Source organism: Calonectris borealis, chromosome 8 (genome assembly GCF_964195595.1).
Source record: "Calonectris borealis chromosome 8, bCalBor7.hap1.2, whole genome shotgun sequence".
NCBI lineage: Eukaryota > Metazoa > Chordata > Aves > Procellariiformes > Procellariidae > Calonectris > Calonectris borealis.
In genome coordinates, this window is record NC_134319.1 from 2,774,334 (window position 1) to 2,918,512 (window position 144,179).

Below are 144,179 nucleotides of genomic sequence, written 5' to 3' on the forward strand. Positions count from 1 at the left end.
CTTCACTAAAACAGTATTGTAGTCAAGAAAACAATGTTATTGCATTTCACAATTTATGTGCTATTCATATTACTTTCTGATACATTTTGAACAAAAATTACTTCTCCCACTATAAAAAAGTAGTACAGAATATGCCAGAGTGGGCTAATAAATGTATACATATAACCGGTGTTTAATACTGCAGTTTACTTAGAGCTGGACTTCATGACTTGCTTCTCACTACAAATGTGCTCCACAGCCTTATCTGCTTTAAATTAACATCATAAATAGACCAGCCATCAGAGCAGGCAGGCAAGTGCAGATCAAGCCAAAGGTGTGCTTTTCTTTATTTCTATTTATATTATTTTCTATGCAAGGGAAGTATTCTAATGTTGCTTGACATGAACTACAACTGGGGAGCAAATACTCAAGTTCAAGAACTTCTGCTGCATAGTGAGATTCCTTCCTGTGTATGTAGATGGGCAAAATACAATTTAAATTCCGCTTTAGAAGTCAGTGACTTCCAGAGAAACTTTTGTCACGTGGTGACAGCTTTTTGCCAAAATCCAGCTTCTACGTTACCTGCATAGATTTGAACAGATGAAGTCCTAGCTAGAACTTCAAATCTGATTTACCTCTGAATTGAGAACACCTTTATGAGTTCTAGAGGACTAGGAAATCAACAAAGCATCTTGTTCGATTTTTCGCACAAACTGTTATTAAAACTTACATATAATTGAACAGTTTCCACACTGAAAGCTGTTTTCCCCTCATGCTTAAAAATTCTGCTTCTTGGCTGGGTATGTTGTTCTTTGGTCTGGCAGTAATATTAAGATAATGCATTTTCTTCTAAAGGCAAACCTGACAAACAGCCAGTTTGTCCATTACCCAACATCCAGCATTATTTTGGATTCAAAATTAGAAATTCTAGCAAGTTGGGTCTACAGGTTGACACACAAACTGTTTCAGGGCATCAGATTTAGCCCTCTGAGAACATAAAGCAGTGCTTAATAGATTTCTACAGCTGTCTGGTCAGCAGAAAACCACAACCCAATCCTACACAAACACAGCAAACGGCAAATCCAGTGCAACCGAGTTTTCGGTAGCATATAAGAAAAAACCAAGTGATTGGCTTTGGTGAGTCCATGCAGCGGCTGACCGCTTTCAGAAACGTTCATTTCCCAGACAACGACCAACCAAAAAAAGCCAAAGCTTTAAAACATATGTCAATACTGTCATTTATATGTAAAGTTTAATCTTTCAAGTTTGTTTATAAAAACAAAAGGAACCCGACCAAATATTTCACTCCTGTAATAGCACTCATTCAGACAGAAAATTAATGGAAATTGAGACAGAATAATTTCAATCTAGCCAGTTATCCACAGATCTATACTTTATATACAGTTTATTTCACTAGAGGTTTTAATTTTATACATAGTATAAAGGGGTATCCTGATATCACACATATAGTTATTTTACCGTACTGTTTAAGAACCAATTTTTTACATAATACAGTATTAAGTACCATATTAATTAAAACAAGTGATTTTAAAAAAAACCTACATATAAATGGATGTTTATCATACGCACAGTGCAAGAATGTTTTTATATCATTGTAATCACAAAATGTGAATCTAAAATACAACACTGTGATTTAAAACTAATTTATAATTATGATTCTCTGTGTTGTAGACAGATTGATTAATCTTTGTTTGAATTACCAAAGCAATGTTAAATTCCAGACAAACAGCAGCAGCTTAAAATTATGATTTCAGAAAGATACCTTCCACAGTAACCCAAGTTTTACAAAACACTGGTTTATCCCTACTTCTGATCTTGACAGGGTTCTAAGGAAACAGAAGAATGGCACAGATTTCATTTGGAATCATCTGGTAACTAATGCTAAATAAATTCTTTATGACTGCCACACAGGAAACCTTTAAGGATGATCGAAGAGGTAAAGATGGAGAGGTTTATGGGCAGAATTCTCAGAATTTTAGTAATGGAGTACAGGACTTCTCCTCTGCAAATAGGAAGAAAATACTGTAATGTAAATCAGGTTGTAATATTTACAGAAAACAATTGTGGAAAAGAAAGCATTCATAATGTAAACACGTCAGACACGACTTCTTCATTTTCCCTTTTGCAGAGCGGGGCAGTGGATGAATATCAGCTAATAAGAAACAGACGTCTTCCTCAGAAGAACCACTTCACCATCACAGAATATATGTGGTAGTTGTTGAGAATTGCTAACATGTTTTCTCCCCTCCCTCCCCCCAAAGTTTCAAGTTCAATAAATAGTAGAAAAATAATCCTTTACTTAAAAATCTTGAGATGCATTGTCCCAGGTTCCATACAGCAATTGTCGGAGCAGTGAGCTTTCTCCGCACGAAACAAACTGCAGAGAAACCAACAGCCTTCCCCCCCCGCCTCTATCTGGCACTTTTTTAGTCTTCAGCTGCGCAGATTTCTGCTCTTCCAGTTAAGGAAACCAAATCATCCCTGGCTCTTTTAAGCTCCCTCTCTCCTCTTGGCTCAGCGTAACAGGGCTTCCAAAGCTTCAGCTGCTGTATAAACTTGCGTCCCTGTTTCTGGAGGTCTAACGTGCCTCCTGCTCCATTTTATTCAATGTTATGGCAGGTCCATTCATCAAGCACATTTCCCTTCCATTTCAGAGCCAACCTTACATTTATAAAAATGTAAAGCTTTTATGCCTAACAGTTTACTCAGGAAGTTAGTTAAATCGTTCCTGGTGAAAACCACAGAAACAAAGCTGCCCGTTGCTGCATGGATCATTGTTCACAAGTTATGTTTCTTTTGTCGTTGTTCATTAGCATTCTGCATCCACAGTGTGTACCGTGACTGCAGCCTGTAAGTGGTGGCTGTGGTGAAGAGTTGGGTGGTGCAGCCGGTAGTGGTGAAACTTGTGACTCAACAGGGCAGCTGTCTGAGGTGGTGTGTCCAGGTCTAAGTCTTCGTCGTGGTTTCCAACATCAACACCAGCCGACAACGGGTCGTTATTGCATGGAGGGTTTTCACTGTCTTCCTGAGGACTCATAGTGCTGTAGCCTAGCAAATAAATCAGCAGGACTAAGAATTAAAAGCAAGTCTAAAAGGTCAATATTCCACAGTGCTGACTGCTGCACCCTCCATGGAATCAGACACAGTCAGTGCTTTATAGAGAATAAAACAATTAATTTTCTTTAATTAGCAGAAAAAGAAAAAAGCCAAACAAAACCATCCTCTCCTGTAAGTTCCTAATGGATCCCTTTCCCTGTCACTGTCTGTCTTTATAAACTTTGGGGACCTGTGGTCTATACCACCCCAAACAGTAAAAAACAATCATGCATTCAACAGTTTGTTACGGTAGAATTGCTAGCACTGATTTTAAAAACAAAACATAACAATTTTTGGGGGGATAGTATCTTTTAAGATATTACTTGCATTTTTATAAACAGACAAGAAATGGGTGGGATCCACTACCGTCACCTCTATTCCTACCAAATTACATCTTTCCTAGGAAGGATCGCCAGCTATTGTATCTGGAAGCAGCAAAACATCTTGTTGTGTAATCACAGTATTATATTTTTAAAAGGAAGAGAGTACTTTTCACCTGTGAGGGTCTATTTGCAAAAACCAAGTGTATGGTTTTAATGCTGGTGAGCTTTCCATACAGTTAAAGAAATCTATTGAATCCACATGGGCAGTATTTCACACAGCAGGTCCGTTAAGCCAACCAGTACTGACGCTTCCAGCTAAGGACGCGCACATAGTGCAATTAACTCCAGACCCTCCTTTGGCTACTGGAGTCTGAGAAGTTAAAAATCCAGATCGGCCGTCTATAGGGGTAACGAGACATTGCATTCACTAATGAGACATTCCTATCCTAAGGAAATTACGTCACTAGAAAGCTAGCTAACAGCTAACCCTTGCAAGACAAGATCGTGCTTCCTCAGTGAGGAAGCTGTCTCGTAACAGGTCCCTCGGAGATCTTCTGTCCCGTTTTGAAGCAGGTGCTAGTAGTTACTATGAGATTTGGATTTACCACTGAAACCAGCTGTTACCACTCAAAACCAGTTTGCAGTACAAACAATACCACCTCAGTATTTTTAAACGCTAGAACACAAACCAAATTTAAAAGGAAAAAGATCTTGCTTTAATTAGAAAAATAATCCTTCTCAGAAAACTTTGGCTAAGAGCTGAAAAACCACTAGTGCTTCTCGGTCAGGTTTTCAGCTTGAGACACCTAAAAGAAGTGTGTTAAAAATATCAGGCCAAGTACCCAAAGCTGGTTCTCATTTCCCGTGGTCTGAGTCACGGTTTCTAGCTGGCAGAGAGGAATTGGGGAAGACGACTGGGCAGCCCTTTGAAGAAGATGGAATTACAGAAACTAAAAATAGAAGCGCACATTTCAGAAATAGGTAGACAGTTACCCTGCTAACCCCGACATGGTGACTAGGAAGATGGGAAGATCTGCTAGGACTACAAGAAAGGGAGGAAAAGGAGCATTAGGCTAGCAAATCTGCCTCAGCACAGGTAATCCGGCCCCAAATCCAGGGTAATTCCTCCTAGAGCAAGATTGTCTCTCAGACATCTGTTCATCCACGTTCCAAGGCTTTGGCCTTCAGATTTCCTGGCCCTCGGCAATTCCATTAGTGCAGCCACTGTCTTAATAATTGAACAGGTCTGCTGTAAAATACCCACTACAATACGCAGCTAGAGATGACATCTGTGGCAGACCGCCTCGTCTAACCCTCCTCTTAATTTATATTAAGCCTCCTCATGAGTCAACAGCATGACACCCTTCTAACAGCTTTCAAGATTTAAAAAGACTTAGTCTCAGGGCATGAGACACGTATCAAAATTCCCTGAACCTAAACAGGGTTGAAGTGCGTGTGGCAAACGCACATGGCTGAACACCCTTTGTTGCTATACATGCACACAGCTAATGTTGATCATTATTTGCTTAAAGGTGATGTAAGATGTCCTCTGCGGTGATGGTACGGACTGAACGTGCAACAGAAAGGCTAAGGAGGCACCTGACTCATTGGTCTCTAAATCCATGCTTACTTTACCCCAGCAAATGCAGGTGTCCAGCACATGTTGCTAGAACTTTAAGAAAGATGTGCATGTCATGGCAAAGAGAAGAGCAGTAGAGATGCTGGCCTCAATGCATGGGGTTTCCTTTCTCTCATTAAGTACGAGAGGTCCCTTATCTCAACTGAACATCTAGATTGTTAGGGTTGGCGGTGGAAAAAGAGTATGGTAAACGCAGTACCATTTCTGTTGGTCTCAATTCCAGTCACCCAGTGAAGCTGGCAGAACCCAAAACCAGACGGGGAGCAGGGCGTTTAGCTGCCGCTACACCACCGCTCGGGCAAACCCAGCTCCCTCGCTGGACAGTATCATCTGCTGAAGGGTGTCAAAACTGTGTAACTGTGAAGCAATAAGGAGCAAAAGTGTTTGGTTTGGATTGGTTTTGGCAGCCTTATCTGCAACGTGCCAGACATCTGAAGGAAACCGAGTAACCACAAACATTAACCTGGGGCCAGGGCAGTGATTCAAGGTCTTACCGTGGTCGCTCTCCGTTCCTGATCGCCCCCAGTACCGGCGTCTGCGTTCTGGGCTGTGGGCGTGCCGCTCTATTACCGCTGCTATAAATCGAGTGTTACTAACTGGGAGAGAGGAAGAAACAGAACTGGTTTTAAAGAAAGTGCTTTTACTGAATTATATCAGTGGGACACATCAGGCACAGGGGAACAGGCTTTCCGCAAACTCATTCTGCTCAAATACTACTTCTTTTAAGACGACTGTCAAACGACAGAGAAATAGGAGTAAAGAGATGGTATTTAAATGTGGAATAGATCAAGATCCAGTTGAACTCATTCACCTCATCTGCTTGGATTAATAGAGGTAGAGAATTGCTGTGCCAGTGCTAGAGAACCTGTGGCAGCACTGAAAGCCGACTCAAAATGAAACTAAAAAGGACTTGGAGAAGCAGTAGATGCAAACCATGGAACTCAGATCTGCTTATTTTTCAATCTCTGAGTGTTGACGCAGTTTCAAATCTTGGGTATTGTTTTAGTTCTGTTTCAGTGAGTGCCCACAGACGGGGATCTGGTCTGACTCTGGAGCTCTCCCGGAGTTTAGGTGCACTGACTCATCTTACAGTACACCAGTATCATACGCAAAGTGCCATTTTTACTGAACGGTAAAGATGTGCAAGCATCCCAAATCAGTGCAGAGAAGTTCTACTGCCACATTGGTTGAATGTACATGCCAGACTCGGCCTCTCCTTACCAAGGCTGAGCAAAGGTAGGAGTTTTCCATAGCCTGTACTGTCACAACTGCAATTTTTAAGCTGATCAGAGCTATTTCTGAAAGTGGTCATGATCAGGGGGCATAAGGGGCAAACCTCCTCCACACATAATCGAGATTAGTCTTTTAACAGTAAAAAATGTAATTTTTCAGTATGAAACCAAAGGTGCAGTGGAAGTTACAGTTTAAGTTAAATTGTTCTGTCATTTTCTACTGCTAATCAGCACAGGGCTTCCTCACGTATTTTTAATTCTAGCGTATTAAGAAAACAAATGGCTCATTTAATCTAATCTTGTTTTTTTACAGCAAAGTGATTTGGTACTTACTGATTCCTCTGTCTTCATGGCTGTCATCATCCCTCTCGTCCCTATCATTTTCCAGGTTCGACATACGCACTGACATTTCTACACACCATTACAAACAGAAAAATGCAACTGTTAAGAGAAAAATTTTGGATCATCTTACTAACGGCTGTCACCCTGGTAATACAGTGGAAGCACTTTGCGTTACCGTGCGAAGAGATGCCGTATGAGCTTGGTGTGCTCTTTTTCCAGGATAGATGGGGCTAGGGATACTAGGGAAACAATACAACCCACCTCCCCCTGAAAGGAACAGGCTTTGAAGTTTTGAAGAAAGTGAACTGATTCAAAATAGAGCCAGGATATAATCACATAGAGAGGTAATTAGCCCTGATCACACTTCTCACCTCTGTATCTTTCTGCCAATATCCTTTCTCCCAAACACAGTTTTGTCTCTCAGACTTCAGTGGTTCTATCTATCTACGTATATCCATGAACATCCCATGGACCAGAGGCAGGGAACACAAGTAAAAGACGACATGTCCCAAACAGCTCAAGCAGAAAGGGTGTGAAAACTGTAATACTCCTAAAAGCACCACTCTTGTGCAGAAATAAACACATGCGGTGTGCTATGACAAGGTCCAGAAAGCTGTGAAGCTGGGCTTATCGTTTTAGCTCTAGCAAAACAGTAACTTCAGCTTCCTGACAAGAACTGCATGTCACGGTTTTTGGGCAGCCTCTCCTCGTCGGCAGCAGGTCTGGCTGCACCCAGGAGAGGGCAGCAATACACAAGCACCCTGGATGAGACCTGATTTGTAAGGGTTGGCAAAAGGGAAACAAAACGGGGTAAAGCATTGAAACAAAACCAAGGAAAGAGGTTTTGGATTTTTTTGTTTGGTTTTGTGGGGGCTTTTTTTGTTTTGTTTTTGGTTGTTTTTTCGTTTTGTTTGGTTGGTTTTGTTTTGTTGTAATTCCCACCTACTATTTCTCTCTCAGGAGTTATCAGCTCACCCTGCGCAGCCAAAGGTGACATGTGCTGGTGACTCCTCCGATGTATCTGGTGACGATATGCGTATACTGCTAGGACAAGTACCATAATGCAGCCCATAATGCCTCCAGCCACTGGGCCGACTGGTGCGCTTTTGATCATGTTCAGAGTGATCACCTCATCTCCTAAATCAAAAGGGACAAAACAAAGCTAAAAAACCGTAATTGCTCTGCAGAAAGGTTTAAATCAACATCTCTGAAGATTAGAGGAGATCTTGAAGGCTTTCTAGGTGCTTAACTGCACACACACAGGACAGCACACTTTAAATAGGAGAAGAAATTCAGAGAGGGGACATCTTAAAGACAGGAATATACAGCTACACATCAATATTTTCAAAAATGTAATACCCACAACAGGCCTGATGCTACTTCTTTACTGCTTGATGCACTATTTATGCTAATTTACCACTAGCGTAAGAGATAAACATGTTATGTGAAGCATGCTCTGACACGGAAAGTGCATGTTATTGAATACAAAAAGCTAAATGCAGCATCTGTTCAGAAAGGCAGTCACCTATTGCTCCCAAGTCATCCACGTAAGGGCTCTTCGCTCCCACAATGCCACCAAAGCATTCCTTCTGAGGGGCACAGTAGGACTTATCCAGATGGGTCTTCCCATCACTGTCTACCATACACCACTCGCAGTCCAACACACCAAAGCAATCCCTGAAAATTAAAAACAAAAGAAGACCATATTTGCTTTCAGGTTCAACACCTCTCGTTTGGCATAGCTCATATTTTGAATTGCGAGAGAGAGGGAGGCCAAAATCATCCGTAAACCCTCACATACGTAACATTTGGCCACAAAAAACTTCTCATTAAAATGCTCAAGTACCACAAGGGAAGTTATACAGGGAAGCTGCAGCTTCAGCATGCATCTTCCAAGGCTGTTTCCTTTGTTTTTTTCCTCCATCACTCAGCCTAAGCAAAGGGAGAACTTCCTACTCCTAACTCCTCCAATAAGGCATTTCTCAGCATGGTGAAGTCTGACTACAGTTCCACCCTTTTTCTGCAGTCCTTTGGAAGACGGAAGAAAGGATTTGGAAAGTCTGGTCAGAGCACGATATGTTCTAGCAATCTCAGTTCCCTGGAGACCGCTCATAACTAGCAAAAAATAAGCCCTCAAGCTTCTCTACGTAATGCCAGGAGTAGAACAGAAAGCAGGAAACCAGAAGCTGACGGGCAGCTACCATCTCTAATGTGCTCCAAAGTCACCACTGCGAAAGTACTGTCTACTTTCTGTGAACACTTTAGGCCACACATTCCTCCAGAAGGCAGACACAGCAGCACTATCCATTTTGTTAAAAGGAAGAATTCGTCGTCCTTTCAACAGCAAATCTTCCACTTGCACAACCCTCGGTTCTCAGAGTCACAAAATGTGACAAGAAAGTAATTTGTTTGCTATTAATGGTGTTATGTGACTCAAACGGGAATACTGAGGTCTTCTGTTTCTGCACCACAGCATCATGTCATCATTGGTGTGTGCAATAATATCTCAATCTGGCATCATACTTTTTTTCCCCTGCTCTTTTTTTTCTTTAAAACGTGTAAGGAAGAGCTATTTTCACTTAATTATTTCAAGAACACAGTATATTTGAGGGATGGAGAACGCCACTTTACCCGCTCTCTGTTCTCTGATTGCACTGAGTGTTAATGCACTGCGGGAGAGCATCCTGTAGGCTCGGATCAATTGCTGTGAAAGTCATTGGCTCCTGATGAACTTCACAACTTGGATTCCTATATTGGGGCAAAAAATGAAGCCTTGTATTATACAAGCAGTCAGAGCACAATCCATGAAAAACATCATTTTTACCTATTACATATCATCTGCTTAATTAAACTAAAAATATTGTCTATTCTATCCTGTATCACCTCTAAGTTAGCATAAACAAACAATTTGGTTGATTAACTTCTGTCACATGCTGTTCCGTTAGAGGAGGTTTGTTCTCACCTGCTTTCGGCGTTCGTGAGGTTGCCGGTACATTCATTTACCTCCAAAGGGCACTCGCAAGGGCACTCACATTCATTCTGTTCCATTCTTCAGGGGCAGTAAACACACAGAAAATGCATCAGACATCGCGCCATGATTTTAACCCCGCAGCACAGCTCCGTAACAGCAGTTCACCATGGAGAAGGCTGTTCAGTAACCTTTCTCCTCCCCCCAGGAACCCGGGGATTGCTCTGTTCTGCACTGGGACGGAGGACAATGCAATAACCGAGCCTCTCTGATCTGTTACCCACCCCCTGAAATTTAAAAAGTAGACAACCCCTGGACAAGTCTCAGGTCTAGAAGCAAGGATCCTTCTTGCCAGTGCAACAAACACGTAATGATGCTGGTGTAGACAAAATCTCCTGCAAGCACCAGGACCCCCTCAATGAAAAACTACGTCCATCCACATAGAATCGTGGGTATTAGCATGCCAGAACAAAGGGCCTGACCACAGGCAACTGCCCCTGAGAAACTGAATCAGTCGTGGTCTTTTAACATTATCTACCCAAACATGTCAAGAACAAACTACCCTGTGTTTTAATACGCTGACAATACGGCAAAGGACTAGAGGTACGCTAAGTCACCATGCCTCTTACAAATAGCATAGGTGAAGTAACTGTTTTGTTTTCACTTCAGTTTTCTGCTGCATGTTTTCATCTAGCTTATAAAAGAAATGTGTTTTTATAAACCTTGCATCAAGAAAGAGGGAAGAAGCAAATGCCTGGACCAGCCCGTTCATTTCCAATCTCCTGCTCACCTGTGGCAGTTGAGGCAGAGTCTGTCTACCATACTGCAGGCACAGAAAGCCAGTGAATCGCAGGTCTCGTTGACGATTCCCACGAAGGCGTTGGTGCCCGGGATTCTCGTCAGCCTGTATTTGGAGCAGTGACTGCCGTGCACAAGGTTTGTCAGATCACCCTAGGAAAAAAACAAATAGTGTCAACGGTGTAGAAAGTCGTTTTAGGGAGCTGAGGACTTTCCCCCTTCCGAGGAAACCTGCAGGGCTGAGGGAACACAAATGCATGGGAGCGCCGCCTTCACAAATAAGAGGCTTATGAAATCGTTCATCAACCTGTTGAGTTTTGCTTCCAAGCTACTGCTGGGTGGAAAGACTTTGCTGAAGACAGAAAAAAATACGCTTAGCTTGTAAACGTTACGAGATGTGGCAGCAGTGTTGAGACTGATATCGCGCCGACAGCAGGTTACGTTTCACTCCTTCGCAGCGCTCCCCCACCCATCCCCGCTGTGGCAGCCATCGGTGACCTCCGCAAAGAGGCTCCGCTCTGATCACGACTCGTTGAAAACTTCCTGGCAAATGTACTATAAAAAAATACACCACAGCACTGTACAGCTGTGATCTATTTGGTAGCCAGACTCGTTCCCGATTCCTATTTGCATGCCACAAGCTTAAGTTTTTGCTCTGTCCTATACAATTTCCTTGACAGTAACACACTTTCTATTTTGCATTTCAAGTGTGGGGAAAATATTTAAGCCTAACCTGACATAAATCAACGTTTTCTGACATAACTTTCAAATATTTTTGACACTCATTTCCCACCTTCTCCTCCCAGTAATAATTGAGAAGTGTTATTAAAGAGCAGCTTCTCCCGCGGAGCTTAACACCTTCTGAATAATTCTGCAGTGATCTTGCAAGGGCGGCTCTGTGGCGCCGCAAGCGGCATCCACGGTGCAGCGAGAGACGACAGCCCCTGGCTTAGACCTCTCAGCACATGAGGAAGCTCACAGACGACCCGCGGGGACCGCAGAGCATTCACATCTCCAAAGACTGCGGTTTGACAAATGATACTCTCCAAATGCTCATGCAAGTTGCATCAGTAAATGCATTTATTCAGTCACCTAGCTAAAAGACAAGTTATTAGAGACCTTTACTAACCCCGTCACAGGAGGACGTGACACTGGTCAGAGTTGGAAGCCAGAGGTCGGGAGAGGATCCAAAGCAAAAAAATCCCCACTATCGCTGGAAACTCCTCACCCAACGACTGAGAACTTATATTCATGATGCTGGATGAGACTTTGCAGACATCAGCCACAACTGGCCAGCGATCGCATCCATAATCCCTTGTATGTCAACTGACTCCTCATGCGAGCACAGTTTGTGCAGTCCACATCGCTGAATTTGTGTTTGGAGAGGGTGAACGGAGGCCAATCCACACGGAAGGCTGGCTTCGAGCCTCGTCTGCTGATCCTGGCACGGATTTGCATTTCCACCAAAAGAAATCCAACCCAACCAAAGTACATTCAAAAGCAAAATAAAACAGAAAAACACACTTACCACTAAGCTGGTATTAAATTTATAAAACCGCTGAACTGTTCTGTCACTGAAGCTGTTGCAGAGGTTTTTCTTGACGAAGTTTGGGTGGTTCAGAATGTCATTTGCTACCAAAGGCTCCTAAGTGAAAAACGGAGGATTTTATGCCTTTGAAATCAGACACAGCAGCTTCTCTACAGTCCTTACCACCTCAGAAATTAGAAAAGGTAGGAATAAATCAAGAAAAAAGGAGCCAGACCTTGTGCGTAATGTGCTGTTGCTCCACCGGCGCGTGTCCTTTGGGATCGATGAGGGTCGGGTGTGCCACAAGGTACCCTCTGTCCTCCATGATGAAGCACCTGCCCCACAACAAACACAGCAGAGAGCCTCCCATGAGACCTCCTCGGGCTTCAGAGAAATACGGTGAAATAAAACATGATCTTGAATTTACAGCTAGAGGGAGAATTTTTAAAGGCTTCCATTTATTAAAATAACCGGGCCATTAAACAAATTCACTGCAAAATGTCTTGAAAGGATATATCGGGTATTTCCCTGAAGCTTTTAAATCTGTTACTGTTACAGCAAGCCTGGACCATCAAGGACTTGAGAATGGAACTGATTAGAAACAGAAAGGAAAACTGATCAGTGCATTGTCTCGTCTGATCAGGGAAGATCCAGAAATAAATGAAGCATAATGAACTTGGAAAGCTTTAACAGTTTATTAATCTACTATGTTACTAATTAAACAGAGATTTCACACTCTCCCTTAATGACCTCCCGCTTTAGAATTCAATTTTAACGGGGAGATAAATCACTCCTGTTTCATTCTCAGCCTTCCCAACCTCTCCTTTCCCCTTTCAGCTCTTCCCATTAGTTTCCCGTGTGATCTCAGGGAAATGATTTCGGACCCGTGCCCCTATCTAGAAACCAGTGTGCGGCGAAGTTTCAATCCGTAATGTTTTCGGCACCTCCCGTTTCCATAGCCGCAGACAGCCGCGCCGGGGAAGGCGGAGGAGCAAGCGGCACCGGGGACGGCACAGCCAAGATCAAGAGAATCGGTGGCCGCGGAAGGGAGACGGGAGGAGGTTAATGCGGCCACTCAATGCTCCCGAAGAGCTCAGCGGGGTGGCAGCCGCGTCCCCCGGCGCAGCGGGGCTTTGGCCGGGCCCCGCGGCTGCGTCGCTGCCCCGGCCTCCTGCCTGGGGCCGGCCGACACTTCGGGCGGCTTCAAAGTCCGCGATTCCCATGGCAGTCTGCTATGTAAAGCTCTGCCTACATCGGCTCTCGGAGAGAGAGAGCAGGTATAATTTACAGCAATCAGCACAGAATAGGTGGGACTGTACACTTCAGGTATACAAAAGAGTCATGAAGACTTTTAGTTGGACTCTTTTTTACTGCCCCAAACTGTTTGGGTTTCGCACTAGAAATTCATGTAGTGATGTTGCATTTGCTCTTTTTTCTGAAAGACGCTATACAAAACAGGAGAATGCGTAGGCTTGTGACTACCCAAGAACGACTGCAGAGAGAAAAAGCTTAGTAGAGATACATTAAAAAAACCCAAATGCCTGCCAGATAGTTAGAATAGGTGTCTCTTCGTACCTGCGTGCATTTATGCAGAGGCTGTAAGCATTAGATCCAGCTTCTACGTTAGAGTCGTCTAACAAAGCATTTAACAAGATGCTTGAAATTCCTCAGTTAGGGAACGTAGAAACAGAATAAAGCATCTTACCTCGTTGATCATTAATAGTTTTTAACTGGGGGGGGGGGAGGAATGCCAAACCAGAAATCCTGATTTTTTTTTTTTAATACAACATAAAATATATTAAAAAATACCCAAACCAAACCAGAAAAGAACTGGGAGGATGGCAGAAAACCACTTCCCTTCCCAAATTTAAGATTTAAAAACAAACAAAGAAACAATAACAATGTCCAAACCATGTTATCAAGTTACTCCAGATCCAAACCAGAGTCTACCCCTGCCCTCCCCCCACGTGATTTTCCAAAAAAGAGGAACAATTAAAATACACATAGGTCTAAATAAAATTAGATACTCCAGACGAAATCAGACTTCTTCTGATTAGTGCTGTGCTATGTATTTCTGAGAAAAATATAATAAAAGTATATTTTAATAATCATAGTTAAAATAGCTAGAAATAATACATCATTATTACATGCTCACAGTAACTAAATAGTGAAAATGAAAACAAATAGAAGAGAATGGGAAGTGTGTTCATCTAATAAAGAAATGTTTTTTAGCCCAGGATTTCAGTGAAGTCTAAATATAACAAAAAAAAATTTCCATTATCTTCTGTTTTTGTATTCCTGCAGACTGTTTACTTAGCTGATGACAGTTTGATCTTGTGTAACAAAAAAGTCCACATAATCTTTATGAGAAGAAAAAGCACAAATTTTAGTGGAAATCAGAGAACACACATTGAAAGTAACAGAATCCTAGAATAAGTTAAGTTGGAAAGTACCTCTGGGTCATCTGGTTAAGGAAGAAAGAAAACAAAAAGGCTTTAGATATTAATTGCCTGGAAGGAACGGCTTACCTTATTTTGTTTCCTCCGTCTTGGTTACAAACTGGCAGCAGGTCCATGAGAACTTTGTAGAAGTATCGGAGGGTGAAGTCAATGCCCATTACTGCCACCGAATGTCCTGAAGACATCTGTGCACTGCAAAGAGGGGAGGAAAAAAAGGAAAAAGGCTTTCATGGCTGTATTAATAATTAATATTTTAATTACTCAGTTCCCTACTTGAAAAGGGGACTGGCTTCCTGGCATATAAATGAGCAGCTCAAATCCACACCTCCGCACTGAAGCTCAGTTCACCCTGCTTGTGTTTGCATGAACAGCTGTAGCAGCTGTAAAGGCAGGAACAGTGACTTACCAGTGTTAGTTATTTGCTGTAAATCCTGAAGTCTCTCCACATAAATTGCACCTCATACAACCAGCACGTGGAGGAGACAGGGGACAGCCCAGAGTGGATCACACCCAGGAACCGACCCTTCTCCCCAGGGGCTGTTCTCCCTCGACTCTTACATACACCCCTACCACCTGTAGACGTTTAATATTTAGCAATATAAATCAGGATTAAAAATTCCCCACTGCCTTGGGGGTTTACGTTCTGCATGGCTCCTCTTTGCTCAGCCCCCAGCGTTAGGACCTGAATATGAAGCTGCCGCAGACATTTTGCGAAATCCCCAAAATTCCGAAGTGTAGGAGTGGTTATGAATTTCAGCCGGAAAAAAAAGCTGGTCAAGGTACAGACATGAATGAGGTTACCTTGCACCAGGCAACTAAGTGGTATTTAGGTGCTGGTTAATCAGCACCGTGTTAAATGCTTCAAATCACATCCTACCAACAGGCCAGTTATCCGTGCTAGCTGGAATTAAACAGGAGTAATTCACGTTAACCTGACACTGCCTCCCACTGCCTACGGAGAGTCAAGTGACATTTAAAACCGTATCACTTCACAAATGTTCCGGTTCAGGATCTTCTTCCAATGTAGGGCAACCATAAAATAAACATTTAGGGAAAGGGCAGAACCTGGAGTCTCTGTGGATGCTCACCAGCAGCGGCAGCAAGAGCTGCTGTGAACTGCAATATTTCACCCATACTGAAAATGCGCTTGTGTTCCTATTTTTACACACCAGTTCGGGAATATACACAGTTGCCTTAGCAACTGATACATCAAAGACCGACAAAACAGTCTCAGGCAGATGTATGGAAGTGTATTTTCTCACAGCTCTATAAAGGTAAAAAAGCGCTACTTTTGCTCCGTTGTATCGTTTTAACTTTCCTCACCATCAGTGAAGCAATTGCAAGAGGTCTCCTGGAAGAAGCACAGTCTTGACATTTGGCTGAGACCATTTGGATGCTGAAAGCTCCAAATAGAAATTATATTCTATTCATGTTGTTATTTTCCCAAAACTTCCTGTCCCGGCAAATCCCCACCTTCCCCTCAGGAGAAACATCCAGAGATGCCAGACCTCCTGAATCAATGCACGTGAACTAAGGCGCGAATCCCTACTGGGCAGCTGGGCACCAGAGCAGTGAGGTTCTGGAACAAAAGCCTTCTAATACAATAATAGAGGAAAATAACTAGTATTTATTATGGCAGTTACGAAGATGATTATATGGTGCGGTGATCCGCAGTAGCCTGAGGCTGGAACAAATGAGGGAATCTCTGTCACTCCTCCACTTCTAACACCCGAATCCTCGAGCATCGCTTCCTGCGGCGCTGAGATGGCTCGGCCAGACCAAGTTACCTCTCATCCCCGAAGGACGCAGAATGATCAGCTCATCCTCAAATCGCAGGGCGTGCTATTTTGCACCTCTGTGGGCCTTATGCTGATGACAAAGGAGACACCTTTGACTTGCTACTTTTTAAAATTCACTTTTCTAAATAATTTTATCTCTGAAGATAGGAATAAAAATGTTTAGAAAAAGAAAATAACTGAACAGCACAGCTGGACTATACAAAGTAGAGGCTGCTGGCAACCCCTAATCCATATAAAACCAACTCTGTTTACTGGACTGAAGTTTGTTTGCTTTTAAAGAGGTACAGTGAAGATGTAGTCAAATCTAATTTGTAGATTTATAAATATAGATTCTAAAAACCTGCATTCAATTAATTTTAACATTACCCATTTCATGGAGAAGGCATGGGGAAAAGGATGACAGTGAAGCAGCACAGATACATTTCACTGTATGTGACAAGGCATCAAGCTACGAAGTTACTGCTCTGTCCTAACAGACAAAAAGCCATTAGGAATGCTGTAAATATTTTATATTCATTTTTAAGCATTAAATCCTTCTGGTTTGCTGATGCAAGCTGTATTAAATAACTTTTTGCATGAATCTTCTATTTCCAGCCTCCAAAAAAGAAATGATATACATAAAATGGGAATGAGAGATCAGCGTCAGTTCCAGATAAACTAATGTTGTTATTTAAACCCACACAGCAGTTCCTAATGCGAGTTTCCTATTAACTCTACTGATTCCTCCCCCACCCCTCCGCTTTTTTTTTTTAACTAAGACCTCTTTGGGGATTATAACTGCATGTGAGTGTAAGCTTTAGAGGTCATATTTACCCAGGAATCACACCCACATCTGCCAAACTTTGTTTAACCGTTCTTTAATCATGTTCTAATAGCGAGCTTTAAGTTCTTAAAGCTAACTGAACCGTCGCTTGCTAGATAAAAATCAGAATTTTGATTAATTGCATTTCTCTTCTTACAAAAGTGCTTACTTCCCTTAAGTAAATTCCTCTGTGAGAAGCACCACGCAGGCATTAGGCCTGATAATACTCCTGCCAAAAAAGACAGGCAGATGTCCTGTGGTGAGAAATCCCAAACAAAGCCGAGATGTCTCTGAGAAGAGTAGAAAAGCAGTGTCCCGGGCTCTGCTGGCTTTGTGCTTTGTATTTACCAGCGCAATGTTGGAAGTTACCTTCGTACTGGTGGGGTCTTAGATGGAGCGTGTGCAGAAGCCACATGCTCAGTGGAAGTCTTGGAAGAGACTCCGTATAAAAACCAAAACGAGCAACTACTATTTCTGAAACTTGGGAGAGCTTACGATAGAAAGGTTTAGTATATATTCTATACACTGACCTCCTTTAAACATCCTACATCTCAATCCGAACCTGAGCCTTAGGCTGGGGGCCTGGCCAGGAAGGAGCTGAAACAAAACAAGTCTGGTCCTCGAGGGAAGGGTCATTCCCGTACCGACAAGATGTTCATAGAGAGGCGGACTCCGCTTCTCATGGTGGTAATATTTCACTGTACTGAGAAGAAAGGAAATGCTGGGATTCTCTTGATCAGCTTTGAATGAAGATACATTCGAATTTCCCCTTTCCTTTTTTTAAACCATAGAAGACTAATTAGCAAAGAAAACGCTTCTGCCTATATGGCTATGATGTTCATTCTGGTTTTAATCCCAAAGGCACAGGCCGCTGTTTCCACTCCGATTTGTTTTCTGCAATCCTGTAAGGGCAGTTGAAGGTTTACAGGCTTCTCCTCAAGTTCTTCTTACTCCTGAAAGCCCCTGTCCAGAAGTGCCCAATTTAAACACCCCAGGCGAGGAGCTCCCCCAACTTCTGGAGTACGGACAGAACTTTAAAACAGTCTTGTGAACTATTTGCAGTTAGGTAGATCTGCTTTCACCTCTTATTTCCTTCCAAACATCACCCTGGTACACACAACTTCAGAAGTTTAAGTGTGAGTAACTTCAGGAAATTTAGGGAGTAGCTGTCTTGATGAAAAAGTATTTGACTACCAGCAGAGAGGGACCATATCCCAAACTGCCTGATGAAAGCGATCCCTCTCCTCCTCCTAGGTCCCTGTCTTGCATACGTGACATCTCATCTCAGGTTCGTCCAGGAGCACATTCTCACCAGTTAATCTTTTTTGCTATATGCTGTTATTATTCATATATCAATAAAGCTACAGAATATAAACCTATTCATGTAACGTGGATTTTTCATAATATTTAAATATACTATTTCCACTGAATCTACACAAGGTTATATTACATTTCATCAAAAGCACCTTAAAAACAGGTTTGGTTTTCAGTTCTTGAACACGTAGGAGTTGCTCAGCGTGTTTCTCTCCTACCCAAAGCACATCTTGATAATTGAGAGCATTCTTGCTTGACACAAACCTCAAAACACCATTTACCTGGAAGAATGGACTGTGTGACTGATCGTAACGACGTAGCCTGCCCCTCCAACATCTAAGTAGGGACCAGTAAAGGTAATTAGTCCTGGATTAGCCACTGCATGCAAGTACCTACGGGCAGCCAAAAGAAACACTCATAATTAGTGAAAAGGGGTTACTGTAAACTTTAAGACAGTATCCTTGATTTTGCAGAAACACAGACAAACATTGAATTCTGCACACTGCGATCAACGTGCTACCAAATTGATGTTTCTTAATATTAAACAAGTACCTAAGTATGATTAGGACCCAGACCTAAAACAGACTTGCTCAATAAATGGTTCCTCAGTGCATACAACTGCATTATAAAAGCTCAATTTACTTCTGCACAGAATACGCGTAATGTCATTTTAGATATTTTTCCCCAGAACAACTATGACTTAGTGCCAGGGGAGTCTCAAACTCAAAGCAAACACTGGCAAAATTATTACGTTACAAACGCAGGAGAAAGGACATCCTATAGGCAGAATTCACACATGAAAATCTGGCAAGATGTCAGAAAGTGATTACAAATTACAATCTCTTTTAAAACTTACTGTCAACATAAAATGAGCCGCAATCTTGTCAAATATCTTCCTACTGTCATAAGAAAGTTTATAAAACATTCCAACTGTTGGAAACCTTTCTGTGTATGAAAAATCTATTACTTTGCTTTTCAGTCCATGAGTCTGGTCTGCACTGTGCAAGTGGCTGAATTCTACTTTATTACTAGTGCTTTGCTTGCATCTTCTTTCCAAAACACTGCCATTTGGCTTTATATAAAAAACAAGACACTATGGCATGCTGCATATGGAGGCTTTTTCAAAACCATGGTTTGGAAAAAATCAGTGAAGTGTAAAAGCAAAAAAAAACCCCTCCCAAAAACAATAATGAAAATAATTTGAGAGCTTTTAAAATGAAGCCAAGGGATTGTAAAAGTGCATTCAGTTAATTTACAACATGAATGCACCCTGTTCATCTCACTACAAAAGAAGAGAGCAAAATTCCAATATCTTCTCTGTCAGCAAAAAACAACACCAAAAAGGAAGAAAACCTGAAGAAAAGCAAATCAGTAGCTATGGTAATGATTTTTTCAGGGAAAACATGGGTCAGGAGACCTGCAGCATGGCCAATGCCAGGAGCAATTCAGAGCCTTCCCCGTACAGCTGGAGGGTTGGGACCCAGCGCTGGCTCGTGCCTTTCCCAGCGTCGCTGTGCGGCAGCACCTGGCTGGCTCCCTTCAACAAAGCACACACGTCAAGACACACTCCAGAGCGCTCTCATGTCTCAGGCTCTCATTTGTAATGCATACAAATATTTTCCCAAATCAGGTGCTAGTGCATAATTAATAGCGCACTGTCGAGCCAGCAAATTCCTACTTTAAATTAGCGATGAAACCCGCTGCAAACAAACAAACAAACAGACCAAAATATTAACAACCAAAAAGGGCACAAGGAGCTGAAAACACTCTCGAATTAGCTAATCCCTAAAGGGGATGCTCTTTTTCTGAATATTTATATTCCCATCTGCCATAGCAGGGATATGAAACAGAATCTATCACTTAAAATAAAAAGGGTTGAAATTAGAACCAATAAAGGTTTTAACCAGCTGTATTTAAGCACCGAGCCTTTTACCCACGATGAAAACATTTCTAGTTAAATAGTTTATAGCTGGCCATAAAAAAACCCAGGCTATGAAATCGATACCAAATATTTTCCTTATTGCCCTCCAAGATTATCCAAAGCTTTGATAACAGGACCCTAAAAACTCACCATTGTCTCCTGGTGGGATCAAATGCTTTGTCCATGAGGGAACCGGGGTAAATTCGGAGCACCCCATTGGGGGTTGCTATGTAACGGCGCACAATATAACTGTTCAGGCTACTCATTTCCATTTGTGTCATCCATTCATCTGTGACGTGACTGGTAGCCATTACTTCATTTCTGACAGAAAACTGCAAAACAAAGGCGGACCTAGCAGGGTTCCTCTAAGACTTGCATGAAAAGATAATAAGCTGCTTGCGGGGTTTCCTAAAGAGTGATCGGAGATCATCTAAACTCAATTACTTGTTTAAAGTCTTCTCACACCAGATGCATCTGGCACATTCCAAGCAAAGGAAAAGCTTATTATAATGAAATATTGTTGTCGTTACCTCTGCAGCTTTTAGAGTTTGCTTCTTTACTTCACGTAAACATAAATATTGCTCCGCTTGCATGCAAAATAGAAATTTCTCATTTATATGCCTAAGAACACAAAGGTATTCCTGCTAAGAATTTACCGTAGCTTTAATTTTCGAGTGTTTGTTTTTCCCCCCTCTTGGGGAGGAAGCCCTCTCCCCTCCTCTCTCCACTCTTCTGGGCCTTGAAGCCCATGGCCATCTCTCCAGGCATGGGAATACCACTCCAAACCACCACTCCATAACCCTACGAGCATCAGGAGATCAATGTTTCAGGCACTCCCCTCCTGGATGAAGGTGTGGGATGTGAGGAAACCAGGGTCTCCAGGGCTGCCCAGAGCAGTCAGCACCAAGGACATACCTTAAGGCCAGGATTGGCAATCAGGCGTGTGTTGTCGCTGAGGTACGCTGTGTAATGCTCCACCATCCGCTTCGTCTCGGGCTGGCTGAGATGTTCGTATGGAGAAGAGAAGCTGCCTGCAGAGAGCATTACCGTAGGGCTTTCTAAAAATAGCAAAATATAAGAAAATTAAGGACAATTAATTGCACGTATTGCACAGTAAACACATTCGTACCACGAAAGGGTATCCTCCGCATGTTCCTCCTCTCTCCCACACTTCAGTATGCAAAGCGCACAGCTCCTTCAGGTCACGGGTGGACTGTGAGCGAGGGCAGGAAATGTCAAGTTCTCCACCCAAACCAGAGCGCTCACCAGTGCAGCTTGCCTGCCCGGGCGCTGACAAAATTTATGTTGCACGTGAACTACCTTTCTTTCTTCAAAATACAGAAGTCACAAAGTTAGTCCACTTACTCTGATCTCCATGTGTTATCTGGTAGACTTTAGTGCCTTTGTTCTCAAAGTCTAAACAAGTTCTGAATTACTACTTTTCAAAAGATTACAGAAGCTGTTTTCCCTTAAGAAAAGATTTTGTGTTAAAGAAGAAGAAATTAATTATCCATGCTTAGGTTGGATATGGCAGAGGAAAACGAAAATGAGCACTTTCCGTTACAGATAATGAACAAATGGACAATTACAAGCGCAGAAGAGGGAGCTTACCAATAAAAGTGTAGCTCTCTGGGGTGATTTTCAGAACAGACTAGAAAGTAAACTTTCATTGTGCAGAAACTGCAATACCAGACAGCTTTTTCTTTTTAAAAAGAAAAACGACTATGATAATGCAGAGCTGAAGGTTGAGAAGAATGCCTTTTCTGAATATTTGACCCATGGAACCCAATTTCCCCATGTGTAATGGTCTCCAGAGGAAAAATTTCACTGGAGTACGTGAAGTGTTCTGCTTTTATTCACATTCCTCTAAAACACATCACCATACATCCAGCAACCATATGGACTGCGGTCATCACTTATGAACTTCTGTTATAGTCCTTCATCTGCTTCCCAGACCAAATATTCTGATGTGATTGCATTTTGCTTTGCATGAAGTTTTTCCACTTGTCAGCTTACTACTGCGTTTTTTGGATATTTTCCATTTATATTTTGTCTTTCTGGATATAAGATAATCAAGACTAGGCACCACATTAAAGAAGGAAAAACCCCTGTATTTTAAACAATTGGCAAAGCAATTTCCATAGGTTTGTCAAGTTCCTCCATAACTCCTCCAGTCTAATCTCACTTAGCTATTTGTGGCACTGCAATATAGCCAAGAAAATATCACAACTGTGCCGCTAATCCACCATGAGACCTTCAAACCTTGCTACAAACAAAAGCACTTCATTCAGAACTTCTTACAATACAGCATATACTTTAGCAAAAACCCGCAAGATTAATACTTAAATATGAAAGCTTGCAACTTACGATGCTTATATAAAAAAACCTCTATGTTCTTAGGATATATTATGCTTTTTAAGTTCTCTATCCTTTCCAGACACTAGAACTTATACTGCCTGGAGACTCTCCCTCCTTCCAGTAATGTTTGAGCAACTATTGAAATTAGACAGGTAGAGCAGAATCAGTTTAGCTTATCAAAAGCAGGAATGCATCAGTAATCTGAGAATTTCTGAGCAGGTAAGGAGGGTCTGGAAACCATCACACCACTGAAGTTCTCAGTTTCCCCCAACAGACTTAACTTCTGACTTCACATGGATCGATGGTAGTAAATGCTTATGGCAATGAGGAACTTGCATAAATCCAAAGTCAAAAGAATAGTAGTCCTGCACGACTGGCCGGGACTTCATCCTACTTGTGTTATTTGTCAATAAGCTGCTTTACAGCCAAGAGAAGAGAACTTAAGTTTTAGGCTTGGTGAGACATCTCTCACTCTCCCCACTCCACCCGCTGGGAACTTTATCGAGCAAGACTCAGGGTGCATTTATCTCGTACTCTAATGAGCAGTCCCACTGCGTTCATCCATGCAAGTGCTCGCCGTTGAGCAGGGTAGCTATGATTTATGAAGAGCTCTAAGAAGGTAACAGCTGATTAGAAAATCAGCCTTGGAAATAAAAGCCTCTCAAGAGGAGAGTATTTCCAGTGTTTTGTGAGAAGAGCTTTACTTTCTGCTGCCACACTCTACACAAATATGCATGAAGTCAAGACGAACTGCAAGAAAGCTTTACCTAAGGTAGCCAGCTGCTTGAAGTGCAGGCAGGCGTTTGGCTGGCCCAGCAGATCCAGTCGATGATACAGGAGCTTGCTGCTGGGGACAGTGTTGAGATTCTTCAGCTGTTTAACAGGTATTTCTGGCTGTATTACCACGACACACAGAATAAAGGATGTGTCCTGGACCTGAAAAACATGGGCAAGTCATCAAACAAACAAAAAAGTGGAGGTGTTGCAGAACTTATTTTCTATTTAGCATTCATTCTCTTTAATTGCTCATCTCGTCCAGTTCTGGAAGACAGCACCACATTGCCATATTCTCAAGGATCACAGTTCCCAGTCTCTCTGAAAACAGACAACTCCTTTTCAAAGAAGCCAATATGGACTTGATCCTACAGAAAACAGAGAAAAGGATCGTGCAGGTAAAATTTTCAAGCCATATCCGTCTCTATACAGGATAGAGACACTTGTCTTCAGTCCTCTGAAGTCCCATACAGCCACATTCCAGGCTGTAATCATCCTGTATGTATCGGAGCCACTAAGCTGTACAAAAAATACTTTTCCATAGGCTATGCACAAAATAAAAATATTTAGTTTTCAGGAAAAAAGATTACATTACGACCTTCAATTTGTTGCTCAATTACTAATAATCTCTAACACTGTTTTGTGGATACTTTTTGAAGTGTCTTAACAGAGGAGAGGCTTCAGGTTCACAGTTGATAAAAACACACTGGTATTCCCATTATGAAGAATGGGAATTACTCTTGAAAATAAGATTTTATCATTACCACTCTTAATTGTGCGTTGCATGTGTCACATGCTTTACTGGTTTGTATATTTTAAGTATCCTATAGTACATCAGACTAGCAAAACTTGGAGTTGCCCAGCTGCTCTGCAAGGGTGTTTGATATTTAATGTAGCATTACAACATTAGAAAATTAGCTCCAGACACCCTCATATGTGAATTTCTGTTACACAATGACAGATTTAATCTCTTAAAACTGCTTAGCTTAATCTTTCAGGTTGGATTTAACTTAATACTGTGAAATGATCCACAAGTACCCTCCTAAGTTTGTTGGCACAAAAAAGTAGCCAATTATTTCTGGCATCAGCGAAATTCACCTGGATTATATTTAACTTTACATTCCATTTTAATCCCTGGGTCAAGATTAGTGTTCAGATACGTTCAAAAGTTAAACTGAAGAAAGGAAGACAGCTGCTAGAAGCTCTCTTAAAGCTCTTACAACTGGTAATATAGCCTGTTGCGTACACACCGTACTTAGTTTCAATGAAAGCTTCGATATAACTGATGTTTGTAAGAAAAGTGTTAAATTACAGCAAACATCATTACTGGCTACTGCTACAGTTCTGAAAAAAGATAGCATCAGAATGAAAAGCTGACATTTTCCCAATTATATTGATTAATGGACCATACTACTCTGCCCCAAACATAACAACAGTATTAAGCAAAAGAATGACCTAATACTAAACCCTGCCTCAGCACTGTACTCAAATGTGGTCTCTGGTAGGTATTTGCGTGTCACCTGGCTTGCAGTATGACATCAGACCAGTACAGATTTACTTCGATTGGGAAAGCACAAGTATAATGGCTATGTGACTGTACATTACATATATCTTATGAAATGAGTGCCTTCATGAAGAAAGAGCACACAAGCATCCATACAGACACGTCTCTGAAGATGACGTGGTAGCAAACCTGAAATGGTAATTTCATTGGTTCTTCACTATAACATTTGTGGTGTTTCTGAGTAATTCAAACCTTTCATACTTCAGTATATAGCATACTTCATGCTTCACTATATTCAGTACATTAATGTACTCTTCAATATATGAACTTACTCTATGCCGTTCTGCAACAGTGTCACTTTTATTCCTTACCATTTTCCAGGCATAGCTGACGTTGTAGGCTTCTTTTCCAATCTCTCTCAGTTTGTTTACATGCCAAGACAGTGAGGAGTTCACAGGAACCGTAATGATCTGGCTGCCCAGGGGAATGCTATGTTGGCAAATATAACATACAGCATTTTAATAAACACCGAGAAAGCTCTTAAGCAAAACCCATCTTCTGTACATGTACAGAAATATCATAAGATATAAAGAGATGAACTGTTATCTGTCTTAGGTGAAGACAAAGTGTATGTATGTATGAGTTCAAACTCAAAATGGATTAGACAAAGGATAAAGAAAAACCCAGACCAAAGAGTGGAAAATCTTCCTGTCATGGAACAGAGAGATTAGAAAGAGCAGCCCACAGACCAGCTGTGGAAACCACTGCTTAGCACACCAAACGATAAAATGAAGAAAGTTGGAGGAAAAAAATCAAACCAGAACTGTTCTGCATTGGGGGGGGGGGGGGGGGGGCAGAAAAAAAAAAAAGGAAAAAAAAATTTCCATCCAAGTATCCATAGGATAAAAAAATTTCCATCCATCCGAGATATTATAGGAAAAGGAACTTTACCCTATGTTCTCTTAAAACTCCTCTAGAAACACTTCTAATGCCCTAAGGACTGCTAACGTTTGGACTTACGTCCCGATTCCTTACCTAAGGATGTTCTGCCGCACCAGCTCAAATTTAGGAATGTTCTCATAATGGATAATATCTGTGTGGAGCGGTGGTTCAGACAGCAGGTAGGGCCTGGTAAGGGATGGGTGCATAAGAGTGTATCCTAAAAAAAAAAGACACGAAACCAGACATTGAATGCATTATAACAACTGAGTCCAGGATGAATATTTATAGGGGAAAAAAAAAGACTACCGTAACTACATACAAGTGCTCCTCAATTTTTACAAAGGCTTAACAAATGTAAGTGAATAAGCAATATTATCACCAAAGAAGTTGCAAACTCAGAACATGGTAAGTTGCAAATGAAAGGCAGCTCGAAGAGCCAAGCAATAAAAACAGGTTGGGATCAGAGGAAAAGAGCTGAACACACAAACAAACCAGTTTTGCCTTTTGCCCTACACATATAGAAAACCTCTATGTTACACATGTAGAAAATCTCAACAGCAAGTAAACATTTCCACATCAAAACTCCAGTACAGAAATTTCAGGTCATGAATCCAGCTATAGTCTCCAGCTGTCCGACAACTCTCAGGCAAAACTAACCAAACTACATGCAATTAATCTTTTAATAAATATTATCATTCATTACTTACAGACTATTTTGAGACATGAGAATTAAGAGTTTCCTTTTGATGGTTAATGATCTCAGTGGGACTAGAAAAGATTATTTGAGCCAAAAAGGTACCTTTATTATCAATGAGGAAAGTGTAGGAACCCAAGGAGTCTTGGTAATAGGTGACATCTTCCAAGATATATGCGAGATTAACGTCTACTCCAACAATCCCTAGCAGCAGGTTTCCAAAGTAACACGGTTTACTTACAGTCATTATCAGGCCTTAGAATGAGAGAAATAACATAAAACCATCAGCAATAATATCTAGTTAATTATTTTTAGAGGAAACAGAGCATGAGCTTTATCATTTCAAAATGTTATACAGCAATTTTATATAGTATTCCTTGCCGGAATATGGACAAAAAATTGGCATGCCTCCAGGGAAGCTGAGCAGGTTATCCGTCATGTCTGGCTGGTTTTAGCCACTCTCCCTAATTAGTTAATTTCTGTGTTTCTGATAGTGACCTAAGGTACATTTAATCAATTTATTAAAATACACACCACAATTAATGTTTTGGGTTTTTTGTCAGTCTGCAAGTGGATACCTTACAGATAAGAGATGCATTTGCATGAAAAGCCAAGATAGTATTTTGTTCCTTTAACATCATTTAAGGCAATTTAAAAAATAGGGGGAGGAGGGAGGAAGAGAATTTGTACTTGTAAAGCAACAACAGGGATGAACTATTGCTCATCTAATTGCATATTCAGAATATTAAACCTCCTCTGCTTAACTAAATCCCAATATGGCCACTGTACTGAGAATCATACCCATAATTACACAATGGTTTGGGACACATCTTGTGCCCGAGGTAAGAACTCTTGGTAATACCTTATTTCTCTTACTTTCTACACCGCTGCTATTTGGAAACTCAGCGACTCTTTTCCTTCAAACCAATATAAAATTCATTTGCATGCATAAGCTTTTAAGTAAGCTTATGATATTTATGTAAGACAAACCTTCTCTATTGCACCATTTCTAATCCTTCTGTTGCTCAAATTTTCCATTATGCTTGGGTACGGCTTTGTGAGAGAGTAATAATACAGCTTAATTACCGAGGTTAGGAAACGCAGAAAGTAGCAAGCATTCTGACTCAGAAGAGGTTTGCTCAGCAATAGTCTTAAATTTGTTTGGGGACTCAACACACAAGGCAAACATACAACCAAAACTCAGCAGCCCTTGAAAACTGTTCAGCGTAACTCTCAACTACTCCTACGTACTAGTCCTACGAGACTAAGAATATGCAAAGTCCTGAATGAAGAAATACAGAATTTGCTCAATTGTCAAAGCAATATAAAATCACCAATGTATTTCCTAACGTCACTGTGATGGTCGTATCTCTTTACAGAGCACTGGAGCAGTGCTAGAGAAACGTCAGGTGAGCTGCCCAAGAACTAGCAGGGGTAAACCCTACAGCTCCGACCTTCCAAGTGCGTACGCTGAGCTTCAGGAAGGGCACCAGATCCCGAAGGTAAAAGGAGCTGTAGCACTGCAGCTTAGAACAGATGACACTTAAGCAAGTATTAGCTTAGGCAGGGGGACCCACGGCTGGGTGTGTGTCCCGCCAGGGGAGCTCCGCCAGCACTGTGGGAGCAGCCCAAGACCGCTCCCTACCTCCTGAACCTGCCCCCGGCAAGAACCCAAATGGGATCACCCTGCAGTGCATGCTTACCCTGAGCACAACTAAACTAATTTCTGCATTTCTTACACGTGTGTCATCTTATACACATGCTGGTACGCTCCCAGAAGTCTCTATCGATATCTACACCTTCAGTCTCTCCATTACTGGATGTAGCGGTGAGATCAGATCACGTTGAACACACAGTGTGTGGTAACGTGGCACCTAGTTTTAAGGTAAAAGGGCAGATCCATGCACCTTCCCACCATGTCAGCCTAAATTAGAAACTGACGGGAGAACCAGACTACAGCCATCTGCTGCGTTAAGATATTCTTCAGGATGCACTCACAGTCTGCGGAAAAATTATCACCAGGCTTCCACTAAATTCAGCGTATCCCTTGCTCCGGACGTCCAAGCCATCACCAGCCAGCTCTGCCTTCCTGCCCTGCCTGGTGCTGGGGGCAGACCAAGCGTGCTGAAGCTAAAGGAAGAGCTAAGGATAGCACATTTGGGACAGTATTTAATAATCTCTCTTTGTGCCATTGGCTAAGCTGGTTGCCTTCCCCCTCTTACAGAGGTCTGACTGCCAGCGTCCGGCATTCCCACCTTTACGGCCTGGCAGCGGGGAATGGATGCTAAACTAGTTGTGAAGAGCCACTGCTTGGGGTGCAAAGACAGAATAAAAGGTAGCTCCAGCAGGAAGGATGACTCAAAAGGCACATGCATGGCTCCACAGGAAAGGGAGGCTCAAACGATAACAACTTTCTCCTCCAATGTGGGGACCTATGCAATCCCCTGAGCCTACCTGTAAGAGCCTCAAGACATACAGAAGTACTGAAGTAATGAAGGCTGTGACGGTGCAGCATGGTCACAGCGTCATTTCAACATGACAAGATTGCTTCCCTCAAGTACGAAGAATTTCTCTCCACAAATTAAATTATGGACGCTGTATACATACACATATATAAGAACAAATTTCACCCCCGAGAATCCAACCTGATTCTATCTACTCCATGTCTTAATACCACTTGTTTCATAACTAGATCTTCTGCAGTTAAAAAAAACCTACTGGCATGAAAGGCTAATTTTACATTTGCCTTGGGAACACACCTAAAAGCATCACCTTATAAGACTACAGTACGTTCAGGAATATGTAAGTGAAGAGGAACCTAATCTCTTACATTTTTATACCTAAATTCAGTGTAAGCACTTACCATCTCCCATTTCATCTGAGAAAGGCAGACTGAAGACTGCCTCATCGATCATTCGGTTGGGGAGGTTTGTGTAGAATCGGCCAACTGTAGTTTCCAGGTTACTCAGCTGGTTTAGGACCATCATGCTTCCCTTGATGACAGGTAGGGCTGTTCGGTCCGGTACTCCGTACTTCACCGAGTTCTGCTCTGCCAGGTCCCGCAGGAAGGCCAGCTCCTTCAAACCTGTCACTCCCTCTGAAACAGATGTCAGAAACGGCAGGAGATAGAAGCAGCTTACTTTCCATCAAGCCTTCTGTATCTTACTCCAAAGCATTGTCAATAAAAGCAGAACGATACATATGCTCTGCTGTAGGACTGAATATACTACAGGATTATTTAAGCAATAAGGTAAAGTGCTGAAAGACTAGTATCATTTTAGGAAAAGTCATTAGCTAGTACAGTGCAAAAATTCAACGTGCTGTTCACATCACCACTTTAAATAAGATCTTTTAACAAAGACTTATGTGACCCATAAATCCACAGGACAGCTCTTTTTCTCCACCGGTGGCTAGTCCACATAAAGGACCAGGAGCGTATTATACCCCTTGGAGATAACAGGCTTTGTTCTTTAGCTTAAACATTAAAGTTTCACATTTTACATAAGTCCCAGGCTCAATTCCTGCAAACAAATCGAAGACTTTTTGTACGTATTAGGTTTCATATGAGTATTTAAATTTACAGTCAAATGATACATTAGCTTAAGCATTAATTTCCTTGGCTAGAGTCCATGTGCAATTTTTAGTAATACAACATATAGCCTTCTTATTAAAAATGCTTTGTTGGAAAAAGCATAGGATGCTAAACTACTGTGTGCGTGATCTTCATATTTAACTTCACTCTTAAGTTGTGTCCTAAGTTATCAAAGCACTGAAACAGAAGTCACATATACTCTCACTTTGCTGCACCAGGAAACACGGGCAGTGTCAGGAAGATTTACAGTTGCAATAGTTATCAAATTTAATTCAGTCTGGTTGCCACTACACAATTTAGGCAATAATACTTTATATCCTGAGCAGCTGCACTGTGATATATAAGCATATAGTGGCACACAGTTTTATACACCAAAGAGGTAACATCTGGATGCAGCCTCTGGATAACACGGGCCAAAACCCATTAACAAACCATTCCCAATAAGGCGTGGAATCACATTTGGATGAGCTTAATAAACTAGCTGTACAATGAAAGGGAATTTTCATCCGCTGGAAATACAAGAACATTTCTTACCATTCATAAGCGCGTAAGTAAGAATCATTACTGAGTTATTGAGGAAACTATTTTCTTCATTGATGACACGGAGAGTAGCTTTTTTGTCATCTTCCGATGAATCTTTTGATGTAATCCCAGCCGAGAGATAAATTATGACCATATCGGTATCTAAAAAGAATTTTTTACATATATATATATATATATATATATATCAGAAAGTGTATTAGCTTTTTAACTCAGGAAAGTGATGTGGTAAGACCCTTACATCTGCTTACAACCATGTATTGCTAACAGCTTCATTTATGAGATTCACAGGAATCTACAATGGATAAACACGCTGCAGTCTTATGAATTATATCCTTCATTATTAAACTTTCATTCACAGCATTTAACAAACATCTGTTTGATTCGGTGCCTCCCAGCTACCCAGAAGCACTGTGGCTTGTTTCTCCCGAGCAGACCTCACAGGCACCTTCTGGCCTGGCTGCAACCCCGCAGGAGCACGCGAGACCAGCGTGCAGTGTGCTGCAGAAGCTGCTCCAAGCCCATGGAGAGGGCTTAACAAAGGCAAAAAACCTGCAACTTTCATCTCCTGACCCACTGTTCTTCTCCCGTCCTGCAACTCTATAGAGCGGAGCGGAGCTGCATCCCAGCGGAGCGTCCGAATGTATTTCCTACATGAAAAGTGCACGGTGCTTTCCCAGCTGTTGCTGCTGCAAGAGCTGTGCAGGGGGCTCGACATTGCGGGTCTCTCCTCGTCCTCCCTTCCAGTAAGGTTTGGCTGTGCGATCAGCCCCTGCTGTGGCACGGTGGTGGGCACCCCAACAGGCGTACATGAGAAACACAAAATCCTTGCAAAAGACCTTTTCACCCACTACTCCTCCTTCGCGCCTGCATTAGCACTGCTGCAATTTAGTCCCCGACTTGCAGCGCGATGGCTGGAGGACGCCGCAGGATGAAAGGCACCCGACGCTTTCGTATGGTGTAGGTTAGAGCATAATGCTTGAGAAATGTGACACGGCACACCGCCATTCATCATCGGCTCGTTTCGCACGAAGTTGAACACGTTTTTCAAGCCGAGTATGTTCTCAGCGAACGGCCTGCCTCAAAGCCTTTGAACATGTAAATTCAAATCATTGCTCACACACCATCCCGTTTCATCATATTGTATCTCAGTATTAAAAGTGGTTTATGCATGTAATTAAGACACTTGTAGGGATCATACACCACCATATAATCCGAAGCACATGAGGTTAGTTGGTTATATACCAACTTTGTTGTCTCATCTGGTTTGTTTTTTGTTTGGGTTTGTTGGTTTTTTTTTTTTTAAAGAGCTACAAATGCTTTGACTTGTACGTTTTGTCCTCATGACTCGAAAAGAATTTCAGCTAGAATTGGCTTTTGATACAAACAAATTAAGAGGAGCTGTTAATTTGGGGGGAATTCCTGCCTTTTTTTATTTAGCAGTTAAAACTAGGAAAAAAAGCAAAGCCAGGTATTAATACAGCTTTGGCTGTAGTTTAAGGAAAATTGTTAATGTGTTTCCTAGGCTATAGCATAGCTATTATATACTGCAGCCAGGCATGATGCTGCAGTCTAAAGGCTTTGCTAGCAGGAGTAACATAAGACAGTCCTAAGTCTGCATTAGGGACCAGTGCTAAACAGGGCATCTTATTCAACAGCTGATCATCCTACGCTATCTGATACACTACACTTCTGATAGCTGGAAAAGGCCCTTTATTCAGTGCACCATTACTGCACCTATCTAGTGTGTGTGTGTGTGTGTGTGTGTGTATATAACATATACTTACACTGCAATTTTTTAAATACACACACACACACACACACACCCCTATTTAACTAGAATGTTTTCGGGGAATGATGGTGCTCGGTGGCAGAGCATTTTCTTACACTTTGGGATAAGGGTCTGCTGAGCAGGACTGCAATAGGAACCAGCATAAGGCAGGAAATTCAGACGTGTTCAACCACACAATTCTTCCATCTCGTACCAGTAGTTCCCTTCTAACTTTTCCAGTGCAAATTCGGGAGCAAGGCTGTATCTCAATAGCTTCCCTGACACACCCACACATTGTTCTCCGGGAACAGGATGTTAGAAAATTAACAGTGAAGTGAATGATATTTTTTTCTAGGTTTATTTTTCTTTTTTAAAAAGATGAAAAGATTATTTACAAGAAAATGAGACATGTTTTATAAACATCCTCTTCTCAAACCTATTGTGTCTCACCCTATGAATGCTGAAATTTGCTATATACACACATTAGGTCTTCAAAATCTTTCATACTTAGAGAAAACCTAAATCCAAAGCATTTGCCTTTCCTTTAACTTTCCATACTTGTGCCCCAAAATAATTGTTTGGTATGAAACCTAGTAAAGTGTTTTCACACTGATGAAGAATATGCCAAAACCTTCTAATCCTAATATACAAACAGTGTCAAACATCAAAGATATGTAGGAGGAAGCTGTAAGACTCTACAGCTGATGTTCTTGGAATAACTACTGATGACTAACGCATCTTATCCCAGCCAGCTTCAGCAGCGCTGGATTTTTTTTTTATTTTTTTTTATTTTTTTTTATTTTCTTGAAAGTTGCACCCCTTTCATCATTTTGCCAGAGGATGGTAAAAACCTGCCCTTGACAACCTTATCTTTCAGCTAAGCAGTGTACAGTCAGATAAAAGTTTCACTGTACCTATGGCCTAAAGTTCAGAAGTTGGCAAAAGCACCATTTTATAAACCGAAGGAGTCACATGAAGTAGCAGCACACTTCCTTCGTCTTTCCAAAGCACTTTCATTCTTGGACTTTTCTTTTTCACTTTCTTCTGTTCCCAGCTGGTGCCCTTCAGGACAATGAAGAATGTGCACTCGCTGGAGCAGGCCCAGGACCAAGCTACGGGATCTGCGTTACATAAATTGACTAAACCGATAGAGACCGGTCTGATTTCTCCACCCTGCCGTGGCATTGGCAATGTTTTCAGACTCCAACGAGCGATCAGAGCACAGCTTCAAGAATTTGCTTTCCACAGCTTCCTGGCAAGCAGACGTGCCGCTCAATTTCACATCCATCTTTTCCACATATTTCACCACATCCTCATTACAAAAAAACATTAACACCCCCCCCCAATCTTGGGAATGGGAAGGAGAAAGCCCGTAACGCATACACCAAAATTCAGGAGGATATTCTTAGACGAAGGAAAATTTAGCCAGGCCAACCTCACACTCCATAAAATATCACCCATAATTGGTATTCTCAAAAAACCTTTCCCCTGAGAAGCAAGGGCCACTTCCATACGATTCCAGTTAGGCGGATTACCCATACAGGTATGTTTTAGCAATAAGTCAATGAACCTGCAGTAAAAGCAATTTTCATTAAAAAAACCTCCCTGCACGCATTTGGAAACTAATTCAGCTATCAGGCAATTCAATCCTGCAATTTCATCTTATAGTTCAACAGAAAGGAAAGTCACCAAGTGAAATAAATTAAAAGGGAACGGCCACATTCAACAGTCACTCACGCAGATTCCAGATCAAGTAAATGCTACTTAATAAAAACATGTGCTCCCCCCCGCTTTTTTTTTAATATTCAAGACACTATACTCTTTCGGCCTCTGTCAAAGTGAGAATCTCAAATAAGAGAACACTTGCAAGCCTCAGAAATAATCAGGATTGCACAACAAGAGACTTACTTCCTTGGAGTTTTGTGCCATTGTTTGTATTTCGTATCAACTGGAAAGCCTTTTGAAATCCCACTGCATGCTGCGTAGGGCTGTCAGATGACTTTATACTGCTAACGAAGGTGGACATCTTCCTTTTTGTCTCACTAGTGGCAGGAGACAGAAATGTCTTATAGCACTGATCCAGTGAGCAGGTTCTTACTGTGTCTGCCACGGTTAACACAGAGATCTTGAAAGAGAAGAAACTATATTGGATTACCTTACCATTTATAATTCTTTATGCACCGATATAGAAAACACAATGATAAGCCAACTCAAGAAATTCCGTGGATTTAAAATTCAATTGTTAAAAAATAAATGCTTGAGGCATAAATCCATCAAATTTGAAAAGGATTAGACTTATGGTGATTTCAAGAAAAAGAGACTTCAGTCTTTGTTTCTCAGACGAAGTCAGCTTCACTCTGCTCGTACATAACAGTTAATACACAGTTCTGGGCAGAAGCCTAAGTGAACTAGAGATAACTGAACACAAAATCAGCAGAGACATTTTCAGGAGAGCCTTGAGTGCCTATAGAAAAGTGGAGTGCATACAGAAAATGAAAAAAAAACCTCTAGGAACTTTTCACAGTCAAAGCATTATGTTGTTCTAATGTTTCAGTCAAAGCAAGCCAAATCTACCATCAATTTTTATCCTGTAAATAAGTTAAGGCATGTAGTGGTAACACTTGCATTAATACACACATAACATACCACTCTTATTAAATGAGTGGCATACTCTATTATAAATTATGACTGATGCAAGACAGTCATAGAATAAAGCATTAATTATATACCCGTATAACAGGTTTCATAACCAGTGAGCTACTGACCAAGTAATATACATCTAAAATGCATTTGCTTCATTATAGGCCTATATTAAGACAAACACTTTTGCCACTTAAATTTAAGTACTATTAATTCTGCTAAACTCTAAGCATTATTATATTGTATTAAAAAACTCTCTAAAAGCACAGAAGTTAGAAGTGTTTTTCCCATACTGAGAAGACTTAAGGCAAAGATTATAATCGATTTGATTGAAACTCCCTTCCTATTAAAAAAAAACAACAACAACCAAACAAGCAGAAAGAATGATCAAGGTCCTACTAACAGAGAATTACTGAAAGTAAAGACCAAACTGGGGACTGCTTGTGGTCCTACAGAAACACCTTATGGGCCCCTGGTTGGAATCCGTACTTAAAAAAATTACAGGTTAAGTGACTTTCTCATTGTCAGGTAGAGTATCTGTGGCAGAGCAAGAAAAAAAATCCAGATTTCTTGGCCCTTTGCTTTAGCCTTTCCTTGCTGGTATCATGGTTGTCTGGGAATCTTCCAAATACTAATTAAGTTTCAGCTCACTCCAATATAGCAGAATAAATCATTTCCATTTTCAAAAGCAAAAAAAGACAACCTCAGAGGTAAAACTGTTCAAAAGGTAAAGTTGTCTAAAGCAATCTAGAACTTCAGAAGTCATCAGGCTCGGCGCATGGTTCTCCTAATTGCACACTGTATCACACTGCTGACCATCACCTAAAGTCTCTGCCAAGACGAAGGAGCCTTTTAACATTACTCAGAAACAAGACTTTGCCTTAGATCAGTGGTTTTCACTTTTTCTTTCAGCCTGTGGATCCTCAAATGTTTCCCCTGCAGTAATACAGGCTTCCAAAAGTGAGTTCAAGTCTTCATCACCCATTAGAGGTAGACCACAGATCCTCATGAGTCCATGGACCACAAGTTAAAAACACTGCTTTGGATGAAAACTTAAAACACTGAGCATGGTTAAAACCAATGAAAATACGCTCATTGCTTAGAGAAAACTTACCTTATCATGTTCATCTATAGAGCTCAGAATAACCTGAGCAGCATCTTTGGCAATCTGAAGCTGCGTCTCTGTGACCGAAGCCCCATGGTCCACAATGACAACGATATGCTTGGACTGAGGTCGAACAGTAGAAACATAGACAGGCCTGAAGGAGAACAAACCCCAAACCACTGTCATGAGTCATACTGTAATTTCCACTAAAACGTTTACAAGTGAAAACAGTTGAACAAAAACACCCCATGAAGAAACAATGAATTATAACAGGAATTTTTGCCTTTATGAAAACTTTTACTAGGACAGACCAGCTGAGAATCTGAACATACAGGAAAGGCCCTCGCTTTCACTCTCTCTGATTTTTTAACCCAAATCAGGTGTCGGATCCTTCTCCCTCCGTCACAGCAACTGCTTTCAGCTAGGAATAAACAATTTTGCTGACACAACAGCAGTGTTTGGGATTACTGTTTGCAGCAGCTCATATCAAGTTTTGGATTAAGCATTGACAAGCAAGAAATGCCTCATGATAAACGCTGGGTGCCGGGAACCTTACTCACGTGTAAAAGTAAGTGCAATAGTGGTTTTTGCTGGTTACATGACAAGTAAAAACCTGTGCAACTGTGCAGAGTTGCATCAGCATAGGGCATTTGGTTTATTGTAATAAGGGAAGGCTTCTGGCCAAGACAGGGTTTTCTCTTGGTGCCCTGGAATGCGTTTCACAGGGGTCGTGCTCCACTACCCCTTGGGTCTGTGCAGTTTTAAACGCCATGGGCAATCTGAGTTAACTCAGTGAAGGCGCTTGGCGCTGCCATGTGTTTGTTTATGCCAACATCAAAAAACCTATTTTCAGTGCTCAGATCCAGTTCAATATTGTGAGAGATGTGTGAAAGATCTCGTAGCAAGGTTTCAACCTGGAACAAATTAGGAAGATCTTCAGCAAAGAAGAAGAATTAAAAAAAGACAGGACTGTCTTCCCTCTTTAGACCAGACCCAAAACTAGTTAGTGTCAAGTGTGAGTTTTCGGATCTAAATTTTATTATATCAAAGGCAGCCACAAAAATCTTATTAAGAGTAAGGGAAACGCAGAAGATTTTAGACAAGGCACTGCAATAAACAACTGGCACAAATCAGTTCTTAATTGTAAAACAGCCTGCAGCTCTACACTGGTATTAATACCTAGAACTTAAATAGGGCCTTTGATCTTCAAAGCACTTAAGTATTAACTAATTAATTCATCCAAACTACCCTCTGAAGTAAATATTAGCAAAAAGATATCCCTTATTTAGCCATGGAGAAACTGCGACCAAGACTAAGTGATTTGGATGAAATCACCGATGGTTTTAGTGTCAAAATTCTGATCAAGACTGGGGTACCTCACATCTTCAGACCGCACCTTTCCAAGGCCACAGAAAAGTTAATCAAGCCCAGACACTTCATGCTTTGATGACACATAGGAGATAACATCTGTAAATATTTGATTGCTCAACACTGACAGGTAACCAAAACATTACTTAGTCTCTGTACACTCAGCTACGTGGAAACATACCTGGATGTGCTGATACTTCCTCCGCATAGATTGATTAACTGGTACAATTAGCTAATGTGTGACCAGAGATACTAAAGCCACTGCACTTTCTTAGAAGACTGCACCCTTGAGTCTTTATCAGTCCCACAGAACTGACAGCAAAAGTTAGGGAAAAAAAATACTGCACTGCAACTGCTTTGCTTCATGCCTACAGAACAGGAATATTCCCCTGCGCAGGAAAACCCTGTCACCATTTGATCCTTATTCCACAGTTTTTTTAGTAGAAACAGAAAGTTTCCACTATTGCTGCTTCCCTACTATCCACAATGTGCCACTTGAACCTTGGAAAAATGCTCCTACCTATGCCCTTTCCAGTCTCTCATCCTTCCACCTCCCTCCCCAAAGCGATGCACCTGCCAAATCAGTAGAATAGATGTTCACCACTTTATTAACGGGAGTCAAATATAAGTCAAATACGAGACAAATTTTGCCTATGGGCTGACCTACAATTTACAAGTTACTGATATTTACAGCTTATTTGATTTGGGAGAGGTGAGGAACCTGTATGTAATTTTATTTTACATCTCAGTTTCTTAAAAGTGAAAACTCGTGCTTTAAAAAACAAACCTAAGAAAACCCAAGGGACTCCATTAAAGTTACTCATGAATGTTGTCGTCTTGGCAAAGCGTAACGCTGAAATAAAATCAGTGCTTGAGGAATCCAGTTTTAGTGCTTTGCCCACTAAATTGTAAGGAGACAAATCATACCTGCTGCGGTGTTCATAGCTGCCTTTGCACCGGAACTTGTGGGCTGGGAAAACGGTGAAAATGCCTTCTTCTGAGCTGAAATACTGCCATTTAATTCCTGGGTTAGACTTCAGATTATCAGCAAGAACTGAAGGTTGGAGAGGAAAAATGAAAAACGAAGTAGAGTTACAAAGGGAGGTCAAACTTGGAGGTATGTTTATTCAAGGCCTCTCTCGAATGTGCTTGGAGAAGAATAACCAAGGTCCCAACGCCAACAAGTAGCTCCATTTGAGGACTGATAGGCCCTCCTGTCTGATTTGCAAACAGTTTAAGTCTTTTGGAAACTTAACACTGGACTTGACAGATTTTGTTTAATGTGTGATGACAATTCCTGAATCTCTGAAGTATAACTGCAACCCAAGAAGCCAAGGCAGGCGCAAGGGAGAAAGAGATTAAAGCAATTATATATAATATGTATCCATACATACATACATCTACATGTAATGATAAACACATTGTCCACATAGTTTTCATAAAGAAAAAAACCCTAATGTTAAAAATATCGTGTGTTCTTTATACTGAAATAACTCCAAATATGAAGTAGGTTTGCCGCTTACAGCTCTGTAACCCAATCTGTTAACATTACCTATTCTGACATCTGTTTAAAAACGTCTACATGAACATTTAGCAAAAATAGTTTTACACGCAAATGTGGGTTGAGGAAAAACTCACTGTACGGAAATAGGTGAAAAGCTTTAAAAAAAGGGAGAATTTTTCCTCTTTGTTCATCATGCTCTCCCGTTTGTGTAAGGGTAGATAGGTACAGCTCCCACTCTTGGGACTCAGGAATTTCCCCAAGTTTCTCATTACCCCTGTGCCATCATTAACAAGGCTGTGGGCTCCTCATCTACTGCCTGTTAGGAGAAATAGCCACTTTTCAGGGAAAACACAGCATCTTCCCTCAAAGGGTTATCCCTCAAAGGGTGGCCGCACAAAAGCGCTACGTACTGGGTGGTGACCCCGTGCTGGTTCCACCCATCCCCACTTGAGCATCTCCACCAGGTTCCTGTTTTCAAGATCATAAAATTTAGAAAGAATGATAATAACAGTTCTTAGCAGCTATATCACAACTTTCCTCCAAGTCTCTCAGAAACTCCTCTGTGGCAGGTGATCACTCGTTACTCATTGCATGGACAAAAAGTGAAGAACAAAGAAGGTAAATGACACATTCCCAAGTCATGTAGTCAAGCGGGAACTGAGCTCAGAATATAACCATAGGGTATACATCTCAAACCCACCTGTAGTTTATGGGCCACATTAATTCTCTTCAAAATGTGCTCACTTTCCTATTAAAATAATCTTTAAGGAAGCGCTACTTAACACTAACAAGAAAAGCTACAGCTTAGTGACGTTAACAAAACTGACTACATTAGTAAAAACACCAAAGACCACCAAAACCAGCAACCAAATAAAGCAGCTGCCCCGGGGCCGAGACTGTCTGCACTAATAGCTTATAAAAATACTTAATACACCAAGCTAAACCAACAGAGTGTACGGATATTGCGGAAATCCCGAGCCCAGCCGGTGACAATCGCGTTTGAATCACTCGAGGCAGAGGCGGCATTGAGATTTCTGCCTCGTAGCGCGATGGAAACGTCCCAGCTGCAACCCAGCATGCGCACCCTGCAAGCCCGGCGAGATGAAGGGATCGGCGCTCATCCCATGCATTTGCCAGCTTTGCCACACCGGTGACATTAGGCAGCTTGCCGAGTCCCTCAAAGCAAGAGGAAAAACGCTCCCAGGAGAGAGGGAACAGAAAGTCATTAGCATGGGAAGCACAAACCCCCTCATCGCCACAGCAGCAACAGGATCATAGTCCGCTTGGGGTAAATCATCACCTCTGCTTGCAACAAACTGAAAATAAAACTTGAATGCTTGAATTCTTTAGTTTTTGAATACTTTAGTTTTTACCTAACAGTTAAAATGGATCACATCAGCTTAAAATGCATTTAAAAAAAAAAAAAAAACCAAAAACCACACAGTATTTTCTTGCCATTTCTCCTTTCATGTTCTTTGATTATAAAACTTGCCAGAACTGGCAGATTTACAGTGCTTCACCTTTTGCTGAGCATTTACTTTTGGCATTTCCCTTAGGATTGACACTGAAAATAGGCCAGACAGTTTCATCTCCTCAATCTCAGTCATTATCAAATATGCCAATATTTGGGTTGGAAATCACAGCAAGGCACATGTCAAACCTTAGGCAGACATTCCACGACAAAATACCCACGTAGAGTACAGTTTAAGTTCAACATCCTCAACAGTTTAGCACTTTCTCAAGTTTCCCAGACTGGCTGCGGCCACGATGTTCTCTCCACATCCAGCTCAGCACAATTACCCTGTAAAAACCACTATCTTGGGGTTTTCCCCCCGCTTTTTGCCAGAGTTTTTTGTATTTCCACAGTGCCTAGAAGTCCCAGGGGAAGTCCTGGTTGCACCCTGCCGGGCTCAGTACAAAGATGCAGCTTTGCACGGTTGTGGCTTTGAAGAATTCGGTGCCTCAATGGACGAGATGAGGAGGAGGAGCGAGGAAGAAACAAGAAGACAACATGAAATGGTTGATGAGGGTTTTCCCAAGTGTGTTAATGACTGAGCCGGGGATCTGAACTACACTCTGCTCACACCTCTTACTTTCTCATCCTTCTCCAAAAAACACCAACTCGGCCCCAAAGATGCCAAAGCTTGTTTCTCCCTCCCCCCTGTGCATAGGTAAAATCAACCTGGCGATGCTCTTCAGAGCAGGAACCTTTTTCTCAGGAATTTTCACACTTTCAAAGAAACCACCCATGATCTTGCAACCAAAAGTCAAACAAATGTGCGAATATTGTTTGTTTCACTCAAGTTCCCCCTAAATTTCTCTTCAGTCCTTGTTTTGGTTTTACACCTGGTATGATACTAGTTTAGCAGCGCCATTTCTGTTTTGTACAAAGAGCAGGTTTCTTTGGTCACGGACGATGGTTTCTGTGTAGCAGGGACACAAAGCAATGTGAAATTTTAATATTGCCAAATTTAGGAAAACTTTGGCAAAAATCAGTTTTAATTAAAAACAAAATAAACCTAACCCAGACAGAGTTTCTAGCTTTTACAGCTAGGACTACCAGAAATTCCTCTCCTCATCCCCCTGCAAAGCACCCATTCTCTTTTCCTCTCCGAAATCTTGTCTGGGAAAACCCAGATTCATTTCTGAACTCACTGAGGGTTTGGCAGCCTGACCCTTCAGAGAAGGTGCAGCACCGGTGCTCACGGCCCACACAAGCTCTCCTGTGTGGGAGCACATTGCACGGCCACAGCTGTGGGAATCCAGGAAAGTATTTGTAACCCTTTATTAAGCTGCAAAGAGAAGCCTGGAAAAAAATCCTTTAGAAGTATCAAAACCTTGGGAGGAAAAAAAAAAACCGAAAAAACTATTTTAAAATATTTTTTTAAACAACATTGTCTTTCAGCAATGTATGACAACCAACATTACCCATTCTACTGCAATACAAAAAAACTTAGAAAAAGCTAAAACAATTACCCTTTGAAATAAATAAGGCCAAAGTCCAGGCACACCACCACTACGGCTGAACTGCTGCTCCACGTGATTGCAGTGCCTCAGGAGCAGGGAGGGAGAAGAGAACATCGAACATTTAAATCCTCCTTTTTATATCTAGCCACCAGGATTTCCTAGTTCTGGGGGTGAAGTATGGCAATTGTTTTGTATAAAGAGGCTGGATTTCTGGCATTTAAGTTTTTGTTAATGGGTTACAGAACTTGAAAAATGTATTTTCAAATCAGACGTGAACAGTTAGTTAAAGCCTAGATGAAATAACTCGCCCACTTTAATTTTACCAACAGCATTAAAATAAAGGATTTTATAATTAATTTATAGTCTTATTTATAATTTAATACTTTATATTATTTACAATTTAATGATTTAAATTATTATTAAAAGATAAACTTTTCATTCCCACAAGGCCATGATTTGTGTTTATTTCCCCAGGAGAGTATCCGGATTTAAAAGTGTTCGTTTTCCCCATAAAACAATTGTTTTTGAATCTCAAACAAACTCCTTACACCCTCAGTGCCTCTCTCAGTTCCTCCTTTTCACAAAATTCTGCTCATGTTTTCCTTCAGCTAGTATGTTAGTTCAGTAATGCCTTCCCCAGAGACTACCAATTTTATCGTAACTCTTTGCCCCCCCCCTCCCCTTTTTCCTATGACCACAGTAGACAACCTCCCAGCAGATAAGCCATGGCTGAAAAATACATACTTTTTAAGTGCACTTTTATTTTCCATCCACTAACGCTGTACAAACGCCCTGCAGATATTTCCTCGTTTCTTGGTCCCCGCCAGGACACCCAGCAGATGCTCTTTTTTAGCCTAACCTCACTTACCCCAAACTTTCCACTCTCTCACCTCCTCCTTCCAGCAAAGCCAGCCTCTGGACAGGTTACACAATCAGAAGACCCCAGCAAAAAACGTACTGTAAGGCAAATTGCCTGTCTACCTTATAGCTAGAGGCTAAATTTGACAAAATTACACCCTTGACAGCACTAGCAGAAATGTGTGCAGGGCATTTCACTGGTACTCACTTTTTAGGTGTCTGTATGCTTGACCAAGACCTGAAGTTCCCATTTTAACTCAAAAGCAATTTACTTTTCATTTTCTGGTCAGGTTCAAGTCATTTTTATAAGTACAAGAAGGTACCCATCTCCCTGTTCTAACACAAATTACAAAGTACTTTGCATTACTGAGTACATGTAAAGATTTTGCTTTTCTAAAATGAACACCACCACTAAATAAAGACCCAGCCTTGATATCGCACTACTTGGAGGAAGCCAAGAGTCCAAGTCTTATAAACGCAGAAGTCTTAGTGGTATCCCTTAACTTCAGACACAGACTGGGGATATAAATGGCCAACTGGGAGCTGCCCACGATCTGGTACTGCCAAGTCACTCCGAAACCTCTGTCCCCTCCACTTGGAATGCAGCACTACCTGACCCCAAATTCTGCTACAGACAGACAAAGTTGGAAAGTGTTAACATGAGAGGATTTGAAATGATCATTCTCTCCAACTATAAATATCTCACAAGGCAAAAAGGACTTTTAGAACGAAAGCCCTATGTGATAGAGTTTATAAAACTTCAAAGAGAATGCGATACGATAACACTTAGCACTTCTAGATACCACTTTACATCTTCAAAGCATAGTCAAATCATTAACTAATTAATCTTCAAAGAACAGCACAAACAGTCAGTGGAAAAAAAAAAGGAACTACTGAACATAATTGCTCATTATGAAAGAGTTTCTTACAGTCCTCTTTAGCATTACATTTATTGAGCTGCAGACCTCACGGTTCTCACCCCGCAAAAAAGAGAAGTTTAATTTTCTGTGCAACACACACACTGCAGTTCTTCTCTGACAAGTACCTCCATTAAAAATAATCATTGTGAAGACCCTTTAGTGTTCCCCAGAAACAACAGCAGAAACTGAATGGGTTTATTTCACAAGTAAAGACATTCTCTAACTCTCCAGACCTACAAACCTGATCCAGGATTTTCCGAGTCAAACTATATTCTGGCTCACACATATTCACCAGAAATAAAAGGCTCTGCAGCTCGAACGCCATTAAAATTCTGCTGATGGCACAAGCCAGGAGAGAGCCCAGCTCGCTCATTGGGAGCTCTTTTGACTCTGAAGGGCAAAGAAGTAAAAAAATCTTTCATTTTAAGGAATGAGCCCAGCTTCTTTGATTAAAAGGATTTGGAGAGTGGGGGTGGTATTAGCTCGTCTGCTCAAACACTTCCCAACTATTTCAACTCATCTGAGCCATCAGTTTAAAGTATCGCAATGTAAGGAACATGACCAAGGACTCCACATTTTAAATCATCAACACCTCAAATAAGGCACAGACAATATTTATTTGGCAACTTGGTACCATCTCTGCATATTGCTGGGGCAGAGCACTCTGCTAAAGCTGCCTGACTTGAAACAGATATTTCGGCGCTTTGAAGGATGAGAAGGAGAAAGATTTACTGGTTCCTTGTTTATTCAAAAAGAAAAAAAATGAAGGAATCTGATAACATAATGCACTGGCTCTGGGTAAGATTTTGTCGTCTAATAAATAAAGGACTATTCATACCAGTGAGGACAGATCTCTTAATCTAACTAACTGAAGCCTGCGATTCCATCTGAAGAATAAAGACTCTCTCCTTATCTATTTTGTGGTAATGGCTAAAAGTAATCCAAACGGAAAACTCAAGCCAAGATAAAACAAAACCTTTCCATGGCATTAAAAAAAGGTCACCTAATATCAAGAAAAAAAAACCAGCAAAAGCATTATTTTTTAAGGGTTGAGAAAAGAGAGACATACATCTATTTCTTTCTTCTTCTTTCCTTCCCCAAGATTAGTGTTTATTTTCTCTCTGTATTATAAAAACCCAATAGAAAACTGCAAAAAAAAGTTCTTTATTTTTGAAAGTTTCATCAGCTACACTTACCCTTCTTAACACATTGTTCAGACTAGAAGCTGAGGTTGTTGTCTGCACCGAGGGCTCTCCCAGGCTCTGCTCCTGTGGCTCAGCCGGAGCCTGTGGTGCAAATTCCATTCCCTTCCAACACCTACAACTTCACCACTCTGATCCCACTTTCTTACGCTGCGCGCAGAGCAGGCCAAGATTAACATTTAAAGAATTGAGATTGAAGCCGAACGCAGCGGAGTTTAAATTTATGTTTTGCTGAGAGCTTTTTATAGGCTGGATTATTTAAACTGCAAAACTCAAGCCAGAAAAGAGAGATACTCATGGGAATTTTTTTTTTTTACATGAAGAATGGAATGACCAACCCATTCGGGAAGACAACCTGGTTGATGGACAGGCCAGGCTGGTTTGAGAAACTGTGGGCAAACTAGAGAAGAGTACGGGAGCTCCTGTTTCTGGGCTGGAGGAGCAGAGGGCTTTCAAACCCTTTCTCCAGGAGGCTGACGCACTTGGGGTCCTCCCCATCACGCTGCATCCAGTAGGAAAGACAGTATGACATGATTTTTGGGAAGCCGTGGCTTCCCATCCTGCCTTTAAGTCTAAACGAGCAAAGCAAGGCAGGAGAGAAAAAACACAATCAAAATACCCAAATGTACCAACAAGTCTTAGGCTTTTTAGAGCAGAAAAATAATTCAGGCTGAGGTGGAGTCTGAATCCAAAGTGCAACAGGTATTCCTCAGGAGATCTACGTGAGGACACTTACAAGAGAAGTAAGAAAAATATGAGATTAGAGAAACTTTTTTCTTGTTTGATCTTTATCCTTGTTCAAAGACGGCTTTAGTTTAGAGTAATGAATACAGACACGTAGATTTATTCAGAAACAGCTCCTGTGCAAAGTGCTCTGTCCTAAGTGTATCCTTTAAGGTAAGTGGTTTCACAGAACTAGGTCACTGCAGAAATAAGAAAAAATTAAGAGTTTTGAGAGACAGAGGACACTAAGCCAGTACTTTTAAAACCCATTTCTAACCTGACAGCCATCTTCACAGCTGTAAGGATGCTGGTGCACCGACAGCATTCTGTCCTTCTGACCAAAACTGCTTCCCAGTCTGTTTATATCCCCAGTCTGTCTCAAGCCAACTATTGTCTTAGACCATTAATTCCTGAGGGCAGAGACTGCTTTTTTGGCACAACAGGTCGTGGCCCATGACTACATAAGCGAGAGATGCAGATACCACCAACACAATACCCTCCACCCACAAACCAAACACCCAGCCTCCTGCCCCTAAGCCTTCCCACATCCAGTTTACTCCAAAACCCAAATACTTCTGCAGGGACACTGCTTTGGACATGGGCGATGTCCAGCTCTACACCAGCATTATTCTGCTCAACCCTTCCCCGAAGCCACACCAGTCTCCTGTTCTGTGGCCCGGGTGGTGGAGCTCACGTGGTTTAGATGTTCTCAACTGAAGACCAGGGAAGGGACGGTGGGAACCATCATCTCACAGACTTTCAAACACCTTCACACAAGGAGGCGAGGACTAAGGGTATTCCTTGTAGCTCACCTACAGAAAACTTAACTTCTAATTTCACTAGGTGTGTACCCAATATCAACTTTTGTTTTTCAGATAAGCCTGTTTCCACCTCATTTTTCTGCATCAATCCAGTCTTTCTGTTCCATTACTCTCTCACAGACATCTTCTTACTAATAAAAAAACCTCCCTCCACAACAGAAAAGCTGGAGGAGTTTGCTGTCAATAAATCCTGAAGCACTTCCCTGTTCTTACTATCACTCCAATTCCCTCTTCTCTTCTGCTGCCCTTTCCTGCCAATGCCATTTTTTGAAGATACTCCTTTCATCGGGAAGCTTTCAAGCCAGAAGGAGGAGGCACTCAAGTCTTACTGTTGAACCAGGATGGCAAGAAGCTTGATCATGCACTCATGTTGTTTTTGTGAGAATTCAAACCAGAAATTTAAAAAATGTTTATGGGAAACTATAGGTTATTTGTTTTCCACCACTCAGAAGAAGGAATATTTCTTTAATACTTTACATGCATCTTCTGCAGTAGAAAAAGTAAAGAATGTTTTTTCTAGTTAAATAAAAAACATTAAGTGATTCACTCAATGCTTTTATAACAGTGCCTGAAAACTTGCTTTCAAAAATTATTTTGATTAATCAACAATTGCATGTGATTTTAAACATTATTTTAATAAGAATAAGTTGTTTGTTTGTTTGTTTTTAATAAAGAGAGAGCTTATGAGTAAAACAAAGCCCAGCAAATCACAGTAAGTGAACAAAGACTGCCTATCTTTAGGATGGAAAACACTACACAAATTATGGTGATGAGACACATGTCAGGAAATTGGCTTCTCTGGCCAGCACCTGCATTCAAGATGTGGTATACAGTGGATGGGATCGAAAGAAACCTATGGGGACTGTTCGTTTTGCTTTTGGTTTTTACTTTTTGTGTTTAGATTTCATTAAGACAGCAATTAAATGCAGAAACAATGCAAAGCTATAAGAAGGGACACAGTAGGGGAGGCTAAACAGAAATTTGGGGTTCTTTCATCCTATTTGTTGAAAGATATGCAAATGCTTGGTGTGTGGTGATGGTGGGATGGTGGGTCTGCCACTTCATCAGTCAAGTTAAAGAAAAAAAAAAAAAAAATCAGTATTTTATTCCAAAAGACACATGAGAATTAAAATAAAAAAAACCACATTCTCTGAAGTCTGCATCACTCATCCAAAAAAAAAAAACCCAAAACAAAACACCACAACAAAACAAAACAGAACACCCAACAAAATCACCACCAAACCCCAAAACTTACACTACATGAAATTCACAACCAAAATCTATAGTGTTCTCTAATTTAGAGCACTAAGGCATCATAAAAAGTTGAAAAGCAAGATGGAACAGCTGAACAAAACTACGACTAAAAAACCTGAAATCCATGTATTAATTCAAGTTGACCAGGATGAAAAAAAGAAAACCTTACTGTACTGGATGACCAAAAGCTGAATTTTTCAGGGACAAGTCATATGTATTTTGGTTCTAAGCTTATTTCTAGCTCTTTAAGTATGTCAAGCAAATGCATTGACTGTCAAGATGGAAATGCCCTGACAAGACAAAGAAAGGAAGTATTTTAGGATGTCCTTATATTATGTAGTTTTTTGCATATCGCTGCAAACACAGCCTCACATTAGCTGAACTCAGCTAAGAAGATCAGAGAACTTCTTTGCATGGCCCCTTCAGCAGCTGACACTACTGATGCCAAAGCAGACAGGCCTAGGAAGGAAAGTGCCTTGGAAAAAAAAAGAAGAAATAAAAAGTGCATAAACCACAACAAAATTATCCATGGTAGGCTGGAATAAAATCTTCATGACATTTTTATAAAGTACTTAGACTAAGGGCATTACTTTAGGTATCATCTTTCAATCATGAAATCTCAAATCAAGAGCAGTGTGACAGTTTCAAGGAGAAATAAAAGCTTGTTGCTATGGCAATCAATGCTAATTCTCTATGCCAAGGAAATGTTAAAGTCTAATGGGGAAAAAAAAAACCCTACAGTGGAAGGAAAAAACCCAAAACTATACGACTTACCAGAATTTAAGTCACGTCCGGGATTGAAGGCTCTGCTATTGACAGTGGTAGACAGTCTATCACAGCTAATAGTCCTAGAAACGTTGGTGTTAAAATTTCCATCAAATCTGAAATGACAACAACAGGATTAGCAATTTAACACTATCTATTAAACCTACACAGCATTTACAATGGAAATGCATCTTTTTGAAGGTTCAACGAAAAATAATTATTTTGGTAACTCCAACATTATACATATTTTAAGGGTCCAGGAAAAATTCTGAAACCCAAAACTAGAAGGTATAAGCTCATCACGGTGGATTGTATCTGCTCTCTACAATAATATCTTGTATTTTCCCCCACAATATTTCTTGAAAGACAGGCTCATAAAAGAGCATGCTCTTTCATCTACATTTAAACAGTAGAGGTTCCAGCTTAGGAAACATGCGTAGCATCCAGGCATGCCATCAGAAAGTGTCTCCTCCTGTTGTCGAACCAAACTTTTTCTTGCTAGAGACTCTTTCACCAGTACTACTATTTCATCTTTAACGTTTAAAAAATTTTTAGGTTTTGCATGAAAAGGATTTCCTCTTTATGCCTTTATGAAAAAGATCTAATAGAGCAATTGTAAACGTGTTTTCCGTACCAAAACTTGAGGATTTACATTCCAAATAGCAGAAGGAACTCGACAGTCTGAAGTTTTGTTACATTTTGATTAGGTTAAATAATTCAAATACATTCATAACTCTAATGCAAAAAGTATTCCAGTGCATAGTTCTAAAGACGATAAAATATAATTAAACCAATGCCTTAACAAAATTTACATAAAAAGGGATTTAAAGGGTTATAAATAACTGGAAACACTTCTGAAGCTTTCAAGGTCTTAAATGCAGTTTTGTATCATTTACGTAGGCCAGTTTTATTTGTTAACATTTTTGTGACCTTGAACATTTTGAGGACATTTGACTTGCGGTCTGATTATTCTAGTACTTCGAAAAACGATTTACTTCCTATCAAAGAATTTTTCTACCATCAACCTATTCCTAAGAAATTACAACAAACTGCAAGCAAGGTCTGCATAACATCCCGTTCTGGACGAAGAGCCTTAACTAGCCTTTCTTAACTAGCATGAAAGCTGAAACATCTCTTGGAGAGAAACTGGGCAGAGTAGGGTTTTTTTCAATACTGTCAAGACTGAAAGAGCAAATAACACAAAAAAAAGCTACATCAAAAGATACTGACCAACTTACTTAATGTTAACAGCACATCAGTCACTGACTTACATCTATGTATCACTCACCCAGTGCTATTCTAATGCTTTCCATTTAGCTCAATGCACATTCTATTTGTGTTTAAGGTTCTTTATTTAGTTGCTTATTGTCAACTGCACTTAATTGCTTAAACTGATGTTACGTTTTTTCATGTACGCACGTGTATGTACACACACCAACACACCCACATATATATGCTATCACATAGTGGAGGCCCAAAATATTACAAGCAAAAGTGGTATAGAAAAACAAGCACCATTCTTCTGGTTGAAGATTTTAATTACGGAATTGAAATCCAGTAAGTTGCAATTGCTTCAACAAAATATGGTGCCCAGTTAGAATGGAAGACACTGATTTTCTGGTTCTGTCCTTACAGAGTGCTTGCTGTGAGGGCTGGGGTTCGTAGACACAAACAGACAATGAAACAATGCACTTCTAAACCATACCCTTAAAACAACAATTAGCAGAAACAAAAACCACAGACAGATGGAATCGGTTACCACAAGGAAATCTCAAGTTATGACCACAGGAAGCAAGTCTCTTTAAGCAAACTAAAACTCTCCTAATCCAATATATTTGCTTTCAGCCCAACTCAAAATGATTTCATCCTACGGGGAGGTAGCTGCAGCTGCCCCAAGCCAGCCAGATGCAGGATTTGCTGAGAGCCTCCATCTCTCGGTTTATGGGGTCCTTGCACGCGGGATGCAGGAGAACCTTTTATGCAGGAGAACCTTTTATGACTTAGACGAGATCTGTGAAAACTGACTAAGGATAAGGAAAATATTTGTTACTAGGCTTAAGATCATCGCTTCTGTAGGTGACTGAATTCACTTTCAGAAATTTTAGCATTACAAAACCAGACAAATGCTCCCGAGAGGAGCGCTGGAGCCCACTGCGAGCAGCACTGCTGTTGCACACACAGGCCAGGAGTTTGCCTTTTGTTCTTGATTCATGCCAGTATAACCGTATTTAAGGTTGGGCTGATTGTTTTTTCCTTAAAGCAGAGGTTTAACTTCTGTTATCGGTGAAGAGTATAGCACAGCCTTCTCACAAGTTTAGAAATTTGCCCTTCAAGTATAGGAGTCATTTCCTGATAATTTACTATTAAACTCCTTAATGATTTTCTGAATTACAAATAAGTAAAATAGTCTTTCATACAAATGCGTAACAAAACCTCAGACACTGACTTCTTTGGTCTTAACATCAGATTAAATTTTATGATTCCTGTAGAGTTACAAGAAGTCTCATTTTACATAGCTAGAGCTCATCAGACTAGAGGCTCTTTCTGAAGAAGCTCTAATCAAATTGAATTTTTGAATATGTAAAAAGTGATCATTATTGATTAACTGCTTAATTTTAATATCTTCACTGCCATGTAGAAATATCAATGAAGACAATGTCTCCTTAAACTGGCATTCTTTAAAATTAGTTTAAACTACATCCATAAACACTACATGCATCTTAAACTAACAGCGTTACTCTTAAAGGAGATGAATGAGACTACCTGTGAACAGTTAGAGTTACTGAGGCACCGACATTTTTTGATCCCTTCTCAAAACTAGACTTAAGGGGGGGAAAGGGGAAGAAAAGAAAAGAAAAGAAAAAAAAAAGAGTCATATAGTCACATGTATTTGGAAATAATTAACTGCCCTCCATAACTTTAAAAATTATGTAGAATAAATGCAGTTTAAACATAGCTTTAGTAATTTTGGTCAATATTTTTAATATACATTATCAATACTGGGGAAAAAATATATTTTTAAGTTGCAAAACTTCTACCATATATACATGCAAATGTACGTGGAGAGTGCAAGTTTTTGCGTCAGGGAGTCCCAGAGCAGTCTGGACACAAATTTTCTCTCTCATCTCTTTACAAATATTTCACATACCTCAGTCTTTTGACACACTCAGGTTACCGAACATAAACACAAACGTTTAACTGCGCTTGCCCTCCTCCGTCCCCACCTAACATACGCAATTATGAACTTGCTCGTCACTGACAAAACATCTTTAACTGTGGCAGCTGCTCAACACATCAAAACCACTCAGCGATGAGCAAAGTGAAAAATGCCGTATACAGCGGGAACAAGAACCGGCAGCTAAATTCCTTGCTCTACAAAAAGTACTGTGGGTTCCTTATTGGACGCAGATGTTCGGTGCTTTTAGTATTTTATCCAACACAGCATAATCAACAGCACTCCATCGGCACTGGTGTTTTGATTCAAGACTCAGATAGGGACAAAGAGCTTTTGATGATCTTCTGCATTATCCTCGCTCTTCACAGCAAGGAAGAAAGAGAGAGAAACGGATGGACAGACAGATAGAAAGGTCTCCTGTCCTCTTGATCAGACCCACCACCATCAGGTTGTAAGATCAGGAAGGGTGCTGTGTCATAGAATCATCATAGAATCCTAGAATTATTTGGGTTGGAAGGGACCTTAAAGATCATCTAGTTCCAACGCCCCTGCCATGGGCAAGGACACCTTCCATTAGACCAGGTTGCTCAAAACCCCATCCAACCTGGCCTTGAACACTTCCAGGGACGGGGCATCCACAACTTCTCTGGGCAACCTCTTCCAGTGCCTCACCACCCTCGCAGTGAAGAAGTCACACACCGAAAGCAGCCAAACCGTGACGGCATGGAGCTCTGCATGGGCTCATCCACTCTGCCAGGAGCTGCTTGTTGACATTATTGGCAACCTGCTCTCTGAAAACTCCCCAAAGCCCTCTCCATCGAGGAAAAGTCTTGACATTTCACAAGGAACGTAGTTCTCAGATCAAGGCTGTGGCTTTTCCTATCCCCATTAAAATGTGACCACTTCAAAAAATTACAGCTCCTACGAAGCAAGCAAAAATGTTGTTGATTTTTTGTTGGCTAAAGAATCTCAAGACTAAGATTGATTAAAGATGGGTTTCACAAAAAGCATGTTTATCTTTGCGCAAAACCAGACTGAGAAGAACTAAGACTGCAAATTAAACATCTCCATGCTAAAGAAATATTTCCGAGGAATACTAAAGAACAAACTCTTAAGGAAAAATAATGACTTTTCAGGATGTTAGCTAATTGTCCCAGTGCTCCCATCAAAATTTATTAGTGATAGCAACAGGATACCTTGTTAGCAACTAACATTATTCATTTCTCAGAACAAGGGCAATAAATGCTGGGGTTTAATTCAGAATCATCTGGCATCTTCCTCTGCTCTGATTTTATTTCATGCCAAAAGTCACCGCTCACACTCACTCAAAGTGACATGTGCATCCTGACATGCAGTCCTCACGCTACCCCAACTATTTGCTTTAAATTACTCGGCAGAGAAGTTGTATGTATCTTGACTCAAAATGTTGAGTGTATTGCTACATCACTTCTTCGTACACACAAAGCTGCCAGACTGAATTTCAGGTCTCTCAGTCATGATAGATATTATGGTTTCAAGCAGATGAACACCAGGTCCAATTCTGGCATGCCTTCTAGGAAGGCAAAAATAAAGTTATCAACCTCAACTGCCCCGCCACAGGCACTCCTGCAGCCCCAAACTGATCGCCACGGGCCAAGGGGATCAGCGTTTCAGCTATAAACACCCCATTTACATTGCGCTTGTTACTGGAGCATGTCGAAGCACTTTAATGCAAAAATTAACAAAGTCCCTCAGCTTTTCTCAGTAAGCACGTATTATGGAAAATGAAGACATAGATGTCTAAATAATCCGCAGCAGAGCTGGAAAAGGAAAGCAAAAAATTACTGCAGCCCAGCCCACCCCTCCTTTCTCTTGCTACAGCACACAAGTGGCAAAAAGAGAATAAAGTTAATGGGAAAACGATGGAAATAAAATATGCAGAAGAAGAATTGTTTTAACCCCGTAAATTAAAGGCCAGCCCTCAGACAGACCTGTCATCCTAGAGCAAGGACTGCTCCAGACTGAGCTATGTGGGATATCTACTTCAAATCTCTTTTCAGGTGCAGTTTGCCTTAAAACTTACTTTTTGCACCTTGCAATAGTGTATTTTTAAAGCGCGACTGGTTCCATGATGCAAGGACCTTGAGAAGAGACCAGCTCCCATTACAAATGTACGCCCTCAGAAAACCAAGACCAGAAACTGGGCAAAGGCAGTACTGTGGCAAATTTACATTGCAATATTTGCGATCATTTTAATTACACTGGAGAATTTTCCTTGTGCTTCTTTTGGGTGCCTCTAAGTCGTTTCAATCAAGGATGTGCTATTAACCTATTTGGTGATCTTCACCATTAAAGCAACAATTAAAACTAAAGCCTCAACACCGCCATGTAGTATTTACAGTAAATGCTTATATTCTTGGCTGTAACTACTGCTTTTACCTCTCCTACGACGTATTTATACCTTGCACGTTTTCCACACGAGTTTCAAACCGTACAAATCTTCCCATCACTTCCTTTGGAAGAAGTTAAAAACCCCAAAACTTTAATATTTTCAGATTTGCAGACAATTTGCATCGATCACCACCCCTTCTCTGCACAAAGGCGACTTAATTTCTAGCAGTGTCTCCCACTTTTGCCAGCTGCAAGACGACGAGGCGGACGATAACAGCAACGGCTGAGCGAGGTCTCCTCTGAGATATGGCCCGAAACGTTCTAGGTGGTAACACCACGGCCGACACTTAGGAAGTCCTCCAAAATCCTTACCACAAAACCTGTATTTAGATGTAATTAGTTTTTGCACTTACTTAAACGAGAGCAAAAGACATTGGCTGAAATTCAGTTTCAAGACAGGCCCGCTCCCCCCATCCCCCTTTCCCTGCCTCTCTAAAAAGCCCTTCCTTCTGGATTCACTTTAATGAACAACTGATCGAAACTGCATCCCGAGGGAGCAAACAGAGCTGCGACTCCCACTTTGATCTCTTCCCCATGGAGAAACGCGCTCCCTGCCTAGCTTGCAAGATGTTCATTTGATTGACGTTTGCTCTGATGTGCAAACTGCTTTGAACTTCAGACATTAAATTCCCATCAGGCTGCACTCATTTTTATTCTCCTTCAACAGGATTTACAAGCAGGAGATCAGCAAGCGTAGAAGATAAAATAAATTTGCAGAAGCTTTGAATCTTACATCAAAACAGTGCTCAAGTGAGTTCCAATTGGATTTTGTTCGGCCTGAATTTATGGTGTAAATCAACCTCTTTTGTACAGTTTCAGTTTAGGAGAAAATAAGGGAGCTGCAGATAAAAATGACACTTGAGCAGCTACTGAGGGGTTCTCATTGTTTTAAGACTCATTTCTTTCCCTCCCTTTCCGTTCATACAAATGTTAAGCTGATTTTAATATGCAAATTAAATTACTTAAGTTCATTGGAAATTCAGCATTTCCTTTGAAATTCACAACTAGGCATGTTTTCTTGATTGTAAGGCAAGATTTTAACTCATATTTTACATTCTTAAATAAATATATGGTTCCCACTGCATCTAAACAGAATACTGGAAAACAATGTTTTTATGAATAAGTTCAACAAAAAAAAGCTACTGATGATTCAATTAACCAGTTTCTTCTGGCAAGGCATAGAAGTTGTTCCAATTATTTCAACTACTGCTTGAAAAAGTCAAAGTATACTTGCTCTCAGATGTAAAGAAAGTTTATTATTGGAAGGAGGACTGCAACCCAGTAACACAAACTATTCCAAAACCCACTTTTTCATGAGGAAATCTGCCACATTTATGTAGTAAAAGCAACAGTCCAAGAGAGCAATTTCCTAAATATCTGCTACAGTTTATGGACAAAACAAGGTCATGCCAAGACTAGCACTATGCACACTCCCTACATTTTCTAGAAACCCACATGCATTACCGTAGTCCGATACTCTGCAAGAACAGCAAATAGATCTTAAATTTCATTTCGTGTGGCCCACCCACTTCTCCTTTGCAAGTGCAGCTCTTCAGATACTGCGGCGACTGAAGGAACTGAATGGGATTCCCGTTATCTCCCACTTAACTGCTCCAGACAGGAAAGATAAACACAGAAAGAGCTGCGATAAAATTGAACTGCATTAGCAAATATTTAACCATCTGTTTAAAAAAGAAAAAACCAGACCACTTCTGAAGGCGATATCACAGTCAGGGAGTAAATGATTTTCAAAAATAGGTTTGTAAACTCACTTATTCAAACAGCTCTATTAATGTTTGTAACGCAACACTGCCAAGTAGTATGTTTTCCCAACAAATATTTCTCCATTCCATCTCCTTTCACAAATTTAGATAAATGCATTCCCTAAGCTCTTATCAGCATAGTTAAATAAAGAACAAAAATAGATTTCCAGCCGCCTTGAAACATATATGTTAGCAGCAGAAGCAAGAGCATTAATGAATGGCAACGCTCCTCTAAACGTATGGTTTTTGGAGACCTACGACAACTTTCCGTAAAAACCAGCAGCAAAATCCATTTCTGTCCTCTAGGGTAGAAGCGAAGAGAAAGGGGGACGTTTCCACCAGCGCATGTGTGTGTTCACGTCCCATCTGCAGGCGCAGGGTTATCGGGGGACCGTGGTCGGTCATGCCACCCCTCGCAGCAGCAAGGCACCACGCAGGGCGGCTTCCTGGCGCTGCGACTCTCTCCCCGCTCAGGTACTCGTTGCAGGCAACTCAAGGAAACCGTTTCCTACCTTCTCTCACAGACACACGAGGACATGAAATGCTGTAGCACAGCAGGCATGACGGGTCTTAAAAGTGGGCAGGAGAGGAGGGGGATTGAGATTGGGTTAGGGAAGATTTTTTTGTGTCCCTTTAAAAGAGGTTTTTTATTGGAAAAGCTGCACAGGCAGCTGCGTGCTTCCTCACAAATGCAGCTGAATAAGAAGTTATAGCCTCTTTCTTTTGGAAGGCAATCTTACTGCAGACACGCAGGGCTTTGCTGTGTCGAGAAAACCACTGGAGTGTACGCTATGGCACCAGTTCTGTACATACTTGCAACTGTGTCTTCACGTGTACTTATCATGCGAACACAACTTTAACGTACCTGGCAAAACTGGAACTATATAAAGCTACTTCCGAAAGTCTCCTACAAGAGCCAGCTAGCATCAATCACAGCTTCTCCTGTAAAAGGCATTTTGTATACCGGGTAGATGATGAATACTCAAACATTACATGCATTATCAGAATTACTCTTTCTTTTTGTGTGGAAAGAGTTTGATTTTCTTTCACCTGCAAATATTCAATACAAACCATCTGTTTGATCTACATGTTGCCATCCAGTCCAACACCATTTTTATGAAGAAAGCTATTTCAGTTGTCATTCACCAGTCAGACCACACACACCTGCAAAGTTACCCATGCAAAGCTAATGCTTCCACATCTGTCTCCCGAAACGCATTTCTTAAGTCCCTATTTAGACACTTTTCACAACTGACACGTATCCCCTAAGTTCCCACTGAAGGTGCAGGGAAGCTGCAGGTGCTCAGTACTTCCGATAAATAAACAAGCACTGTTTATTCTTTCCCCACCCTCTTGCTGACATTCTGCTACAGCCCCATCTGCACCCCACGCACATCAGGCCACTTCAGTTCCAAGACTTCCTAAAGACCCACCGAGGGCTTTCTCGGGAATGAATTATCTCAGGCATGAGAAACAGGAGACACTGTCTTCTACACAAAGGTATTTATCCTCTTAGGAAGGAAGATACTTTAATTAAAACATTGTGTTGTAAATAACGACCCAATTCAATCATGATAGGGAATGTCCGGAGACAGCATGAAATCTATTTCTCATGGCTTCTTCAGCAGCCTTTATTAGTGAGGAAACACAAAGCCTTATTTTTCCAGCAGGGATTTCTTCAAGGATTAGAAGATGCACGTCACTTGACATACATTTTCCTTATCTCCCATCAGTTTACCCATCCGGTTTGCTAAGAGCCCAGAGCACTTTATCCATATTAACTCTGTCTGGTTGGAGCAACGCCTCTTCTCAAACGCTATGGGCACTTCCTCGATGCGGCGCGCAGCCCTGGGAAAAGGAGCAAGTCTCCAGGCTCTGACCCCACAGCCACAAATATAGCCCGGATGGTAGGGCAGATACCGGATCTTTGTACCATCCACTTCTGAGCTTGCCTGAAAGCCACGCTGTCTGGTTGCTCTTCTCAACTGTTGTCTCTCCCTCCATTGCCATCATGGTTTTTTCCATTCCCAAACCTTGATTAAGTAGAACTGAAAATGCAAACAGCTATATTTGAAGTGAGGAGCAGCAAAAACTAAAGAAAAACAGATAGCCCCTGCTCTGTTGCTCCAATTTTCATATATACTTAAGCATGTGATTAATTTCCATTTACACGAGCACATGCTTAAATGCTTTGGTAAACTGGGTGAGCATAAGCATATATTTAAATGTTTGTTGAATTAAGGCCTATGGAAAAATTCCTTGCCAAAACCACTCAATAACCACCGACTGCACTGCCTCATCAAGTTGATTTCGCATATTCTAATTTATTTATTTTCACCACTTTCCATAACAAGGTAGTTCCATTGCACAAACCTGCCTTGGTGGGGAGAACAAATACATGATTGCTGGTACTTATGCTAGTTAGGCCAGTATATGTTGGGTACAATACAGGAACCGAAAGCACAGTCAGGCTGTTAATTTCAATTCAGAACTAGTCACTATGGACTGGAATCACAGTCACGTGGAAACTTACTCTTTTGGGCTCTTCACTGTAACAGTCAACACCACATAATGGCAATAAAATATATACTGTTTTCCTTGTTATATCTCACTACGCAACTAAGCGAGCAATTTAAATGCCAGGTTCATTTTATATCCCAGTCCGTGCTTTGTTAGTCCTATTTCACGTCATTTCTTTCTAGTCACCAGGTGTGGTATTCTCACAGTTTCTCTCGAGCAACACAGCAAACTGTCTTCTAAGCCAATGCTCAGATTTTCAAGATAAATACAAGCAAATACAAGGCCACACATGGATAATTTTGTTAATGCTAACAACAAATATAAACTAAATAAAGATACCAAGCCATTAAAAAACCCTCAGAATAAATCCTCTCTCTACACAATAGTTCATCATTTGCACAGATAGTGTAAATACCTTCCCACGTAATTTTTCCAGAACAAACCCAAACTTGCTGCATTCCTAAAGCGGTGTCACTAAGCTAGACAGCGGTGTAAAAGGCTGACGGAGGAATTGCCTGGCAACATGAAGTGCCCTCAGATTTACAAACGTCATCGTGCGTTGAGGCTGAACACTGTGTGACAAACAACCTTAAATATTGTGGGACAAGCCTTCAAATCAAACTTAAAAATATATCCTGAAGATAATGTGCTTCTGACACTGTTCTTGCACCAGATGTTTACTCAAGTAAAGAGGCCACATGACGAAACAGCTCCAAGAAAAAGAAATCACAGAGTTAAGCAGTTGTAACACAAACATTTCACAACCCTCCTGAAAGAAAAACCATAGCCCTAAGGACACACGCATTTTCAGAAGATACTTTGCTTTAGATTGTAACTTGAAAACAGCAAATAGCACAGACAAATCTGTGTCTTTTTCAATGTGCGCTCTTCTATAACAGCAGCTAATAAATGCTCTAAACCAAACTATTATAATTATTGTTGCTCTACCTCCAGCACTCTTGTGCCCGACACCAACACACATCTTTTAAACGTCAAGGATAAGCTGTGACCAGCAGAAGTACACCTAACTTAACTCCTCACTAGTGCAGACCTCCTCATAGCCGGACCAAGTTAGTCCAAAAATTAAAGGTGGAAGAGTTCAAGTAAATCAGTAGCATTCAAAATACGGTCACAATATCCAGGTGGGAGATATTCGTGTCTGATATTTGTGTTTTAAAAATAATTACTACATCCATGTTCAAACACTCACACGTGTGTTCCAGTTCCCCAAAATCTGACCATTAAGGTAGGTAACTTAATTTTTAGTATTTTCAAAGTCAAAAATCTCAGTCTATGTGTTTCTCCGGACAAAAAAAAAAGCTATTGGTGATTTCCGATACGCCTGCCTGCAAAGACGCCTGCCCCCCCGGCCATTTCCTCCCCTTTAACCAGGCCTGGAGGTGACCAAGGGAGAGAAACGGGGATCCTAACGAGCAGGTAATCTTTTCATTTTTATGGAACGCTTCTGCTTAAAAAGAAAGTTATCTCATTTTGGCATTTCTATTAAAAATTAATCTCTTCTCTGGAGAGGTAGGGAGATGAGGACAGGTTTTGAGGCAGCTGACGACGCTGAGCGGGGGAGTGGCGTGAGATGCCCTCCTGGCGTTTCATGAACCGCCACCGCCTGCCCTTGTGAACCGTCTTACTTCCCCCTTTAGCAGGCTTGTGTCAAACGTAAGACCTAATAATGCCTTGGATATCAACATTAGCTTTTTCCCCAACATTGTTAACCAAAATGGGGAATCTCCCAGAAAGGAGATGCCACAGAGAAGGAAAATGAAAGGAAGAGCAGCAGGCGGGAGAGGCAGAAGGGGGAGAAATGACAAATGCAATGATGGCAGAAGCATTTAGACAATCCGGCAATTAACAAAGCACGGCACCAATAACGACTTCGAAGTTAAGTTTCACAAGAAAAACATGTTTTTACAGTCTTTCTTTGTATGACTTGGAGACAATTTCCTGAAGTCCGCAGTGGGTATGTTTCGGATGGTCCGATAAGCCACCGTTCTTCAACCATACATACTTGACTGGGTCTTGCCGAAGTGCTGTCTGGAAGATCCTGCAGACCGATAGACTGATCTGGTAACTGCTTTAGCAGATTTAATATTATCAAGCCAAGTAACTAAATAATGAGAATCGTATTGTAGAGCCTGAATGAGGAGCTCTGCAAACAGAAAAGTCACCTCTCTGCTTTGCCAGCTGTGACCTCCGGTTCGTTTTTTAAACCACTTACTGTGAAGAATCCTCATGCAAGTCTACCATGGGTAAAGAAATTTCTAAAGGACTTCCAAGCTAAGTAATTTTGGAGGACAAAGCGAAAGGAAATTCATTAAAGTTTCCAGACTAAGAGCAGAGCTCTCTTTTTTTTTTATGAAAAATTATGCAACACTGAGAAGGGGGTTATAAATCTCCTCATTCCTCCTTCTCTTCACTCCTTGCTTGGAAGATGTTACTGCTGGCTGGTGGTCCCTGCACAGAGAGATCAGAGGGCAGAAAACCCTTCATCCTCAATTAATTCTTGACCTTTCTACTAACGCTGCCAACAGTCTGGCCATTGAGCACCAGATGTGCCACCATTTTACGTACACACCTTGTCCAGCAGGAACTGCACCGAGACCGCTCCATCTACGCGCAACCCAACGGCCAGGTACCCCTTTCTTTGGAGCCACCTGAGGCTTAACCCTATCGAGATTTCTTACTTTCATGCCAATCAAAACAAACACAAAACACGCAAGTGGCCTTTCTCTCCAGACAGAGATTCATATCACATATTTGAATGCAGTGAACATTTTAAATCCTTGTATAAACAAAGGTTAATGCCATACTTCAGAAAAGATGAAAGCACGCCGTCATTAAGAGGAGAGCTTTCTTATAGAGTTAGATTGCAGAAAGTGCTTTTAATATTTATTACCCAAATTACCTTCCCCTCTAAAATGTTTTTAAATCAGACTGAGATATAAACAATGAAAATATACTCTGTAATCAAGATTTGCATAAACTGAAAGTTACTCTTGTTCTTTTCTAGCACATATGGAAGTAAATGTTTAAAATGTTGAGCATTTAAAAGAAATTATTACACTTTTATTGGAAAAATAAGGCCTTCTATCACACCTTCCTGCAATTAGGAAACCCAAAGAAGTTTCTGCAAATACACAGTGTAATAAAACATGATTAAAGACAACCAACTGCCTGGATTTAGACTATTCAAAACTCCTGTATTTAAAAACAAAACAAATTGAAAATGAACAAATTCAGGTTCCAAGCAATGTACTCAATTTCGGTAAACCTCTGCGTATCAAACAGCAGCACGTCAACTTGATTAAACTGTAACGCAGTATTTTTAGCATGTGATGTACTGACCAACTCATGATTTTAGTTACTGCACTTCAAAGGAAAAAAAAAAAGTCCCATGACCAGCTTCAGAAGAGTTATTCAGGGTAAGCAGTGTCTCAATGCAAAAACGGTATCTTGGATATAGACAGACTCATTTTGTATAGAAGACTGTTCCATGCAATTAAGGGTTGAACAAACTTTTTTCCTTTTTGTTTCGTTTTACAATCCATCACAGCTGAGTTCCAGTTCTTGTTTAGAGCTCCTCATTAAACGTGCGCATAGCAGAAGTGTAAGAGAAAATGAGGACAAGATAAAGAGCACCTTTGGAGCACTGTCTTCCCCCTTTTTCAGAGTTATCAAGAGTGGCAGAAAATACAGGCTATTTTTGCAAAGAAAGCATCTTTTTTCTTCACATACTAAATGACAGCGTAAGTAATTTCAGAATTTAATACTTACTCCATCATAGATGGTGGAATAGTACAGCAGTCTTGGATTGCAGTCAAGGGCGACGTGAGATGAGCAGTATATGATGCTTCCACTACTTGCTTGTTACGATTCACAACATCCAAGTAACGGTTAAATTTCTCACGAATTTTTTTTGCCAACTGAAAAAAAAAAATAAGAAAGATTAAAATGAAGTCAGTTTCTCTGGCTTCATTATTAACCAACTTAAATGGAAAGTAAAAACCACATATGTTAAAGACAAGAGTTGTCTGCTTTGCTCATTGTACTTCTATTTTGGTGGCTTAAGCACTGTGAAGTCAAGTAATTAATAATATTGCCCACAGTAAGCAGTCTATACAAAAAGATAAAACACATTTACCATCTAGAATGGGTACTCAAACGTAGAGTTTTGCATGTATGAAAAGCAAAATTTCCACTACATCAAGCTTCCCCTTCGTTAAGAACTGACACCTGGATGTGACTCCACCTGTGCCACTGGCTGACCAGCGAAGCTCTCCGACATGCTGCTCTTACCGCTTCAGGAGCGAACAGCCACCAGCACATCTGCCGCGGCACTGAATCTATTTAAGGAACAAGCTCAGGCTCCAGGCAACCCCGAACGCTGCCATGCATATTTCTCTGTTCATCAACAGCCTCCTCAGTCAAGGTGGATCTGCACAGGAGTATTTCACAACTCCTTTCATGTAGTTCTCATCGCAATTTGGGCAAAATAAGCCATCCCAGTTCTTGCTTTTTTCTTTGTATCCCCCGCTGCTTTCCTGGGGGGCACCACGGGCTCTTAGCTGAGCATCTTCCGAGTGATTTTCTTCATCGATCCAGCAGCTCACTGCGGCTAGTCATAAGCTACAACAGTTTTAAGTACAAACTTCAACAACAAAATGAAAAATCTGTAATTGACATTATATTGCAACAGAAAGAAAATAACGACAACTGCCTTGCACAGGTGAAATTCTTGCACAAGCCTTCTGTTGTCAGAGGTCCCTCTGATGAAGGCAGCCACTTATAAATCAGGACAAGGTTTAGAGGTTACGCTATTACTTGTAAGAGCAGATGATCGTATTTCTCTCCTTTCAGAAGGTGAAAACAAACAGACTGTCATCCCTCCCCAGCAATTCTCAGGCCTTTCAAAAAAATTAGAGTGCCTAACTTTAGAAACAGCAAATTGGGTACTTCAGCCCTTCTCTTTAAATGTTTCTTTAAAAAAAAAAAAAATTTTTTTAAAAATCAAGTCAACAAATTTTTGCAAACAAATACTTCCGAGCTCTGCGTCGGGGCTTGCTGGTGTGCGATTCGAAGGCATAGTCGTGCCCGTGCCTCCTGCAGGCAGAGCCCCGTGCTCCCTCCGTGCCAGGCAGACTCAACGCAGTCCGAAGGCACATGGTGTTAACAAGGGTAGCGCCTGCGGGGACACATCACAGGCCTATTGAAGCTCCCGTGCTGTCGGGTAAGAGCTCGCTTCTGTCTAGTTCATTAGGCACTTCACCATGAGTCTGGCTAATGACTTTGCAGGGGAAAATTGGAAGGGAAAATTTGTGGCTGTTATTTGAGCTAACGTGACGGTAAACACAGTTACTAGGAAGCATCAGGTTTTACAAGAAACATTTACTGAGACTTTTGCTCCTAGTCTTTCATTCCAAGTGAGAAATTAATGAAATGAATCAGGCACGTACAAAATTTGCTTTGGCACATTCGGTACCCTTTTCACACCAACATATCTATTACACTTAATCATCTGCCAGACGCATCCTAAATGAAAGAGAAGCATCTCTGAGCAATATAGCACAGTGTTGGATACTGAGAAATAGCGCATTTTGCATTTCTGCAAACTTTTTTCAGAGCTGAAGTTAGCTCGTTAATTCATAACACTCATCTCTCCTGCTCACTCCAAACCCTATGGGGATGATTTAATGGTGCCGCTACGTTTGTGTGCCGAGAAACACAGTTGGTTGTTCCAGATCCCCTGTCTGACAAATGTCTTTCCTAACTATTATTAACAGGACATTTCATCATGATTTACTTCGTTATGTGAATAACGAGGCCCACACTGATAACTGCATTGCCTTTGCCTCCATTGTTCCCAGCAAATGCTGCAGCTCGACGACAGGTCTCCTAGGAGCACAGGTTTTAATAGGACCTTGCTCAAATGACTTGCAGAATTATACCTAATTAGTTTTGTAGAATGATTTATTGCCAAGGCACCAGAGGACTACTAATGGTCTCCTCCACTATCCAACATTATTAAATTGCTCCCAGTTGTTAGATAATAAGCTGCTGGGTAGTTCCTTTTCTATTTTCCCATAAACTTTCTTTTTGTCCAACTCTACTCCTCAAATGTGTCCTTGAGAAGTGTATTCTTTGGAAGGTCTCAAACATACACAAGCCAAGTTCCCTAAATGGAAGCATTTAAATTTCATGGTTACAAAATTCCTCTCTCAGATTGGGCAAATGCCATACCTGTGCTTAAGCACTACAGAAACCAGATACTTGAATCTATACACTTCTTTCTTGGTTTCCCTACCTGAAATCAGGAAAAGGGGAGAGAGCTTAAGTTTGCTGAAAAAAAGGACCATGCGACCATCATTAGCAGTAACAAAACTAACACAGAGCGTCAGAGCAAAAGGACTCTCATTTGGAATCACTGCTTTTCTCTGATAAATGAATGCTATACAAGATGAGGTTTCGGCGTTGATGAGTTTTCACCTTCCAGGTCGAACGATAAAAGCACCCCACAGCCTTTGAATTTTACCCTGCTGTGCAGAGTCTAAAGATCTGACAAATCTGTTTTTCAGAAGAGCCCGTACCTCAGAAGCGGATAAAAAGCAAATGCTTAGTACCTAAACGGCATCATCTCCCATCGAAAAACCTCTGAACGGCTCAAAGTCATTACATTACTTTTATTAAATGGGATCCAACACTTCAGTCGGGGCAGAGAGTCAAGTGCATGTCAGCAACAAGGGACCTGAAGCGTCCCAGAGCTACACAGACATTTATTCCCTGCCCACGAACATAAGCATGGCTGGAAGAACTGAGTTTGTCTAATCTGAAGAACCCTAAAAATACTGCCCTCTGATAGCAAGAGAACACTCCCAACAATCAAAACCACTTTAAAAACAGCTAACTCAAAAAAGTCACCAATGGCAAGATGATCCAAAAGCAATTTTCCATTGCAAATTGATTACAATGAATAAACCATGTTAAGAACCTCAGCATAACACACCAATCAGCTGAAAAATTACTAAAACCAAATGGGTCTAATTCATCAAATAGAGAAGTATAGTCCAGATGAAGCCTAACAAAACTAACTTGATTTTTCTTCCATAGTTGCGCTTCACTGGAGCACAAAAATCCACCACAGTGAACAGGCATTCCAGCTCTCAGTGATTAAAACAACAGCAAAAAAAAATACATACTTCCTACCTCCTCATCTATGCCTTGCGTGCCCATGCATGCATGCACACTCACATCATTAGCTCAGAAACATTATTCAGTTTGCAAAGTGATGCACTCAGTTACTAGAGCCTGTCGGAATAAAAGCTGCAGGCTTAAATCAGCTTCTCATTTTTCTAAATAAAAACCTAAAATCTTTAACCAAAAGATCGCTATTTTTTCCAACATATACCCTGCTTTTTTTAACCTGCCCAGAGCTGAATAGCCGTTGCATACTGGTGGATGCAAGACCCACACCACACTGGTTACAAAACCTCAAAGGTACAGAAAGAAAGAGATAACCAATAATGAAAGGTCAGAGCATTGAACTATGAAACCATCCTAATGTAATTGTTTAAAACATTTTTAAAGCAAAATGGAAAACTGTGTCCCAAATCGGGCACATAAAAGGGGCAGGTAGCTGACATCCCATGCTCGGGTATACCCTTGGGGCGGTACCAAGAGTGACAGGCATTTCCTGCTCCCGTAGAAATGCTCAGATTCACCCATTTTAATGGAGACTAAAATAAATCTGGATACCCTGAGATTGACATAAAATGCTATTATCCTCGGGTCAATTCTCACAGTGCTCTTCACCTCATTTTAAACACAAAGGAGTGGGGGAAAGCCTTGCTCGGCATTCCTCTCGTCTTTTTTCAGATTTCTGTATTTTCTCCTTAATTTTAAGGAGCCGAATAATAAGAAATGAGGGCTCGCTCCAAACAATGCAGCCATTAGCTCTATTATTTTTTTTTTTTGGCAGCTGGCATGCAGCCAAAGCATTTCAGTTTGCAGACAGGTTGGACGGTAACACCTGTTTCTATTACGGCAGCACCCATGGGTAATGCACTTCAGTTGTCACCATCTCCACTGACAACCTTTCATCACAACATCAGTGAGTTTCTCTAATTTTCCCAGAGACATTTTCCTCATTTGCATAGTTCCCTCGAGCTTTTTCTTTTTTTTTTTTTAAAGCTTCGTTCCCCTCAAAGCTCCGCAGCTCTGAAGTCTTCCCTTTTCACGGAGCACTGAGGGAAAGCAGAGCTCCAAGGTTAGGTTTCATTTCTGGCTGTATCTTGAAAGCCAAGGTATTTTTAATGTTTTCAAGACTGTATATAAAATATACATCAATGAGGTCGACAGGCATGGATGCCATAACAGACTCACAGCCCGGGATTTAACACTGCCGGGCTCCTCGAAAAGTATTGCTTACACATTGAAGAGTTTAGTTAGTATTTTTATTTTAAAATCCCCTCTCTGAACCAGAAGAACCTGGAACAAAAGTACTCTCTCCAACATCCACCAGGCACTCCTCCCGCTTATCACAACTTAATACTACTGGGCATCCACAGATTCCTACTCTAGAGATTTTTTAACATGTTTATTCCTAACCTGCTTGGGTCTTGAAGAAACCGCTGCTTCTGTACAAACCCAGAAGGCACAGAGGTCAGCAGGGACGTGGCTCAAGAAAGGATCATAGAATTGCCACCAGCTTCTTCCCACACCTCTGCTTTAACAGATTCAAACCATTCCCACTCCTCTGGATGACACTGAAAATATACTCCTGAGCATTCAATCAGGATGCAGGAAACTACTTTCCAATGTGCGTTTCTTCAAGGAGACCAGCACTCATCTGAGGTTTTCCACTAGCCAGTAACTTTGGCAAGGCTTCCCAAGACTTATTCCAAGGAAGATGTCAAACATGGTGCACAACAAAAACCAGAGGAAAGGGCCACAATTCCTGAAAGGCATTCTGGAAATACATGAAACACAGTATGCAATGCCTTTTATCGTGAGGCTCACAATTAATAGACATAAAATTCAACACTGTGCGAGCATATCACTTTTTGTAGCCAGGGAGATGTCATGCTCAACAGCAAAATCTAGGTTTTTCAGCACGCTGATGTATTTCCTCTCAAAAGAGTTCAAAAGCTCTTTGCCCAGTCCAAAACAAAAAAACCCCAAAAAATCCAACCCAACCTAAGGCACAGCACACCGACATGCCAGCTAGATCTGCACCTGCACCTCGCCGGCCAAGAGGAGAGCGATCACGGCAAGCGCGGAGCTTTCTCTTACCGCTTCTATGAAACCTGAGCGAGCAGAGCAGCACGCGGGGCAGACACGTCAGGACCCTGTTTCTACTAAGAACGTTGCTCAGGAGAACGACGTTTGGTTTCTCCGAGGCTGCCGTGCTGATTTTGCAGCAGTCTGGCGTTGGATCGGTGTGACTGTCAAAGCTGTCGGCCATGGGCACCGACCGCTGACATGTGACACGTTGAGGCAGCGGGACGGCGGCCAAAAGCATCCTTCCTCCCACCACGGGGGAGATGCTTTCTTCTAGTTTGGTGACAGAGAGAGCAAGTGTGTTCAACTGTCTCACAGGTACCGGCGCTGTAAAGCCAGGCGGGCTTTTGATGGCCCGTGTCCTTCACCAGCAGAAGCGTTTCTGCAGCAAGCCTGTCCTTCCAGACTGAGGCATAGCTTACTTTCAGAAAGACATCCCATTTTGGTAAAAAATAAGTAAGTAAAAGAAATCAAGTGATGAGGAGTCCTTTCATTAGCACAACTGCAAAGGAGCTCCTTAAACTCACATGTCATTAATTATTTTTATGACAAATACATTCCCTGAAGACACAGAGAACGTCTTGTGCATAGGTGGTGTCTGACGTGATGCTGGCCTTAGCAAGGCACACGTAGAGAACAAAACAGGGTGGAGATAGCTGTGCCCTGTCCCACAGCTTATTAAAAACCCACAACTAACAGAATACAAATCAACTGGAAAAGAAAAACAAGGAAGAACAAGGAATGGCTACAGCTCTGAATCCCATCACCTGGCAGTTGGTAACAGAGGAAGCAAAAAACCAAAAACCAAACCAAGAGAGGTCTGGCTCTGAAGTAGGCTTAGAAAAAGTGGTGCATTATCTAGCGAGTTTCAGACGGGCTGCGTGGAAGTCCTCCAGAAACCCAGAAGGTGACAGCAGCTCAACAGCGTAAGGATCCAATGAAAGAAACCCATAGCAATAATACCACCTGGGATTTTTATTCGCCTTGGTCTGTCGCTGTCTATGTGCCACAAAGTCAACAGAGTTTGCAAAACAGCTATGGGAGAGCTCTCCCAAATTCAGTGAGCGCCTGTGTCCGATTCAGTTTAGAGGACACAACTTCCATCCTTTACCACGTTTTTCCGAACTAAAGCTAATGTTGTCTATAAACGCTACTTCCGTAATAGTCGTCAGAAAAGAACCCATCACAAGCAAACACATGCATGCCCTTCACTCATACAGTGCTATATATTTAAAAGTATCTCAAAAAATGAAAGTCCTGCCAGGGTGAAAAATCCTCAGCAGCTGTATCCCACTTGTGCAAAATTTCTAATTATTCTAACTCCAATGAATAACACACACTTCACTGAACTTGCCCAAGTATGACAGCAAAATCAATCTATGAAATAATTTTTGGCCACCAGGAGTAGAAGAGTAATGTAAAGCAAAACTCTGAACTGTGGATCTTTCAGTCTGTAGTCAGACAAAGAAAATAAAAAAAATCCCCAAATTCAGATAAAAAGTTCTCTAGCAGATTGACAACAAATATATGTTGGTGTTCTTTGTAGCGAAGTTAAAAAAAAAAAGAAATGGAAGTTTCACTTTAGATTAGGTAACGTATCGTTTGATTTCTGATTTTTTTTTTAACCATTTGATTCTTCTTTTAATATACCATTTCTCAAAAAAATACTTTTGGTAACCCAGTTCTATTAAGAAACGAAATTGCATACCTGTAAAAAACAGTGTTTTGCCTCACAATTCTGTTCCTGAACCTCCCAACCAATCTCCTTCGATTTCTTAGCAGCTCCTAGCAGGTTTATACAAAACTGATTCTCTAGGTTATTATTGCTATTTTTATGGATGATAATTATGCTCTGAATGAGCTAGAAGGAAAAGGAATGACAGTCTTCTAGCTCTAAACACAGGAGTTACATGGAGAGAAGGATACATTAAAAAAGGAAAAACCTAATGACAAAAGGCTTATCTCTCTGCTTCTGCATTTACTTATTCTAAATTAAAATCCTTCCTCTGTCCCTGTCCTTCCCAGCCTTCAAACAGGAGTGAATATTCCCAGGGATATTCCAGCAAGGTGATTTTCAGCTGACATATGCATATTTACAGTTGACCATCTCAACTAATTTAATTACTTCATTTGCTACTGCTTCTTTCCCCAGGATGCATAGACAGACAGAAATAGAAGAAATGACTATGAATTTCTCTCTGCAGAGATGTCGTTGCTGCTGTGCTCCAACGTCTCTGCCAGAGTCCAACGCATCAAGACTTTTCTGCATGAAGCTGGTAAATATGCTCCTGCTCAAGATTGCCTCACCGTCCTCTCTCCTCCTTGGACCCCAGTTTCATATTCTCTATACCACAGAAACCAGCTGTCTGGCAGGACGCTGAACACACGCTGACTTCCTTGAAAATGGCTAATCTAAATTCTCCCCTAATAAAACTAACCCGTTTCCACTTTATTTACATCACTCGTTCACACCACTAAATTTTCATATTGCATGCAAGTTCTCTGATATTGAAATAACTTACAGGAAAGGAATCCAAGTTATTTTTGGCTATCGCCACCCGATTTTTAATAACCTATTCAAAGCAAAAAAGGTTTTATCTCTTACATACAATAGTAATTCTGTAACTGCAGACCTTAAGAGTGTGAGCAGTTTAACATCGAAAGGTAAACCACTCCTTGTGTGGCATGAAGAAAGCCAAGCGTATTAAATAGTTAGGCCTGAAGGCCAACAGCTGTAGCTTTTCACTTTCTCAACAAACTGAAAGTCATTATTTACACACTTTGGTATAAAAAAAACCCACCCCCCACAACAATTCAGTGGTCTGCCAGGAAAAAATCCCAGCTGACATAAAACCGTAATTAATTGCCTTCGGGTATCAGTTGCTAAGAAAATGTTAATGAATGACAAAACCAGGAATGAGCGACAGGGGATTTAATTTGCTTACATTTGTTTGCATTTGCTCAAGACGATCCCGTTCGATGTACTACTCTTACTCATAAAACTCCGGTTATATTGCTTGTGATTCATTAGGGCTAAAAGACCTGGTTATTAATGAAACAGAAGTGCTCAATTATTCTTCTATCCACTTCACTGTTGAGCTTTTAACCACAGTAATTATGCTCCACCGGGGCCTCGTTTTTCTCCTCTGACAGCTCCGAATTCATCACACTACCTACAGTGTTTAGACAGTTATTTATATCTACTTAGGGTGAATACGTACATCTGCGGCTGGGAAACAAGCAGCGTCTTTTCCTAAGTGAAGAATCGATAGTTGAGACTTCAAAGAAGTTTTAATCCAGTTTCTTGGTTTCCCCAAAACACTTTTGGCTTTCAGAAGCCATTTGATACGTATAATCTAGCCCACATGGTCCTTTCGTGGTGTGCAGACCACCCAGAAATACTCGAGAAAAACGTTACCCTAGCGTGACGTCAAAGCCAGCGAACCCTTCTTTTAAGATGTCAGGATGGTTTCAGATTTAAACTTTTAAACTGGGGCGACAATAACCCTTTTGTGGTCCCTTTGCACGCCAAGCACCCACCTGTGCATGCTCAGAGGGAAGCCGAAGCCTCCCGAGGGTGGGCGGTGGGCTCCAGCATCACGCCGAGCGTGGCACGCATCTCCTGTCTGCGCTGCTGAACCATCACCGTTCGTGAACGTCCCACCTTGGCCACCACTTCAACCAACCACCTACCATCACCAACAGCATCATGCCTTTCCAAGCAGCAAATTTCTTCTCTGGGATCGTAATTTGGGCATCCAAATTTTTGGGGCATTTTTTTTTTAATTTATAGTATTTCACCAATACATCAACAAAAAAAATGTATGCCCAAATTAGTAATAGCAACATACATCAGAATTATACAAATTAATAACAGTGATACAAAATGAACTACTCAAATACACAGCCATATGTATCTGGACCTCCAAGGGAAAAAAGGTACCACTTACACGAAGAGAACAGGACGTCATTATACTCAGTTCCATATAAACTCTTCTTAATTACGTGTTCTCCAATTAGAGGTTGTCAAAAAAGAAAAGTAATTTGGGGGGTTCTTGGAAGAGAGGAGATTCAAAAAATAATTCAAGGGTTCTAATACAACATTAACGGCACATCTACTGCCCTCCATGTCATGACATTCATACTGGTGACTGCCTAACAAAAATATAAGAAAAAAAATAGAAATAAAAATATAAAGCAGAACCCAAATAAACCCAGGAGAGAATAAGGATAATTATTAGGGGTATGGAAAGCCTTCTGCACAATTCACTTGAGAAACAAAGTGAGAAAGGTGCCATAACAAAGACAGGCAGTGGAATCAAAAACGGAGGAGGGAATGTTCTCCTGGCTTATTTACCGCTCCCCACATTTTTTTTACTCTTGTATTATAGGTGATGATTTCAACTATGGTGATTGAAAATCAGAAATGTGTTTCTACAGCCAAATTGAATACGTAGGACAGACTCCTACAAAATGATCAAGCTTCAGGAAAAACTTGCATCGAATGTCTTCTAACTAGGAGCTAGGAAAAAACTCCTGTAAAGCGTAACATCTATTACTAGGGTTGAGACACTATTATCTGCAGGGTCAAGCAATCATTAATACCAGAATTAGCGTAATTTACCAGGATTAATGCGTTGCTCTGGTTTCTTGTGTTGTTTCCCACACCCATCTGTTTCTCGCCAAACAAACATCTAACACAGACACAAGCAGTACCAAAGGTGAACTTTGTTGTTTTTTTTTCTAAACATAAACCTTGCCTTTTTTATGATAGCACTCACAGGAGATTCGTCTTAAAATTTCTATGACATCGATCTAACAGTCTGATTTAAATACAAGATCACTAATCACAGGCTTTTATATTTATCAGAGTTATCTGTTAATATAGTTACACACTTCAACCTAATGCCCGTAAGGAACAAAGCTTCTACACTAAAGACTGTGTCAAATCCATTCTCCGCCCAGCCTGCATTTGTGATTGGGATTGCCCTGACCTGAAAGATGTTCAACAGCGCCAGTCCCAATACCGACCCCTGGGGAACGCACTCATCACTGGTCCCCACTTGGACATTGAGCCGTTGACCGCAACTCTTTTGAGTGCGACCATCCAGCCAATTCCTTACCCATCGAGAGGTCCATCCGTCAAATCCATGTCTCTCCAATTTAGAGTCAAGGATGTCATGTGGGACAGTGTCAAATGCTTTGCACAAGACCAGGTAGATGACGTCAGTTGCTCTTCCCTTATCCACCAACGCTGTAACCCTGTCGTTGAAGGCTATCAAATTTGTCAGGCACCATTTGCCCTTAGTGAAGCCATGTTGGCTGTCTCCAGTCACCTCCTTATTTTCCATGTGCCTTAGCATAGTTTCCAGGAGGATCTGTTCCATGATCTTGCTGGGCACAGAGGGGAGACTGACTGCTCTGTAGTTCCCTGAGTCTGTCTTTTTTCCCTTTTTAAAAACAGGGTTTAAAAACAGATGTTTCCCCTTTTCCAGTCAGTGGGAACTTCACCGAACTGCCATGACTTCTCAAATATGATGGATAGTGGCTTAGCAACTTCATCCGCCAGTTCCCTCAGGACCCGTGGCTGCATCTCATCAGATCTCATGAACTTGTGCACCTTCAGGTTCCTTAGATGGTCTCGAACCCAATCTTCTCCTACAGTTCCTCATTCTCCCAATCCCTGCCTTTGCCTTCTGCAACTTGGGTGGTGCGGCTTGAGCACTTGCCAGTGAAGACTGAGGCAAAAAAGTCTCCATATCCCAGGTAACCAGGTCTCCCGTTTCCTTCCAGAGAGGGCGCACGTTTTCCCTAGTCTTCCTTTTATCACCGACGTACCTATATTTTCCTGAACTATTCCATTTACCGCAAATTAATTTAGTTCCTACATTGACCAGAATCCCATCAAAAGCCACTATATTTCTTCTGAAACAGAAGAGGAGCTGAGCCCTGCTCTCCAAAGCAAACTCTCCCAAAGTTTAAATACAGTGTGCAGGGATTCAAAATCCCACTTGATCCAGCTCTGCTTTGACTTTTGTCTTGGGGGGGGGGGAAATGTCTGGGAATTTTACTATTTACAGTGAATACAACTTAAGAGTGTTGATTTGTTTATATTACATGACCAGTTTTAATGCACACGAGCATGCAATGTACTGATATGCTCTTGGAACCCAGCAACAGCAGCTCATGTGCAAATGAGGCTACCTGCGTGGCTGGAGAGCAATTCCCTTCTCCCCAGGGAGAGCTCCTCTGAGGCACTTTTGCTTTTATTGAACATTAAAATTGGTTTGATACAGGTCTAGGAAGGTCAGGTTACTTGCTGAAGGTTGTGCATCTGAGCCCCTGCTTAAACTGGAAGGAAAAGCCGGTTCTTTGTTCAGGCGCCCAGGCTGCCCACGCAGGGCAGCGGCTGCCTCTTCTACCAAAACTCATCACGTTTAGCATGGAGGTGCGGTTGTGAGCGTACAGAATTGGTTCCTTAATTTCTTAATGAAGAAAAGGAGATCTATTTGATCGGGTTTAATATTGATCCAAAATTAATTTTCCAAATGTATGCATGTATTAAAATGCAAACTGCCCATGTGTTGAGATATATTATCTCAATGTTAAATTGAAGAGTTAAACGTTCAAATGTGTTCCCGTAAGAAAAACCCACACAAAATTACAAAAAACCTCAACCACAACTGTTATGCATAAGGCTGGAGCTGTCCCATATTTACACAAAGCAATTGATACCATTTCCACATTCACAGATAGTATTAGTGTTTCTGCCTTGAATTAAAACAATTTTAAAAGAGACACTTCCAACATGAAAACCAGTCAATTAACGTGCGATACTTTTAGAAGAGACACTTCCAACATGAAAACTAGTCAATTAACGTGAGACTACACGAGGGCCCCAGCTCTGCCTCTGCTCTTTTGTTTCTAAGGGAAGCACCCACACAAAGCAGATGGAAAGCCTTTTCATGGCACTGCAAAACTCTCAAAAACATAATCAGCCCATATAACAATAAATGGAATAGAATATAAATGGAGCTGGGTTATCTGATGTGATGGACACTAGGAAAGTGGCCACAATAAATCCAGACAAACTGTAATGTCTAAGTTGCCTCTGCCTTTGTAATGCTGCCAGCGGGCAGCAGGAGGTGGGAAGGGGCTTTCGGACTCACCTGTTGAACTTCACTTTCTCCATTCGATATTTTCTCTGTGTACACGAAGGAGTTGAATATCCTCTGCAAGAAAAATCAGAAAGGATGCGTAAGAGACCTTTTGTCATAAATATCACATTAAAGCAGCTCCAAAAGGCACACGGGTGAGGGAATCTGTGTCAGAAAAGGGCCGTTTCGCCTGGGGAGTCTATTGCCAGGCTTACCCAAGGGGAATCACGTCTCCATAGACCTGCTTCTGGACCTGCGTGAAGAGCCTGGTTTTGGTTTTGAAGGCAAACACGTAACAGTTTTTTTCAAAACATCTGTTAATTTACCAAACTGACACAAGGTGCTAAAAAAAAAAATCTTGCACTTGAAAGCTATTGCCCATGCAAATCATGGCTGTTCTCTAGCGCTAAACATTTAACCCAACATAATTATTTTTGAAAGTACTTGTTTCCAACTAACACACAAGAGGCTGTGAGCTGAATTCAGACATATTTGGTATCTGGAAAAGAGAAAAATGAGACCCACGTTTGAACACAACCCAGTCGGGCTCACTAATGGCAAAAAACAGGACGTATCAGAAGACGGTGAGAGAGCTGTGTCCTCCCCTGGGAAAGCTTCCCGTCTGCTCCCGGAGGGACACGAGTCCCTCCATCCGCTGTGCCTCCGCAGGCGAAAGCTGCATTGCCATTTACTTACAGTAGTTAGATGGAGGAAAAAACACTCAACACCTTGTTAATACTCTGCTTCCAGATTGAAAAATAAGGTTGGAAGGATTTTGGGTTACACCGATGGCATTCCTGAAAAGTTTGCCTGATACACCTAAATTTCTTTTTCAAGATTTCTCATTTCCAAGGGCAGCTTTCCCCTTAGGGACGCAGTGGGGCCGTCCCCGCTGGAAAACCTACAAGTGTCCCTAAAATACTCCTTTGCTATCTGTCTTAATAGCAATATGCGGTGGCTGCATAACACAACGGAGGTTTGAGAGAACAGTATCATGCAAAGCAAGAATAGTGCTGATTCTTCATTAGCAATAAACATAAGAGCAATACATTGAGGTTATTTAGGTCGTTATACATTGGAAAACAGAAAAAAAAATGCCCACCACTTTATGAAGGATCTTCTAACTTTCTCCTGTCCTCCTGCTCAGGTGCATGCCAATCCCTGCAAGCTTGGGGGTAACCAAAGGGCAGGGAGGGTTTGCAGGTTTCTTAAGAAAATAAGTAGCCAGTTCCCAACCGAATATCAAACATCCTCTACAAAAGCAAGATATCCAACACAGAAGCTGAAATAATTTTCCAAGCAGATCCTTATTAAAATGCTGACACTCCCCTGCAAACGTGGGTGTTTGCAACCAGAAATACACTATGCACTTTTTTTTTGCAGCCCAAACCCGAGAGATGCTGTTAGTGCCTGCCATGGAAAGAACTGCTTGGGGAGCCTGTCTGAGTCGGAAGGGAGCTGTGCTGGCTGCTCCATGGGAGCGGGTGGTCCAAGAGGGCATTTTAACATTGCACCCTATGCGACATTTACTGCAGCTTCTGCGCATCATGTAGGGAAGAGAGTGAACTACTGGGAAATACATCTTACGACTTCAAATATACCAAAAATCGATGATATAAGCAGAAAGAACATGGAGGGTGAACTCCTTCCCAGACTGTGGAGGAGGCATAAAAAATAAAAAAAACCCAAACCGTCAACGGGATTTTTCAGCCTCAAGGGGAGCTGGGATTTCACTGACAGAGTGGATTCCATGTCTATCAGTGTTAAGTCAAACACATGACAGTACATCAGCAAGAACAACTGTAGGCACGGCCACATCTGGTGAAGGACAGTGATTCATAAAGACGCTGTTGAGTCCCTCCCTTGACGTGACACTTGTGAAACTACTAAGACTCATGTTTACAGCAACACAAGAAGCCAGAGTCAGCTCTCCAAATTATTAGCAATAACAACTGCAATTACTAAAGAAGTCTAAATTTCATCCAAATCCAGTGTAATCATTGGTCCAGGACTCCCAAGAGTTTTCTTGATGCAGGTTTAGCTTATTTCCTCCTAGTAAGGCTATATCCAGCTATAACTGGCCAAACCAGCCTGGAAAACCCTGTGGTGTGCTCTGCGCCACTTAAGATCATCACTTTCCCTTATCCCTCTCCCTCCTGAGGACGTCAGGAATTTCAGAAATTTGAACTCTTAATTCTAAAGAAGCATTTGGAAGGGCAGCAATAAATCTCCTCAGTTTACAAGTCTCAGAGAGCCAAGAAGGGGGGGGAAACAAAAAAAAAAAAAAAAGGCATCTACTCTTAAAAGCCGCCCGTACATTGAGACTTCCTCTTCTTCCAGACCTTTGTTTAAAGTTCTGCTTGGGTACTTTAACTACAAACATGTTGGCTTTTTTATTTTTTTTTCCCCCTCATGAGATGAAAAGATAATTTAAACATCAGAAGAAAATACATTAAAGCATGTCATTTTGATGCAAAATGTTTTAAATGAATTGAATTTTTCTCTCCACGCAGCATTTAGTCTCCAGACATCAAAAGGAGCAAGAAGGAAATAGACTGTCAGCTACCGAGAATGGAGCTTTCTGTCCTTAACACAAAGCTGACCTCCTCCTCCACCCCTTTAACACGCAGCCGTGTTTATGAACTTTCAAAATAATGCCAGAGAACATTATACATGGTTATATAAGAGTCACAGTGCCAGCAGGAATTTATTTGGCCACTGGGCTAGGGTTTTTAACCCATTTTTGCTTGATTTATAACTTAACCAAGTTCTTGAAAACGTTATGGTGCCTTCTACTTTTTTTAATTAAAAGCTCTGTGCATGTCAGAGAGGGGGTAGAGGAGCCTGTTAGTAAAACTGCCATCACAGACAGTGAGCCTAAACCAACAATAAAAACTGAATAAGGATTGAGAAACCACCCAGGAAAACGCGAGCCGTCGCACACCAAGCTCCCCGAGGCTACGTGTTAACTGCTCGGCCCCTACCTCGGTACGGTCCCGTTACTCGGGGTATCTGCTCCCTATTCAAGGACTCCTATGCAGAATTTCTCCCCAAGCCAAAAACATCTCCCTGTTGTATTTAAGCTAATTTCACTAACTTAACAAGTGACCTAACTTTAAGTAGAAAAACAGAGCTAAGTGGCAACCTCCAAATGAAGTTAAGGGAACTTCACAGACCCGAGAGTAAGTCAGCTCTACAAACTTACAAAAATAGTCTAAATATTTAGGAGAACTTGCCCATCGTAGTTTACACAGCGCATTAGCATCTGTACCTTATTCTTCCCACCCCTCATTGTTTAATTGAATCTGCTTAGCAGATGGCAGCAGGCTAAGTTCACTGCAACAGGAACAATTACACATGTGTTTAATGAGATGCTCGCCCGGGATTATTTGCCATAACCCATCACCACTCGCTCTTGCAATGCACGAAGGCTGCAACCGCTGCGCTGGTTCGGCCTCCAGTCTTCCCCCCGCCGAGCGGGTGCTCCGCCAGACACAGAGCTATCTCCATCCCCGCCACCGCTCCCAACGCCCCCTCATCACACACCGCCTCACGCCCTCAAACAGCATTTTATTTTATTTTTCTCCATTTGCCCCCCTCTTTTTGCTATCATCAGCTCTTTTAAGCTTATTATCATCTTTATAGATATTCAGGTTCTTGCTGATATCTTGACTGATCTCTTGACATCGGTCAACTACATGAAAAAGATCCATCTCCATCCAATTCTCAAATTCCTTTAAACCCGACATCTTTAAAAGACAACAGCTTTGCTCTTGCGGCACACGGCAGAGGGCAAAACTTCACGCTCTATGTTATCTGCCACTTATCTTAGGTGCTGGGCTGAGAACAGCTGCTTCACAGTCGTGCCCCAACCCCGCACGTGCCGTAACGCACCCGCACACCGTGCTTCAACTACTCCAACCGCTTGGTTTCATCAAGCGGATTTCCACAAAGGTTTTTGACTTTAAAAAAATAAAATGAAAACAAAAGCAACTTTTCTTTTCCAACGCTGAATTAAATTTCAAGATTTGGTTTAGAAAACAGCCATTTTGTGCTGCCACGGCTTACCCAGCACGGCAAGCAAATTCATTCACTTCAGCTATTTCTGCCACAAAGCATCAGTTTTCAAACAACATTCAGAAGTAAACAAAACGGAAAACTTTTTCAAAACTTGTGAGTTTTGAAGCATCTGCATTTTCCATACTTTTTTCCAAAAGCAAACTTCAGAAATGACATTAATTCCAGATTTAGCCAGGTCTAAATTAGAATGTCAGTGAAAGTGTAATTTTCTTTTCAAATTACTCAAACGTTGGAGATGCTCAGACAAACAACGCTTTGGCTGGCTGGCTGTATCCATCACCTGCTGCTTTATACTCACATTTAACCTCCGTGGGGCAGGCGGGGGCTGAGCACAAAGCCCTGCTCCATCTCCGGGGCCCCTGCGCCTCCGGCAACACCTGAACCCTGCAGCACGATGCTCGGCACATCACTCCTGTTCTTAATGCTCCCCTTCCCTTATCGAACACGGCACTCGCATTTAGCTACACAAACAGAAGCCTAGAAAGAGAAAATCATGGTATCTGCAGGGACCACTGCAGGATTTCTGGCGATCCCTGACAGCTCTGAGACACGCAGGCTTCAGGAGAGCCGAGCAATGTGTCCCTATGAGCCTGCAGAGGATGACCACGGCCTGGATGGAGTCCTGAGAAAGCTGGGGTTTGTTTTACAAATACACATTAGAGACTCTTGCTTTCCTAAGCTCCTCAGTTACCTGTCTGGGTCAAAGCGCTTGCAACTTCCTAGAAAATATTCTTCTTGGTATCTAGATATATCCCTTAATGACTTCAACTGCAACCAAGTGCTTCTCGGTGCCACCAGCCTGCCTCACTTTTAGCTTTGAACAACAGGACTAATACTTGATAAGTGAGATAAATCGGGAAGTGGTGAGAGGATCCAAGGGCAGGGGTCCTGGGGGCTGGGGCAGGGAAGATTTGGGCCACTGCCGTCTAATGCCTCCCCCAGGTGGGGTCTGACAGCGACGAATGGGCACAGCACCCAAACCCCCATCTCCGGGAAGGATGGAGTCAGGCTTCCCACCAAGCCAGAGATAAGGGGTAGCTCGGGTTTAGCTTCGTGGTGTGCCAAAACAAGGCTTAGGAGACTCTTATTCATAACTTGAAGCTGAAGACAACTCAGTTTTAAATCTGGGAGATGACTCTAAACCAAGCTTAGCCTAAAAAGTAAGATATTAACTGACTTGTTCGCTCAGTTCCTTTAAAATAGATTAAAATAAACTCAGCAGCAATGCACTGCAGTGAGAAAATAACTTCAAAAGCCCCCAGTTTGACTGTCAGCACTGCATCAAAATAAACAAAAAAAGCCACCCCCCCAAACTTCCAAGGTCCCCAACCAAATACAAGCGCCAACTGCTCCACAGAGCAGTCAACCATTTGCACATCACTTTATTTGCTAGACGAGATACAAATCCATCTCTCTACTGACAAAAATAACATTTTTAGAGACAAAGAGAATCAGGAAAAACAAATACAGGATTAGTAAAATATCCACTGACCTGTAAATATATTGGAGCTGGTTTAGCATCTATACTGCAAGACTTTAAAAAGAAAAAAACCCACAACCTTCAGCAGATTTAGGACGTAGACTGCTGTTACCTGTCGTACTTGGGTAATGACAGGATGAAAAAACTCAACAACATTAAAAAAAGCATACAAAACAGCAGTAACAAAATGTACATGTGTCAAATATACACAGTATTGGCTCAGCAGGGCTGCAATACTTTTTAAACTTCAAGCAGCAACTAACCACGGGCTGTTTCTTATTTTAAAGGTTAATGTTTTAAAAAGTGGTGAGCAAACAAATATATAACAAATCCCTTTTTTGATGAAACTCGCGGAGTGAGATTGTTTTGAGGGAAACCTGGGGCTTCTGTCTGGAGTTTATTTTTGCAGTGTCTGAAGCCATATCACGTTATGTTTTGTTACCATTTTCTAAAACCGAGAAACATTAAATAGTGGGTTCCCATGAGATCAAGGACATGCTTCGTGTTTTTCTCTAAGAATGTACAATATACATATAAGAGACGAAAGTAAATTGGAGGAAAACATAGCAAAAGGCAAACCCGCTCAGTTGAGAGCAACGATGGCAGCAGCCCAGCATTACAGACCCTGCTCAGCCCAGGGGCAGACGCGGCAGCTCCACGACTAAAAGGAACATCCCAACATCACGCTGCAAATGCCTGTCTCTTTCCGTGGGTTTCAGAAAAGAACAAGTTTTCAGGAAGGATTTAACTAATTTATGCTTTTTTCATTACGTTATTTGTCAAGCAGCAACGGGTATCTTTATCAGACGGGCAGGCAAAGAGAAAGGCGATGCGGAGCTCACAAGCTGAGCTCAGGTCGGTGCTCTGGCGGGGGCCAGCTCAGGCAGCCTCTCCTCGGAGAGCAGGCACCACGAGCAGCATCCTCAATTAAAAAGCGAGGAAATGCAAAGACTCATAGTGCTTGTGATTCTGCTGTCCCGGCCCCGTTCATCTCCTACCATTGACATTTTTCTCGGAGAAGCTCCGAATGTCACTGATGGGCAAAGTTGGTCTGTGCTCAAATATCTATGTTGCTGGAGTGTTGTTAAACCACATCATCTCTTGAAAGGCTCCTTTGGCAGCTTCATTTAAATGATTTTGCTTATTTTACATATAAAATTTACACAAGACTACTTGGAATGAAGAGGAATTTGTGGAAAAAAAATCAATTGCGAGAAAAAGCCGAGACTATCAGACATAGCTTTTCCATAAGCAAAGTGAACGCAGAACCTCCTGGCACTCAACACGCAAGTCTGCGTGTGTTTGTAGACGCGTACCTCCGCGTGCTCATACACGCACCTTCACGGGTGCATACGTTCCCCAAAGGTTTTGAGCAGGAAAACATCATCTCTCTTCCCAATTTTTATCTTAATTAAGACTGCTTACCAATTCACTATTTACGAATCAAGCTACCGTTATCTCCTGCCACGTGGTGAGTTGGCCCATCGCATCTCTGCTCCCCACTCTGGAGCAAAACGTTTTGGGCAACACAGAGGACAGCAGACGAACTGGTATTCAGGTTTGATCTTAATTTTGACGGTAGAGAGCATCACAGTTAGCATCTATAATTAACCTGCTATCATTAGCCTGTGGGAAGTAAAAGCCTTTGGGATCGTTTAAGAGTCATATTCAGAAGGGGAGATGGTAAGTAGGTACGACGTTGCTTGAAAAGAGTCAAAGTAGAGCACAATTCTTAGAAATGTTTCCTTGGAAAACTTCAGGCATTTGCAAGGACAGAAAGCTATGGAAAACTGAGTAACTGCCAAAAATGCAATCAAGAACCGGCAGATTTTTTTGTCGTCTTTTTCAAGGGACCAGAGAAGAGGGAGGAAAAAAGAGTGAGAGGGGAAAATACCCTAAGAAAATTAGTTCCACATGTTAAAAAGATTATTCATTTAGCCAATGTAACTTGACTAAGGTTATACTCATGACAATGTATATGGCAGTATTTCAGAAAAAGGAAAGTCATGCTACCCAATCTTAAAATATAAAGCAGATGGTCTTCTCACTGGAAGAGAAGACCATAGGATTGGATTTTTTCTCCCTACACTTATTCTGCATTCCAGCCTGTAGGATGTGAAAATTAAAATATTTATATGGGTCTTTTCAGATTGAGAACTTCTTGATTACTGGACATTTTTCAACTCACTGCATTTTGTTGGTCCTCTTCCCTTTAAAGAGAACATACCTTTGAGCATTTATCAGGAGCAAAATTGACCTGAAACTTCATTCTACTGGGAGAACTCTGGGTTTCATTTTTCTGGTTTGTTTTTAAGCTTACGCCAAAATTACTAACTGAAAATGGGGAAACATTTATGCAGCAAACCAATACATGTAAATAGATGCAATCCTATAGCCAAAAGAGCTTGATATCATTTTAGTATAATTACTGTCCTTGTCCAATTTGGTCATGAATTCAATATACAGCAAGTATGCAGAAGAAACATGGTTCAATTTATGTAACATTCAGCTAGGACTGTGTAATTTTACAGCAAAGTAAAAAAAAAAACAAAAAACAAAGGGACATACACACTGAGAGCACGTGATTTTGTTTCCTGATCTGTTTAACACAATCAAGGCAGAAGCTGTTAGGTTTTGTTTGGAGAAACGCTGTAGCACAGGAACACTAAGGCTGGAGTGAGGTATTAAAAATATCTACTTGAATCAGAAAAAAATCCAAGAACGACAAGCTTAAACATAGGAATTTATAGATCATAAATCACGACACTAAACTTCTGTGCATAAAATGAATGGGCTGATGCTAACATAATTACAGAACTGTTTTCTTTAAATGTCCAAGAGTATCATTTTTCAGGATCTCTCAGCAGGAACCATCAACATACACACGATAAATATCATGATAACAGCCTTCCCCTGCAACCGCTGCTGCAGCGCTTCTTAACAGTAACTGTCTAATAGTGCCTGCACTCCGAAAGACACAAAAGTTTAAAACTTTAACGCACACTGCAGTCTGTTCTCAGCTGTTTCCACGCAAGGCACCAACACTTTTTTCCAAGAGAAAAACAATAGTTGAGTAACAATCTGAAAGAGACTGTCTGTACGTTAAGTACCTTGTGTATGAGTCAGTGTATGTAATAAAAAGTACAAGAGTACTCTCATATGATAATAATATTTGTATTAATAAGTAGAAGAGTTTTAAGGTCACCAGTTTACATACCTCATTTGCATTGTTTTTCTTTGATATAATCCACACCCTTCCTTTTTCGAGCGGAAGGGAGTGGGAACAATTCTTTGCACTCCTAAATTCTCAACTACATTTTAAAAGAAGTTAAAAAATTAACTCAAGAAGATAAACACTTCGCATCAATTATCTTAATCATTCTCTCCAACCTGGATGCAAAGTTATTTTCAAGTAACTGTTACATTTCAGATTGACCCAGGGCTTAAAACTGACTTACGCGTGACCCCCTCCTGCTGCCCACGCAGAGGTGCGTTCAGGCGCACCAACTCTCGGGTGCAAGACCTCACCGAACCCAACGAAGCGCTCCGAGACCTGCACAGCCGGCGAAGCAGCGATGCCTGCAGGGGGGGGATACCTCCGGCTGCTGAGCTGCGCGGGTTAACTCATTTCCCCATTTTCACACGGCTGGTTTTGGCACGCTGGCTCATAGAGGTGCTGTGGCTAGAAAACTGAGCTCTTGACAGAGATTTGCAGGACGGCACATATATTAAAAAATCTTCCAGTTTAACGTCAGAATATTTTATGGGTTAGAAAGAAATAACTGCTGCACGTACTGGGGCTATATCCCACATGCAGACGTAGCCTCCCAAAACATTCTCAAACCAAACCTGGTTTATGCAGCGGCCGTGGGAGCCAAAGGAGCACAGACGGGGAAAGGATCCGCGTTTGCCTAGAACGGTAAGTGGAAACGACATCCAGGGCAGCGGCAGCCACAGCAGGAACCGGCTCTCGTAGCAGCACGCGTTACACGTGCAAAGCTCTCCCTATGCCTGCACACTCGCCTGCCGGGGAACGCCGTGTGCTCCTGGAAGAGCTGCCCAGGGGCTTGTGGAGTCCCATCTCCGAGGCACCCAAACCCAACGGGACAGGTGCCCCAGCCCCAGGGCACGAGGACCGCAGGAGGTCACGTCCCACCTCAGTCACTCTCTGATTCTCTGAGGACACGGTGGCAGTCCTAGAGCTGTGACCCCCACGCTAAAACCGTGGGTCAATCACCAGATTTTTACAAAAGCAGAGAAGAGTTGGTTTAATTTGCATTCTTTCTGACCTTGAAATTTGAAATCCCCTGGTACTCTGGGTGGGCTTTAGGAAACAACATTTCACTATACCTAGCTGCTAATGAAAAGAGAATTACCCATCAACCAGCACTGGAAATAGGATGTTTCTCCTCTTGCTTCCAAAATGGGTGGAATTAACTCAGGGAGCAAGCACACTACAATGGGCTAAATTATCTGACAGCTTCTCCCCGTTATGTTTTGTGAGCCAGACAACCACCTGACACTATCAACAAGACTAAACAGATCTACAACAGAAGTAAATGCTTTATCCTGGACCCCAAAAAATAACGTACAGATGCAAAGGAGCTAATAATTGCTAGGTCAGTAAAGCAAAGAAGATGATCTCTAGAAGAAACTGCTAAACCACTTTTCCAGGTGAATCGCTAGCGCTCACCCAAGGTTGGCGATAATCCCCACGCTCTGCAGGACAACGGCCAGAGGCGCAGAGCTGGCCCACAGCACCCAGCAACCCACCTTCAGCTGGCTCCTGCTGAACGGAGGTCAGTTAGTCCCCGGACTATTCCTCCCTCGTTCTTTCATAGAGCTGTGGTCCAGCATGAGTCACCCCTTCGTGAAACAAAACCTCCCGGGAACGCTCAATGGGAACTGGCCGATTAACCGTTCTTCCTCGTGTTTAACTTGTTATCTCAGGACACAGAAGGAGGTAGAGCAACCCGCAGAAAACAAATGTAATCTTCTGGAAGGAGCAGAGCCTTAGATGTTATCGGTTATCAAAAAAAAATTAACGATTGAGACTAAGGAGAGGCTCATGAATTGAATTCCTACAGCACTTCAAAGCAATTTGCGCATGAATGCAAGCATTTATTCTTCTAATTAAAAAAGAAAAAAAGCAAGCAAAATAGCAAGACATCATTTACATGAAAGAGGGGGGAGGAAAAAGAAAAAACACCCCACACAAACAAAAAACCAACCAAAACTCAAACAAAACCTCCAGTGTTAATCAGGAGCAGAGTAGACTCCAACCCAGAAAAGGGAGAGAAAGCTCCAGATTTAATGAGGAAAGGCGCTGAAGAAGAGCAAAACTCGCCTCAGCGTTTTCTGCAGCACTCCTGCCAAGCCATCCCGCGAGAATTTCTACATCCAGCCCTCGGGAGCAAAAAATTATCAGATGTTTTGCAAAGAGTCGTCCTTTATCTTGCACCCTCATTGTTTTACAAACCGAAGAGGCTGCAAGCCAAGGGTGGGGCTGCAGGGTCCTCGACCGCGGATCCGAGAAGATGGGACAGTTCCACCGAGGCATCTGCTGAGAGGGGAGAGGGCTCGGGCCAGAGGGACCTGCCGCAGACCCAGGTGTGCCTGGCACCAAGCAGAAGAGCTGTTTCATATTTCGCTTTTTAGTGGTCTCACTTTGTTTTTACAAAGAAAGTCATCCTAATAAAAAAAGGAGAGAGATGGCTCTCTGGCATATCTCCCTTTTCCGTGTCTATACCGGGTCTCCCCCATACAGACAACCTACATATCACCTATGTGTCCATTTCTCCATACGAAGAACACGAGACAGTTCAAGTTCGCTTAAACATTAGCAGCGTTCAGGCAGGGGCTATTCAGGTACGCGCAATTATTCCAGTTAAATAGAGTCCATGATTTGACATTTAAGTACAAATTTTTGTAGATACTGTATTGGTCTCCAAGACTCCCTGACAAATGTTGTCATTATTCAGGGAGTCATTTAACCAGGGCTTCAAAACATAAAAACAACCTCAGCTCTGCTTGTTTCTCTTGCCACAACAGCAACTTTAGCATAAATCATACTTAAAGAAAAGACGACTAAGTAGCATAAAAGGCTTATGAAAAAATCAGAACACAAAACAGAATTTCTAATCTGCTGCTCTAATTATTTGAATATTGGCAAACTAGTATTTATATCTTAAATAAATATAATAAATACACACCATGAAAACAAGTGTCATTCGCTATTGTTGCATGAACAGCCTACAGTATCGCCTAACTAAAAATAATGATTTCAGCCTTCTAAAAATTAGCTTTGCTGAAATTATTATATTTATCTTTCAAACACTAAGTAGCAAGAAATTAGACTGAACCTCAATTTAAAAATCAAAGTATGCACTCTTCTGATGAGCTGCTGATTAACAATACTGAGATGAGCAACATCTGAATGATTTCTGTGTTTGAAAATGGATGCTACAAATCAGCAGTTGAAATTTGTAAGAATACCCCCCCAAAAATCTTCAAAGGCATTTCACCTGTCTGAAGACAACACCTCAGATTACAGTGCAGGATTTTTTTTAGTTTCCACATAGGCACCTTTTCCTTAGTCAGTGGAATATCTTTTTGCGGCTATTCCAACGTATGGGATACTCTTCGCCATGTGGTCAGATTCCCGTGGTTTCACATTAAAGCCATACGTCCTCAGAGTCACTGCAGGAGGAGTTTTCTGCTGGGGCTGTCCCAGATCTCCCACTGTTCACCCTGGAGTTTTCAAGAGAGAAAAGCGCTACTTCCAGCTCCAGCAGACCTGCGCCACTATGAGCTTCTGTAACCTGCTGTTTTTAAGAAGCCCTTGCAACATATACTCACTGTAGGATAATGAAGATGGATCATTTGATGAGAGCACCAAATACATGCACGCATAATATTGAACAAAAATATTATATAGGTATTGAGGGTAAATCAAATATTTATTTCTCAGTGTGATTCCTTTTCACTCACTGAAAAGGGATATAATTATTTTAAAAGAAGATGTATAAAGACTAATTCATCTCATTTATACTTGAGTTTGCAGTTTGCTGTAGATTGAGTAGCATCACCTGTCCTCCATTTCCTGAATTCCTCCCCTAATCTTAAAGGTATGATAATACTCAATAACTGTGCTCCTTTGGCCCTTTGAAAATACTCTTATTTGTTTCTAAAGCTCACTTTCTCTGTGAAAACGCTGAGAAAAGAAGGAAGGGGTTTGTGGGGTTTTTTTTGTTTTCTTTAAGAGATTACCAAAAGAGAAGAAAGCATGTTCTTTTTCTAAGAAAACCTGGAATCCTTTAACTGAATATTGATCCGCTTCTGCAGATTATTAAAAAACAAACATGACAACAGAGGATTTAATGAGTTTAATGTGACCCAGCCAGGTGTCAGCACAGCGGTGTAACACAACCCAGGGGGACAGAAGAGCCAAAGCAGCTCCAGAAGATGCTGCAGAGGCGGCTCTCCCATGCCCTCCCACCACCACCGCTCTGCAGACAAGTATCCTTAATGTTAAGACTTAATCATATGTCAAAACAGGGAAATAAACCATCCGCTATCCAAAGGGACTCTGCTCAATAACCTGCTGCACGGAGTTACCTTCTGTAACTCACTGGTTTTGGCTGGAATGGATGGAAAAAAGATGGAAAAGCACAAGGTTGAAGGGCCAAAACTGTAAAAGTACCTTCACATGCAGATCACTAATGATACACAAAGGATCGTTACCGTACCTAGTCATGAAATAACGAGTTCCTGATCATCCTCATCTGACATATCCTTTTACACTCCCCGAGATGCAGGAGAACATACACCCCATCAACCACTTTAACCTAGCTATCCTCAACTGCCAAGACTGTACAGTCACTCCACGCTAGTTAAGGTAGAAGTTTACTTCTGGTTGTTTAGAAAAAGTTCAAGTTTTTAAGGGACTGTAGCAGTATGCCATCTTGTCATACGATTATCACCCGAGCCTCCAAGTCTGTCTGGAAAAACTGCGCATTTCTCAACAGACTGGACTTTTAATGTGGCCAATGTTATTACTGAAAAATATAGGAAAACATGCAAGAAAAATCACAGGGCAAAAGAGTTGCAAAGCAAAGAAAAGAGGAAAGAGGAAAAAGAAAACAGCTTTCAGGATGTTTAGAAACAGCCTAGTGTTTTTTGAAGATTTTTTTTGAAGACAGGTTTTTCCTCTGTTTTGAGTTGGTCCTACCCCCGACACAACCTTCCAAGCCCAGAGACAGAGAGCAGTCTGGACTGAGAACTGCACTACCCCGGCTGTAGAGGAGAGAATTAAAATCTAGAACCGACGGACATCAGATTTATGTTTTGAAACTTAAAAAAACATATAGAAAACATGTAAAATAAGTGCTACAAACCTACAGGCACAATCCTGGGACCCTGCGCATCCACACAATCCTGTAATTCATGGTCAACATAGCATAACGCTGCAAGGACAGGAGGAACAGAGCACACAACTGAATTTGGGAGCAGATTTCCACTGTAAAAAAGGAATTTAAACTGGAGGGAACCAACTTTTCAGAAAAAAAACAACCCAGGAAATTTATAATGGTAGTATTAATTCCTTTTATGATGTGATGTCATTGCCAGTTGGGTTGTACCTATTAAAAAGATCAAAAAGGACTCATGCCTACACACATTGTTAAAATTAAAACAATGACAGAGGCAATTACTATTTTTCATTCCTTCTGTAAATATTATTCCAGGCTGCTTTTTCACAAAACATTTACAAACTATGAAGCGAGCTCCACTGCTCCTGGTAAACGAACACAATTAAAAGAATTTCTGTTTCAAAACAGAAGAGAATTATTTGACCTTTTTTTTAATCTCAAATCATGTTCAACTTTGTCTAAATAAAGTATTTTGGAACCTCTAGAGAAAAGGCTGCTCATTTGCTCAAAATAAATCTCTGCTGTGATTTCCTTCAGAAGATACTACTTACATGAACTCTCTTATTTAAGAAGCACTCATGCTGATCATGGGTACAGCATCGTCTTCATTAAAAATAATCAAGAATCCCTAGGCAGACATTTGCACTTGAAATTATAAAATCTCAATGTTTCATAGTACTGCAAGATTTTCTACCATTCATTCATATTTAATTTTTGAGGATGCTTCAGTACACATAAACTATTTACCAGTCAAAGGGGTTTTCAAACTAGAATGTTTAGTATCAGCTTCTTCCTCAAAATAGTTTTTATTTCATTTTCAGTAAATCATCCAGCTTTCATTTGTTAAATTTTATCGAATTCAGAAATACAGATGAAAAGCCTGTACTTGCTACATGCTGTTGCATTAGGAAAAAAACGGTATTTTACTAAAACCTGTAATTCTTTTAATGCATTATATAGTAATTCCACTCTCTATGAATCCATGAGGAGTTGTGCCGAACAGGCATCAAAACATTACTCTGGTGGAAGCACAGCTTCCGATGTTAAAACTGAGCACGAGGCAAGGCCACAAGCGCGCCGAGCCTCATTCGGCGCACGGGCCCAACAGGACTGCCTGGCAAACCTGAAACTGAAGTAAGGATTCAGTAAGGATACAGAGACCACCTCCAGCTCGGCAACCTAAATAAATTCCCTTTCTTTTGCTTTTCTGTGCAATTATCTGTGTGTTGCACATCCGTCTGAACATGCGGGAATGACACTGTAATCCACTTTGGTATCAGGATTAGCGAATTCAGACACCAAGGAGAAATAAAGGCATTAACGTTACTTTGAATGTAGACCGAATTGAGGTAGATTAATGCTACTCAGGGAGTAAATAGTCTGTTGTCAAACACAGTTACTACTACACTGGTATCAGTATTTCACAGTCAGAAAGTGGCGGGGGGGAAGATTTATTGGACAGGAAATTTTTCATTATGCTGATACTGATAATTTATCTCAACAAATTAATGAATAAATTTTAACTTTAATAAATTGCTTATACCCACAAATTAACTTTAGACCCCTGTTTCAGCATGCAATCTGTATTTTAATCTCCAAAAGCTTTCCATGGCACAATTTAAGTGTGTCTTTTCACAATACATTTTTCGCTACACAGAGACACTGGGAGCCAACGGACCTACGCTGAAAACAGCTTCACACTTCTGTCTCACCTCCCCAGCTTGACTTCAATTTTTTTCTATGTCTTTTCACTCTTAAATATAACAAGGATACAAACACAAGGCTAAGGTTACAAAATCAAAAGCATCAGACAATATAAAAGTTTAAAAGATTCCAAAAAGTGATGTCCATCCTAAAATAGATATGATAAAGCACAGTAAGATGAAGTAATGGCACGAATTTCAGGGTTAGGGAGAAGTCACAGAATATCGAATTTCTTAAAAAGAAAAACTAAATCTTCTGAAAATTCTGAAAGCCCTATCTCCATTCAAGGCAAAGTCCTTTCTCTAGTGTCTCATAACACATTAAATCAGGGTTTTAAACAATATGGCGTGCTCCTGTTTCTCCCTACACTCGCAAATGAATGAGTAAGTGGCAATATGAAGCAGCTGTATCTTACGGTAGAGGATTTACAGACTTTTACACGACATATTTTTTTTTTTTAAGTAAAAATTATGATGTAGCAATTATAACAATATCACCAAAGTAAATGCCACCAATCACACCTGTGTCTTCCACATTTCCAGTCGACATCCCTGGCTTCCCTCGCCCCCACGCGCCAGACTTGGCTCCTCCGCTGTGCTTCCACTCTCATCCACAAAGTGAAGTTTCCAGTACGAGCATTATCTAATAAAAACATAAATTCTCCAGACAGAAAATGTACCGCAGTGTGCGCTCTGTTCCACATGTTAAGAATTACGAGGTGGTGACCTTCGCATCAAACTACAAAAAAGTGGAACGCTAACCAAATCCTCCCCGAGTATATAGCAGACAGCCAAGAAATATCCGAGTGTATCATCTGAAGATGAATGATAATTACAAAAGTTTAAAACAATTTACCACGGCATTCTATTCGATAAACATAGCAATCACTAGTTGCTTATGTTAACTCAATATTTTTTCTTTTATTTGCATCTAATTTCCACCTATTCACAACCACGAGCTATTACTCATATAAAAGCGATTTCAAAAGCTGATGTCTTGCTGCAAGCTGCTCCTCTATTCAACCAAAGCAGCAAGGACACAGAGGTTTTCTTCAAAGCACGAAAATCAGAGCGAAACCTTTACAATCCTTTTCAAAGTCTAGAACGCATTTGCATGACAAAATTTAACAATTACAAGGACTTGGAATTTTTTTTTCATTTCATCATACTGGCAAAACGGAGGATGAAGCAGAGAATCATTTCCAGATGGTGTCCTGGTTTGGTTTGGTTTGTCAGCTCCACAGGGTTTGGGAAGGTTTAGTTGCTTGATCCTGGAGTGGTAACAATACAGAGACCCTTTTTTCCAAACCAAAATTAAATACATACCTTCCTCCTACCCTCCCTAACCTTTTACCACGTCACTCTACACACCCCTCCTTGCTCAGACCCGCAAAAGTTATCAGGAAAGTTTCTGGTTTAGTTTTGCTTGTACAAAATGCAGCCCCCTGCAAAGCAATGAAAAAAGAAGCCATAACTTGAACGACCTATTGTATCTTTGTGTTTTATTTGCAAAGAGATACAGTCATCTTTAATCTGGATAATTAAAAAGGTAATTTCAGCTGTAACACCTGCCCCCTACTCTAATCTGTCATTTTATAGGGGAAATTTCAGTGCTCTTCTCGCTTAAAACAAACAGAAGACTCCCGAAACACAGGAGACTCATACAATAAAGCTATCAAGTGCATAAAGTGTAGAAGAAACTGGTGGGAAGAAGGTTCCTGAATTAGTTTTTTACGTGTTTCTTGCTGAAAGAGTGGACAAAATAAGACGAGCGGTTTCCACAGCGTCAATGCCATTTTAAGTTTACAACTCGCAAAGTTAGTTTACTTTAAGAGTTTGGCATGTCCTGTTCAAGTACCAAAACAGACCTGCAAGATGGATGGAGGAAAAATAAAAAACCAAAACAAACAGAACAACACAAAAACCCCAACTCTGCAAGATTCAACTGCTGACAAAGCCGTAATGTAAACATATATATCGGTTAAAAAAAAAAAAACAGAGTGTTCTGAGCATTTATGCGACCTCTCAGAGGAGAGAAGGCATGGTAGGCTTTTGCAACAAACACAAGTTTGAAGAGGACCTTCCAGCTGCTTGTAACAGCTTTGAGTCTCAGAAATATTTGATGGGTGGCAGCTCTCTCTTTTGAAGGAACCTGCCTCTTCTAAGGTCAGCTCTAACCAGAACTGACCCCAAGCCCTGGTTAGGTTTCCACAGTGTTCTCACAGAATCACAGAGTACTCTGGGTTGGGAGGGACCTTTAAAGGCCATCTAGTCCAACCCCACTGCCATGGGCAGGGACATCTTCAACCAGATCAGGTCGCTCAGAGCCCCGTCCAACCTGACCTTGAATGTTCCCAGGGATGGGGCATCTACCACCTCTCTGGGCAACCTGTGCCACTGTTTCACCACCTTCATTGGAAAAAATTTCTTCCTTATATCTAGTCTAAATCTCCCCTCTTTTAGTTTAAAACCATTCCCCCTTGTCCTGTCGCAACAGGCCCTGCTAAAAAGTTTCTCCCCATCTTTCTTATAAGCGCCCTTTACCTCTGCAGACAAGAGTCAATCGAAATGCCACCAGATTTATGGACTATTTTCTAGAAACACAAGTTTTGGGCACAAATAAATCTCTGCTATCAGACTTAAGGGTCTTTCTACATCTCTCTGTGTATTAAATGCTAATAAGCAAACCCCCCAATTCATGTTTTGTGAACACAAATAGTTAAACAACAATTTTAATTTTAGATGTGTTTTGTCGCTGTACATGCTTCACTCTCGTATAACCAGTCCCTCTCAGTGATTATTGCTGAAGTTCAATCCCAGCAGCTCAGGCAGCTGCTCCAGCAATTGCTCTTGGCAATGCCCTTTTCACACCAAAGCAAGTGAGAATGAGCCTCTGAAGGACAAATTCTTTAAGACTGGCATACAATGATCACCCACCTTTAAAACTGGCACGTTTTAAAACACAATTATTCTTCACCTCAAACAGTGTAGTTTTATATATGCAGGCATAAGCAGCAAATCTGCCTTAAGAAATGTCCACCTTAGCACTTTTGCTATGCCAGCACCACTGTCGGCTGGGGCTGTGCTGAACCCCTGCAATCCCAGGGATTCATTTCAAGGATCCAGTTCACACTACAGCCCCACAAATAGTTGCACTAACACGACTACTAGCGAGGCAAACCTCAGCGGAGAGATGGGGCAAACAGCCAAGGAAGGAACCTCAAGTTCTTCAGCTGCAACACCAAACCCACACGGTACATACTGACGCTGTTAGTGCTTGAGGGATGTCAAGCGTTCAATACAGAACAGACCACTGTATATCCAGTAGTAATCACTCATTAACTATCACTGAGCTGCCAGCATTGTGGGAAGCGGTAGGTTCCACCCCAAATTTGCTACATGAAGAGATGCGCTGGCATGCAATAGGGGTGGCACAGTGCAAGCCGACTTCCCGAAACCAGCATAATGCAGCTGGACATGCAGAAATTCAGAAACCATCACACAGCACATTGCAAGAAAGATGACTGCTAAAACCAATACTTACTAAGTGGTACAGCTGACAAAATACACAGTCCATCAGGCAGTTCTTAAGTCTAATGCTCATTTACTCATTGCTTTGTGCATCGCTGGAAGCATACAAGACCCTCTCAATGTAAATAAATCACGTTTGCAACCCCCTCGAGGCATTTACACATGATGTAGACAGTGCTGTAGACCAGTACTAGTGAAAATGAGACCTGGGTTCCCATTTTTTCTCTCAACTTTATCTTCCCTGTGTTTTGCTTAGTCTCCAACTTATTTGTTCTATAGCCTCCTGAATAGCTGCATTTAAGAAAAACACCCTTATTAAGCAGTTATGTTCCACCTGTTCTGAAGATAAACATTAGAAAAGGTGCAAAAAAGAGTCCGTATTTCCTGCCTGCTAAAAATTTTCCAGATAAAGTACTCATGAGAATAAATGCATTTTAGCAGGGCTCTGGCAACAGCATCTGTATGAAATACTTGTTTTCTTTAGCATTGAATTTCAAAATTATAATTAAATTGCTGCTTCTGGAACATCTTGCTACCATTTTTCGTTTTCAGGTTGATTTCACTTAATCTCAGATGAAACAGACTGGTTACAAGACAGGGACGGGGAAGAGGGATGATCCCCCCGGGGTGGCAGGACCCGCAGGACTGTCACAGCTGCATGGGAACACGCCACCCTCTGCCTCCCACGTACAACAGCAGATCGACTTTATTTTATTTCAGCCTCCCACAACACAGACGTAATGACTATTTTCTGAGCAAAATACTTGACTATATACTCTGGGACGAGAATTAAAATTTCAGTCTTTGAAGAAAAATAAAGTCGTGCCATAAGAAAGCTCCATACTGACAGCACAAGCACAAGATTGGATTTCAAAATTTCAAAGTGCACAGAAATTCCTGCCAGCTGCAGACACTGTTCCTGGGAAATGACACTCTTGACACGGCACCCTCACACAGGAGTAGCAGCAAACGCCACGCTGTGTTCATGAAGAAAGAAATACTTCCCAATTTCTGAAGGCAAGGAACACCACTCTCTGTCTCAAAATTCTTCCAAAATACTCACCAAAATTCTCACATAAACCACAACATTAAAGGCTCTATCAGCAGAGAGAGCTGGAAAGAGTTGGGGAAAACCCACCGGGATTATTATACCAGAAGATACTGAAATTGCACAGCGCAGCCAGCCTCCTGCGAGGAGCACGATTAGCACGTTAGTTTAATTCCCGCGCATCGCTCCAGCCCACCTGCATTCCCGCAGTGTCAGACAGCGGCCCTTTCTTCGTGCATTAATTTTACATGCTCCTCTCCCGCAGGCAGGCAGGGAGCTAACGAGCAGTCCCCCAGGCTGAGTCTGCAGAAGAAAACTGGCAGCGGGACCACAGCTGTTGCCTTATAAGATCTTCATACGAGAAGGCAGAGGAGCTGCCCCACACTAGCCGTCAAGCTGGTTTTAGAGGGTTTTATTTATTTATGTTGAAGCAGCCCTTTCAGACAGTAAGCTGCTGCCTTACCGTTGCAGAAGTTATGAGCGTGTGACGGTGTAGTGAAAAGGTCCTACATCAATCAGCCAGAGCTGTGCCAAATTCTTCCAGAGCCATCTCCTGTCGGTTGTTTACCGATGGTGCAGCAGATTTTTAGGTTCACGAACCATTTTTTTCACCGTTCTTTGTGAAAGATTAGCAACTGGTTGGCTTACATAGCTTTCATTGGTGAGATCCTAATCTCCCGCATTCAAAAAAGGCTCACTTTGATATTCAGAAGATAAAAACCAGACTATTTCACTTAGTTTGAAGTATGCCAACCTAGATGGCATATTCTGCACAAAAAGTTAAGAGAAAACAATGTGTGGAAATAGCACTAACCAGCTGGAAACACTTCAGGACCAAGAGAGTACCACACGGCCACGGAGAGCACACAAGGTCCCAAGACAACAGTGACTTCAAAACGTTCCTACAACAACTTTCCCTTCCAGGTATTCAAAACTTCATGGGAAAACAAGTGTAACCAGACACAGCAGCAAGAAACACATTAGATAAGACAATTATCTTCTCCATCTGGACAGAGAGACACCTACTGAAGAAGAAGCAAGCCATGAAAATCCATCCAACCGTTCATGACAGCCCAGGCTAATCTCCGGGTGGGGGAAAGGGAGTCATGTTTTACCGCACGGGTGGGTGCAGCCAGCTCAGAGAGCCCAAGGGATGGACCATGGGCGTGACGGCAGTGGAGGGGCAACCAAGACCCTCTCCTCTCAACAAGCAGGATCAGCTCAACCGTGTTTGTAACCCTCCTGAATACCTGGTTTGCTATTAGAACTAAGCCACTAGGCTGTAGGATGAGTCAGTCTGACAGATCCTCGCTGAAAATAAAGCGGGTTCTCACGAGCTTGCTCTGCAACCCTAGGCCTGATATGGCAGGAGCACGTGCCCAGAAAAGGACCTCCTCCTTGCACAGCAGCCAGTCACGAGGTTGGATGTGCCGTCATCTGCCACTGCATCTAACCACATCTGTGCCTGAACCCGGTCTCAAAGTGACTTGCTCCCTACTTCACTGGAGTAAATCGGAAACTATATTCAATATGATTGCAAGTTAAGATGTACTTTGCACCTTCTGTTTTCATGAAATTAAAACAAGAACTTTTAAAACCTAGTTTCTCACTTCAATGTCTGGATAGGACAATTTGACGAACAGTTTATAAACCAAAAAAGTCATCAATTGTAGCGCACTGCCTATGTTTTAAGAGATATAAAATACAACAGCACTGTAACACCTACAGATGCTGTAGCAGAAGCAAACGCTACCACTTTACTTAGAAACTGCACCCTCATCAGTCACATCTCGTTCTACAACTCATTAGGATTCTTTCAGGACTTGTCCCTCAAATCAAAAATAGGCGCCAGACACCGATTAGTAACAGGCTCATAAGTTTATCAACTTATAACACCCACTTCTGGAGGAGAAATAATTTGTTCAAACATCTGGAGTTCCCAAACTAAGAGGGACAGTAGAGGGAAAAATGAACAAGGCAGGACTGTATGATCTGTACTCTCTTTTTGTATCCAGTTATATGGGTACAGGGAACCTGCACTCACTTCATATTGCATCAAGTCCCGGAAAGTAAAATAAACTTCATTTAAGATGTCTGATTATCTAGCATTTAATCTGCTTTATTACCTGAGATTCGAACTATTTATCAAAAAAAAAAGTCCTTGTGCGAAGTATTTCACTTTATTTTAGGTATTTACCATCTTTGCCATGTCTTGGAAGGTTATTGTTCACCGCAGAGATTACACGTACGTTAACACCCGGAGCAGCATCCCCATTATCAGCAGAAGAGACTTCTCAGATTTAAATCTATATTTAAAAAAAAGACACATTTCTACATTGTACTTTTGCACTGTGACATTTTTAACACACACTATTAGAGGAGGAGCAAGAGCAATGATCAAAATTGAGGAATTCCATGAACTGCCCTCAGATGAGCAGTAACAGCAGACCTGGCTGCACGCTGCTCTAACCACGCGTCTTTCTGGGTAGGAACACACTGAGCAAAGGAAACAGCAAAAAAAGCTGAGCACATTGCCATTTTCTTGGGATTTGCCTAGACAGAAACAAAAACCAACACTGCATTTTGCACGGAGCAAGAGGTTCTGTACTGATTTCACAAATCCCATTATTTATTAACACCTTCGTTCCAGTAGATTTTTATTTTAAACACAACCTACCCCCAAAAAGCCACATTTATGCTTTCAAAGATGCTTAATTTTCCTTTCACTAAGGCACCACTATATTTCCCTGTCCTTGGAGAGTTTTATCTGGGATTATACATATGTACCAAAACACAGCTGTTCCACACTTCTTTTCTCCTTTATTTTTTTCACATAGAAAAACCTGCCTCTATCAGCCACCCAATTAGCTGCTCACTATCAAAAGACTGCTTTGGCCTTTCATCTTCTTGAAAACTGGATTCAAGTGAGAGGGTGTCATGGAAACTGTGTCTCGGGTCATTTCCTGTTTCAGTTTTTAGTCACCAAAAATAAAATTGTAATAACAATAATACTGGGTTTTTTCCTGATAAAAAAAAAGAATACTTGTTATCCCAGTCTGCAAAGCATGCAGCAGCTTAAAAAAAAAAAATATTATTCTTCATGAGAAATCGTCATCTGACAAACTAGGAACCTGATTTTCAATTCAATGTTCAACTAACTCTCCCCTAAAGAAACTAAAGATCAAATGTGAAGAACACAAAACCTGTAGCAAGTATGCAATGAAATTAACGAAAGAAGTGTTTTAAAAAAAAATCCTAGCTTTCAGAACATGTATGCTTTTTACAGTTTGCAGTACTACCGTACAGCATACACTATGTGTGTTTCTCTACGTATTTCACTAAGTAGGATAGAAAAGCGTTAGATAATTATATAGGGGATTGCTATCAAACCACAGAAGTTTCAGGTGCTTTATCTACCCCAAATACCTCCTTTTAGAAACCAACAATCTCAATTACCTCTTGCTTTTGCAAAAGCAGTTCAAAGCTTGCTGAATGTCATTATTACAAAAGAGTTGCACTTGACTGGTAAAGCCACAAAAAACCTTATGAAAGACACCAAATTCACAAACGTGACAAACTTCAACCAGCTGCTTGAGGTTACAGGTAACATTGCATTTGTGCGACAAGCCCACGTGCATGGAAAGCCTACTGAAAGGCGAGATTTGCAGTGACGCAGCATGTATTTTTGTTTATGCATCTGAAACTAGCAAGATGTTAACATGAACCTTTACCCTGAGCCCACGCGCAATGGGCTAAAATAAAGTAGACTACTGGGGTGATTGCTGCGAACTCCCTGCTCTGTGCTCCTGACGAAGTTCCTGCCAATATTAATCTGAAATGACTTAATTCCCACAAGTTCTGAACTAAAAACTTTCACACCACCTTGCAACGTACAGTTCTTATCTACGAGATCAATCTCAATCCGACTGATCATTTTAATAATGGGATGGTTTTGAGGAACTGTAATCAGGAGAAACGTGGAGCAGGGACACTGCATGGTAGAAAACTACCAATTCAGCTGTATCCACGTGATTGAGGGAATGGCTAATTTCTGAGTCCAGCAATCGGTGCGGCCATCTCCAGTTTCTGAACCCTGCAGGACACAACTTCTCATTTCTTTTTTAAATTAACACAGTACAACCACATGCTCTTAGAAATTCCAGGTTCATTCTACCTAATAAAGCAAGACCAGTACTCAAAACTAAAAAATACGGGAAAGCTCATGAGCTAGGAAGCTTTTATCCTTAGGATGGGTGGTAAGTAAGGTAATTTAAAAAGAAAAAAAAAAATTAGTCAATGACTTAGGGACACCTTAGTCCATTGCCAGATTTTCTTCTGTGAGGTACACCACAAGAGTTACTGCTATCAACACACATCTCTTTGGAGGTACCCAACCACCAGCAGCCCCTGGCCCGTCCTCATCTGGCTGTTTTTCTTAGAAATACGTGAGCAGCATTTGCACAGCAACCAGCATGAAATAACTCAATGCACAGTTACACCTACCTTTCCCACCAGGGACAGACCTTCCGACCAAATTAGAAACCCTACCCCAAAGGACCCAATCACATCTGTCCAGCTTTACCATCCTAATTAAAAGTGTGTGGCGCTTTTTTTTTGCCTTTTTTTAAATAATCTTCTCTGTGAATCTTCACTTAGATCTTTCCAAACTGGAATACGTTTTCTGGGGTCCTTGCAACAGGACTAAGGTGAAGCTCTCTCTGCTTGTAACCCCATAGAGCACATGAATTACCAGCAACCGCAAAAGGAAATGTCTTTATCAGAGAACTTTATCAGGATTTTTTTTGTTGCAGTTTAGTTCTTTTTGCTAGTGGAAACTTAATTAGTAGTCCACTAGATTCTTGGAGACGTTTCTCATGAAGATGTTTGCCAGGTCAAACTGACTCTATCCGTGACCTTGCAGCCTTATTTTTTGAGAAAGAAAACCTTTTTCTCGCCAAGAATCTGTGGTGTACCACAGACAAAAAAAAAAAAAGCCAAAATCCCACTGAGGGATTAAATAGACGAAGAAAGATAACATCAGATCTCAATTAAAAAAAAAAAAAAAAAAATCAAATGCTATTCTGGTAAGTGGCCATCACAGACAAACCTGATCTGTGGACCAAACCAGAAATAAAGGGACTACCTGGGCTGAGAAAAGTTGTCTCAATTTCCCTGGGCTGGGAAGCCGCTATTGTTGACGCAGCCCCACTTGTGCTGCCAGGGTAGCGCAGAGCTCATTGCAAATGCAAAGCCCCAGCTGGGGGTAGGAAGAACTAAACGTGTTAAATGCTCGGCTGGTGAGTGCCCATACCAATCGCCCCGCGTCGGGGAGCGGGGTTTCCTCCCCCACTCCCATCTCTCTCCCCATTATTCTCCATTCAAGCTGAAAGCGAGAAGGTCTTTTCCTCTGTCGCTCGGTGTCAGCCAGACTTGGGAAGCTCCGCAGGAATTGCTGAGAGATCCAGAAACGCACAAAAGCCTCCTTCCACAAAGCGCCCTTTCATCTAGGCAGTGTGTCTATTAAATACGTCCTGTTAATGTGCATACATTTTTATAAAGAGATTATAAAGTGAAGACTCAGTCACTAACTCAACTACACAATAAGATTTTTAAGTCTATTACTAGAAAATCGAGGTTTAAAATGAGTAGCTTGGAATGCTTCACAACTCCTCTGCAGTAATACTCAAATAGGTCTGGTACCCGCAACGACAGGCGAAGGTGTACTTTGTATGGTTTAATGCTTTAATTTCTTTATTTGGCGACACGCAGGAATCTCAGACCAAGACCACTCTGCATTTGGCATCGTTCAGGGATAAAACGGAAAGGACGATTCAAAGCCCTGACAGCGTACCTGCACCAAACATGATGCTCAGAGGACAGCAGCATCTCCGCTCCGACGGGTTAGCAACAGGAAGGTTCAAAAAAAAAAAAAAGCTTGATCGGATCCTGCTCTTCCATTGTGGCGTCAGGATGAACTGGTGAGCTGCCATTCTTGAGCATTTGCTCCTGCTCTCATCAAAACCAAAGCAGTAAACAGCCACTTTATCCGCTTTCTCCATTATACCACTTTCTACATCTTTTTCCTCCCCTTCCTTTGCCCTCAGGGGCTCAGCATCTGCTGAGATTTTGAATAACTAAGTCAGGTAGATATAAATTCCTGCTAGCCCTGTGAGAAAGCAAGTTATTTTTTGCCCACCGAAAGGCAAAAAAAAAAGAATGTCTTTTTTCTTTCTGCATCAAAGCAAGGCCACAAGTTGACAATCTTCACCAGCATGGGTATGGCTGTACGCCAGCTTCACATACCGGCCTTTGCAGGATCTGCAGCTAGCCACACTGCCAGCCCGCAGACTTACTACAGCAAGGTTTTAGTATTTTAAATGTATTTTTGGTCAGGCAATCAGACTCAGGGCCCAATGCTAACACTGGCTCTAACCTTATTTCAGAGCAAGAATCGGTTTCCAGTATTAAAATGAAATGCCATCTCCTAGCAGCAGTGGCAAAAACCCAGTCCAGCTCCTCGTTGCAGACACAGCAGAAGAGCGGACGGTTGCAAAACTGCTGGGTTTTGTCATGCAGACAGTGCCCTGGAGATCTCCAGGTCTACGCATTCGCAGCCCTAGGCGTCCATCCAGCTCCCTGCCGGTCCCTCAGGGATATCGTCTATCAAGCGCAAAATTTCAGGGCATCTGCTACAATCGCGTTATTTCTTGTGCTGACCGGAGACGTGTGTCCCCCTGCCATACCAGAGCTGCGAACCGACCACCTCAGCCCCACGCACGTCGCGCGGAGGCGGCCTAAGTGCTCGTCCGATGCCAACGGGCAGGGAAATTGCTTCCAGCACGCTGGTGGTACTGGAAAGCAAGCAGACAGGGAACGGCAAAAACGACACAAAACAAGCACGCAGGAGCTCAGGGAACGGTGGAGCGATGCTGGAAGGCAGCAGAAACCCAGCTCTGCTGCACCTTCGGTCTGCACGAGACAGCCTGAAGTACAACTTCATGGGAACGCCCTACGTTTCCTGATGGGTCAAGGTTTGGGGTCAAAAGCCTTGAACACACAGTAACATTTTTTTGTATCAGAGCTGCACCACGATATGGATTAATAAAAGCAGGTGACAGTCTGGAATAAGCCTGACCTACACTGTATGTGCATCTAAGCAAAGCAGCTCTCATCTAACGTGGCTCAGAAGAGAAAACAGCTTTCACTACATTTTCAAAGAATCCCAAAACAATGCATTTCTCTACTAAAATTTTTAATGACTGTGTTATCCCTTTCTAGCTGCTTAGTTTTCCTCCTCTTCTTTAGCATGAATTTGCAGGCTCTAATAAATCATCCAGACGACACCCTCGAAGCAGAGAGCGCACTCAGCAGGTCTTACTTTTCAAACGAGCCTTCGCATAGCTGCTCTGCATTCATTTCGTCCTGCTCCAGGTTGTCTTCCCTTCTCAGAATAGCTGCTGCACCTCTGCTCCCCCAAGAGAAATCCACCATTTCAGACACGGAAAACCATGGCAATGTACGTTGGGTTTCATTTATTTTTGGAGGCTGACTTTCTATTCTTGGATACGTTTGAAAAAGCATCGTTTGAAGGTCTGAGGTTGCAATTACCAGAACGTATTTTTTTAAATGTATTTCTAGACTTACAGGCAACAACTTACTGAATAAATACATAAATATGAAGGGGGAGGCAAAATTAGATTTACGTGACATGGTGAATCAGTATTTTAAAATTCATTAGATTCAATTTCTTACCAAACAGAAATAAATGACTAGTCATTTCTATTAAGCTAGTTATCTACTATTACGGTAATGTTGGAGCTATTTTAATTTTGGCTTTGCATCCAGTAGTTTTAATGGAAATACAGTATCATCAGTATCTCAATATCTAAAATGTTAAAAATCGAACACAACTTTTGAAATAAAATCCCGCAGTCCCAGCAGCGAGCTCAGCACAGTACCAGTACCTCTGCCAAGAACAGTTGGATCTTCAGCTAACTGATTTTAAAAACTTCAAGATCATCAAGCATATCCCTCAGAGCAGCTACCGAAATCACCTAGGGCTACGTAAAATACAACAGCAGCAGAATTCAAGAGGAAGACCCAGAATATTATAATTTAAAATGATAGTTTCGTTTCAAAAATAAAAACTGAAAAAGCAAAATAGACTTTATTTTTTCCCAAATTACACTACTGAGCAGTAACTCAAAAGAGAAGATAGGCAACTTAAGTGACCCTAGCTTTGTATTTGCGACCTCGACATTGGTGAAGCTAATCTTAAGCCGAAAAAGTTTGAAAAGTTTGCGATTTTCATCCTCCTCCTGCAATGTATTTGAATATTAACTTTTTTCCAATTTTTTTTTTTTTTTTTTTTAAATCATGACCTTCTACAAGCAAGACACAAGAGACTCTGTATCCAGGAAAAACATTTTCTAATTTTGATCTAACAGATCAAAGACTGAAATTTACAGTTTAAAAACAGACGCCTGACCACTGCTGGATGATGTGACAAACGAGCCGACCGCAGTGCTTATTCCTGTCTTCCTGCCTGCACCAGAAGGTGCAGTTTTCCCTATAAATTGTTTTCTGTAGCTGAACTCCACCAAGCCAGACCACGGGAATAAATCCAGCACCACACCTGGCAGTCCTGGATAGCCACTGGGAAAATAAATGAAAGACAACTAAGAAATTCACATTACACATGATTCTTTGGGCAAACAATATGCCCAACGAAGTCTAACTACCTAGACCGCAGTCATAGCATATTTAATTTAAATATCCTTTCCTTGTTAAAATTGTTAAATATATTATCCTCAAATTAAATATCCTTTCATTTTATATCCTTCGTATGCCTTCCACACAACACAAAAATTCTGTCTGTAAAATGTTGGTTTGGCCTCTCTGAAATACTGCGGTCCACGAGGGCTTGACCGTGCCAGCTGCTGTCAGCTGGGAGCTGAACCTGCAGACCACGCACCCGCTTCAGCCTCCACCGCTCACGAAACACTGAACTGCAATTTAGGATCCACTGAGTCGAAGTGGCCCTTCCTCCTCCGTTTTACACTCCTTGCAATGAGGAGAGATCCTGCTTCTTTCTCTTCCTCCGAATGGTGTTAAAATCAAAAGTCAGAAACCTTGTGTGACTTCTGTATTGGAAAAAACAAGGGAAAATAACATGCTAGTTCATTGACCAGAACCAAACAATAAAAATATCCTGAAAACTACCTTCTTTTGTACCAATCTTCCATCAGCATGTGCCCACATGTTGATTTGCAATGGATAGGCTACCACTGAAAGCAAACACTTCAGGCAAGCTTAATTTTGCTCCCACAAAGCACACGCCTCTAGCCATACCACGGTGCCCGTTGTAGAGTATTCCCAAAAAGTGCTCCTCACCTGAGGCTTGCCAACACACGCAACATCTCAGCATCTACCTCACCCTGAAAACCATCACACGACGGGTTTTTCTCTTCCTTGCCGTTTCAAGGCAAAATAGTATTAGTGCAAGACAAACACAACCGGTCTCTGACGAGGACTTGAGCTTTCTTCTGTTCCCAAAGCAGCAGCCAGTCTGGGATGCTGAACCGTCGCACACCGCAGCACCTGATACACAGCGGACAGGGAATGGTCCTGGCCAGGAACAGCTCTGCCGTCACCGCTGGCCACGCCGACATCCAGATGCTGCCAAACACCTCCCCCTGCGGCTGTAGCATCATCCCACCGGTTTTCACACCCAGCTGCCACCAGGTGGTCAGAGGGAAGGAGAGGAAACGATGATGGGCCACAAGCATCCAGTGATCACACAGCTGATCCTCCTGGTGCTAACACGGCTTCTGGGAAAGAACTGGTGAAGACTGCTGCTTATTTGGTTAAAAACAAGATATTTTGCTAACTTGCCATTCACTTTAATATCAAAAAAGGAAAGTCTGCTATGATAAAATCTTACGCTCCTGACCCAAACGATTTGAGGTTCCTTTATTTTCCAACAAATAAAAGGCAAAGAGCCCTGCTGGCTCTCCACGCGATCTTCCCAAGGGCTGGTGCGCCCTTTCCAGCCTTGGCTCCGAGCCTGGACTTGCTCCAGGCAAACAGGCTCCCACTATAGCTATTTTGGGGAGTCCGTCCCTTCTCCCCTCCGCTCCATCACCACAAACACCTCCTCAGGTTTTGTTCAATATTACTTCTGAGGTGAAAGTATGGCCCAAGAGGAAATATTTCTAACAATTCCGTTGCTGAAAGCGAGAGCAGCAGGGACAGGGAGGTGGTGGGAGCACCCCAGCTCTCTGGTGTCATACTGTCATACCGTCACCATCAACTGAACACACCTTCAAACGCAACCTGGTCTGAAATCCACAAAAAATGGCACAAAAATACTCTCATAACCTTACCAGGGCAAACGCACAAGAAATTCTGCTTAAGGCGTTCCAGCTTCTAGAAACCTTTATGGCAACTTCCAGATGTGTCTATTTTAGAGCCTTTTTCCCTGGCCTCATTCCCACCTGTGACCATCGTAAGTATAGCCAAAAATTCCTATTGCATCGCAGGAGCGCAAAAGATGGCCAAAACCAGACAGAGAGCACTGGCCAGAGAGCTCCGCAGAACTCCTGAAAGTAAAACTACAGCTTTTCTCAAAAATGGCTTTTCTGCTCTGCTAGTAGAGTGGTTGCAGCCTCCAATGACACAGTCAAAGTCAAGGGAAACCGTGTGCTCAAAGGGAAACAGCACTAGTGAAAAGCTGGTTTTATCAGCTGCTTTTGGCTAGAAGCTGGCAAAGGAAGACATAATAGTTTGTTTTTACTAATGATTGCAATTGTGCAAATATACTTTTGCAAAATCACTTGGGAGTCTACAGAGATCTGACAGGCAGTTGATAAAAGTGACTCCATTAAAACTTTTCATGGGATTGGAAATAACTATTATTGACTTGTGGCACTGTGATTATTTCAAAAGTCAGCTCAGATTTTCTCTGCTAAATTAGACATACAGTATCATACGGAAATCTGTACCAGGGAAGAACACACGTAATGCACGATTCAAGCAATGACTAAGCATGCACTCTATTTTATATTAGAAAAGGCATGTCTTCACAACAGACACTGGGTAAGTATCAACGTTATTAAACTTTGTTTTCCATGGGAAAGAGAGCACAAGGATATCCTTTCAGATTTCATTAACACTGCACGTTATTGAACAACAATAAACTACAGGAAAGCGATGACTGCAGAACGCAGTCCCCTCGTACTTTATAATTTTACACTTTATTCTGCATTAAGCCTACGCTACAAGAAGAGGTAGTATAGCTATTAATCAAAACCTCAGCAGACTTTTTGACATACAAAACAAAGGCTGATGCATCAAATAATAAATTTCAATTTTTAAGCTATGTTATCCACGTACAGGGGTGGGAAAAAAGTTAGTATTTTCCTGTTCAACTACATACAAATACATCATTCCTGGGACATTACCCAACCCTTACTGAAGCCCCCAGCAAAGCCCCATAAGCTCTGACCTGTGAAGCGTGGCCATTAGCAGGCTTCACGGAGAGCCAGGCTCGCGCTCAGGTAGCCCTGTATCCCAGCCCTGAGCAGCTCAAACTATGCAGCGTCCTGACAAAGGACATACAGAAATACGGGATAATTCCTTATAGCTGGGCACTTCCATACATGAACTGACAAGGTTCTAATTATTTCTTTGCCAATTTTTCACCAATAATTGATGAACAGAAAACAATAATTGTTAAACAAAAAAAAAAAAGTCTTTTAATACTTCCTTTTATCCACGGACATAACAACTGGTAAACACACACAAAAAATATCTTTTAATACTTCACATTTCCTTCCATTCTCAAACATATCTTGCCTTTCTGTCTGCAAGAAGGTGAAGCACTCGATTTTATTTGACAATAAGCATTACATTTTTTCTCACCGGTGCCTGGCCAAGCTACCGGTAGCAGAGCAGCTTCTCTGCTTCGTTCAGATCATCAGGCACTAACCGTTCCTCCTCTGCTGAATTAAGCCAAGAAAAAAGTGGGCTAACACATGCTGTATTTACTTCTGCGCCTTCTCAACACACGTGTTATCAGCCCTGCCACAGCCGAGAGATTCCAAATTGCTTCACAGCGTACTTGGATTTCTTGCTGCTAATAACCCCTCCGGTCCCCGCCACGACTGGCAGGGTCCTTCGTCGCAGCGGTGCAGGGGACAGCTAATTATCTTCCAACCCACCTTGCTGCACCACACTCGGCAACTTTTATCTGCACAGGACAGCTGCATTCTCCCCGTTTGAAGTGAAATGTCAGTCTTCGCTAATGCAACAAGACTTACATCACTAACGATGTCCCGACACTTTGAAGAAACAACTCAAAGCCTAATTAAAAATTCAGATTCGGTCTCCTACGCGCAGCCATTTTCACTGCCCTTCCACCAGGACCTCTCTCTATCTCTTTGAAACGTTTCATGCCGGAAAAAAAAGAATCTGTGTGGAACAGGATGAAAAACTGCTGCAGTCTTGGGCTTTCAGAGAGCCTTGAAAAAGGCTGCTGTAGCTGCATTCAAACCAAGACATAATCATGTAAAACAGATGAGGTTTTACTCCAATGGTTTATACTCTGTAATTATTACTAAAGTGAGCACTACTGCCAAATAATAATTAAAAAAAAAAAAAAAAGATATAGTCAAACATTTATGAGCCTGCCTTACATTTTTCTACTGTATTTCAGCTGCACAAGCTGGAAACAACCTGAAAATAAAAGGAAAAAAAAAGGGAAGCAGTTCTCTGTGCTGTCATTTGGCCGAGGGTCCACAGAGGTCCAGGTTTCAGACCCGGTGCTGGAGGACTTGCGGTGCTCTACATGACTTGCTGTGCAAGTACCTCGCAGTCACTGACGATAGATTTATTTGTAAATACCCATGGAAAGAAGTGGGGAAGTGTGTGAAATCCCTGATTTCAGAGATGGAGAACCACAGTTCTGGCATTTCAACTGCTCTGCAGTGCAGCTCAAAATGGGATTTATCTCTTCTAAGTCGTAAATCCACTGTCGTTAGCCAGAAGACCATCCAATTAGAAAAAAAATACTGCATCCTGGCAGTGTTCGTTTTCAAAGAGATTAAACAAATGGACAGTTCTGATGACTGCAACTCAACTCTTTGCCATCACCCAGAAATCTTCAAAGAACATGGATTTTTCAGAACAACGATGTCAGGGCATCCTCCTCATAAAAACCCCCGGACATCTCCCCGTCCCCGTGTCATTCTGGTCTGTGCACAATTGTTCTTGAAAAACATATGGCCAGACAAGTTATTAGTAAAATAAATAAAGAATACACTTGCCAATCAACCTGGAGAAGCTTGTAGTATGCTGCTTATTATTTTACACATCACTACATCACCTCAGCAAGTATTAATATAAAAAGGAAAAAAAAAAAAAAACAACACACACACGGAAAAAATGACCAGCAAACTACTGTTTTCAGAGTCAAAATGCATTTTTTTTCTTCCAACCTCCAAGATCAGTAACAGACAATGAGAAAGGGCTGTGCTTCCTTCATGGAGTAAGTGTAAAAGATTAAGATGGCAGAGCTGCCTTCAAAAATGTTCAAGGCCCTCTGGGCCTATAACTTTTGTTACTATCTGGCTAGAAACATCAACATGCATTTTGAAAGTTATAGAAGCACTTAACAATGCTTTTCATCTTCAAAGCATTGCTTAATCCTTTCAACTCTCACTGCAAGTATTATAGCCCCATTTTGGAGGTGGAGATGTTACCTTGCCCCACACTATCAAAAAATAGTCCTCACCTTGGATGCCCCATGCAGATTTAGAGGATTAAACCTTGCCAAAACCAAACAAAATGCTCACAAAAGTTCTGACTTACTCTTTTCCTGCCTTCACCTCCCAACCAAAGAATTTCAATTGTTTCAACCAACAACCTACTCTGTAATTTCAACCAGGTCAGATGAGCTAGGTAACAGGGATGGTGAAACTCTACCAGCAGACCAGGTCACGCCACAACCACCAATTTAGTTATAATTTTAGTAGAAAGGGGCGCTTAGCATTTAATTAGTGCTGAGCGTCAGCTCTGCCCAGGAGAATATATTACAGGACTGTCACGCGAGCTGCTCAGTCACCAAGCTCCAGCCCTCTGCGAATGATGACATTAGGCTGTTTAAGATGCAGTCTACTGAGTAACGACAATACGGCTGCTCAGACGGGCAAGCGGAGATGCGATTGCACGCCGCCTTCCAAGGATAGAGCCTGCTGCCAAAAGCTGCTCCCTGTAACAATACGGACGCTGTCAGTATGTGCTCTAGCTAACAAAAAAAGAAGGTAATGGTTACGGGTGGCTGTAGGTACAGTACCTGCGTCCTGCTGCAGGCACAGCACCCCCGCACGAACCAGCGGCTTCTCCTCCTGCCGCTGTCACAGCGCGGCACCCTCCGTCCCGCGGGAAGGAGAGGGAAGAGTAAGAGATCGTGGCGCGGCTCTTTCTGGTTAATTTGGAAGAAGCGTTGATGAACTTTGGGTAGAACCGTAAACAGATCACCTCTACTGTTCAGGGAAAAAAAAAAGCGCAAGCATGTGCACATGCACACCGCCCCATACCCCGACGCAGAAAAGGAAATACATGCAATATTAAGATACAGCAATGTGGGTTTGGTAGTACTGTCAAATGGAGTGGGAGTAATAACTAATCGGTGCAACAGAGGAAGTCAGACAATCGACGAGCTTTCTATATTTAACCACTCGTGGAGAAATAACACCCAGGACTGTAACACACAGACACCCAGGAACCCGCACATCCTTCTGTGCTGCAGCGCCCAACACGTGTTATCACAAATGTGTACATTTTAGTTTGAAACTTAAGTAAGAAACTGTTAAACTGCTGTTCAATACGTTCAGCAAATGATGCATCTCATGAGTTGTCACCTATGATACATTATCCTCAGCTGCTCTGTGCAGTACCATTCACGGAATAAATTTATATATGAAATCAGAGCACTCTCACGGGCGAGAAAACGAAGCATTACTTAAAGGTAATAGTCAGATAGTGCACTGATGCACTCATGCAAGTGTCTATAAATATAAAGCTGTGGTGTGAGTGCCAAAAACAACTGTCAGACTGATGCTGGCATCAGAAATCTCTCTCATCCTCACTTTTCCTGTAGCTTCAGCCTATATGATGCAGACATACACGCACCTCATTCCTCTCAACAATGCAAAATAACGCGATTTGATTAAAAAGACTAAGTCCTTATTGCTGTTGGACTAACTACGTGAAATACTGATAGAAGAAGAATGTATCACAGGAAGTCGGTACTGCACGGAGATGGATCTCGTTTATAGCACTGATGGCGGCTCCAGCAGAAATCAAATTTATTTTCTATCTCACAACTTCCATATTCATTACATAGGCATTTAAGACTTGAAATTTTGTGGTTCTCCTCTTACCTCTTCCATTGCTCCTCTAGTGTCCGCTCTGGAGGCTCCACCTTATCCTCCCTTCCTGCATTTATGGAGGCTCCGTCTACAATTTCCTCTTTTCCAGACTCAAACACACCCAACCAACCTCTCACCTTCACTCTATTTAAGCGTTCCCACCTGCTCCTTCACTCATTGGATGCTTCCTCCCCACCTCCAGCTCAGACCTATCCTTCCTCCAAAGCCCTCTCCCACAATCGCATCCCGCTCCAGCGGCTGGTGACACCACCTCCTGCCTATTACCAGGATATGCAGATGTGGGAGCCACAACTGGCAAGGACCAAAGCATGAAGGGAGCGTGCAAGGGAAGCGTTAAATCCTGCCGCTTCCTCCTCTACAATTTATGGAACTAAAGAAAACCGCAGCTCCTAAATGGTTGGATAATAAACCTTCCTCTCGCTACCGCAACTTCCTCTCACTAGGTCCTGATTTGGGGCCTGCCTCCACGTCGCCCTCTAAACCCAGGGCAACACCCCTAGATTTATATCCAATTAAAGCCCAAAAGTGCTCTCGCTCTTCTTCCAAAATCCCCCACCCTTCCCTTCTGCCGAGGCACAGCCCTGCCACGGCACCTGCGTGCATCGCCCCGAGCATCCCCGCTGTGCCGACGACGACGGTCCTGCGGCACAGGCAACTCACCGCCTGGCACCAGGCGCCCGCCGGCCCACCGCCGCTCGCCAACAGCCCTGCACAAGCGGAGAAAAGGGTAATTCTGCGCCAGCTACACCCAGCCTCGCCTGAGCAGGCTTAGGAAATTTCTGCCCTAAAAATCAATTGAGAAGCACGGGCTGCAGTGACGCATGTCATAACATTTTTTGTTCTACTGTAGAAGGTCAGCAAAGAAGCTTCTAAAATCAGGGGAGGTTTGTTCCCACCGGTTTTTAATCTTAAACAGCTGTAATAATGTTACAGGGGAGAGCAAAGGACAGGCTGCGCATTAGCTTGATGGGAGTTACGGCAGCCAAAATATTAAGCATATAAAAATAGAGCTCAGTATGAAAAGGGTTTTCAGAGTTTAACTACCAGTTTCACTTCATTAAATTACTTTGGGGCCTTAAATACCCAACTAATAGTAAACAGCGTTTTAACATTATTTGCGTCCCTGTGCACCGGCATCCAGACTGTTCCCGAGTTCGTATCATCGGTACAATTCTTGGAAAGAAAACCTGGCTCATCCTACGGTTAGCTAGCGTATCACAGCAAGGTAACCACGTATATTTTTATGAGTTGCTTTTTTAAAGACAATATGTGTTAAGATGATCGTATTGGATTTTTTTTTAACACCAGAAACAGATTTAGCAATACAATTATACTGACTTAATTTGCATTAACCAGAGACTCCACCATCTACAGGATTATGCTCGTATCTTCTAAGGGGAAATACATCCGTGCGTATGCACCGCATAGGAAAAAAAGTGATTTCCTTGAAGGCAGTACATCAATAATCTACCTTGTTAAGTGAAGTCATTTAAATCCACCTCTTCTTAGCATCAAGGACAAGAGACAGCTCAGTGTTTCCCCGGACAAAACGCAGCCCTAGGAGGCCGGCCAACACAATGATGTTTCAGAGGTGAGAGAATGAAGCCAGTTTAGAGAAGATAAAAGGCCATTTGGGTAGAGACCCCTGCTGATCCTATGAAAGTGTCTCCTTTTCAATTTGGGAGGCTTTTAAAACTGCATTTGCTACTGACCATACCTTGCCCTGAAAGCCGCCTGGGATCTGATTTCACTTTCCCCCCCCCAGAGGGGGTCGGCAGCCGATCGCTACGAGGCAGGTACCAGCACACCCTGCAAGTCCGACCAGTCCCTACACAAAACACCCCATTACGATGCAGCCTCAAAGGCCGAGATGCAAATAACTCCTCTCCGCCACCTTCACCCAAATCCCGAAATGAATTATAGCAACTGAATAAACTTGTCCAAACGCACGCTCGGGCCGGGAAGCATTTCTTTACCCCGATCCGAGCGTTTTCGGGCAGGACTCGACTCATTGCAGCTCCCTGCCAGCAGGCAGAGGGATGCTCGGGCGGGAGGCAGGGTAGCACCGAGCCACAAGCTCGACAACCGCCCCGGAGCGCGGCGGGCTCAGTCCCGAGGCCGGGCTCGGACCTCTCTGCAAAAACCGGCCTTCGGGACTTCGCGGAGGCGTTTTCTGCCCGCTTCTATTGTGTAAATTACAAATAAAAGAGGAGTCCGCCCGCGCCCCCCCCCCCACCCCGGCCCGCTGGCTCCGGCCGCGGAGCCGCCCGGGGGCTGAGGGGAGCGTGGCCGGGGGAGCCGGGCGGCCCGCGCGAGGGGGAGGGAAAGTTTGCGAAGAAGAAAAGAACCGGGGAGGGGGAAGGAAAGAAAGGAACGAAGAAAGAAAGGGCAAAACAGGAATCGGGAAGAGCGTGTGGAGGAGGGAGGGAGGGAGGGAAAACCAGGCGAGGCGCGGGCCGGGCCGGGCCGTACCTGCATGGTGACGACCCCCAGCTCCTCGGCGGCGAGTTTCCTCATCTGGGTGGCCAGAACTTGCGCCTCGTCCAGGATGGAGAACTCCGCCTCGGCGGCGCCCAGCCCGCAGAGCAGCGCCAGGCAGAGGAGGCCGAGCGGCCCCCGGCCCCGCGGGCGGCGGCCCCGGGCGGTGGCGGCGGCCTCCTGCCGCCCGCCGCCCCGCGCCATGCTGCCGCGGCGGGAGAGCCGCGGGCACCGCCTCCGGCCAACTTCCCCCCCCGCCCCCGCCGCCCCGCGACTCCCGCGCCGCCTTCCCCCCCGAGCCCCGGGGGCCGGCTAGGGCTGCGGGGCGGCCGCCATGCAGGGGGACGGCGGCGGCTCGGCGGGCGGCCGCTGCGCCCCGCGCTGCCCGCCCGGCTCCGGGGACACTGCGCGCCGCGGCCCCGCCGCTGACTGAGAGCGGCGGCGGCTGCGGAGAGACGCAAACTGCGGAGCGGAGGAGGAGCGGGAGCGGCGGGGCCGGGATCGGAGTCGCCGCGGGGAAAGGGAGGCGTCTGGTGCCGCCGCGCTGCGGGCGGGGGCAGCGCGGGGCCGGGCCGGTCCCCCCCGCCCCCTCCCCTCCCTCCGCCCGCCCCGCCCGCGGCCTGCGGGGGGGCCGCGCCGCCCCCCGCGGAGCCGGGCCGGGGGGAGCGGGGCTGCGGCGGGGGGGGGGCGGCCGGGCAGCGGCAGCCGCCGGTGTTTGCTGATCGGCCGTCAGCGTATTCCTAAAAAGTCAGCGCACTTGCTTCTTTTTCTTCTTATTAACTTTTTTTTTTACTTTTTTTAAAACTTTTTTTACCTTTTTTTTTTTTTTAAAAATCTTTTTATTTTCTTTTAAATCCGAGCGCGATGTGCCTGTCTCCTCTCGGACCCCGGAGCATGAAGTCATCGTCCCCGGGCGGCACCGCGCGGCACGGACTTGTTGCGAGCAAAGAAAACGTTTATCGTGCAAGCGGCGTGGAAAAGAACGAAGTGAAAGGAACGCAGGCAAAGCCAGCGGGCGATATGTAGCAGCATCTTTCTCAATCCCTCGTCTTCCTCCCACCTTACACCTTCCCTCCTCGTCATGCACCTCATTAGGAACATGCCAGAAGCCTTGCATGCACGTTGGGTCGTATTAGGAAAACGTGTATAGGGGAATAAAATTTGCCAAATGAAAGCAAGAGCGCCTTTATGCGGCACCCGGCAGCGGTTCCTGCCCAGCAATCAGCGAGCCCAAGAAGCCAAATAGTAGGCACATACAAAATACATACCCTCTAGATTTACTCTTTGTTAATTAACACTTTATGTCAAAACCCTGCAGGTGTACATAATTTTTAAATAAATCTGACCTGTAGTGACAAGATGGCTTCAATACCCACTTTACTAGTTAATTTTTTCAACAGGGTCCTACCAGAGTCACTTGTGTCCCATAGTAGTAAATTCCACGAGTTAACAATTCATCCAAGAACTAATACAGCAACATATTATTTTCTATAATCACATTCTGTTTTCTTGAAATGTGGTTTCTATCTGCTTTAATGGTTGATTTTTTGACTTCTCCCAGGCGCTGGGTTCCAGCAGCGATTCCCCATCCCACTGTGTCGAGAGTGGGAGCTGGGTCAGACCCGAAACCCCGGGCAGCATCTGCTGGCATCTCTCAGGGTCAGGTTTTACCTGCTGCTGTTCTTGTAAGGGACGTCAGCAAAACTCTCTTTCATTTGGTTTTAATAAATGAAATTTATTTTTTACTATGCAAAAGCCGTATCAGTTTATCCTTGGCTTTTGTTCATTTAGGTAGTTACAGATCTAAAATAATATATTTTTTTCAGTTTTCCGGAGGAGGACTTCTGGTTTAGCGAAAGCAATCTAAACCAAAACAACGCCTCTCAAAGCTGCCGTAATCTGTATCTTGTATTTCTGTTGCTAAAGCAGCATTTGCTACCTGAAAGACACGGAATTTTCTTTCCATCATGCTGAAGCTTTTGGATTTCTGTTGGAATATTTTCCCTGGGCCCAAGAGAGAGAGAAGCAAAACTGAGCCAAATTCGCTCTTAGCACTAGTCATTTTCGTATTACATTTTATGTTTTTTTTATTAGATTCACTAGTGCAGGACGCAAAGGTTTTAAATTATAGTGAAAAGCCAAGTGGTTTTCAAATATCTTGGCTAAACTACCCGTATTTTTTTATTTTATTTCTGACCTTAGCTGCATGTTTGAAAAGAAAACTCCATCTCTGTAAGCTTTGTTACATAAAAAAATTATCAAATCAAGATCACAGCTGGAGCTAAGTCAGTAGCTAGCTGCATTAGCAACACCACTGAATTTCCAGCTACCCAAGTCATCCAATTTATGCACCCGATCATGAAATCACAAGGTTCATGCCACAAATAGTCTTTTTTTTTTTTTTTTTTTTTTTTCCACAAACTAACCCTAGGAAATGAATGAGGCAATTGTCCTTCTGGTTCCAAAGCCCCAGGATCCTGCTCATGGCGAGGGAACCGACTGAACAGGTTTAACATTTTCATGTACAATCTAAACTCATTCACTCTACAGCCCTCGAGGCAAACCCGGACTCCTCCTGGAGTTCCCATATGCTTCGTGCCTGCACCGCTGCCTCCCCAGCTTCCAGCACGGCGGCAGTTAGCAACCCTTCCTTCCACCCCGCAGCCTCATTGCCTCCTGGATTTACAGAGGAGCTGGTCCGTGATGTGGGAAGCAGACCCGATGCAGAATTGCAACCAAGGTAACCACCAGCAGTGCCGTTTCTAAATTAGTTGTACACGCACTCACTTTCACACGCCAAAATATGTAAAGAAAAATTGGAAACAACTCCCTCCACAATGCCATGGGAAGAAAAGAATAGGATATCTAAAACCCCTAGAAATTCAGATTGTATGATCTTTGGAGTCACAGGACATCAGTCAAAACTGCCAATTCAAACAACCTGACGTTTATCGCCCTCTCAAACCAGGCTGGTCTTTCACGTGCTTAGATGGACAGGCTGACACAGCTGTGGATTAAATCTGTCTCTTCTTGCTTTAGAACAAGCCTTGGAGAAGAGGAGGATTGCCCTTGCTTGGGTTGTGGCATCCCCAGAAGTGGAGCGTATACGCGCTGCAGGCTGGAGAGAGAAAGGACCAGTAAGATGCAAAGAAGAGAAGAGATGAAGTCTCTGCTATGCTAGCAGCCTTCAGACATAAATAATACAGCCAATGCACACAAATAATAAAGCTTCGCAAAAATGAGGCCACACTAGAAATATGTCCCTTTTTTTTAAAGAGCAAGAAAAGAATGAATCTGGAGTTTAAGTGCTGGGAAGAAGAGGAACATATGTCAGATATAAATCCCAGTGCCATGGTGGGAGTAAACATGCTTTTGACAGCAGCACACGCAAATGCCGAGTAGGTCAGTATATGGCAACGCTGGGAAACAGAACAAGTGAGATGTCTCCAGAATAGCTGATACATGTGACAGCACCGAAGAAAAGCACTATTTCTGTAGTGTATGATTCAACACGGTTGATTAATTGCGTATATCCCTCTGTAGAGATCATAACGTTATTGATATATCTTCTAAGGTTCCTTTACAGATAAATATTTCATTTCTATTTTAAAAACTGTAATCTAACTGTAGGTACAGGTACAGATCCATATGAATACAGAGGTCTCTTTTGTGGTACTCCCGGGCTGCTGCGCTTGCTTCGCTTTGTAGCAAGTCGCTGCACTCTCCTAGCAAAGCAGGAGCATCATATGCTGAAAAAGCATTCGGAAAATCTCCTTGAAAGTGGCACTTCTTTTCTGATACTAATCTTCATGCCTGCAAGCAATACATATATACTCCAAAAAATTATAACGTAGACAGAATGTTTGGCAGCCTCATGCTTCCTGCCTGATCTTCTCTCCCAGTCCGTAGCCCTTTCGCTAACTGGTCTGTGCAAACTGTGCATCCAGTAACGCCCGTAAAGGCACTCACCAAGAAAGGAACTGAGAAACTCTGCGGCTTTCATTTCTAACCTCAAAGCAAAGACTAAATTTAATCTTTTGGTATAAATCCAGATTAAAAATAGCGAAAATGGAAGTTTGCATGAGGCTACTACTTTTTGCTTTGCTGCAGTCTTCCTCTTGTATCTCCCAATTTACGTGCTTTGTTTTTACTTTCTCATCTGATTCTTTTTCTATTTGCCTTCATTTTGATTGTGGTCATCAGTAAGCTGAAGTACACAGGCTAAGTCTGAAGGGCTTAATTTCCCCGTGTTGATTTTCATGTTTAGTTTCCCATCTCCTTCATTATATTTTAAAATGTTTTCTCTGGAAGTTACACCTTTGTGTTAGTTTTGGCTACAGTTCTTGCTTTCTCGTTAAGTTTAATCTTTGCTCACTCACAAAAGTTGTGTGTTGAACATACTGGCATCTTAGGATTAAGGCAAGGGTAGCATCTCTTATTTGGCATGAAGTATTTCAAGTAGCAACTGATTAATGCATCTGGAAACTGCTTCTCTAAACCTTGTTTCCTTGTATGCAGATTACAAACTCTGTTACACGTCAGAAATAACTGTCCCTTGAACATTCTTCATTAATTGCTGATGGGGACAGCATTTGTATAACCCTGTTCTTAAGTCTGTACTCCTTAGATGTGCCCATTTTCACATGTATGACATGGCAGCGCCTATAAGACTCTGAACTCCAAGTTTTATCTCATAGTCAGTGCAACCTAATCAGTCATTCCCCTATAGATTACAACCAGTAATGAAAATGAAAAAAATGCCTTGGTCTCCTCCCTCCCCAGCCCGGGTCTGTAAGTGTGCCTGTGAGAGTGTTCTTTCCATAGCACCATCATCACCAGATAATATCTTTAATGAAAGCCATCACGTATGTGGTGTGGGATTTCAAAGTGAGCATTGTGCCCAGCTGTACAGCTCGGCGCTGAAAAAGCCTGATGCTAGCAGCACGGCTATATCACAGCATTATTGGTGCGGTCAGCTAATTTTATGCTGAATTCTAACTAAAAGGTGGTGTAAGGAAGAAAACAAACTCGTAGGCTTCAAACTGTCATCACTGCAGGGTTGAAATTTTTAAGCAAATGCAAAAAATGCCTGAAAATGCACGTCAGGAGTGGGGCAGAAGCCAGATCAGTACAGGTCTTGTAAAGTGATATGGAAGGCGAATGATGGTAGGTAGAGTCAACTCAGCCCACCCAAGCCGCCCTGCTGAACAGGGGGAGCGGCAGAGGCATCCCTGCCGCGGGGAAGAGGCGGCCCCAGGGAGGGGTGGGTTGAGCACTGGAAGCCGATGGAAGGGCCCGAAGAGCTCGGTTTGCTGCTCCTGCTGGCCCCAGAGAGAGAAAATGGGAGACAAAGCCAGAAGCTTCCCCCTGCAGAGCTTTCTGGTACTCCAGCATTTTCTTACCCTTCGCTAGAAAGAGTTATTTGGGGTCTGGGCACACAGGCATCTCAGAACATCTTGTTTCTCCTGAAACAAACGCACTGTGGGAGCATGAATTTACAACATAAATTCATGACACAGAAAAAATAATAGATGTGATTTATCAGAATGGAGAAGAAGAATGAAGGCAGTGTAGGAAAGCTGCAGTCAAACCGTTTGAGATTAATATAACCATAAAAGCAAATGGCATGGCTTTTTTTTTTAACCAGTTGGCCCGCAGTCCATGGCAATTTGTAAGTCATGACCTTTATATAATCACATAATTACCTGTAAGAGAACTAACCTGTTAGGGTGTTAATAGTTCAGCAGCCACAGTAGACGTCAGAGTATTCATCCTGTTCTTGCCGTACCACACCTGAACGTTACCACGGTTTCTGCTGTGCTTTCCCATACAGAGGGATTCTGGGCAGCAGGCAGGTGTGCTGGAGCATCTTCCAGAAATTGTGGTTCCATAGGCTCACAACCTCATCCTAGCTCTAGGCTGATGACCTTTCCTTACTCCAGCGTGTCTCCTTTGTCTATATGATACCCGGGATAACCTCTTTTAGCAGCATGGCACCCAGTTCAGCGGGGGAACTCCATTAAGGACCCCCTGGTTCACCAGACGGTAACCCAAGCAAATTGTGGATGAGAAGCAAACTACATTTGAAACATGTTTAAGGGATTCTTTGAATACCCATGCTTCTCTCCTGAATCAAGACCATATGGATTATTAAGCATTTTTCATGCTTATGGATAAAAGGACATGCCCATGCTGTGCAACAAAGGATACGCATTTCTAATTCACATTTCTTGATCTCTTCATTCTTCCTCGGTTCTTCTCATTCTGTATTGTATTTTAGCTACACACAGCTAATGGAAAGAGCAAACATGATTAGGAAGACACTATTTGTGAGAATATTGCTAAAATATTGTGTTACTTGCAGTTTTTCTATAATTTTAGGATAATTTGAAAAATGTTTCTAAAAATAGCAGCAGATGCCTTCTCTTTTTTTTTTAAACTTGTTTTCAATATCATCTTGCATGAGCAGTGCCCTGCACTAGGGTGAGTGCACATTTGCCTTAGCAGCAGACGCCAGGTTAGACCCACAAGGCTAGAAGAGCTATTGACATCATGTATCTGGGGTGTCAAAGAGTGCAGGATTGGACCTCTCATTACATTCAGCATCAAACTTTTTACTGATCACATGAAAAATATATACCTCTACTTTAGTTATGAGAATCACTGGCTTTTTACAGTATGCTTCCACCCTTGGAGCTGCCAGACTCTAGCAAAGACTCACTGATTATATGCAAGCCATAGCTTTTCAGACACTTATAATTTGGCTAAATTTGGCTGTATTTTCATAGGTGTATCAAAGGGCACACTCTTGGCCAGTGTGGCAAAACTTAAACAACCTCAGCTTTTCTCTTTTCTTAACAAAACAACTTTGTTTATAGTTTTCTGTAACCTCATTTGTAGAAATGGCTGAACCCTTCAGCATGAATATCTTGGAGTCTAAAGCAAAAAACAGCTAGAAGCTTTCCAGCACAAATAGGAAAAAAAAAACCACCAACCTGAAAACCTGGATCTTATCGTTGAGAAATGGCAGGCAGCCTTGGGAACAGGCACTGCTACCGGCAATATTTGTAATAATTCTGATATTCTAATCTCTTTATCTTCCTTCTGCATCTCTTCTTTTATCTTCATGTTGATGCCATGGAATTCATGGCACCAAATTTTTTTTTTTCCCCTTTTCTTTCTCCTTTGGCTTCATTCTCGAAATTAAAATAGCCTCCTTTTTATTATTTGAAAAAAGCAGAAGTTCTGGTGTACCTTCCACGCACTCCTGGACTCCCGTCTTACGACGAGGTGCAGTTATCCTCGCTCAGCTGGGGGACCCTGTCTTACCCCAGGATTGAACATAAACATAGCACCGAGCACTTTTTAAGGGCATAAGAGGATGATCTCCCACGGCACCAAAAGAGTGGCACTTTGTCACAGCGAGATCTGTCGGATGGAAGTATTTGCAGTGGTGAAAGGGAGAACATGAGAGCCGCCCGTCTCTCTCCTGCCTCTTGGGAAACAGTATATATCTCAGCTGTCCCTGGAATGGGGATTCCTTGAGGTCCCTAATCTGAATCTCCCTCTGAATGCTGAGCAGACTCTTTCAACGCGGTATTGCACTGCTATTAATATCGCCGTCACCGAGGCAAGGCTTGTAGGGCGAAGCAATAACTTCTGCTAGACCTCCTGATATGGTTTGTGGAGCACTTTGTAAACAGGCCGACGAGATCTTTGTCTCCAAGAACATGCTCTCTAATTAGGCAAAGGATGCAGCATGCTCCTGGGAGCGGTGTGCCCGGAGAGCCGCCTGCCGACACGGCCGTCCCCACGCACATGAAGTTTAAATCTCTCAACTCCGGCCCGTAAACAAAGCTCGAGAAGAGTTGTGAGCAAGCAGGAGGAGAGCCGTGCAGTGAGAGCGTGCTGTCTAACAGGTTTCACCAGCCCGTCTGGATGAGGGATGCGGCCCGTCATGGAGGAGGTCGCTGAGGAGCGTTTTTGTGATTCGGGATTGCATGTTCAGCAGGAGCCAGGTCTCTCTTTCTCCATCTCCTGCTGTTCTGGGAAGTCCTTTCTGAAGTTACGGCAGGGTGGAGCTCATCACACTGCGTCATAGTCATCTCCGTGGTGCGTCATCACCTTCTCCTGATGGTGTCCACCTCAGTCAACAGCTTTTTCTACTGGGTACATCACCCAGCAGCCAAGTTTCCAAGCCCGGGCACTGGGCTCTGCTCCTCTCTTCTGCATATTACATTCAACAACCATCGATTAAAATATAATCCCAAGAACGAAGGAGAAAATCCAGGGCTCTTTCCTGCCTAATGAAGAGCCTCCTCTGTGCCTGGAGTCACACCCTCCCCATCCTCCTCCTCTGCCCCAGCACGTCTGGAATTCTTTAGCCTTTAGCAGCCGGGCTGCAACGGGATCCTCACCACGGCCTGTGCTCCGGGAACACCTTGAGCTGGTTATGGTCTCTGAAATTAGGCAGTCAATAAGTGGAATTTTCTTTTATTACATTTTTAGGAATACCTAATATGCACCTAAATAAATGCTTAAATGACACCATCTGCAGGTAGTTACATTTTCAGCGTATCCCCCTCAGTGGTTTGGAATTTGGCCACTCATTAGGACCTACAAAAGTAAAGGAAATGCGTATTCTAATAGCTGAAAAATACTGATTTGAATGTCGCTATCTTGCGAGATATGAATGAAAAGGTAGAATTTGCCTCCTTCTGGGGAATGCTATCGGAGTGGATCAGTGTCAGACTGTAAAAAAGTACCAAAATTAAGAAAATCAATACATCTGTCTCTTTTTTTGTCATTATTTTTTTAGAGTACATTGCTATCTTTTGTTTTGTTACAGCTTTTACTACATTTTTATGATCTATCCCTTTTCTTTAAATCCCTCCAAAAAGTATCCCCTATAAGCTCATCGCACCACTGTGGCTATATATGACATCTGCTTTTCTTAGCAGAATTTATTCTGGCAAAATCTTAGACCTGTGTTGTCACTGCAAATTGCAGGTATCCTGTGGACAGGATTGTAAACTCTGCAGAGTCAGGGTCACATTTAACCATAGTAATTAATTTTGCTACCAGTAACAGTGAGAGAAATACAGGTCTGCCAATAGAAAGGTTGGAATGCACCTGAATCAATAATTTTTGTAATGTTACAAGATTAAAAAAAAAAATTTTTTTCTTAGAGAGGGAGATTTTCCAGTTTGGTGGAAAACAGCAAGCACTCGCTTTAGACGTAACATTTTTTGACTGATCAACTGAATAAGTATGCCTGAACTGAAAAAAATAAAGAAGCCATCGAAGAGAGCGGGTTTTAAGTCTGCATTCGTAATATAACTGTGTATTCTAAACTATTTAGTCTACCTGTTAATTAAACAGCTCATTTATAGGCTAGTCAAATAACAGTCAAAACATGCACCTCTGGTACGATTCCAGAGGATCCAGTCACTTACCTGCTCTTAAAAGATTTTTCTTGAAAAAACAGTGAATGTCACCGTCAACTTTGATGACGGATCGTACCTACAGACACGCTCCTCCAAAATTTAACTTGTGATGAGATGAGGCATTGTTTTAAGTACTGCAGCTAACGAAGAAGCAGAGAGAAGAGTGATCTCTGCGTATCTGATTAACTTTATGTGTTACTCCATGCCTCCACAGTTTTTTTTGGCTTACTTTTTGTCCATTGCTATTTCTTCTTTGTTATAGCAAGTACCAACAGAAAACTCCAATCCTGCCACTATTTTACTATATTTAGAGTACACAGATACCATCCGAAATTCTCCTCTAGCCTAAGGTTAGACACATGCATAAGTCATTATAGGTTTGAAGCCTTAGTTATTTTATTAACTATAGGCTTTTAAAAGAAAATATATAGGAATAGATTGGAATTGTGTACCATCTGTGAAGACTAACATCTCAGACTAGGGATCATAAAGCTCTGCAGTTGCTTGCTTTCTTATACTATTTGAGATTTGCTGAAGAAATCCTTTTGAAGGCTGAAACGGGTGTTCTATTTTTTAAATGGAAAGCCAAGAGGGCAAGAAGTGAAATCTTCTCATCCGCATCACTTCTCTGGTGTTAGTGATGTAAAATTCTAGTTTCATGGGAACCAGAAGTGCTGGCTAGAATAAATTTTACAAACTGGGAAGAAAGAACATTTCAGTCTTTGAAGTTCGGTGATGTTCTGTTAAGCAACATGGATCTGCAAATCAGATATTTCTTTTCTTTCCTTTCCTAAATCCATTCTCTGCTCATTCTTTTGATTTGATCATTGACATCATAATCAGAATGCAGTTTGGTAAATATTTCCAGATATTTCCAAGCTGCACAACACATATAGTCTAGACTTAATTAAAGAAACAAAGAGTGAAAAATCCCAGCTGGTTTTCTTTTTCTTCTTCCATCAACAGGATTACTATACTTATCAGTTTGGCTCTGCCTTCCGATTCTTATCACAGATTTCAGCTCCACCACCTAAAGAACAGCTGAGATGTGGTAAAGAAACAGACCTTTATTTTCCAGTTATTCTTCCCCTTAATCATGAAGTTGAATCTAACACATACAAAACAGCTCTTGTTAGGGGATTGCATTTAAATGTCACAGGGCATTATTTGCAGTCCTTCTCAGGAGTGAAGACAAAAGTTGGGTCAGAGGTAGACAAGAACAATAATAACATTTTAAAAGGCTCATTTAGTAGATTGGCTGGTGACAGCAAATGCAATACATAATGTAATCACAGCTTGACTTTGCTTATAATTTCTCCCTACGCTGGCAGACTTTGGAAGTGTGGTCAAGAGAGCGTGTTCACTCTGGAGGTGTTTGAAGGCCCTGGAGGACATCCTATTCAAGAAGAAAGTGGGAATTCACCATTAAAGACCAAAAACCTAGCAAAAATACAAAGGCCCTCCATGGTGTTAAGGAGAAAACCCAACATTTGTAATGACTCCTTTGTTAATACGTGACTGAGCTCATCTGAAGCTTTTCCACGTCTTCATTGCAGCAGGAGGAAGTTCAAAGGAATGTGGTACAACGATAGCTACGCACTAATGAGATCACAACTCCACAGGAAATATTACAGTGGTTTGGCTAGCGTGTACGGGCACCGTTAGCCCTCCCGGCAAGGAACCCGTGTGTATGTATAGGCTCAGTGTGGCCAGCAATCGGCAGAGCGTCCTCTTTAATGCAAGTGGCAAGAGTCCGTATTCTGCAGTCCGAAGGGTCCGTTTTGTAGAGCGCTGCCACCATGGATGTTGAGTTGCCTCATGGCAACCATGAGGTCTAGATCAGTTGTGGGTTTGTCTCAATCCCCGCTTGAAAAACTACCTTATTTCATTTTATGAATGTTTGATGAACGCTAAATAACACTGTTCTCCATGCATTGATGGACATGATCTTCACCCTAATCAAAATGAAATGTCTAACGCATGCGATGGCTTTAGTAGGAGTCACTACAGAGGGGGCAGTTTCCAGGTGCCTACCTCTACCTACTAACAAATTAATAGGAAATGCATGTTACTGCATTGTGAAAATTGGTGGGGACTTTCCACAAAGCCTCTTGCAAATTTACTGCTAGTGATTCATCAAAGATAGAGGAATACTTATCATTATAAAACGCTCCTGATACCCTTATCGGTTAATTATCCACTCAATAACACTGCACAGCCACTGTATATATTCTGCAGAATATGTTCGTACCCGACAGTCTTATTGGAAATGACTGTATATTTAAAATGAGAGAAAGGTAGAATAATCCATTTGTCGTACTGCATATATATAGCTTGCTGGACTCAACTGCTTGCACGGAGTCTGCATTCTTTGATCATCTTATCACCAATGGCCCTTTAAAATATGACAGACATGGGCAGCCATACCTCCTGCTGTTATAAACAAGGCAGAGACAAATGGCTTGCAAAGAAAATAGCCTTTTTTAACAGCAGCAATGAAAAGATCTCCCAGCAGAGCCTTTAGTTGCTTTCCAGTGTGAATGACAAATTAAGATGGGGCCATGGATACAACAGCCTCAGATACATCAGACCAAAGCCACGGATAACAGTCCGTCTTTTAGCTGGCATTTGCTTGGGTCTGAGTCTGTAAAGGCATTAATTCTTTCACTTCTCTTATGTGTTATTTAGCAATTAAGCAAATTTAAATTGCATTTCTTTTACAGGAAGAGTATCTGTTAAAATGGAACATTGAGTCAAAACTGCTCAGATAGCAACATCGAAATATTTTCCTTAACTACAAACAGACACAAATTATCCCAGGTTAAAATGCCATTTCTGTGGCAGAAAATTTTAGTTCACGTGAAGTAAGTACATTTTAAACAATTATACCAAAAAAAAGACAGTTCATATGCATCTTCACCTAGTATAACTAGCTCTGTATTAAGGATTTGCCACGGTGATATCAAATTTGTTTTAAATTGTCCAAATTATGCCAGTGCAAACTTATTAATAGTCATACGTATCAAGGGCCAAACCGGATTCTTCCTCCTTGCACATCATTAATTTCAAAAAACCCCTCACAAGCCTTAGATTAACTGACCAGATTAACTACTCAAAGGTACCTTTGCACTCACTTTCAAATTATAGTAAATTACGCCAGTGTTATGACTTGCTTGAATTAGTTTTGACTTATTAGTCAAATTAGTTTGAACTTATCAGTAGAGCAGTTTCTCTCTTTTTTAGTTGGAGACATTAGAATAATTTGCTTACTTTTCATTTCTCTTTTGGATTGTCCATGGAAAATAAATTTTAAAAAATAACAGAAAACAGAAATGTTGAGAGCAAATCCAACACAATCTGTTAAATGAAGCGACCGTGGTTATATGGGACCATTGCCTGGCATTTGGAGGTGCTGAGAAATGACAACACAACGGTACCATCGGTACCTCAAATACTCCTCGTCAGTAGGAGTAGCTTTCATTTATTCCTACATGCAGGCTATCCGTAGCTTTACCTCAAAAGATTAAAGTATGCAGAGATGACATTGGAAATATTGAAAACGTGCGTAGAAACACTCAAGAGGGTCTTCGCAAATTTTTTTTCTAGCCATTGAAGATGAGAAATAACAAAATGGAACAAATAATAAAAATAATTTTTGCTCTAAAGTAGGCGGCGTTGGGAGGCAGAGGTGTATCTACGCCATTAAACGCTGTCCTGACTTGCTAAGCAGAAACAATTTAGATATTTAAAATGTACTTTCTGGCACACGCAGCAGTATGCAACTGCAGGAGTCAGCCTGGAAGAGAGGTTGGGTGTACATGCAAACAGATGATTCACTTAAAAGAGATGCCTAACAAAAGTATATACCAAAATGTATATTAAAGCGATGGTCTCAGCCCAGCCCTCCTGGGCGGCTGCAGAGGTTTAGGGGATGGGAATTTGTCCCCCTGATGTCGAAGAGACACTTTATGTAACTGGGATGGCAGACAACAGGATATCACATCCATCTGGTTTTGCTTTTAATCTTGAAATAAGAGTTTGTAGAAAGAATAGACACAACAGGGCAGGTGGAAACATGCCAGCCTGGGTCAAGGAGGATATTGTGTCTGAAGAAGGAAAGAATGTGATACAATATACAGTTTGGCAAGAAGCGCAGAAATTGTTTGGATTGAAATAAAAGATAAAAAGACCAAAGAAGGAAGATAGGAAACTATTGTAGCCCATCTGGAGCAAATAAAAAAGCAGCCTGGAATATTGATGCAGATAAGGAGCCCATGGAAAAGCCTCGCGTTGGCAAACTTCTGCTGCCCGGGATGTGGTGAGGAGAGCAGGGGTGCTGCACAACGTGGGCTGGGAGTGGGCGCGGGGCTCTCTCACCTGCTGGCTTTCAGTTATTTCACTTTTTTAAAAGCTTTTTGCACTGCAGCCAACGTTTCTCCTGCTTTATGAGCTCTAGAGGCCGTCAGGCCGGAGGCCGTCGGTTCGCACGCCTCCTCCTCGCCCCGTGGGTCCCTGCCACGGCCACCCCACCCTGAGCCACGGCTGCAGAGGTCATCTCAGCGATCCAGCTCCCAATTAAAACACCCCATCTGGGTTAAACTTAAACTGGGGAAAAAAAAGTGATTTAAATCCTGATCAGTTCTCCAAGATGGTTCAAAGGAGATGGCGAGGGAAAGAGCAGCCAGGGATGGAGGCGGTAGGACCACCTTTCTGATGGGGGCTGTGGATGATGCTCATTTAAACCGATTAAAAATATAACATCAGCGAGAGGGGCCAGCGGCTTCGCCAGCCAAGCGGGGGGTGAGGAGCTGGTGGGGATCCCTCGCCCTGCTCCCTCCCGGACATCTGGCGTCAATATGGTCGCGGAGGTCAGCAGCTCCCGCAGAGGGGGGGAAATGAATTTTAAAAGACATTAATAAAGACACAACATTTGAAGGTATGTAGCACAGAAGATGATATAATTTCATTAAAATGAAGACTGCATTTTGATCTTTGGCAGCTTCCAAGCCCCCCCCGCTCTATTTTGTGGAGAGCAAAGCCCCGCCGGGAGCCACCACCGTGCCGGGGCATCCTGCCGACTGCCACAATGCGGTCAGGCTGGCCGGGCCTCCGCCGCAGCAGGTACCAGAGGTTTCCACACATTTCTGGCTCATCTGGTTTGACTGGAGTAGGCTGGTTGGGAATATTTCTGAGTTCTGGAGCAAACGGAGCCGTGGGACTGAGCAAGCCAAAGGCCACAAGCTGAGCAGGGATTAGGGACGGGGATGGACTCAGGGCTCTCACGCCGATGGCAACAGACGTCTTCCCCGTCTGCTGTGCACTGTCTCTGCAAAAAGCCACTGAACCAGAGTTTGGGAGTATAAGAAATTATACAGACAGTCGGGAAGAAGAAGGAGGCGGGAAGCTACAGGCAGCTGGCAGAGGTGGTTCTGCCTGGAAGAAGAGGAGAGGGGTTGTGCCGGCCCGGGGACCTTTCGAGCAGCCAGCCTGGGCTTCCCGGGGCCGTTCTGCGGGACCATGCGGGGGCTGCGGTGCTGAGCCTCGGTGCTGAGCCGCAACTCTGCCCAGGGGCTGAGCCAGGCTTCAAAGAAATGCAGGGCAGAGGCTGTGCTCCGCCGTGCTGCTCGCTGCAGATGGCTGCAGGGAAACCCTGCGTCACAGCTAGAACAAGGGACGATTGCAAAGTGCCTTCTAATTTTCTTTTTTTTTTTAGTTTCTATGATTTATTCCTAATATCATTTCTGACCTTGTAATCAAGGCTTTAACCCTTTGCTCTCCTGGAATAAATTGGCTATTTTTATTTTTAAAAAGTGGCTTGGTGCTTGAAGCAAACTCATCGAGATCTAACGAATACAGGGTGCTTTTACTTCCCTGGATGAAAACAACCCAGCTCACTCAATGCCCCCTACGCCTCATACACACGCACTGTGGGTTTCCTATAAGACAAGACTGCCTTGGATACACTTCCCAGGCTGAAAGGTGGAGTTCGGGCTGGGCAAGCGGCAGCACCCATAGCAAGAACCTGCCACTGGGCGCTCTGCAGTGCTCGCTGCAAGCGTTGTCAACAAAACCAGCTATCAGGGTTTGGTTGAACCAGATAAGGTTTCATGACTCCCTGAAGTCATCCTCGTAATCACAGAATCATGGAATCATAGAATCATTTAGGTTGGAAAAGACCCTTAAGATCATCAAGTCCAACCGTTAACCTAGCACTGCCAAGGCCACCACTAAACCGTGTCCCTAAGCGCCACATCTACTCGTCTTTTAAATACCTCCAGGGATGGAGACTCAGCCACTTCCCTGGGCAGCCCCTTCCAGTGCTTGACAACCCTTTCGGTGAAGAACTTTTTCCTAATATTCAATCTAAACCTCCCCTGGCGCAACTTGAGGCCATTTTCTCTTATCTATCACTTGCTACTTGGGAGAAGAGACCAACACCCACCTGAGAGCGATAAGGTGTCCTGTCAGCCTCCTTTTCTCCAGGCTAAACAACCCCAGTTCCCTCAGCCGCTCCTCATAAGAGTTCCTCATAATCATCTTCACGGTTATAGAAAAATACATCCTGCAGACACCATGAAAATGGGCAGGATCAAAAAAAGGTGCCTGGTTCACCCATGGCAGATCTACTGACGGAGACGGCAATGCTGCGATGAGATTGCAAGCTGCAACAAGGCAGCAACACTGGAATGACATAGCGTGCTGCAATGAGACGGCAATGTTGCAACAGGATTGCAAGCTGCAATGCAACGGCATGCTGGACGCTTGGGCACCAAGGGGGACCTGTGGTATGACGGACGCAATGTGAGCAAGGAACCCCGCACATGTTAGAAAATGGCCCCATGAGGCATCCAAAGTGCAGTTCTGAGCGAATGCAGACTTGGCACTTGTAAATTAATTTGTCTGACTTTCAGACAAATAAGTTTTCAAATGGAAAAAAAAACCAGCACAAACTTTAGAGTAAACGATGGAAATAATAAACTGAATGCTGCTTGGAGAAGTGTTGCTATAGGACAGTGCACATAACCATCACTGTCAGAGCTCTGGACTCAGATGCGACTGCGTGAAGACAGCAAAGCTGCAGGCGTGCTTCATGGGGGGCATAACGTCAGGCCCTCTCCAAAAAAGCCTAGAAGTTCCCAAAACATCATGAGCAGATACTGTAAGTGCATTGAAAATACTCAGCTCTAACTTGCTTGAGGTCAACAGATAAAAATAGGAAGAGCATCCGGAAGGTGACACCGGAGGAAGGGAGCGGGAGCAGGAGAGAAGAGCTATTTGTGTTCGGGAACAATGCCGGCACGAAGAACATATGGGCAAAAATTGGCCAAAGACATTTGGATGGGAGGTTAGACCGTCTCTAGCCTCCAGGACAGGGTATTTTGGAACATCTACCCAAAAGGAAGAATACTGGGAAAAAACCCCGCTGACTGGGCGCAGAGCAGCAGCTGGATGATGTGGTGCCTTGCAAAACCAGGGGCTTGGCCGCCCTGAGCCGAGGAGTCCCTCCCGGTCCCCCATTCCTGCCTTTCTATGGTCCTAGCGATAAAGAGCAGGACAAATAAAAAATGATACACCAGCACGAGGCACCGCAGCGCGGAGCTGGGACGTGGGGGTGTGGGGTGCTTTGGGGAAGTCAAATCAAAGCCTGTGTGGAGGGAAACCAAATGGTGGGGCAGAGCAGTGGTTGGGGTGGGTTTTGGTAGAGTTTGTGATTATGGGTAAGGAGCATGGATTTTATTTCTGTTTTGTTTTCGCTATGTTTGGTGTTCTATATTTCAGACCGTTATTACAGAGAGCTACAAACTGCTTATTTGGGGTTTTGTAAGCTGGGGCAACACCTTCTTTAAGAAATGTTTTTGAAAAGCAAAGTCAATCCTTATTAGCATGGCAAAGGGCCTGAATCTGAATTGAGCACCGCGAAGCCGATATTGCTCTATAATATTCAGGGTCGTTCTCCCAGGGCAATGAGGAAGGGTCTGGCGGAGGTTTCCAAACCTCAGCAAAAGCAGCCGTGGTTTGCAGAGCCATGGCGGGGAGAGTCCCCAGGCTCTCAGCCATCCGTCGAGCTCACCTCTCTCAGCCACACAGTGGGTGCAAAGCACTGCAAAAATAACAGTTTTCCTTATGAAAGGAAGCTGAAGCTGTGAGCCTTCCTCTGGGGGTGGGAAATGCCATGCTGCCATCTCTTTAGGTTCTTCCTTTTAGATGGGGAAAAATAAATAGCGTGGCAAATATGACTTTAAAGATGTCACAAAGCCACATGCCAGAGACCACCTGATAAATCTCAGCAGGGGCAATCCCGCGCAGCCCTCATAAACTCCAGCTGCAGGAATTTACGTTTCCCATCGCATTAGGCACCCTGCTCCCTTCCCTTCCCCGAGCTGCCGTTTCCCCGGCTGGCAGCGGCAGTCGCACGCCAGCCAAAACACGGCACTATTCCAGCGCCGGGGGAAGTTTGCTGCTGCTTTATCCCTTCATCTGCCTGTCTGACAGGTATGTTGTCACACGTAATTAGCTAATGTTTTAAAAATACTTTAAGATCTTCAGACGAGAGATGCCTTAAAAGTGCAAAATGTTATTACTAGCTGGCAGAAAGCTTGCAATTCCCATTTCATGGAGGAACCACTATAAACAATGAGTGAAAATTCCACCTTCATCAAACGCACTAAAAAAAAAACCTAAAGTGTTTAAAAATTTTGGTGGACTCATTAGTCTTGTCAATTCTTGTTTGTTATTACCAGTTTGAGTCTTGGAATATTACAAGCCCTCTGCGGTGCATGGTATGCGAGTGATGTACGACCCTTCATTTCTGGCTAATAAGGGACTTACAGTTGGTGAGATGAAAAGATTATATTTGTCCTAGAAAATGCTGATTTGGCGTTGGAAAAGAAGAGGTGATTGCGTTGGACATTCCTGTAGTTATTTTCCATGGGGGGAGTCTCCGTACAAGCGTAGCACGGTGATGAAGAGCGATGGCTGCCGTGTGCGGTGGGAGGCAGGGAGATCGCTCAGCCCAGGTAACCCCCCTCCGCGCCCTGCTTTCACAAAGCTAACGCACTTATTTGCGCTACATTTACAGCTTACTCTGGTGTGCAAATACGCCCCGATTTTCTCTGCCGAGGACGCAAACCATCCCTGCAACGCATGTTGCGACTACTTGTGTCAGGGCAAAGCAAATGTAGAGCAACAGTGGATCAAGCTGGTTGGACTTTTGAGGTTCTCAGTGTAAGATGGAGGACAACAATGTGATGAGTTCGGAGGTGAGAAGGACGTGGCGATGACCCTGCAGGGTGCCTGGGGAGAACTGTATTTGCCCAATAGCAGCTGCCTTGCTATGGAAAAAATGTTGAGATGTGTTTCCATCATTTGGGTATAAGGCAAGATAAAGCATCCACGCTGCAAACTGCATTGGTTTCTTGGCTGCTTTTGAGCTCTCCTGGGGCAGGCGAGGACGGGGGCATTGGCACTGCGTTCTGGCTTGTCCTGAGGACTCGCTTCTTGGTTTACGCTAAATCTCCTTTTGCTCAATGCCAAAGGTGGGACAAGTTGTTGTTTATTTTAAATCATATCTCCATTCAAAGGAATGCAGCTTCCAAACCAGGGAGGTGAAAACTTTCGCTGCCTGGTGAAGTGTTTCCCTGTGTTTAACTGGGTCCCTGCAGAAGAAGTCTTCAGCTTCTTGATGCTTGACTGCACGTGGAAGGGAAGAGCTGGACCCGCCTTCCCAACCTCCGACTGCTCCAGCCCTGCTGAGATACCGCACCGACAGGGAAGGACTCGAGCTGCAATGCACACGTGGGTCTTGCCGTAGTTTATAGATGAGGGTTTCATGTGATAGCACATTTGGCTTTTCCAAAGCGTCAGCTTGAGAAGCTGTGCAGTCATAGCTTGTTATCTTAACTCTCCACTAAGAGGAACAGACAAAGGTCACGTCTCCCACTGTTACTTTAGCTCGTAGCCTGCACACTTAACCGGGAAGCATCTCAAGGATGGGACTCTGTCAGTGTAGGCAGGTTTATTTTATCTGATGCTCCAAAGGCTCTTTTCATTTGCACCAGTAGATAACTTCACCAACGTGTGCCACTATATTCAGAGGATGATCCAGGTCTGTTTATGTTTCGTGATATTCTAGTAGTAACTGATTTGACTCTACCAAACATTTTTTTTCAGTTCAGGGGGTATTTCCCTTGATAATTAATACCATACCAGTTCCTGCCAGGCTCACCATCACTGCATATATGTGGAAAAAAGTAACCCTGAGCACTCTTTCTAGTAGTTACCTGTTTTCACTTGAGAGCCTGAACTCTACTGCTGCAAGTATTTCTCTGGGAGGAATGTATCCAAAACCCGAAATTACTTCCTGGCCTCTGGGAAAAGTTCAAAATCTCTTTTTGTCCCTCAGGCTCACCTCTGCTCTCAGCTTGCTTTATAAATTGCATGGCACGTAATAAGAACCTGCCCTCTCACTAGGCTGTTCTCCAAAGGCTGAATTTTGCAATTCTTGCTCAAGCAGCACTGTCGGAGGTCACAGAGAATATTGCCCCATTAAGCACTGATTAAACATTGATGAAGGACCTCCGCTCCTCTGACTGTTTCCAAGTATCAGCAAAGCAAATATTTCAATCAACGTTCACATGGGTGACAGTGGGTGAGAGCAGCCATCTGGTCATCTATACAGCTCCAGCATTATTTTATAAAGTGAAAATTTGGTGGTGCAAGAATAAAAAGCAATTAATGCAAATCATCTCTTAACCCTATTTTAAAAAGGAGATCTGCACCCCCTCTGCTGGGCTGCTTCTGATATGCAAAGATTTACCCAAAAGCGAACGCCAGATGAAGAGACCAGAAGCGACTACGAGTGTCTTGGCAGAGGAGGAGGGCGCTCTGCAACAGAGATCAACCGCTCATTAGTCCTGCTTTTGAGCCAGGCACGAGCAGAGTATTGCTGTAATATTTACGGAAGAGCTTGGCCTGCCAAGTGTTAGGAGGAATGTCGTATCTGTGTTGATATAGTTATTCTGCACCCACACAATAGACAACTGGAAAAAGGGTCAGAGAAATGATAATAGATTTCTAAAAAAGATGTATGAGGAAAGTTGGGGAGTATTCACTTTGCTTCGTACAAAAAAACTGAAGACAGATAAAAGACAGTAACAACTCATAGGTTGTTTTACAGAAGACCATTATCAACTGTTTTCCAAGTCCACTAAGAATAAAACTAGAAGAAATCAGTTCAATTCACAGCAAGAGGGATTATGTTAGATACTTAGAAAAAAAATAGTAAATATAATACAACTGAAGTATGGCAGTAGATAATATGGAGCTTGAGGATCCCATCACGGGTATTTAAGAGCGGGTGAGACAGACGTCTATTAAAGATGATCAATAGATATCAATAGATGTATCGCTATCTTTTTTTTACTCAATGGAAAAGAAAAGACATACTGACATGGTCCCCCTCCTTGGTGTAGTGATTAACTGGGCCAACTTCTAGAATAGAAACACTATGAAAAAGCTAATTGATCTGTACATTAATGAACCCATACATAGTTCATGCCTGTGCACGTATGAATGTACGCACATCCCAGATACATGCAACATATATTGAACTAAGATTGTAAAAATAAACGTTCAAAACGAAGGAAATCCCAGAACTGAGGTCGTGTGCAGTCTCAGCTGAGCCCTGCTGGAGATAGTGATTATGGCACTTAACTTACGTGACACTATAATTTATATCTTCTCCTCAAAATACCATTGACTCATTCACTACCTAGTTTAGTCCTCATTTAACAAGCAGCCATTTAATACTTTATTCTATTCTTATTGTCAATCCACGCTTACAGCCCCAAACTCAACACTTTTCTGGTGTGAGAAGAAAGATTTTCCCCAGGGATTTTCTTGTCACGCTCGCCATTAACTTCTCTGCGTGCTTCAAAGTGGATGCAGGCTCTTCTGCCTGTTCCTTTCAGACTTGCACCATCTGACACTTCCATCTCTGTCAAAAACCCGCCTGGTCCTAACTTGTCCCCACGCCCCACTGCCATTGCCAAAGGCTCATTCGTCCTCCGTACGCCCAGAGCATCAGTAAATCACCTTCAGAGGGCTGACGTCCACCATCACCCCTGCTCTCACTTTATTTGGTGCTGGGCTTTGCCGACTGCATCTGCTGCCAGGCACCCCGCTGCCTCCTCTCCGAAAAGCCACCGGTGCGGGATGGGGGAGACCAAACCAGGAGGACGGACACGGGAAAGACAGCAATTCCAGCTCCCAGGAGGGATCGGGGCAGCATTTCCCAAACAAAACTTTCCCATTTTAATTGAAATTCAAACCCAAATTTTGATTTTGCTTTTAAAAATTAAGAATTACCCATGGGCAGAAAACAGGTTTTGCTGAATTGCTTACACAAGCAAAAATCTCATTTCTGCTGGAAAATATTTTAGCCGATTGACTTTGCCAACTGTAGTAAAAAATATCACATAAATCCCATCCAGTAAGTCACCCTCTACTCCCATCTACAATTAATTTCAATAAGAACAAAATTTAAACTCAGGCAACACTAGCAGTCACTTGAGCATGTGAAAAAATCCTTACGTTGGACACAACCTATAGTACGCTGTAGGGAAAACCTGCCCCGAGAGGCAGGCGGGTGGGATGCAGCAGCACGGCTCGGTTTTCGCTCCTCTGGCTCCACGCCACCCACTTGCACGATGTCACGTTAATGTCCCTGGGGCGCCAGTGGCATCGCCCCGGCGCAAGGCGCGCAGGACCCCGCTGCCACCGCTCTAACGCAGACCCGGCAGTTACTTGCTGGTGCCTCGTTATTGACTTTACTCCAAATTATTCAAGCCACAACACCATATTTAAAGAGAAACTGTCAACCTAACAGGGAATAAATTTGTAACCTCCAGTTTATTTGTCATTATTTTTGCTGCTTGGCTGTATTTTACGTTTCAGTTCGGACGATGGGAACCTTTGAAGTCAGCCCCATCTCAGATTGGTTGGGCTGTAAGAGTTGGGTTTTAAACAATGCGAAGGAGGAAGGTTGTTATTTCATAAAATTTATTTTTATGTAATATGAAAAAAAAAGAGGGTACTCTAAGAATATATCTCCTGATCACTGGCTGTATTTTATAGGAATTTGGAATGAAGCTAATGGACAACTGATGATCTAAATGATCTTTGTTGAGGGCCATGGTGTTTTTAAGTGGCAACTTTAAAGAAAGGAGAAATGAAAAATAACTGTGTTACGTTACTTATTGTTGTAATGTGGTGCTGGTGTTCCCAGAATATACAAATAACCACATGTAACGGGCCAGGCATCAGTGAACAGCATATAGATCAAAGGACGGAGCAAAAGCCTGAATCCAAACCGGGCACTTTCTTGCAACCAAAGAGCTTCATGATCTGTAACAGCAGAGATGCTGGTGCTATTTATGTAGAGGTCACAGATAAATGACATTTGTGTTTGTACCTAAGCATAGTGTTTCATGTGTTTTGAATATTTATCCTTTATTCTTTCTTGCTACAATATCATGTTTAAATCCAATTACCGTTTGGGTTTTTTTCTCCAGTCCCCACATATTAAATCTTCCAAACCACGTGGGTGAGGGCATGCGCTGCGGCTCGAGCGCTGTGTGACGTGCTGGAGCAGAACCGTGCCCCGTACCGTCCCGAAGGCGTGCTAGAGGAGGGGAAAGCTGCTGGGACTTGGCTCTGCCTGTCCTGAGACCTCAGGACTCGCAGGGAAGGGACATGGCACCAGCCAAACACAACGTGGACTTGGCCAGCCAGGCCTTCGTGAACTCCAGCTCGTATAAAACAGCCCAGGTAACACACTGGGCTTTTTTAGATTGTTTTTTTTCTGCGTTAATATGGTTATTATTTATCTGAGTACGAATATGGCAATTATAGTCAAGCTACAATAGTTTGACTTCTAAAGTATGCTAAGAGCCATTGCCCTATACATCCACGAAGGCTTTGATGCTATTATTTGCTCCTTTAATGGCACATGTAGCTTGTATTTCAATCCAGCTCTCTAGTATAGCTCCTAACGACAGAAATATTTGGGAGGCGTATGAAGATCACACAGCAACGCAACTCATTCTAAATATTTACAGCACATTTTAGAAAATGTCTTTGTTAGTAAGAATAAATGAAGTTATTTTGTTTACTTGGATAAGGAACCACGGTTTGCTGACAGATGTGCAGCTGAAGTATGTTTCTGCTCCATAGAAGTTATTATGTGCAAGAAAATAAAACTAGATGATGAATCACTACTGTCATTGATGATGACAAAAATAATTGAGATCACATTTTGGGTTGGGTGCATCTGCAGAAAAGCTGGGGAAAATAAATACAGTGCAACGCCCTCAGATGTTTTCCTACACTCAGGCAGTGGGGCTGAGAGACAGCCCACTGGGCAGGATACGACCCAGCTGATGTGCCGTGTCGGAGCAAGGATCAATGAGGCTTCCTTATTGGAAACAGGATTTCCCCACAAGAAGGGAATAACGGCAATCTGCAGCCCATGGTCACAGTTATCAACAGCGAGACAATGCCTGTAGGATCAAATCAAACAACTTCCACTGGTATTTAGCTTTAACGACGCAGATATTCTGCTGGTGTAAAATAGCATCTCTTTGTAACCGCGAAGGGAGCTCGGCTAACGCGCGCTAGCTAAGGATGCAGCCCCCGATCCCCATGGCGCAGCTGGAAACATGCTCCCCAATGTCAATCCACAGCTGTGGGAATTGTGCCAGCAGCCCTCGTGTGCCAGCCTTTGAAAGGCGAAAATCGGGATGTGCCACCAGGCTGCAGGTCTGCCGGGGGCGGGCGGGAGCTGAAGGCAAGCATCCCGCAAAATTTAGCGGTTGGAGAAAAGGAGAAAAATATTAATTCATCATGGATCTGAGCTGAAAGCTACATTGGAGTGACTGTTTTCTTAGGGGAAGGAAAACAGCAGAGGACTTACTGGCCTGGACAATCCATGCGTGTAAGAGTCAGCATTGTTCCACCCAGTGTGCAGATGGAAGGGCTCCTCTGCCCCGGCTGGGAGGAGCGCTGGGGACCCGGGCTCCTCTCAACGCCCAGGGCAGCTCTGCTGCTGGCAGAGGTGACGAGCAAGACGAGGCTGGATGTGGCAGCAGGAAACTTCGGGAGTTTTATTTTGCAGGGGCCGAGCCCAAGAGATGCAGAGCTGAAGAACCCGTTGCTACACAGAGCCCTCGTTTCCCTATGTCCCTTTGCTGTCTGCTCTCTGCCTGGACCAGCCTTACAAGAACTAGGGTTAGATATACATGCAGTTATAGTTTATATATATAAACCATACGTAAATATATGTGTGTGTACGCACATACATGCCATACGTAACTATAGATATAATGGTCTATAATATCATATAATACATCAATACAAAACCAATGTATTACATGATGAGCTACATATGCCTGCCTATATACTTCAATTTTCATCATTTATAAATACTGCCTTTTGTTCTAGCAACTGCTTCTGCATATGATTTGAAAAAAACATAAATAAACGAAATAATAGGATTGACTCTGATTCCAAGCTTTACTACTAAATCCTCACCAGGAGCTAAAGCCTGACAGCAGGTTTCTGAGTGGCTTAGGAGGCACATTGGCCAGGAAGCGTCTACTTTAACACCTACAAGAGCAGTCCAAAATTAGAGAGCAATTTTAACATTACAGTACGGCACGTGTACTGTCCAACCTGCTCGGAACATGCCAGCCAGTGCTGTTGTGCTAACCAGCTGCGTAAAACTCTGATTATTATTTCTTCCAGCTGCTCCCCTTGTGCAGAGGCCGTCTTGATGTCTTTGAACCATTAAACTTCCAGCTCAGGCCCTGGCTGTGGGCTGAATCTCTCCCTTCAGCGTTCAATTCACTGTCAACATCCATTATGCAAACTCGGAGAGACCAGCGCTCTTCTGACCATAGGCACCATCTTAAACACAGCAGCAGAATGAAAGGGTTGATGAACGCAAAGGACAGGAGACGAGCAAACTGGAAAGAATGGGAGAGCATACGGGAAAAGTTAAGTTTTCATTCATCACGCCTCCTGCCTGCTGACAACAGCTGTATTTCTGACTCGTGTTCAGCTTTTCCCGTCCCAGGAACAACCATAGCTGAGAGGCTGCCTTTGGAAATAGCGTTAACAGATGGACGTAGCCTGGATCGGCTGGAAAAGTCACCAGGGCAACAGCAAAGGGAGGGATGAGAAAAGGACCGTGGAGGGGTGTGGGCGTAGTGCTGAACCACATTATTATTAATAATGACGGATTCCTACTGGATTCAGGCGTTACAAATGATGCCCCATGTCCCCAGTAATCAATATTGCAAACGCATCCCTTGCCTGTCTCTGGGGAGGAAGGAATAAAAGGAAGGAGCAAGACTCCTGGCCGCAGGAAAGACGGGTGGTTTATTCCTGATGCTCAGACTCCTATTGCAAGCCATTCTCTTCCAGTATTTCTGTGCTTGGAGGGAGGTGTTCCCGCAGACTCCTGGTGAATATAGTTGCAACGTGTATGTACTCCATAACAGAGCTCTTTAATTCAGCTGCATCTCTCATGCTCTTTTAATAAGACTCTTACTGCCGTACTTGCTCTTGCTAATTACTATGCAATGTCCGTATAAAGTGTCCATCCTGCTCCAAGCCCCATCCCACTGCTGGGCTGCAGGAGACTTTGTGCTGATAAAATAGCCCGGAGAAAGCTTTGGGAAGCCGAGGGGCAGCACTCTGCTGTGCAGACAGAGAGTGCCTGCAAGCACAAGGATGTTTGCAAAGCTATTTTCCAGGTATTTGGTTAATCCAAGACAAAGCAAGAAGATTTACTGGGTTTTTAAACAGCCAGTTCCTTCAGATATTTTCTAAAAACAAGTAGTGCTTCAAAATTAGCAGAGACTCCTGGATTGCAGCTATCTGTGATCCTGAAAAACTACTTAAATGTCTGGAAAGTGTCTTTCTGGGGAAGAATCGAAAGATGTGAGAAAAATATTTCTCAGCCTAGTTAGATTCCACAGGGGCATTATAAATGATACAGTAATTTTTGGTATCTTTGGGCTCACAGAGAATTGATTGATAAAGCCAATCGCTTCTCTGACTGTGACCAAGTACATCCTCTATATCTGGCTTTTCCTATGAATGTTCAGGAATGACCTTTAAGATTTCAGGCTGTATTTCTTTGACCTAGAAAAATCAAGGTACAGGAGAGATTTGGCATATCTGCTCTTTGCAGTGGGTCGAAACACTCTGCTCATTTTGGGCTGGGTTCTACAAGATTCAGTTATAAATACACATTAATGCAGAACTGCCCATTTTCTTCCCAAACTTAACAAAAAAATCCCTCAGTCTCTGTGGATGGTTTATCCAGACTGATTAAATTTGACTTCCACTCATCATGTCCATCAGATCGGGATGTTATCAGCAGCTGTTACAGGAAAAGGGAAAAGCGTAGCTGCTGTTCTGCAGCCCACCCGTGTCCCCCCACGTCTGCTCTTGTGCCCCAGACGCGCAGTAACCTGCAAGTGCTGGGGGAAGAGTTGAGCAGCCTGACCGCACCTCGCGTGAGCTTTGGGTCTCTTCTATCTGAGGATGAAGAACTCTTTGTTTGTCTCGGGTCAAACCTTGCGCTGAACTCTCCCACCCAGCAAACATCCCTGCTCGTCTCCCTCCCACGTTAACTCTTTCACTGTTGCATCCTCATTGCGCAGCGATTTCAGTTCCGTAGGCAAGTTGGCAGTAACTTGGTTTCTCACAACATATCTACGGTGGATCTTTCCAGACTTGGCTCCAAGCTTATAATCTGTTTGATTGGAATAAACAGCCAGTTATGTCAGCCTGGGGTCAGTGCAGACTTAGAATCATAGAATCATTAAGGTTGGAAAAGACCTCTAAAATCATTCAGTCCAACCACCAACCCAACACCCCCATGCCCACTAAACCATGTCACTAAGCGCCTCATCTACACGTCTTTTAAATACTTCCAGGGATGGTGACTTGTTTCCTTCAGCACAGCTTCCAGGGCTTTTAATTTTCAAATCTAACTGAAAGAATCTTTCTTTTTGCTTTCTTCCTCCACTTCTTGGGAAAATTATGAAGAGAAACTCGTCAACCTCACTGCCAGCCTGTGCTTCTGTTTCCTAATGATCAACCTAACCTGTGCGTTTCCAGCTCTGACGTTTCTGCCTATTTACATTCCTACCGCCTCCAAAAATCAGTTCCTTGCCCTCTTGGGCACACGTACTCTGGCAGCATTTCAGGTTGTAATTATACTGGTAAGAAGAGATGGTGGGGAAGCTGGTTAATGTCAAGGTCTGCTGGAGGGCAGAGTCCTGATTTCAAGCCATCCCACTAAATTAAAGTTTGTGGGTTTTTATTCAGAGCTCGAGCCAAGATCCTTAAGCTTCAGAAAATGAACATGCCGCTGTAATGTAAACTGATTTCCAGGCAAATTCCTCTGACACCGATGCTGGCTACAGACCTGATCCCAATTTATCTTCAAGTAAGTTGTGCCTTTCAAGAGCCGGAGCTCCCAGCTGTGCTCGGCGGTGGGTGCCACTCTGCACAGCAGCCCGGAGACAGGCGCAAGCACTTTCTGCTCCACAGCCAGCCTCTCCTGCTCCGATATAATAACGAAATCCTGCCGGCAGAGGATATTGTGAACAACGGCTCGCGCTGCCCTGCTCTACACCTGTTGCTACTTCCCAGCTTCTAACAGAAAGAAAGTGTATTTTCCCCTCCTGGGGTGCATGTAGTATATTCAGAAACTCTTGTTCTGCTAGAGAGGGGAACGCACGGGTTTTGTTTCCAAAGATTAGCTGAATTAAATATGTGACTCCTGGTTACAGGCTGATTGATTAGAGGCGCATGATGTGGAAAGGAAGCGATGCTACTGACAGCGAGGGGTTAGGGAGGGTTCGGGAGAGGACTCTCAGGGGAAAAGACTTCATTGTATTTCAGAGTGCAACTGAACACATGATAGATTTAATACATGATTATTACAAATTAACCATAAATTGAAACCCAGGCAGTTTTCTGTTCATGGGGGTGGAGATGGAATATTAAGTACTTCATACAATTATGAGGAATTGTTTCCATTTGGCATAAATCATTCTCCAGTTTCCATTATCTGCCCGTAAAAAGCGCAAGTGTCTTGGCTTCTCCTTATAAATAACTTCCTTTAAAATTATTCTTGCAGGGTCTATGAGTGATGGGCTAATCCTGTTACGAGATTTTAATGCCAAATTACATATTCAGACTGGAATGATACTATTTTAACTACTTTACAGATGAAGAGCATAATCATAGTTTTTCATTTCATACATTTTTTCCCTGTTAGTGCCTAATATCATTTACACGGACAAGGCTGTCACTAATAGACAATGCCGACAGTAATCCACGTACAATGTCTGAGCTCCTGTAGTATCAAACTTTCCTCAGATATCCCAGATTATATTTTGATATCTATGCATATATGGAGCATGGTCTGAAGTAGCGAGTAGGATGCGAGATATGCCACACTAACTAGGGGATCAACTGCAAAACCAGCCAGTTTGTTACACCAAGGCACACTGTCGCTACAACCAACGGGGATATTTCTCCTTCACTGTTACCACTATTTTTCAGCTTATAAAAGCAGACCTCAAAGTAAAGGTGTCCCATGAAGATGTGCTGGGCAGAAAAATACATGGGTGCTCAGTAGAAGAGAAAAGCTGTGGTTTACAGTCAGAGGAATATCCCTCGGAGCACGGTATTTCTGGGCTAAGGAGGAGGAAGACAACGGCACCAGGGCCAACCAGCAGAAGAGATGTCTCACCTGCCCTCTCCACACGTTGTTAAAAGCTAAAGCACCACACTTTGTTTGAGCTGGCCTTAAGGGGTCCAGCGGTTCCTCCAGCTGCTGCGGGATACCATGACAACAGGGGATGCCACCAGTTGTGGTCCCCGCTTTCTCCGGGGCGCTCAGCTGCATTAGATGCTGCACTGGGGTTTGTATTTGGTCCAAACTTTCCGATGGAGCCAGGACAATCTGCTGACAAAGTGTGAATTATTTATGAAGAGTATCCAGATCACTCATGCAGTAGGTATGCAATTACAGCTGGGATCAGTGGAGAAGCCACTGGCACGTTAAGAAATACAGAAGTAAGCTTGTATTCATTAGTTAGATAATTATTGGACAGAGAGAGCATTCAAAAACAAAATGCGAGATCAAGTTTTGCAGTTAATACTCATCTAATAATGATTTTTCTGCTGTTACAGCCATGCTGTTCGTGCATTTCAAGCAGAACGTGCAGAGTAGCACATCCTGAAGTAGAGGAGTGTCTTCATTAAAGTGTGTTTGTCTATACTTGTTTTGGAAAAGCAAAATTACTCTTCCATTTTCTGTCATACAGAGACATTCAGGAAATACAATGAGCTGGAAACTTTAAAAAAAAAAGTAAAATAGCTACTCTTGGTTAAATGCTAGAAACAGTAAGACAAAATTAATAGACTTGACTTGGTCCAACTATTATGGCACGACCTAATGTGCCTTTACATTAGCTGCTAGCAAATTGTTTTTGTCATACTTGACTATTTATCAAAACAACTTTGATTTACTTCTGTTTACAAACAGAAGTCTGTTTGTTCTACAGATAGATGTAACTAATTATACAGTGTACTGATGAATACACTTACAAAAGAGCCACTTAACTATCAGAATTGATTGATTTTTTTTTTAAATCCACAATTTAAAATAAAACACAGAAAAAATGTATAAAATGCTATATAGATTTCTCTATATGTAGCTTTATAATTAGTCTGAATGGCTGGTTAAACCTATTTCTAAATAGCATCGGCTAGTACAAGATGAATGGGAATTTCTCAGCTCCCTGGTTTTGCATGCATTTTGCTGAGTGACAATACAAAGATCACATCTCAGTTTTCACAGTAGATTATAAATCTCTTGACGAAGTCTGAAATGCTTTCAGATCTTTGAATGAAAGGTATGGATAGCTAGATAAATCTAGGGGATCTTTGAAATGACAGGCGATAGACCGTGACAAAGGGTTTCCTTTTCAAGGCTTTGGGTCCCAGACAGATGGAAACCAGTGGAAATTCTTCCTCTGATTGCTCTGCAAATTCCTGTTTCAGGAGAGAGGAGGAGAGGACTGCTGGCAACATGAGGTTTTAATCAAGAGACTAAGGCGGCCACGGCAGACTTGATCAAAACATATAGATACTGAATACAGACCTCAGCAATGCACAGAGGAGGCTTCAGGTTTGTGCCACCATCTCTACACCAGCTCCGGCAGAATCGCTCCCAGTTTCTGCTGATGTAAGTTTCTGGCTTCCAAAATAATCTTTTACTTCACCAAGGTGGTTTGGGTGCTAAAAAGCTAGTGTTTTTAAAGCTTGTTGTCCTCTGACTGGTTAAGTGTTAAGAATTGCTCTCATGGGTCTGGCAATCAGTACCTCAGGGTTTGAGGTTTACAAATGTACGTACCAGTCCTGGCATGTCCTCACAAATGAATATTTTGCTTGCCTGAACCTAGATCGGGGTTGTGAAGAAAGCCCAGGCACGGCAGCCATGGGGAATCCGGCCAGCAGCATTTCCAGGCTGGCACAGAGGGAGAGCTCTTCTGCGCTAAAACCATGAATTTCCCTTCTGTTGTCCCAA

At 42.5% G+C, this 144,179-nt stretch overlaps 1 protein-coding gene across 1 annotated transcript; it reads right to left on the reverse strand.

Annotated features, from left to right (window-relative positions):
* Positions 1 to 1,203: 1,203 nt before the first annotated feature.
* On the reverse strand, positions 1,204 to 113,261 carry CACHD1 (cache domain containing 1). Its single transcript, XM_075155598.1, has 27 exons — positions 113,052 to 113,261; positions 74,869 to 74,931; positions 62,201 to 62,349; positions 48,533 to 48,639; positions 38,437 to 38,563; positions 36,151 to 36,295; positions 34,305 to 34,521; positions 30,620 to 30,769; positions 29,357 to 29,590; positions 26,599 to 26,748; positions 25,893 to 26,016; positions 25,229 to 25,346; positions 23,347 to 23,515; positions 21,137 to 21,279; positions 20,372 to 20,553; positions 18,582 to 18,692; positions 14,455 to 14,577; positions 12,162 to 12,261; positions 11,927 to 12,043; positions 10,391 to 10,551; positions 9,595 to 9,681; positions 9,264 to 9,380; positions 8,158 to 8,309; positions 7,608 to 7,769; positions 6,624 to 6,701; positions 5,553 to 5,654; positions 1,204 to 3,048 (listed from the first exon to the last, which is right to left on the reverse strand). Exons 1-27 carry the CDS (start codon positions 113,259 to 113,261, stop codon positions 2,810 to 2,812), a joined length of 3,837 nt encoding a protein of 1,278 aa, XP_075011699.1. The 3' UTR covers positions 1,204 to 2,809.
* Positions 113,262 to 144,179: the final 30,918 nt, after the last annotated feature.

What these genes read in the sequence shown, in the direction of transcription:
- CACHD1 (XM_075155598.1), bottom strand. Translation starts at nt 113,261, where the DNA reads ATGGCGCGGGGCGGCGGGCGGCAGGAGGCCGCCGCCACCGCCCGGGGC. An exon ending in CAAGCAGCTGGCTACCTTAG is followed by an intron (nt 21,280 to 23,346) that starts GTAAAGCTTTCT and finishes TGCTATTTTTAG; the next exon opens with AAAGCCCTACGGTAATGCTC. An exon ending in GATCCCACCAGGAGACAATG is followed by an intron (nt 18,693 to 20,371) that starts GTGAGTTTTTAG and finishes GGCTGCCCGTAG; the next exon opens with GTACTTGCATGCAGTGGCTA.